The 139,751-nt window shown below is 42.5% G+C and overlaps 4 protein-coding genes across 14 annotated transcripts; 2 read left to right on the forward strand and 2 right to left on the reverse strand.

The window, feature by feature from the left end:
• Positions 1-14,612: 14,612 nt before the first annotated feature.
• On the reverse strand, positions 14,613-94,395 carry LOC124066321 (signal-induced proliferation-associated 1-like protein 2). 4 transcript variants are annotated; one of them, XM_046402592.1, is made up of 21 exons: positions 94,114-94,393; positions 63,793-65,577; positions 58,356-58,489; positions 56,809-56,997; positions 51,582-51,756; positions 51,249-51,352; positions 49,926-50,083; positions 48,739-49,315; positions 43,435-43,709; positions 37,805-38,059; positions 34,604-34,750; positions 33,032-33,135; positions 32,805-32,893; positions 31,247-31,620; positions 28,714-28,971; positions 25,376-25,514; positions 21,148-21,367; positions 19,609-19,740; positions 17,123-17,240; positions 16,130-16,208; positions 14,613-15,702 (listed from the first exon to the last, which is right to left on the reverse strand). In XM_046402592.1, exons 2-21 carry the CDS (start codon positions 65,306-65,308, stop codon positions 15,556-15,558), a joined length of 5,190 nt encoding a protein of 1,729 aa, XP_046258548.1. In that variant the 5' UTR covers positions 65,309-65,577; positions 94,114-94,393; the 3' UTR covers positions 14,613-15,555. The 4 variants fall into 4 exon arrangements, with proteins under 4 accessions (XP_046258548.1, XP_046258549.1, XP_046258551.1 ...); XM_046402593.1 differs by lacking the exon at positions 94,114-94,393 and adding an exon at positions 84,954-88,267; XM_046402595.1 differs by lacking the exon at positions 28,714-28,971 and having other exon boundaries at positions 94,114-94,395.
• A 455-nt stretch (positions 94,396-94,850) lies between these two features.
• Positions 94,851-98,285, forward strand: map10 (microtubule associated protein 10). Its single transcript, XM_046402596.1, has one exon. The coding sequence runs from the start codon at positions 94,994-94,996 to the stop codon at positions 97,514-97,516; it is 2,523 nt and encodes an 840-aa protein (XP_046258552.1). The 5' UTR covers positions 94,851-94,993; the 3' UTR covers positions 97,517-98,285.
• A 136-nt stretch (positions 98,286-98,421) lies between these two features.
• On the forward strand, positions 98,422-101,387 carry ntpcr (nucleoside-triphosphatase, cancer-related). 2 transcript variants are annotated; one of them, XM_046402597.1, is made up of 5 exons: positions 98,422-98,556; positions 98,893-99,055; positions 99,145-99,247; positions 99,840-100,049; positions 100,660-101,387. In XM_046402597.1, the coding sequence occupies exons 1-5, from the start codon at positions 98,523-98,525 to the stop codon at positions 100,735-100,737; spliced, it is 588 nt and encodes a 195-aa protein (XP_046258553.1). In that variant the 5' UTR covers positions 98,422-98,522; the 3' UTR covers positions 100,738-101,387. The 2 variants fall into 2 exon arrangements, with proteins under 2 accessions (XP_046258553.1, XP_046258555.1); XM_046402599.1 differs by lacking the exon at positions 99,840-100,049.
• A 4,924-nt stretch (positions 101,388-106,311) lies between these two features.
• Positions 106,312-134,723, reverse strand: LOC124065941. 7 transcript variants are annotated; one of them, XM_046401876.1, is made up of 34 exons: positions 134,066-134,723; positions 133,405-133,494; positions 131,937-132,065; positions 129,011-129,157; positions 128,267-128,458; positions 127,407-127,490; positions 127,094-127,212; positions 126,874-126,988; positions 126,718-126,795; positions 126,501-126,616; positions 125,244-125,406; positions 121,376-121,521; positions 121,167-121,263; positions 120,570-120,719; positions 120,162-120,311; positions 119,384-119,640; positions 118,196-118,331; positions 117,474-117,668; positions 116,842-116,994; positions 115,738-115,955; positions 115,236-115,419; positions 114,982-115,137; positions 114,152-114,514; positions 113,824-113,943; positions 110,125-112,071; positions 109,251-109,385; positions 109,062-109,136; positions 108,883-108,969; positions 108,686-108,777; positions 108,455-108,540; positions 108,312-108,375; positions 108,009-108,226; positions 107,336-107,485; positions 106,312-107,232 (listed from the first exon to the last, which is right to left on the reverse strand). In XM_046401876.1, the coding sequence occupies exons 1-34, from the start codon at positions 134,564-134,566 to the stop codon at positions 106,967-106,969; spliced, it is 7,179 nt and encodes a 2,392-aa protein (XP_046257832.1). In that variant the 5' UTR covers positions 134,567-134,723; the 3' UTR covers positions 106,312-106,966. The 7 variants fall into 7 exon arrangements, with proteins under 7 accessions (XP_046257832.1, XP_046257834.1, XP_046257833.1 ...); XM_046401878.1 differs by having other exon boundaries at positions 125,244-125,361; positions 127,407-127,493; XM_046401877.1 differs by having other exon boundaries at positions 121,167-121,260; positions 127,407-127,493.
• Between the last annotated feature and the right edge of the window lie 5,028 nt (positions 134,724-139,751).

Here is a 139,751-nt window from a genome sequence, read left to right on the forward strand (position 1 = left end):
CAGCAAAATGTGGGTTAAGAGTACTACAGTGCAAGGGCTTAGCTTTAATAAAACCCCTCGATTAAATATGCAGTCAAGATTCAAACTGAAATGTATAAAAACAAAAAAGAATTTAAAGCAGGTTTGCTGAAATGCAGCATTACATGTTTAATATCAATGACAGATGCGTAGAGGTTTTGCTATTGGCTGATGAGACTACTGTATTGTGTAAGAAGTTACCGAACAAGCGAGTGTGGACATTTGGTAGAAGTGATATTTTCTCTTAGTTAATACCTCAAGCTTTCCTAAGTGCCTGAGAAAAGGTCTTTGAAATGTCACCTCTGTAGCACTACATTTGACTCTAATCATAGCAGTGGGCCAAGTTTAGAGGGTCTTTCTCACTGTCCGAAACACTGTCAACTGCAAATGTTCAAGTATGTCAAGTGATTGATTACACTTTTTATGTGTCCCTTGAGTCATGTTCAGTGGTGTTAGATTTGACATGGTGGATTACAGCTGACCCAACAGGCCACAATCGACAGACTCCCTCCATTTTTCTGAACACAGTTCTGTCTTTCTTTACTCATCCAGTAGGACACATTGCTAAAACACATCAGTCAGGTACAGTGACACACGTGGGTCAGAACTGACAGGTGATCATTGAGAACAAAGGGGCCTTTTTTCACCTTTTCTCAGCCATTGTCGTTCAGGTGAGATCCAACAGTGAGTATTCGTTATTGCTGGAAATATCTGGCTCGTAGGCTGCTCAATACCCCACTATGTTCACTGTGTGCATCTCTAAAAAGCCACTGAACACAACCTGCTCAGCACCAAATGGTACACAGACAACGTTAGCAACTACAGCTGAAGAGATGGATATTTTCTCCAAAAGTTAGTATGGTTCATCAACTTAAAAAAAGTGATGATATGTATACTTTGAACTTGTTTCTGCTGAATCCTATCACTCATTTTAATGGAGCCAGTCCATTGAAGCAGTGCGGTTGCACAATATAGGGGCTTTGGCAAAAATGTGGAACCAGGCACAACATGATGTCAAAGTGCTGTGTTGTCCAATCACATAAATGCAAGCAATCATTCTTGAAGGATTTCTACTGTTGGCCTACCAAAAGGTAAAGTAGCCGCCGCCATAATAACTTTCCAGAGTTGTAAAATACTGTCTGTGATTAGTACAAACTGTTGTGCCATGTAAAGACATGAAACTGGATCTCTGGATTGTATTTAATGTCTCACCAGTACCTTAAACAACAAGCACTCATCAGCACACTTTGAATACCTGCAAAGGGTGGGGAGGTCTGACACATACACAGCAATTAAAGTTTGCCTTTTCATTAACTGTACCCTGATCTTTTTCTAACCTTAACCAAGTTTTTTATTTGCCTTAACTTATCAAGATGCAGAAGATTTGCCATCTACATGACCTTCCTCTAACCTTAACTATACTTTAGTTGTCATGCTGATGTACTGTAAGAAATGAGAACTGTAAAAAATGTTGTCATGTGACAGAGTTGGCTCTATTAGTTTAGGTCCAGTGTGCTTGCTGGACGGCAGGATAATGCAGCACATTTGGGATCCTTGATGAAAAGTGTTTAAAAACCTCTGGTCTAGCAGAAACTGGCTATGTAGAAAACTTTTTTAAAAGTGCACATGAATAAAAAAGTGCCTTAAGCCTTTGTCTCCCTCTCCCTCTCCTTGTCTCCCTCTCCAGTATGAACACATGGTGGTCCCCACAAACACGTGCACGTCCACCCACACCCACTGCTAAATGAACTGAGAGATGTCCATTTGTTCAAGGTTACTGACCTGATGTGCTAATACATTTGAACCTTTCTGACCTAAATGTGATGTGACATAAAGGTGAGTGCATCGTACCTGTGGGCATCCTCTACCATTTTTGTCATCAAACCAAGACACGAGTGACAAAGCGAGACAAAGGTTTACACAACAGAACAACATTTGGGACTTAATCAGTGATAGGATTGCAGCAGAAGATCCTTTTTATCTTTTCCTCATCGTCATCAACTACTGATGGGGACACCTGTATTCTCTGACCTCAACATTCATGAAACACATACTGGGTTGGCAGTTTTTAAATGTATATGGTCCTAAGTGTTTTATTCATCATAGGCCCTTGGGAAAATATCTGCCATCTAGTTATGTCTTTGCTGGTTCAAGAACATCCAAGACCTGGAGTCATGGTGTATGAGCAGACATCAGCTGATTTCTGCTTTGTCTCAGGCAGAATGAGATGCCAGGAGAGAGAAAAACAAACAGACAAGAGAATGGAAGAAATGAATTGGCAGACAGAGCAAAGTCATCCACCTAAAACTGCAAACTGGCTCAAAGTATGAATGCTTCCTTCCATCTAGTGTTCTTGGGTGGATGTCCGCTCCCTCCCTCCTCTGCTCTGCTGTCTCTGTCAGGCTCTTTGTGGTTTTCGGCTGTAAAGGAGAAGTGCCTGTGATGTCTCATCACAACATGACACTGGCGAACATCAACTGCTCTTTCCAACTGTCTTCATGAATTACTCTCTCCCTTCCAGCCTCATTCAGCTGGCTTTGTAGTGCTGTTGTGTCTGCAGACACTACAGTAAATTAAAAATAGCTAGTGAAAGATGGACGCTTTTAGTGGACCCTGTTATTGTATTCCTGCCTGCTATTTCTGTCCTCATTCACTCACATTATTCACAGTATTATGTATGTAACTTGTGTGTTTTCACATACTGAAGAAGAATACCACAAGTATTTCTCAACCAAGTAAAATTACAATGTCATGCAAAGCACTAGCTTTTTTAGGAGAATTACAGATATCTGCTTTCTCACCCTGAGATCAGTACCACTTTTTCACTTTCATGTCTATATAGTTAACTTAGCTTAGTACAAAGACCGGAAAAGGAGGAAAAAGCAAAAAAAAGAAAAAAAGAAAAAAAGAAAGAAACAAAGAAAAAAAGTGTAAAATGACAAACAACATTTCTGGTGGTGTGTAGGTGAAGATGGGGGTCTTGGCCAAGCTTCAGTTCTTGATGAAATGTATCTTTAAGTGCTGGTTGTGGGGGAAGCGCTGCAGCATCTGGCAGCAAGCTGGATGCTAGTCTTTTTGTCTGGGGAGAAGATGATGATATCTTCCAGGTAAATGGCCAGAGCTGGAGCACGGGTGAGACCAAAAGGCATTACAAAGTACTCTTGCATTATTCACAAAAGCTTTCCACCCATTGATGTAATTTGAAATGTGCTGTAGAATCAAAATCAGCGTGTGTGATTACACAAAACAATCAGTTTGAACATTATATATCTTGCGTTTGTACCCTATTCAATTGAATGTAGGTTGAAAAGGATTTGTAAATCATTGCATTCAGGCCACCTGCTGCAGCCAGTTTCCCCTCATTATGCAAAGCTAATCTAGCTGCTTGCTGTAGTCTCATATTAGTAAACTGTAGATATGAAAGTGGTATCGCTGTTCTTATCTAATTCAAGTTCAGTAAAGCAATGACCACGCTGCCCTCAGATTGCTGTGTTTGCCTCAGTTTGAGAGGTCTGAAGGAGAGAGAGAGCTTCTCGTCTGAAATCAGATCAGTTACACAGTAATGCAGGCTAAAGGCTCTTACCTGCACCATACTTAAAATGTAACAAAGCCCCCATGAGAAACCTCTAGCAAATAGATAGCAAGATATAATGATAATCATCCGACCAAAATTAAATCAGGATTATCTGGCAACGCTGTATAGCTTACACATTAATATTTTACTGAAGTATTTGGAAAAATGCCCAAATATGAGCAATTATGTCTACACCCACTGCTCAGAAGTGACGTTAAGCCTGCAGAAGAATTTGCTAATAGGTCTGTGTGGAAGGGCTCAGACTCAGTGAAAAGCAGCTGGCAAAGACCACGAAGTCAAGACAACTCAAGTAACCATGACCACATTTAATCAGCAGCAGGCTCTTACACAAAGACAATAAGCAGTTCATTAGAGTTACTGCTGAGCTGGTGGTTTGAAAAGCAAAACAGTCACACACCCAAGCAACAGAAAGTCAACAAAGGAGACTTCTGTTTGTTGGTACAGTGTCTTGGTTTTAAAGTTGGTTTAATGCCAAAAAGGTTACTCGTGACATTGAATTACACATAGTAATAATAGTTTGGATAGATGGCTAGATCCTAACCACACTGATCACAATTCTTATATAACCCACATGACTATAGAAGCATTATTGTGAGCCAGTAACATAACATAATAATTATAAAAATGATCTAAATCATTGGTATGATAACACTATTTAAATAAAGGGAAATTAGAACAATATGCAGTAATACATCTCTCAGTTGTTTGTATTACTATCAGTAATACAAACAAAATATGTATGTTGGAAATTGTGATATTTAAGCTTGAATTCTGAATGGCTGCGTCAATTTTTGATCTGTGTTGCCGACGACCCTTCACCTTCCCATCACTACTTTGGGAAAATTCAAAATGGCCTGAGGAGCTGTGGAGACTACGCATAACCATGTAGGAATTTTCAGCATGTATGTGTGTGCCAAGCTGTATTGATTTGTATGGTGCTGCTAGCCAGACATGCCTGCCTGCATGGACAGAAGACAAAGAAATGAAACACTGTACAGCCTGGCCACCGGGTACATTTCACGCCTCCGTCGCCGTGGAAACCCAGCATCAGCTGAGCCTGGAGGGCGACAACAAGCCCCATATCGGAGGAGAGAGTTCGTTTGCGCCCTGGCAGCAGGGTAGGTAGACAAAAAGAGACCTTTCCATTCTGTCATGACAAAAAACTCCCACTGCAGTAATTCTGCTGCTGACAGCTCTCTCTCACATGGAAGCAGTGTGAGAGTCCAACTAAAACAAGCATGAACAATCTGGATCAGAAGATTATTTGCCTCTCTGTGTGTTTGCTTTCAATGAGAGATGCCATTCACACCTTTCAATTGCTATTCATTTCTGCTATCGCTCACATCTCCTCTACACAATGTGCTGCCTTTGTGTGCTGAATTAGACCTATTGTATGTGCAAACCTTCAGCCGCCCGTATCATGATCTCTCATCGCTTTGCCTTTATGCACACAGAGAAATTCATTTCAGCTCTTTTATTACAGCACAAGCACGCATTACCATTACCTGCCCTTTTTTTATATAGCCAAATGGAATAAATGAGCATGTAGCAGCACCATAAACATGTTAACACAATGCTGACACATGGACAAATGTGAGCTCTTGATTAAAAACACTCCTCTTTTACAGCTAACAAACAGTGCTGATGTTTTAGCTCCCAGACAAATAACTTGATACTAATTCTTACATCATAACAATATCGAATGTGTCTCTTTCAACCTGTGCCGGGTGCCAACATTCAAAGCCAAAACCACATCTCCATTGTGAGTTTGAAATTCGGTTGTGAAGCCACTTGGGAACTTGTTTCTGTGAGTTGCCCATGCAGGGCAGGCACCCAGGTCTGTTGTAGCGCCAGATGGTGGTTCATTAGATCCCGTGTGTTGTGTGTTTGGTGTGAAGCGTAGGAGGAGCAGGGCGGATGTTTGTTCCCATCAGCAGCCAGACTTTAAGTCTGGCTTCATCCCTTTATAATGCTTCCATGCCTCAGAGTGCCTGGCAAGCGAAGTGATACTAGAGTGAATTGCAATCGGAGAATATGTCGCCTTTTGTTTTGTTCTTCCTTTAATTTGTGCTCTTGCTTACTTAAAGAAATCTAAAATAAACCAACTTATTCGGCACTTCACATGCTTAATTCACTCTATGCCAGTCAAAAACTGAGCCTCAACCTGATCTAAAGCCGTGGACCTGAATAAATAATCTAATATTTCATTGTTGCGTCATCAATCTGTCATGTATAAATCATGTGGTATTTTGGTTTTGTTGATGAACTCATTTGACCTCTGTGAGTTCCTATTTTCCAAAGTGCCTTTCAGCAGCACACTTAGAGGTGGAATGTTTATTCTTTCATCAGCGTATTACTGCACATGTGCAGTTAAAAGAGCAACAACAACAGACAGTGTTATCAGCAGCAGCCATGCAGTAGTTTGGTGGACAGTGCAGAGCAGTTGAGGTATTCAAATAAAGAAACAGTCATGGTTTTGAGTACAAACACACTTTGCACTCTGGTCTGATGAGGTTTGCAGCTGATGTTTTACATTGTTGACATATTCTTCAAGCACATCTTGTAATCAGACCCAGAAATTCAAAGTAATGAACATCACCAACCGCATGACCACAAAGATGAAGAGAAAGAACATGATGCTCTTATTTCAGCTGCAGGACACACTTAACGATGTTTTAATAGAGTTAAGTGTGAAAATAAGCTACATTACTGAATACTTTATTTATTTATTTTATTAAGTTTAGATACTAAACAGTTGTTTTAAATTACATATCCAAGTCTTTTAAAGTTGTTCTGAGGTGACAAAATGTTCCTGGAATCAGAAAACTTTTCTAATTTATTCTCTGGATGGGGCAAGATTACATTAAGGCACATTAAAACCGCCTGTAAGGTGTGTGTCTGGGCTGTTTGCTCATTGTCTGTGTTTGCTGTAGTTGTCTAATACACCAGAGGAGATTGACAAGAAGACGGTTGATGGCAAACAGTATAATGAGTTGTGCACACACACAGCCAGACAGACACTGCTGGCTGACAGCCCAGGTGATTCATCTCAAACATTCAGCAAAACATATCAAACATGCAAACTCAAAAGTAATCTGAAAATTTAGGAAACATATGCAACAATGTAAACTACAGTTTGGTGGAGATTAGGATGAAACCAGAATAGCATCAGTAATATAGTGTGGGCTCGTTGCCCACCTCGCCTGTTGTGTTTCAGCCTTTGGCTCTCCATGAGTCTTAACAACACGCGGCTCTGCATTGTGTGTGGTGTGGGAGAAACCTGACCTCTCTCCTTGTAGATGTTGTGGTTTGAGCTCCTCCAGCTGTTCGCAGACACACCGGCTGCCACAAGGCTTACACTTGCGCTTAATGTCACTCTTTCTCCTCTCCCCAGCCCATCTGCATCGTCACATGGTGTGCAGATAGAGGTTGATGATTAGAGACTGCATGAGAAAGGGCACAATTACAGTAACCACAAGCTGGGGAAAAGCAGGTGCCACTATTTTAAAGGGAAAAAAAAGAGTGGATCACATGGAGCATTTTTTTCTAGCTGAGTGTGTGTCTGTTCTTGGCTGGAGACCACAGAATATCCAGACTAGAAGCCTTTTCACAGAAGAATGTAGTGGAAGGGAGGTAGTTTGGTACCTGGCTTTGTTGATAAGCCTCCAACCTCAGCCCCTTCTCTCCTTGTATCATGTTATCTCAGAGGCTTCCCCTGCTTCAAATCTTCACACAAAAGCTTTGTCATACACAAAAAGTAAAGGATCTGCTTGTGTGATTTTACTTTTTATGTTTAAGTATTAGTTTAAGTAAGTTTATGTACTGTATCTTGTAAAGACAAAAAACAATGCTAACATGCTATGCAGGAATCACTGTATGTTTAGCATGTTCACCATTTTCTTTCTAGCATGTTGCTAATGGTTGCAAATTACCGCAATCATTTCAAAATAATCAAGCCAATAACTGTTGAGATATCACAGTCTGGTCCAAAGTCAGTGTGACATTGATCACAAAAAATAAATTATTGTCAGCCATCAAACTGGCAACCAGAAAAGCTGAGTAACCCAATTTTTATTATTTTTTTTTCTTTTTTCAGTAATGGTACTATCATAATACAGGGAATATTTAGATTTTAGTGAAAAGACATATCAGTTATGTGAGAAACACTATCCAAATGACATTCAGCACTTGACCAGCAGCACTATGAAGCTGGGTGGGGGAGCCGGGGGCCATGCTAAATGGAGGTACAGATGGAAAAACAAGAATCTCTTGTGGGACTGGCAGACTCAGAGCTAACTAGCTCGTCTCTGACATATAGATCACCAAAGCTTTACACCTTTGTTATTACACACATAAATTACACCGGAAGCGTGGTGAGCACTTGTCAAAGTGTTATGTCACACTGGGGAACAAAGACAAACAAGTAAGTAAGTAAATAATGCACAAAAGCTCATTTGAGGATTAGAACAGCGTGAATTTGTTTTCTGAGATTAAAAGTTGTTCATCTTGAGATGGCTGTTTTATGCAAATACATTTAACCTTATTGTGTTGTGCGTTATTGATTGTAGAAACAATCAATACAAAATAATGGCTGGAGTCAGAGTTCAGTCATGACATGTTCAGAGATGAGTGTGTTGAGCTGGAGTATTTTTCAGTCATGTATTTATGTCAATGTGCAGGTTAGTGGCTTTACATTAAACATGTTATCATCCATAATTTATATATGGAAAATCTATTTCAAAAATAAGGTCTTAATCTCAATGAGAGTACATGCTTAAATAAAGATCGTAAAAAATATACATTGCGATATATATTGTGTGCAATGGCACCATGTCTTTATACCTGCTTATGTATTATTGACCACGTGTGATTTTAATGGCAAGTTCAGTTGAGTAATCTAAGCTGATTCTTCAACACAATGGGGTGTAATGGTGGAGAATTGTTCCTACATCACAAACACTAAGCTGTCATTGGAAGAGGAAGAACTGCACATTAATTTGTACTTATTGAAGCGGTTAATGAACTATTCAAGAAAAATACCAATATTCAGTATTTGCTTCATTGCTCCTGGTGAACATAAAGTTCTGCCATCAAGCAGACTAATTAAATTCACAAATCAAATTCTTCTGGTTTTTATGTTTTATTAAGCTTCATAGATTAACATTTATTGCTTTTGTTGACATGCTGAATAAAGACATAAATGTCACCATCTGGCATGTGAAGCAGGAGACACTAATCCCTGATTCACTTCTCTGTGAGAGACTGTGAGAAGAAAGAAATATACAGAAATCCCTCAGGTAGGTGTCACAAGATGAAGTTTGATATAAAAACTAATCCCAGCAAATTTCAGATACTGTAAACAATTCCAGTCCTCTGTAACTTTTAGCAATGCCAGCACTGCAGCTCTGGAGAGGGCAATTTGGTTGGTCAATAAAAATTCTGAACTGCCATGAAACTTTTCACAGAAATTATCAGTCTTTGGAGGATAAAACCTAATTAGTTTGCTTCTCCCCTGACTCTTCCTTTGGTGCCACCAGCATATCAAAGTTTTCCATTAACCAGCGCCTCAGCCTCTACATGAGATTGCAAAAAATTTGACACAGACATTCATGATCCCCTCAGGATGAATTGCAATATCTGTGGTGATGATGGAGCTAAATGAAAGACTCGTTAAATACTTTGGTTTGATCTCCAGCCTATATGATTCAACTCTACTTTAGTGTTAATTAGCAAATATTAAGATGTTAATGGTAATGCTGCTAATGGTGAACATGGTAAACATTACACTCAGTGACCAGCTTTTTAGGTACACCTAACCAAAGCTAACGCAGTCTAATCCAACAGACGTAAAGTTAAATTAACACCTCTCTGTGACAGTCGAACTGAACATGACAGACTTCATCAAGGCAGGATTTTTGCAGCACTGTTGCATTACACCACATTAGTCTTAGCAAGGTGTATTGGCAGCTGGGTGCACCTGCTCATCGTCAGCATCTTCGCACTAACATTGCATTGCTGTGTCTAAACAGCCAGAGCCTCACAGAGCAGCTAGCATGGCTGTAGACTCTTAGTTTTGTTTGGTCATGGATGGAAAAAGAGATTATGGGCTAACTTTAAGGAACTGACCTCCTGATGTGACATTTATTACACTGTCACATCTGTTCCACAGATCAAAATAGAGACATCTGCTGTTTTGGATATAAAGAAACACTCAGAAAAGGATGGAAAAAACAGACTACACACTGAGGTTTGGGACAGCTGGGAAGACTGAATGATGTCAGGCACATTTCGAAAGCTAGCACAGATTTTTCTGCAGAGAAAAATTACTCCAATCGTGAACGGGCCAGGTTGAAGGTAAATGACATCGCTCACTCCTGAGCTCTGGGTGCCAACCAGAGAGGCTCAAACTCGTTTCAGATCTGACCTTCCAGTGTCTCTGTGTCTCCTCTCTCACACAGAGGATCGATTGCTCCTTCAGTTAAGCTTTTATTGCTGATGATGGGTCAGTGGGGGTTGTTTGTTATTCCGTACTATACGCCCCCACTCTCACACATACCATTCACCCTCCAGACATCAATATTCCCATGACCCTCAAAGACAACCCCTCCACTCAGCCACACAGGCCAGGCCAGACTAATGCAACTTTGCATAATCAATATCTTAAATGAAAAAAATGAAGAAAGTCAACATAGAGATCTGGGTCTGGACACCTCCCAAACACCATCCACCCACCTGCCCACCCACCTGCCCCACACCTTGAATGCCTCCTCACAGCCAGAGCTGTTTGCAATGGAAGCAGCCGATTGACAATCGATGGCAGAACTCGCTGTTGCTCCAAGGCTGACAAGGACAACAGACAAGGACATCTCAGCCAGTGAAGATAATTCAGCAGCCCTGTCTTATCTATTTGTTCCTGTCTCTTTATCTAATTTGGCAGTGAAACCAAAGATAGAGAACACAAGACATAAGCCTTTCTTTTATCCCCACAACCACAACAGCAGAGGTTTGCTGAGCTTTTGTCTCAGCTGGAGGTGTGAGATTCCAAGCTTTTCTGCCAGCAATGACCTTTCTTGAAAATGATTTTTTTTTTTTTTTACCCTTTCTGATTTCTATTGAGGCCAGGCAGTCAAGCAAGTGGCTTATAAAATGTCTGCCTCCACTAGGTTCAGCTGAGACGCTGGTCACCTGTGACTTGACTGACAGATAGTGATGGCCCGTGGGGACCTGGGAGGCAGATGGGGGAGAGAAATGGCTGTCTGCTGGCTATTTGCCGCCTCCCTCCCTCTCTCCTTGTCTTTCTTTTGTGTTGCATGTGAAATGCAGCTCCCCAGTGGGTGAGAGGGAATTTCAGAGTGCCTGCTGAGGAGAGATGAGCTGCACATATACGCAGTCCAGGTGAGAAAGCTAATCCTGCCGTTATGCCTCGCAGGCACATAACACAGCTGAGATTTTCTAACTGTCTGAAAAAACCAAAGGCAAGTCTATTGAATTCTTCTTTCCCCCCCCCCCCCCTAACAGTCTCAGTGCTTAATACCTGAGTAGTGGTCAATAATTTATACGTTTAACTTTCTCATAAAGTGGAAAGTGCAAGATATTGAACAAAGGATTACTTCCATCCTGAATAATACATAGAAAGAATGTCAGATATTTATGAATAATTTCACTGCAATCCTAGAATTCATTTTTACGTTAATCCAACAGAAAAACAGAATCTAATCTATGCTTCCAGGGAAGCTGATAGCCGAAGCTGATACTGATATTTGATATTTTACAAGCAGTTAACTACAGACTGACCTACACTTACAGTCGATGGAGCCCCCTCCCTCTGAGCCGTGCCAGCTGTGCTTTGGGCACACTGAACATTATTCTGGGTAACGTGATCCTGACCAGGGTGGCACTCACAGCAGGGGAGCATCTGCTCTGGGACTGTGGAAGCAGGACAACTGTGTCGCAGTCACATGTTATTATATGTGATGAGCACCAGATCTGTGCAGCGGTGGATGACCGTCACTCCTGAGCGGAGGAGAAAAGCTGACGTTTACTCCTTTAACTGCTGACACAGTCGAATATTAGAAATCAATATGGTTTGCGTGAGTGCAAAGTCCTCCATCTGGTTAGAGAAGATTTTCAACCTATTGGATTGAATCTAACTTTTCTGCTTGTCAGCATATTTTGCAAAGCTAATAAAATGCCAACATGTGTTTGTAGTATGAGATCGGGCACATGCATGTTTTTGCTGCAGCTCATATTTTATTTTCACTCTGTGTTGCTGCCCCGGCCTCTGTCCATGAATGCTTCTCCAGGTTTCCCTGATGCCAAAGTCATTTGGCACCTCTTTTTAGTGGTCTAACTCCTGATCTTACCCTCCACAACACACCCTGGAATCTTCCATCTGAAACAGGAAACACTGTCGCCTAGCGTGAGCTCCCATCTGCTGTCCTGGCACCACACACACTCATGTAGATTAACTACCTCATCTCACTGCACGTTGGTCCTGGCCAAACCCAGAGCTTGTCCACACATAACCGCCCAGACATTTTTATAGGTTGCTCTACAGTGGAGTGGCCTGATGAGGAGGTCAGAACAGGCTAATCTAACCTCCAGGTTCATTTGTGAAGAAGTCAGACTTGAATGAAGCTACTTCTTCTAACAGAAACTGCTTGATAACATCGGACACAGGCTTGTCTGACACAGAGGAAGTGCAAAAATAAAAACATTTCAAAGAACTGCAGCTGGTGCCGACTCCCTCAAAGGTGAGTCCAAAAAAGACACTGTCAGGCCAGTTGTACTCACAGCTCAGTGCAGCTGCATACCCGCCAGCCCCTGGAGAACATGATAGATTGGACCACACTCCAGCAGCTGGGCTGGAGGTTTATACAGGAAGTAGCAAACAAATTTAATTGTTTTTCTCTCTGCACCCAAAAAGGCTTATGATTAATTATTCAGCAAGTCCTTTGTCGTCCCCGTGGTGAAAGTAACATCTGTCATTTATTTAAAGCGCACAACTCACAGGGAATCAAGTCACAAACACATTATGGTTTCGTGTTTCCATCTGAAAGTCTTAGTACACCTGCTGTTTACAAAATAAAGGATGAAAAATGGTCATTGAAAAGGTTATCTTCATTTTCACCTGCGGGAGCTTAACAACTGCACCCTCTGAAATGAGCTCTTTGTTTTTGTCTAAGCCTGGAGAATAGGCACTACACTCTGCTCAGTCCATCGTCAGTTCGATGTCATTCCCACCACGACGTGAACAAACTCTCCTCTGAAAGCTTTTTACTAACATTCTTTATCTTATATCTTATCTTTCCTATGTAACTAAAGGGGTGTATTACATTTAACTTTTATTAGAGTCAAAATCTTTTAAAAAAATGTTCTCTTAATATTTCTTTGACTGACAAATCTATCAACATTTTGTTTCTTGTTATTCGGTTCTGCTGTTGGTACACAGTAAGCGAGGTCTCTTGGAAGGCGGACGTAGAAATAAGTTGAATCAACTAAGGACAGATTCATGTATGAAGAATTGTCTTCCAAAATTCAAATCTTTCTAGTGTAAAATTTCCTCTAGGAGGTTCCCTGGACAAAAATAAATAAATGAATAAATAAAAATCCAACCAAAAAGCCTAATTGTTGAGGATATCGACTTAATCTGAAAAATAAAATGATTAATTTTTTTTACAGCACGAGCACTCTGAATCTCTTAAACACATTAAAAAATGTGTTGGCAAAGGATCGATTCATGTCCAGTGAGGAGGGAAGATCAAGTTTGAACTGAAGTGTACATATACTCATGTTATGTATTGTATTAAGTGAATAGTTTGAGAAATGTGCTTATTCACTTTCTTACTGAGTGCTGGATGAGAGGACTGACACCACAGTCATGTCTGCAATAAAAATACAAAGCAAGACACTTTAAGAAAACACTTAGTGTAGCCTGACACTGGAAACAGGGAACTCTTGCTCTGTAAAAGGTATCAAAATACACCTCCCAGCACATTAACCTGTTATATCTTGTTTCTTTAGTTTGTCGAAAGTGTAAAAAGGATAAGTTGTGATTAGTTCTTGGAACAGATCCGAGCTAGCTTCAAATTTATGAGAGCGCCACTGATCTCATTTAACACAATACACAATTCCCAACATGTCGACCTAATTCTTTAAGACAGAAGGGAAAAAAGGGTGACCAGGCAGAGATTATCCTTCAGTAAAATTTAAAATCATTGCTTTTGGTTATGTATCCTGTCACTATTACTGAAAACACAACAATCACGTATTTTTACAACTACATTTATTTTTTAAAAAAACAACAACAATAAAACAAAACAAAAAATAGAACAAAAACAAATAAAGCAACCAGTGTCCCACCGGGGACGAGACAGTTTACGGAGAGAGACATTTTTAAAAGCATACAAATCAGCAAACTGTAATCTAGCAGCATCCAAATGTTGGAATCTCCAAAAATCATCATTTATATATTTAAATATATAGTTGTTGTTTTTTTTTTTGCCCTGGCAAGCTACACACTTTACAACATACACAGAGCTTTACCTCTCCTTAGTGCAGAAAAAACAAAACAGAAAAACAAATACCCTTAATAAAATAAACAACTTTAGGTTAAATAAGCTTAAATAATAGTGTTAAATACAAGACACTTCTGTGGCAAATATGTACAGAAATAAACACATTTGGCATTGTAAGTGTGGTTCACTGGCGCTTGCTCTAATGCTCTAGAAACCACTGCATAAGAACACATTTTGCTGTGATAAACTACACACAATCTCTCTCTCTCTCTCTCTCTCTCTCTCCCACACACAGAGACACACACATACACACAATTTTATATCAGTGAGCCACAGACAAGGCATGTGTTTATAAAAGAGAATTAAAAGCAAAGAGAAACAATCAATTTACAACCAAGAGTTTTAGGCACAGTCTCTTCCTGTTTTATAAATACATGTCAAGTACGACTGCTTCTCGACAGGAACTCTTCACGTTTGTGCTAAGTTTTTTTTTTTTCTTTTTTTTTTTAAACACAGTTTCGTAACTACCACTTTGTTATTGCTAGGACATTGTGACAGTGAATGGAAACTACTGACAAACAAGTGTGTAGGGAAAGCACCTTTAAACATCAAAATTACTGCCATGTGACCCTACGTTACAACACTGAGGAAAAGAAAATGTGGAATTAATTGAAAAAGAAAAATGGCCCAGAACATCAAACCTTAAAACTTTTGTGACTTTGGGAACCAGAAATCCAGAAATAAAAGGGTCTCAGTTGAGCTACATTCATTCCCCCCGACTGTATGTTTCAAGACCACCGCATGTGGATTCCTCTTGGTGCAAGCAGACAGTAAGTACCACTTCATTATGTCCAGTACATTCCTCCCCTCCTCCTCCTCACCCTCTCCTCTCGAGTGTCCATGAAGGCCGGCACAGAAACAGCTGTGTGACAGTGTGCGCAGTATGATACAGTACAGCTGAGTATACAGTACAGTAGGCTGACGGGACGTACGTAGGTAGATTATATGTTGACTACAGTAAATGAGCTTTACATTCCACTACTGTAAGAAGATCCCAGGGACTCACGCGGGGCCCCTGGGGTTCGCCTTTCTCAAATCGTCTCCAGCGCCGGAGATGAGATTTCCCAAGAGTCTCGTTTTGCTAGGATGGAGAAACCGTTAACATCAGAAACGGCCCTGCACTTCAGACAGGGGAGGATCTCGAAACTAAGGTCCACATCAGGGCTTCAAGTCTCTCTATGCAGGGTTGCACTACAGTTACCTAATCAGGGGCTTTTTAAAGAGTCTTGATTACTCTGGGGGCTGGTAATGGTTTGTTTGAAAGTTTCTTTGCTTGTGGATCATCTGGGAGTCTTAAGTAAGAATTGAGTGGGTGCCCAGGAGGAGTGAAGGCCATCTTTCTCTTTCTCTCCGTCTCTCTCTCTCTTAGGGTTTCTTGTCAATGGTGTGAAAGAACCACTCTGTGAACTTCCTGAGCTGAGCCGCGGCAGTCTGGCTCTCCTCCTGCAGTCGCATGTTGTCTTGTCTCAGGTGTTGCACCTCCTCCTGCAACATTGCCTTATCCTCCTTCTCCTGAACACACAAACACGCACACACAAACACAATCAGCGTCAGGACATGAGGCAAAAATAAGTGGATACAAAAGAGGCTGATAAAAGCCTCGCTATTACAAGAACATCCGTCTGTCGTCAGCACTGTGTAAATGGGAGGCATTAAGATGGCAGAGCAGCTTTTTCTCTGTCCTGATAAAAAGTGCATTTCCTCTCCCCATTTTAAGCACATTAGTGGACGTGGGGAAATGTTGGGCTGGGAAACAATAAAGAAAGGAAGCAGGATATTGAATTAAGTGGACGAGTTTGTATTACCCAGACCTCGGGGCACTCACTGTCTGTTCTCCTGAGCTCTGTAACCCAGACATGCACTGTTTGCTGACGTGAAAAAGGAGAGCAAAAAGGTGACAAAAACATAAACAAAAAATGAGACTTATATGTGAACTTACCTTTCTGAGGTCATTCTGCAGCTGCCTGAGGATCAGCTCCAACTGGTTGACTTTGCCAGTTAGTGTAGAGGGGGAACTGCTGTTGGGTGGCACAAAATATGGATGTTGTTAACACTCAAGAGTCATTTATCACAGAAGATGCTGATAATGAACAGTTTGCTAAGTCTGCACTCCTAGTTACTGCTGTGATTCCTGCCAAGCTCTCTGTTCTTGCATGGCAAATATGCAATTTACAGAGATAGCAGTGGCAGATTTAAATTCTTAGGAATTTTTAAAACAATGGGTCCAAACAAACAATGGATTTTATAGGCTAGAAAGACAACTGCTGCTAAATCAGCATTAACAGTTTGTGGAAATCTCAGGTGCCAAATGACTTTAAAGTTTCTAGTTGATTTGCTTCAAAATAACACCCCTGTCAGAGGGTGCTAAATGTGCCCAATGTAACATGCTTGGTAATACACTAGCAGACTGAGGCTAATGTCCAGTTATTGTTTATGTGTTGCAGTGTAAAGCTAGTGAGCCTCAGTCCTACAATATATTTGAACAAGTAAAAAATCAGTAGTACTTTCACTAGAGACAAAGATTTAAGGAAGAGAAAAAACAATGAGTTTGGCAAGTGTAACTTTAACTAACACAATGCTGGGACTGGTGTCTGGAGGGTAAACCTTTTCAAGGCACATAAAACCTCATGTTAGAGCAGATAGCAGGCTATTTAATCCATCACTTATACTTTCGCGCTTCACTTTTGGGTTTTGTAAAGCTTATAAGAAAGACACCATCCTCCATACTCTGAAGTATTGCTCTTATTAGAGCCTCATGTACAGCACTTCATCATGTGCACAAATTAAAAGCTTGACAGGCCTGCTGTGTCTAGTTATGGTTGCTAAGCTATGAATGCACAATTACTGTTCGGGGCTGGGTTTAAGCGAACATTATTCACTTGCTACAGAATCATTAGTGCTCGTGTGTTATTTGTTCGTCGGCAAAGCCTACTCTGCTTCCAGCGCTACTCCCTCCGCCTCCACCACTCGTCTGGTCAGCTCTCTTGAGATCTGCAGAGCCTCTGCCCGCTGCATGTCCGTCATGGTGCAGAAAGACGCCACGCGCTGGTCTGGAGAAGGAACAGGTGACGTAACAGGTCATAATCTGCCCTTAACATCAGGAACAGGAAATGTGTTCAGCAATGCTTTTTATGGTGCCAGCATGCAACTAAAATAGAGCAGAACAACACACTAGCATGCACACATTCCTGACAGGATGGGGCGATTCATTCATGCTTTGTATGAATGAGTGGTTCTGGTTAAAGTGCTGCTACAAAGCCACCACAGGAAGCCCTCCTGTACTGAGAGATCCAGATCCAGACAACAGGGAACAAGGTGGTAAACAGAGCATTTCTAGACTACCACAGATAAAGTCCGTCCCCTGGGTGTTGCCCTCGCCCCTCTGAGCTTCCTCTGACAGCTGTTGGCTCATAATGGGCTGAATCCCAGAGAGCTGTAAGGCACCAGTCATGCTTGTTTTACCATATCAGGCCCTTAAGCCTGCTCAAAGCCCCACGGAAAACCAAAACTTGGCATGTTACTCATGGGGACTGCTCAGTTTTGAGGCGTAATGCTCTTTTTCTTTAGAAACCACTCTCTCTCTCTCAAGCCCTTGGTCTGAGACTAAAGATAGGGGGATCTGCATATTCAGAGAAAAGATTAAGGAAACCCTTCCATTAATTTAGCCCCCAAATGAAAGCTAATCCACTCCAAGACAAAAGCTGATCGAGTCTGGAGTTGGCTGTTCAGACGAGGCAGGAAAAGGAGACCAAGCTTTAATTTACATATGAAAGAGCATTTTCTTCATAGTTGATGGCTGCATCAGTAAGATTAAAGACTTCTAGTAAAGCTGCTTGTCATTTTTGCGTGACCCTGTGTCCAGATTTACTGGACAAACGGCTGAAAATCAAACAAAAACAGCTTACTGTGAAGAGGAAACATGACAATCTATGAATCAACATGCAGTGAAATATTAAAAATATATCCAAGAGTTGACAAAGAGAGCCTTCAGTGATAGCAACGAAATCCTTTTGTTGATGAAATTTATCAAGTCCATTTTTAATTTCATATGCATTTACTTCCAAAAGTCAGGGAGGCCATAAAGTGTTTGTGATTGGTGCAAGTCAACACATACCGTCTTTTTGCATCACAAATACAAGCAGTCTCTCAGGATCAACAAGAACAAAGTTATGAATAGTATAAATATTTTACATCTCGTCAACCTCTTTGTCCCCAGGTTCTAACCAGAGCTGGTAAAACATACATGGCACAATGGCAGCCTGGAGCCACTTTCTGCTTGGCAACAAGGCTCCAGCTTACACAGTGCTTTTCTGGGCCAGCAGGGCTGCCGTGACAACTGCCTTCTTCCTGCCAGTCAGACTCTGCATCATCTCCACTGATTCCACTCTTGTTAAATGATATGCTGCGGGCTATGCAGCAGGAAATGTATCAAAGAAGAATCTCTACAGAGAATTCATTAATTATGACAAATGAATGGTCACATGCTACGTTGCCTGCTCAATGGGCTTGGGGTCAGAGCGAGTTCAAGTGGAAAAAAAAACTCATGGCATGTCACAGCATTTCCGTGATAAACAGGGAGTACACTGGTATGAGAGCGGTCGAATTAAGTACTTAAAACGGGGAAAGAAATGAACATAAGTGATGATGCCGAGCATGAAATGGCTGAGACGTGTAAATGCTAATTAGCCAAAAACTGGATATGTAAAAAGACAGTTTCCTGTTTTGACAGGCACATATCAATCACATTGCCCAGGAGGACAACATACTCTAGAGTCTAAGTCATCATAACTGTACACTAATACTCCATTTCTAAATCATTTGTTCCAGTCAGGTTCCAAAAACCACAAATACTCTGAAGCGACCGTTCAAACAGTTTGTGTGAAACAACAGTTCACCTTAAAAATGATTTCTGTATCTAAGGAGGGAATCTGCCACTTTGGGACAGATGACTGTCATCATTTTACAGCAGAAAAAAAATCCAAATCTTCCAGTGGACTAAATTGAGACATCCCGGACAAAAGGCCAACAGAAGAGCTGAAATATCCCAAAATTATAAACCCAAGAGCTTAAAAGTAAAAGGCTCTGCTATCTTTGCTGTCCCTGAGTGATGACTTGCTGGTTTTGTGTTTTAAAAATTGGCTCCATGTCTGTGCTGAGAAATAATGGCTCATTTTTTCAAGTTTCAAATCTTGATAGAAATCACAATGGGGCTCTGAGAAGAGGTACAAAAAGCAAAAGGATTCCCACAAGTCACCTCCTAAAGCACTTAAAGAGACACTAGAGGAAACACAAACACAAGCGAGCTAGCACTTGCAGATTATGGACACACACACACACACACAAACACACACGCGCTAAGCAGCCAGGAGGAGTGGGGAGGTTACACAAGGTGCCAGCAGCTTCAGCCAGGCTGGTTACCTTCAAAGGCTCGTGCTGCGTCAACCAGGTGAGACCAGTCCAGGCCCGTGGCAGTGTCTGGCAAGGGCATGAGGCCGGGGTCGCTGAACTTGGACCTGTCCGCCAAGGAGCCGTCAGAGAACCAAATCTCATCTGCAGAGACAGGCAGGCACTCTGATCAGTGTCTCAGCCTGGCTTGAGTTTAGGGCTAAACTCTGAGTCGCCCATCAGTTTGCATCAGAGCAGGCAAGAAGGGTTGGGAGAGGAATGGAGGAGCACGGGGGGGGGGGGTTATTTGAACTAGGCATTGCTGACTAAAAGGGATGATTTAACTCCTGCGCTGCACATGAAAACACCCAGCTTAAGTCTATGGTAGATGAAGTGGCTCCTATCCAATCATACCTTCATCTAAGGCCAGTTCTAATCTGGATGCACTGAAGTGACAAACGCAATGATTTCACTTCAAATAAAAGTTTTGAATATATGTGATAGCAAACCACCGTCTCTGCATAGCGCTCACAAGGCGCTGTCTGAGTGGCGATAAATGACTTGTCTCAGTGAATGTCTTCATGTTTCAATCAATATCTCTTTTCCCTCCCTTCTGTCGCTCCCGCCCTCCCTCCCTGTCAGCCCTGAAAGACTGGGAATGCAATAAAGTTCCCATTCTGCAGAGAGGCATTCAGAAAAGCATGAGTGGAGAAGTAGAGCTTCAGATGACCCTGACACTCTCCTTTCAATTTACCCAGCATCTTGGAGCTCGAGTGGTTCACTGTTTACCAAATTCGACTGGTTCACTAGGGGAAAGAGAGAGCTCGTGTTCTCAACTATTTTTCAAAACAATCGTGAATCCATCAGGTTGACAGCCAGAAGAGGCTACAGAGAGAAACATCTTTCCAAAAGCCATTTTCTATCTAGCAGTGGCAGGCGGAGACGGATGAGGAACAGTATGGAAATGAGACAGGAGGAACTGAGGGGGAAGGCAAGCAGGGACTTATGAGTGAATGAAACATAATGCTTGACAGACACTGTGACACTCCTGATGGGAAAATAGGCATGTTCATGTCACAGATCTTAAAGACCTGTAGCAGCGTAGGCAGGACACATCACTAATACATATTCAGTGGATGCTGGACAAACGGTAGAGAGGGGAACACTAGCCAGAAGTGACAGGTGTCTGCTTAATGCAGATGGAGCGGAGGGCCCCTTGCAAGTTGCACACCCAGTCCCAATTAGTTGGCTATATTGAGGAGTGTTACTGGAGTGTGTACCAGTTGTGCTCATATCGGCGGGACACAAGTGGCTCTTCAAACAAGTATCTATATCCTGGCTCTTGTACGGTGCCAGAGAAGATGAATGATAATCCAAGACCAACATGCAGAGAAAGTCTGCATTAGCCTTCTTGTCTATGAGAGGTATTTTAATGACACAAGGCACGGTTTTGATTGTTTTCTTTAAAGCAGCTTCTCTGCAGCATTCTTGCTGAAATCTTGTACGCATTTCAGTATTTTTTATTCCTGTTGCACCGGCTAGCCTAGTGAGGGTTTCACTGTCTGTACTTACTCCTTAGGTTAGATGCCCCCTGGTTGTGGATCATACGAGGAGGCAGTGTGCTGTGGTAAGGTGGGGTGGTGCTGAATAGGATGTCGTTAGGCATGGCTTGGTCCAACATGGAGCTGTGTGAGCTGGCGTATGATGAACCCTTACGGTTACTACACACACTCTCGTCTGAGAGTGTCCGGTACAGGGAGCGTCTCGGTGACAAACTGCCCACTGCTGACACCTGAGAGAGGGAGAAGGAGAACAATTTGTCAAGAGACAGTCACAGCAATGCCAATGATGGAGCTGAATGACCTCCAAATCCCCAGCAATGACCCCCCCCATGCTTTGCCTTTCCTCTGCACAGCAGGTTTAGACGAGCAGGCAACTGGGTGGGTAAGGAGGGAACAGTGTCAGGAATCAATTACAGTCTTTGCTCTCAGGAAAATGCAAATGGTTTGAGCACAGCTGGAGAGTGTCTGGCAAGTGGGGAAAATGGGGGACAGGGCTTGTTGAAGTGGTGACTGAGGTCACTGCGCTGAGGCAGCCAATAATCACTGAGCTTCAAGTTAGACACTGCAGAAATCAGAGAACTTAGAGTTAGTGTTGATGACCAGAAAAACCCTCACTATACTGAAAAAGTATTGGGGCACCTGACCATTACGCCAACTAGGATTTTAATGACATCGCATTCTAAATACATAGTCAGCTTTGCAGCTCTATCAGCTTCCCATCTTCTGGAAAGACTTTCCACAAGATTTTAGTGTTTCTTTGGGAATTTTTGCCCATTCACGCAATAGAGCACTTGTGAGGTCAGACACTGTGGGAAGAAAAGGCCTAGCTTGAAATTTCCATTCCTTTTCATTCCAAAGGTGTTCAAAGGGGTTGAGATCAGAGCTCAGTGCAGGCCAGTCAAGTTCTTCCTAGGGCACAGTCGTGCTGGAATAGAAAAAGGACCTTCCCCAAACTGTTGCCACAAAGTTGGAAGCACAACACTGTCCAAAATGTCTTGGTATGCTGAAGTATTAAGATTTCCCTTCATTTGAAGTTAGGGGCCCAGCCAAGCCCCTGAAAAGCCCCACAAAGAGGTGTGTCTCAATACTTCTGTCTACATAGTGTACATGAAAAATAAAATGATTTGACATATTTTTGAACCTCACACGCTTCCAATAAATATGGTGACTGTGACTCAAGCAAAAAATGTGTGTTTAGTTAGGCTGTATACTTGTCTCTGAGTCTGACCGAATGAAATAACAGAAAGTAGCACACTGGATTAGCCATTAAAGCTAACCATTGGAAATTATTCATCTACAATGCTAACACAGCTTTTCTCAATGTACAGTGTTTCTGCATCTCTACAACAGAGCTGAAGAGTGCAAAGCTAACACAACCTTCAGATTCACAATGGCTGCCTTTATGGAAAAGTAGTTCAGATTGCAAAGCACCAGATTTTTCCTTTAACTGGACTCCAGCATGGGCTATGATACATGTATTACCAGTACAGATAAATAAAACATGGTGGAGCTTCTGTAAGTCATTTTAATAATGCAGGGCTTGATTAAATACTCATCATATCTAAATTAACTGAGTCCACATTTTCTTTTGTGTGCTTGTTTACAAACCAGACAAAGACCCAGTAAACACAGTTCAGTGAGGCAGTGGCTATAATGTATTTATATAAAGTGTATTTTCTGCTTTGTCTGCAGTCTCTAGAATAGCAGTCATACTTGAAAGACCTAAACAGGCCAATGCAAGGCAATGCAGAGGTCAAAAGTCAAAACACGGTCAGGATGAACCTTCACAAAGGCTGTGAAGGTTTGAAAAGGAGCATCACCCTGAGGGGATGTCCTCCCTGCACAGGAAAGAATTACCACTGCAGGGATACTCGAGTTTCGTGGTCATGGCCAGAATTTTGACAGAGGATCTCCTGTTTAAACACACCAAACCACAAAGGCCAATCCAATCCATCATTGTCCCTTTTAGCTTACATAAATATTGCAGGAGTGACATCAAAAGTAGCCACAAATGATATGCGGGGCAGTTGGCCAGATGGGTAAATGTCTGCCTTTGGCTTCCCAGCTGTAACCAACACTAGACTGATATCCCCACAAGCCAACACCCAACCATCTCCATTTCAAAGATGGATTTCCCACAAATCCCATCGTGAGAATTTAACAAACATCTACTATGTCTTTAAAGGAAATAGGCCTCTATACTGGAATTCAAAGAAGTATGCACACACACTACCACCAAAGAACATCTCAGAGGCTTTAACTTAACAAGGTTGTATCTTAATGCATGTCTCTCCACCCAACTTTACAAGATTAGACCCCATAAGGTTTTCGTTGATCAAAACAACTTCAAATGGGATTTGCTGCTCTCTTGTATAAAGCAAAAATAGCACAGATTTAGAACTCCAATAAACAGAGTCACAGCAAATGAAACCATTTGCAATAGGGCTTAATGTTTTTTCAGAAGCCATCTATTTATGACATCTACGGAATCAAACCAGGCTCTCTGAGCACATCTTGGCGCTGGTTAATTGAGCCTGCTGTGCACATTACGGAGAAAATATTGTATTAATCAAACCTGCAAGATTATAAACTATTTCAGTGTGTGTCTAAATCCACCTCAGCTGGCAACAGTCACCCAGATTTGGGCTGCAATGTGTCTGAATTCTTCCGCACAACATCAGCGTTCTTATCGGTCAAGGCAGCTGATACATCCACCTCGATTTTCCCTGATTTCCCTGACTTTTTTCATTGCTGCCCACACTAAACAAAGACTACAACAAGCACTGGAATCCTTTGACGTGCCACTTGGGAGGATGTGTTGGACAACCACCTATTCAGATGCTTTTTTCTTTCCCACAGGAGCTTCAAAAGAGGAACGTTGTGGGAGAATAAGCGGTGAACGGCCTTTCCTTTACGTCAGCCACACAATGGTCTGCTTGTCTGTAGAAGGGCGTCTCAGCGGACACAGCGGCTGGCAAGGAAAATCTCTCTGCACCTGCTCACCCACACAATGGCACTGGGTGACTACCGGAAGTGACACACGAATTAACCTTTGCCATAGACTCTGTTTAATTACTTTGGAGATTAAACAAGTCATCCTGTATTAAATCAGAAATACATCAATGATGTTTCCAACATTGTCATTACTGTAATTTGATTCCTTTATGTGCCAGCAAATGATTGAAAACATGCAGTCCAAGTGAAGCTGCTCCCAGAAAAGAACAGTATGTGTTCATTGGGATCAGATGTGTACAGTATATGGTTGGATTGTCTGGCTCTGAGCCATCCCTCTTGCACCTCTCTCCCAGATTGCTTTTCCACACACTGTATTATCACACTGAATCAGAGTGGAGAGTGAGACTGCAACAAAGACCATACTTCACTTTGAATCCAGCAAGCAGCATTGTGCACTTTTGTACTGGCTACGGCACTTAACTGCTCTATGGGAAACAAAACAGCATCAAATGAACGGAAAATCAAAGCGCAGACCTGATTCGCCTTCTTTCATTTTAGACGGGCACTGATGCTGCAAGCACCACATTTCATATAGTGCAGGCTCAATATGCAACAGCAAGGCAAGCTCATCACTACACTAAGATGCTTCATGCGAGGGACAAGGCTTGCCTGTGCTAGAGGACATGACTGTTATCTCTAGGGATGAAGTGCATTTCTATTAGAATTGAGCAGCATCCAAAAATAACTGATTTGTATGTCTCCAGGGTCTTTTCCTGGTAGATAATGGATGGGGGATGGGGAGTGGCACAGGGGAAACTGAAGATGCAATTAATAGAGTCTGCAGGACCCAGGAACATCAAACATCGATGCACTCTCTCCAGCTCCCTGGGTTTATCCACGACATCCTGACTGAGCAAACCCAGGCCCCCTGTTATAAATTAAATTAACCATATACTCTATGTCAGTCAATGGGGACTGAAAAGGTCTTCTGTCGGGAAAGACAAGCCCTATCAGCCGTGGTGCTCAGCAGCAGTGCCAGCTGATAGGCAGCAGATGTTTGTCCTGCTTTTACTTGTTTCCTAGCAAGAGCTTATCTGCTCTGATTCTCGCCTTGTATGTACTATGCCTGTTAGTCAGCATGATAAAATTGCCTTTGAGTTTGCAGCAGATCCATTTAAGGTCATGTAATCATCAACATTACTTGACAATTACAACTGTTTAATATGTACCTGTTTATCATGTAATTTAGAGGTTAGTTTGTCAGTCAGCCACAATGACCTTACCTTGCGAGTCCTGTCCTCTCCTGGAGGGCTGTCGGGCAGCATCATTTTAAGGTATTCTTCTTTTGAAAGTCTCTGCAGTGATTTTCCTTCCCGCTCAGCAGCCTGGAGCCGACAGGCAGCCTCCTGCGCATACAGTTGCCTGTAGACAATACAGAGGGCACAGAAAAGCAGAGCTCATCAGAAGGGGCATGAAAGACACAACTTGCAAGGGAGGCTTTGGGCCGTGACAGCTTGGGTCCAGCTGTTTGGAAAATAAGGTCAGTTTCACACAAGGGGTTCAGGTGGATCCTTCTTAGCATGCCAACATCAGGTGCCTCCCTGCTCCATGCTAGTCAGGTGAACACGGGGTAAGAGGTTGGAGAGGGGAGTGAGGGATGGAATTTATTTCCAAGCCACCCTGTCCGATCTCTATCTTAATCCCTGATTGAAAAGACTGTGAAGACAGAAAGGAAGATATAAAGGAAGGAAGGAAGGGGAAAAAAAACCAAGGTTTTGGAAAAAAATTACATCAAGAGACAAGTGCAAACCAGGGACGCTAGGGGAGTGTTCAGACGACAACAGAGGAAGACATGAGAACTTGCAGACAGGGTTTAAGAAGGACCAACAAGAGGTGACATGTTTGGTTTCAGTTGCGGTGGTTGTCAGAGTGTATCTTCATAGAAGGTTTACATGATTTTGAGGGTGCTGAGTGTTCAGAGAGGGGTGTAAAAGAAGGGAGGATGTGACTGACCTGGCTAGTGAAGTTGTGTGGCTGTGAGACCTCTGCTCTAAGTGTGCAGTCTGTGAGCATGGCACACTGAGAGCTGTTGGCAGGGTGTTAGATGGCCGCAGGGGGATACAATAAGCTACAAGACGAGATGTTAGGACAGCCTGGCTGCGACAGTTACCTAGAGACACTAATGCTGAGAATTGCCCTGTTTAAAGTTTTTAGCACCATGACAACCAAGCCCTTAATACATAGATGAGTGTTGGAAAAGTTCATGTCTGATTACCAGATGCATTCTGACTGATGCGTGACAACCTGGTTTCAAAATCATTTGCTCTATTTCTGAGGGCTGCATCCAGAAAAAAGTACAGGATGTAAACGAGTTTTGTATACTGATCCCAAAACTGTATGGACAAACCCCTCATTTTCCACCTGTATCCTGACTTAGCTCTTGTCCACTTTGTTCTTACATGATTGAGCCATGATTACGACAAGACTGGAACAACGCTAAAGCCCTGACATTTGCAATTAAAGGTTATTGTCCAATGTGAGAGCATCTGTTGCCTCTAATGTCTACTATAAATGTAAACGTTTTCTTGCACAGTGGGTGCTGAGTATGGATGTGAAGAAACAAGGTATGTTTTCATCCATCTCTTGTAAAAAATACTATTTAATTTCATAAAATTGACATAAAGACAAAAAGAAATTGATGAAATGTTCTTATGTTTGGCTGAGGTGGACAGTTTGCATACCAAACCTTCTTCTGCGGTAGACAAGGCATGAAGGTCATACTTCCAGTTACTGTTACAAAAAGGCCAAAAACTAAAGAATAAAAAGAGTGAGGGTGTTCAATGTACATAACCATGCCACCACCCTACACCCCCATCACTATAGATTAAAACACCACAGGGTACACATGGTTCAGGGAAGGAATCATTGATCTTAGGTCGAAAGCAGCATGAATTGGTATGATATATCAGAGTTACTTGTGCTCAATTACATAATGTGGTGTTGAATACATGTTCTTCTGTGTAACTAACAAAAACATGGGCTCACATTTTATTTTTAATTACTTTTAAAAACGTAATCCAATTTTTTTTGGAAACTACAGGAATTTGGAGAGTACGTCGGATGGGGCCCTAATAAGAGGCAGTATTGGCGAACAGTACACAGCAACGGGATCCTGTAGGAGATACAGCAGAAATGTCACAGCCACTGACACACAGCTGGTTGCCCTCCACTGACAGCATGTGCCGCATGGCAGGTCTGGCACTTTGAACCTGCTATGAGAGACGAGTGGGGTGGTGGTCTGGGACAAAGGAGTGGGGGACATGTGGGGGAGCAGGATGGGTCAGACTGGGGCCACAGGGTTGACTTTGACTGACTGTATACCTTGAACGGTCAGATAGTATTTTGAGAAGGAAGGCTAACAAGCCCTCAGCCCCTCTGGAACAAGAAGCAGCAACAAGAGAGAAACAGCCCAGGGTTAGGAGCATCATTACACATCCTGCATTACTTACAGTCTTACAGAAAATGAGAAAACTTTTTAGAAAGGAGGAAGAGAAACTTCATTATGTTAGAACAGTTTCTGTGAGTAATATTAGGCCATTCATCACGAGGCACTGTTATGTAAGATGAAATAAAACTGCAGGAATATATAAACAAACAATGGGGAGGGTAACTGAATTACAGAGCTTTTTCATAAGTCGGCAGAAAATGACTTCAGTGCATGCGATCAATCACATAGCCCTTAAGTGGCAAATTTCACAGCCCAAATGGAATTATTCAGGAGCTAGAGCAGGGGGTCTCTTCCAGGGCAGATCTCACATTCTCTCCCCCAAAATACGCCCCCAAGCCTGCAAGCAAACACCTTCAAACAAGCACATGCACGCATATATACACTCACACCCTCAAAGCTGTGTTTCAATTTCACCATCTGTGGCCCTCAGTTCTCTACAGCAAATCATTTAATCATCAGACAGATACAGTCAGTCATCACTGTTCACATAAAGTCGGAAGACATTATCAACCTGGCTGGGCGACTGCATACATTCCTCTTCCTTTGCCATATTTCTAGAGGCCATTCTGCGGCAGGTGTCCTTGGGCTGTATGTGTGACAGCAGCGTGTTGTTCTGCGTGGATCGTTGTTTGGCTCCCAACAGAGATGCTGATCTGGTAGAGGCTCAGCCTGGCAGTCCACGGGGACCCGGCTTCACGGGAGCAATCAATAACTACAAGTGACATGTGCCAAGTGTATTATGTCGGGAGCTTCATTGAGCTTATTTATTTTGTGGCTGTCAGCTTCAATCAGGGCCGGTTTAGGCACACTGGGCAAGCTGATGGGGGGTGGCATTGTATTGGAATGGGTCTGGATCTGGTGCAACAGTAAGTCTAGGGGGAAATAGCTCTACAGTGAGAGAAACAGTGCTGACGAGGTCGGTTAGCGTGATTAAAAAGCGTGTCATCTTGCTTTGCATGATAGCTAACGTTTGACTTACTGTGGACTGGAACCAAACTGTACTACTTGTGATGGTAGAGGAGGTATAGGAGCTAAACATCAGGCGACGTTTAATAACATGCTCTCTCTCTCTCTCACACACACACACACACACACACACACACACACACTCACCCACACTCTGAAATGTTGGGAGGTCCCTCAGTGCTGTGGGCATCATCATCATCATCATCATCATCGGTCGTCTTCATGCTCATTGGAAGTTTGCATCCGGACTGTGGCTGTGTCTGCCCACATGCCTCTGAGCTGGGCCCTGGCCCGGACTCTGGCCCTGAGCTGCTGGTCTGGGGAATGGTGTACACCTTGGAGGAGTCAGCGGATAAACAGCATCTGGCACCACGGGCCAGAGGACTGCCAGAGTGATGTGAGCCACTGACCAAACAGCAAAACAAAATAAAGCATAATATAACTCAAAAGTGACCAAAATGAAGAAATTTGAAAATAGAGAAACAAAAAACAAAACAAAACATGAAAGCATAAACAAACATCAACAATGAAAAAATGAGAATGGTGACTAACAAGATGATTTTTAATCTAAAATGATCACTGAGAGCACGGCTCTGCTGTGGGCTTAGACAGCATGACATCACTTCCTCTGCACAGACTACAGTCGAACGGTTCATCTCTTTCCTAGATTGGAAGTTGACTCACATCCAGTTTTTCATGTGCTCAAGGTGAACTTTGCCCTTTCAATATTTAGTCAAATATCAACTGACAAACCAGATTAAAGGGTCAGTGCACTCAAATCGCAAAGAAGCATATATACCATCTTGCTCCCAGTGGTATCTAGAGAGTTTTATCTGTGGAAGTTTGGAAATTTCCACCGTTGGGACTGCTGCTGATTTTTCGTTCTCAAAGCAAAAAAAAAATACTTTAAAATAACAGCATGGATAGCTATCACTGGGAAAGAGGGAAAATACTTCTTATTTTAGGGTATGGTTGAACCCTTACTTCAAATTATGATCAAATGGCCACACAAATGCTTTATAAAAGCATTTATTTCAGCTTCAGTTTCTAAAAGCTGCAACAACTTTGATTGATTTTATATATATTACAAATGCATTTGATCTAAATGTGATTAGGTGCCATTTCCTTGCTCATGATTAGCATTTCAGCTTTGTGAAAATATTTAGAATGACTCCAAATCCTTACACCACGTACTCATTCAAATAATGAAATGATTTATGCAGGATGAATGTATCACGTTTGACAGCAATGTGAAGATGAGCCGCAGCACTCTGCCTGTCGTTTCTTTTTAACTTCCATTACTTACATTGCATCATTTCACATTTTAAGAAGCCCATCAGAGTAGCACACAAACTGTAGTTTTCCATTCATATCATCACTAACATTGAGGTTGGACAGTTTGTGTTTTGTCTCTCCTGCATGGTTAGGATTCATCTGTTATCTGCTCAGTTGGTCCATAACCCTGTCACATTTTGGTCATAACATCTTGTTGTTTGTTGGAAAACTTTCAGCAAACACAAAACATCCTCCTAAAACGCTGTGAGACATCAGAGTTAGCCTTTGCTGGAGGCACAACATACTCTCTATCCATATTCATGACCATCTGGGCCACACCCTGCAAAATGTGCTCCTGCTGCTTCACTGTTTGCTCAGATGACACTCTGGTGTCAAAGACCATTACATAAAAGGTGGGAAGGATCTGAGTCGTCAAGGTGATGGCATGGGCTCCTTACTCATTTCTGAATGATGTCAAGGAGTGGACAGTTCTGATGGCTCCCAAACAGGCCAATGATCTGAACAGATTGCGGTAACACAATCCTGTACAGCATAAACAAATAGATACCCATTCTATTTCATAGAGACAGACTGTGAGTGGCTGCAGGGCCAACCCTCTGTCACACCTCTCCTCTTTCCCAGATGGGTCCCAGTCTGGTGAGGAGAACTTGGAAAACGGTGTGATGAAACCCTCCCAAGTTGCTCCCGCCAGACAGTGGCCCCACCCACTGACTTCAGCACAGCTGGACGATTCAGGCTGTGGCTCAGGAGTAAGGGAGCAAGGCCGGGTGAAAAGGTCACCTAACAGCTAGCAACCATCATTTTGTGCTTGTGTTGGTCTGTGTGTGTGTGTTTAACAGAATAGATAATGGGCTGACAAGAGTGGCGGCAGTGGTGAAACATGTGTGAACGTACATCCACATGTCTGAACACAGTGGATTGTGCTTCGAGCCATATACCATAAAATGGGTGTGATTTTTTCTGAGCGAGCAAATCAATGAGCCAACGCCAGAATCAGTCCACAACACAGCTGCATAATTGCCTATAGAGAAGAAAGAGCATCAGGGTCACATCCGACAATGGCTGGGGTACACAGATTGGTGACAAATAAAAAGCAGAAACAATAAGTCTCGTAGCAAAGTGTTGAGCCTGCATAGCAGCTTCAGTCCTCCTTGGCATGCATTCAACATGTCTTTGGAACTGTGTGGGCACCTTTATATTCCCACTGATGTTATGATAATGGAGTTTTCCCTTTTGTGTGTCACCCATTTCTGTCTTGACCAGAGGCAGTCTTTGCTATGCTACCCAAAACACACACAACAGCAGATATACATAGCTACACAACCTTTGGGGTGGGGGTGGGGTTGGTGTAAAATAAAACACACATCCTGCCTCTGCATCGTACCTTGAATGGGATGAGATCTCGCTCAAGTCTCCGATGCTTCCTTCTGTCACATGGCCAGACATGACGGCAGAGGCGTAGCCCTGTGGCAGGTACAGTTTCCCATGATCCTCCTCTGATGCTGCGTCTTCATGGTGCTCCGATACCCAAGGGTGTCCCTGCTCTCCCACCCTACCCTGCATTAACACCCGGGCCCCAGGGGCCACGCAGGGATTAGTGTCGATGCCGCTGTCTGTGGACGCCCCTTTGATGTAAGTGAGGCCCAGCATCTCTGGATCCATCAAGTCTCCAGAGCCAAAGTGCTTATCGTCGCTGTTGCTGGAGGCATTGCTTGACAGAGTGTTGCTACTTGAGTGGCTTGAGTTTTTATCGCCCGTCTGGTTGAGACAGACAGCAGGAAGGGTGAAGAAGACAGAAATATATTAAGTCAGACAAGGTCAAACAGTAGGTGCATGTAATTCTTATGGTTGTTTTAACATGTTTGGTGCACTCTGGTCACTCTTTTGCGTGTCCCTGACTGAGGGACCACTTGTTTTATTGAAGCCTATTATGCTCTAAAATTAGCTGACAGAAATAAATATAAACAGCATATGCAGAATATCACATTTTTCATTTTAAATTGTGGTACTTATGTAAGAGATCCATATGATCTGGCCATTACTAGGGGTGTATAACATTTCAGAGTGAAATCGTTCACAATGTGGACACAGTGTATAATGCAGCTGAGCAACCTTACAACTCAATTTACTGATTTAAAAACAGGCCTCCAGTGAATGTTAACAGAAATGCTTAATTTGAGACTGTAATCCAAGACCTCAGGATTATGATCTGTCATGTTTTCTTCATTATGCTATGCTGAACATTGCTAACTCATGGAAGCAACTTAAATTGCATCACATCAAAAACAGCTACTCTGATTTAAAAAAAAACAAAACAAAAAACAAGCACTGTGCATTAGGGAAGAGAATCCCAAGGGAATGGTTTAAAATTTTATCCACTGGCCTGGGTTAATGCAACACTGGCTGAAAGCACTGAAAGATGTTATTAGCTTTGTGTGTGAGCCTCCAGCATCAAAGGAGGAATAAAAGGCAGGCGAGATAGTGTATGGGCCAAAAAAAAAGATATATGAGATGGGAATATAGAGAAAGAGGAAAATGAGAGGCTCAAACACTTAATATATGCAACCTTCTAGGAAAATTTGTCCTAGAAAAGTGTGAGACAACCAGAAAGGGTGATGAGATGAGACGCCTGTTAGCATGCTGATGAAGGGAAAGCGATAAGAGCAAAGAGTGGCTAGGGGACGACATGAATGGCTGAATACACCATTTGAGCTGCTTGTTCCTGCCCATAAACAAGGGCAATTTCACCTCACCCTGATTAAAACACTGACATGGGGTAAACCAGGTCTGACAGCTGGGCATCCACTTCAAACACAACACTCATGGAGGCTACATCAAACTGCATTTAGGAGCCTTCAAAACAGGCTGATAACAAATTTCTATACTCATGTAACTGGGGGCATCTTCTATCAAACTAAATTTAAAGTAGGTCATGCATTTACCCGGGACAGCTTGTTGGGGGAGTCTTTGCCTCCTTCTCTTTGCTTCAGAGGGTTCAGGATCTTGGTGGAGGGGATGTGCCATTTGGCTTCTGTGGACCGAGAAGAAAAAGCTGAGTTATGAACAGACTGATGAAAGCCCTGGGTCACATGGTTTTTAAAATATCACATTTCTAGACGTGATATGCAGCTGAATTATGACTGCGTAGATGACTGAAAATCAGACTCACCTGCAGACCTTGTCCTCTCCAGGGTGGGTTCCCTCTCCCTGTGGATCTCTCCATCTCCCCCCTGTACATCCCCTGCCCGCTCATGGAGTATAGGTGAGGGGCACCTGGTGAAGGACAGAGGAGGAAGATGGGCTGTAAAGTGTTTTCTGCCCATAGAGTTTAAGTTCAATAGATCTACCACAGATGTACAGCAATTAGCTCAAGATCAGTTAAGGTCGAATCACTTGAGCTTATAATAGAATAAAGAAACTGCCAGACAGCACTGACAAGAGGCCTCCTTTCATTCGACTCGACACACCAGGCACTTTCTTCCTCTTGACAAAAGAGATAGAGCAGCAGATTTGTCAATGCAGGTCTTAATTAAACCTTAAAGAGCTAATGAAGGTGGCAGCAGACGAGCAGAGGCCACAGCGTCTCACAATCTTTAGCAAAGACGCTTAACTAGAGATCATTCGGCCAGTCAGCGTGTCAGGCTGTTCTGCATCGTGGCGGCTCTGACAGGGCACAGCGATCCCTGAGAGTTCAGTGCACATTTGAGGCTTCAGACAGGAAAGCAGCAGCACGGGGCTAAGCCTCTTGTCATGGCCTGTAACCGCTTACAGACATCAGTCTCTGATGGATTCTGCTCATGTACAAGACTCAGACTGACAGATGTAATGTCTGTGCCGTCTGCAAACCTTCATATGAGAATACAGATTATTGAAAAGAGGTCTGTATTGATATGCTGTAAAGAGTACAAAATGCACAAACAGAAAATTATGATGATAGAAAGGAACTGAAAGCTATAATCATTGACAGAAGCTACAGGGTCTCTGACGAAGCTTCTTAATCCCACGGTCTTCTTAGTTAGTAGTAATTTTAGTTCTTTTGTATGCACTTTAGTCAGAGAGTTTCTTTTCAAAAGGCATCTCCAAAATTAGTGTTGTTTACTAAAGTGGCACTTTAGTCGCATTAGGACATAGTAAAGGAAAAGAAAGCATTCCTTATAATCACACCCTATTATACGTAAGTGCTCATCCTTTTAAAATATTCTGAACAGGACAAAGATGTGCCCATAGTTACAACAATACAAAATACTGTACTTGGCTCGGATTTTAAATGGCTATAAAACTGAATAGCTTAATTTTCAAAGTGCCCATTTAAGTTTGAGGTAACTTTAATATTCTTCTGAATGAAATCATGAAACCAAGGCTTTGGGATGACTGAATGGAAACTATAATAATAATAATAACAATAATAAATGTTTAAAGTTAAAGAAATCTCATGCATGCAACTAATCATCCTCAACCTATCATCTTTCCTCTTTTCAGCTCCACATGGTATAAGACTATGGCAGGGATAATTCTATTTTTGTGTTAGATCACTTCCTGCAAAAAAAGACGACTGGCCAAAAAGGCATCGATGATTTGGTCATTTCATGTGGAAAAATTGCTGCCATTTTGCAAAATTACTGGTTCTCAGAAATAGTGCTGAGACTGATTGGAGCTGCACTCATTACTGCAAAACTGCATATTTCTGGATGGACTACTTAGAGGCTATTTGAAAAGAAGTAACACTGCTTTAGTCCCATACCCATCATAGCCAGGCTGCTGGGACCAGGTGCCGCTGCCACAGGGTCCTGGATCGCTGGAGGAGGACTGGTTACTCGGGGAGCTGCGATAGTGCTGGTCTCCCTTGTTACATGAGGTGACCTGGGGGTTCTCCATATCCTGCATTGCCCTGCAGAAACAGAGAGGACATACAAGTGTAACTCACACTGCCACAGCTGGTCAAAACTATTCAAAAGGCCCATCAAAATTTCCCAGAGCCCAATGCGACATCTTCAAATGACATGTTTTTTAACCTATAGCCCAAAATTGGTACATAATTAAACTTATTTCAGTCATATAAAAGAAAGAAAAGCAATACATCCTCACTTTGTATGTGATGGAATCAACTGTTTTTTTTTTTTATTAATACAATTTTTAAATTTTCTGTTATTTATTTTTCATCATCAAATAATTATTATAATATACTAACAATCAAAGCACACACCACCTGTACTGATTAATAACCATTTTATATTCAATGCCTAACTCAGATTTTTGACTTCTTTCCCTCACTATTCCCCACATTAATTACTATATTATTATGTGTCATACAAGTAAATAGTCTCTTGCACGTGAGCACCGTGGATAATGTGAGAACTCTCAATAAGGGAGAGGGTGTCTTGTTCTCCAGAGACAAACAGAAACAGAGATTAGTTGTGCAATAAGCCTCCGTGAAGGCCTGTGTGTAAAGACAGAAATAGTGTCTGAGTACAAGAGGCTTGACTTGACTTTGCTCTTGATCGTTTCGCACATGACCTGTTAAAAAAAAAGTTTACTCATTTACAAACTTTGGCTTTGACCATTATCTGAACTTAGCCTATCCAAAGTGTGTGTTACTGTTTAGCAACAAGCCCTGGCCTGACTTCACATCAGACAAGAGATTTCTTTGCTTACTTTCGCCTGGTCAGGAAAAATTTGTGGACTATGGTCTAGAGGGAAAAATAAACACTGGTTTTGAGTTATGTCTGCCTGGAGGCCTTTCTTTTAACCAACACACCAAAGTAGGTTAGATGACCGGACGGAAATAAGACTGCAACAACATAGGCACGATGGCTTTCACATTAAGTCTCTCAGCCCAGATCTAGATTGATATTCTAAACTCTCTGCCTTTTTTCTTACCTCTTTGTTGATATAACGAATTTAGGATTGGATGAAAATTAAGCTCACATCTCCCTACTCACTCTCTAATTTTTAAAATATTCAAATCCACCTAATGCAAGCATGATGGAACATTCACAGAACAGAAACATGCAGGTAGGTTTAATTAAAAAAAAAAAAATCCAGCAGAACCATATAACTCAAAAATCACAATATAAACATCCATGTAGAAGGTGACAAAGTCCTAGCATCAACCCTTTCTGCTTTGCCATCAGGTTTCATTTGTCTGGACCTCCATGGGAAACTCACTAAACTGTCAGTAACTCAGTCACAGCACACATCATCAAAAGCTTTGGCCGGATCGCTACATTTCCTCCCTGGCTGAAGTGTTAGTCTCTTCGGCGGGTGAAACAACAGCAGCTGCTTTTTGTTCTTCTCTTCCTCCCCTGACATAATGTGAAGCTCTGGGAGGGCTATTGAACATAATTTTTCTGTCTACACCGCAATAACTTTCGAAGCTACAGAGATTAGCGGCCGTCTCACTTGGCTACAGAATAGGTGTCATATTTTACGAAGTCTGGATTCAGTGTGGATGGGATGACGCTTTATCTAAGATATCAAGATTCATGTGTCCTATAGACCTTTATTTGTCAGACAACGCCCCACAGCCCTGTCAGATGAACTCAAATCCCCCGTCACTGATGCCACCTGTCATGGTATAAACATGTTGCTTGCTAAATAGTTTTTGTGAACTTTTAATTGCAACATGGCGCTCAAAAATTATGGCTTATGGCTAAAAAAAATTCTATTGTAATTTCTATTTTGACAGAAATAAGATATTTTTGACTATGCACATGATCAGTATCTCTTCAGCATGCGCACTGCTTCTTTCTTCCTTTGTAGAATATCTGACTGTATAATATTACCCTCCTGTCTCTCCCCCTCCCTGTTGCTTCTTCTTCGTTTGCCTCCTCTACTCACACTCCCTCTGGGGTGCTACATATCGTGGTCCGGGGAAGAGCACTCTTTTTGTTTCTGCGGTAATTGGATGAGATGAGCTGAGCTGTGTCAGTGTCCCCATCACCTCCTCCTCAGCAGGGTGCAGGAAGAGGGGGAGAGAGTGGTAGGAGGGATACGGAGAGAGAAAGAAAGAAGCAAGGGAGAATGGAGTGCTCTCACTGCCAGGGTCCCTGATTAGGCCGAGAAAGCAGCCATTATCCCAGTATAGTCAGAACAGGCAACACCAGGGGGGGTTGGTGTGACACACTGGAAAGGTTATCATGACTGTAGGGGTTTCATTAGAATGAACAAATCACTGCTTTACATGGCTCAATGGAGATGTCTAAAAGAGACACAGTCTAGGACAGGAACAAAGTCTGAGTGTGGCCTTGTCATCTAAAGGGAGATGAAAGCAAAGCCGTGAATTCATTGGACTAAAATGCTCCATTTATATGTATGCAAATAACTGAACACAATAACTGGCCCTCAAAGTAAGAAAGGCTGATAGTTCAAAGATTTCACCTCAAAGGACTGGATCGTTTGAGCGTCATGATGTTTGATCCCAAGCTTTGCTCTGCCTAGCTTTCTGAAAAACCCTGAGTGGAGAGTTTGACTTCCAAAAATGCCTTAAAAGCATGATTTTGTTCATTTGTTTAATTTAGTTTTTGCATTTGCTTACTTTTTGCAGCACTGTAATAATGTTGCTGTGACATTTTCTTATGATATTTACTCTTTTCACTCTGACAAAAGACAAAAGTCAAACATTTTTTGTTGTAATGATGGATTTTCGTCTTATTGTACATGTGGTAAGACCTTCCTGCTCTGCTTCAGGAATAAGACATGATGAAAGTTAAGATTATTAGCTAGTGATCATGTACTGATGTGTAAGTGTTTTTATTATCACAGACAGATAATGGAAACCTTATTAGGCTGTGCAGTGTTCCTTTATCTTGTATGGGTCAATATGTGATATGTTATTTTTCAGCAATGTCTTTTTTGTCACAACCTTATTGTCTTTACCAACAAGTCTCGTGATACGTTTTTAACTTGTCTGTGAAGGATTGGAAGTTAGTGATGGTTTGTTTACCTGGACCCATCCGGCAACTTCCTATCAAAGGAAGTGCTTCGTGGGATAGCTGCCTGGTGCTGCTGGAGGATCTGCTGGCACTGGAGGCGGTCAGGGCCCTGTGTCGGTGAGCCTCGGGATAGAGGTGGTCCAGCAGCTGTGGGCACCCGATGCCAGGTGGTGTTTCTCCTGAAGGGTGTCTTGTATTCGCAGGGTGTGCCCTCGCTGTCGACCTTGTATTCCACCATGGGTATGCGGTAAAGCTCGGAGCAGCCCCTGAGAGGGAGGGAGGATGAGGAAGGAAACAGAGAAGGTTAATGAAGAAATTTCTCAGTTTGGGATCAATAAAGAACATCTACCTATTCATCTATTTGCATAAATGTCAGCCGTGAAGCTGGGATGAAAAGGCTACAGAAACATCCAAGTTGCATTGCAATATTTTGCTACTGCATTGCCAGACAAGCACATAGTTTTCAGTTGTTATGGTACATCATACTGTTTAACACTGACCTTGATGTCCTCTGTAAAAACTGGGAGTATGAGAAGCGTTTAGACTGTGTGTCAACAATAAGCACACACACATTTGAATGCACAAAAACAGGGCTCACTGGCACATCAGAGACAGAAAACGGTTGAAAATACTTTGCCCATTTTAATAAAGCCAAAAATCTCAGCTTGCCACTTAATCAGATATGGGTCTCCCCTGAGTAGCTCTACACAGGAGGATTTTCCTCCCTCCACCTCCATCCCATTACTGCAAACAACACTGAGGATCTCTGGGACGGACAAGGACTGTGATGCCATTTCATGCAACATTAATCTCTGGGTCTCGGCAGAGGATTGGTGTGTATGTTTGGAAAGACAGGGGGGTTTATAAGGTGGTGGGTCAGGGTTAAACAGCCTGGGTGCTCTGCTAGCTCTCCAAAAGCATCTCAAGCTGACCCTAATAATTACACTGTCCTCCGTTTTCCAGAATGCAGTAAGGGTAGGCGGTGGAGAGCTGTGTATACTTTGCTGTGGTCCTACATGTACACACAGCGGAGCTTGAGGAGGGACCACTGACTGATTGCAAAGGCTGTGGTGGAGGGGGTGAGTAATCCCTCTCAGAGACCTTTTCATCAAACTGGGCCATGGGTGGCTGGGCTGTTTACAGCTGGTCTCCCAGTGCAGCTGTGGGTGTTATAAGATCTAACCAGAAGATCATCCTTCACTTCCTCCTCCTCCTCCACCACGTCACCTGTCTCTCAGATCTGGTCAATGTCGTCGATAAGCTGGCCTCATTTATGATCAAGGTCTATTAGTGAGTGTGCTCTACATTCTCATCAGTCTACATTATTTATCTACTGTGTATATGAAAAATGCATCTCTGGTTTGATATGGATGGAACAGTGAGAGTAATGACTGGCATTAGAGCACCAACAGATAAGAGATGCTCATAAATAAATAGAAATGTATCTCATTGGGTGAAGCTACTGTATATATATGAGGAGTTTGAGATTGGTGATCCAACAGTTGCAATAATTATCCTGCTTTCTTTTGTTGTGTAACCTGAGATCCTTCATTGTTTTCTCCATGTCAGAAGAAGAGGTTGCTAACAAGATCCTTAAACCCTCCAGACTGCTGGTCAGTTGGTTTATTAACAGAGTTGCTAACTCAATCATTACCTTTATTTACTTTGTAAGTGTGGTCATGCCAGTTGCCACACATCATTACTTGCAGACAAGGCTGAACCTAGCGAACAGCTTGTCAACAGGAAAGGTCTCATTGTCTCTTGCTCTGACTTTCACACCAGAATGACCATGAGCTGACAAGGTAAATTTCTATCTCCTAATATTCTCCCTCGGCTCCCCTACAAGCTTAGCTGGAGCTGGAAATTCCCATCACGTTGGCCTGACGTATGTGGAATGTGCTTCTTGTTTGTAATGTATAGGGGGACTCGGACTCAGTGTGTATAAATCATGGAGAAACAGCAGGAAATGGGTGTTTGGTCCACAGTTAAACCTGAGCTGGAGTCTGGTGGTGGTGGAGAGGCTGCTGGACACGTCCAGTCTGCCACAGGAGAGAAGGAAGCCAGGAACTCAAATAATACTATCTGCTTCCTCTTGAGTCCACCAAGAAATTCTGTTGCACTCTTCCAGTTAAACACAATGTGCTATAAATTATACAACAATGGCCTATATAAGCTTGTAGAGCAGGAGGACATCTACAACTTAAAACCAACATCCAGTCAACAAAAACACAGTTATGTCTGACGTATTGGAGGAAATAATTTGGCAACACAAGTGCCACAGCGTGATTTGACATAACTAAAATGAATCAAATCATTGGACCTCAGAAATAAAAAAGGAAAGAGTTTAGCTCAGTTTGTGGTCACTTGGGGGTGAACAATCAGTTCCTTTAGCAGTTGGCTCTTAACGAATTACAATAGATCAGTGCGACAACAGGACCTTAGACCTCAGTCAGAGAGCTGTCACTCTAATGACACGGCCAGCGACTGAAGGACATGCTAATCCATTCCCACAGTCCCTGTCACAGCAAAAGAGCCACAGAGGCCATGACCTGCACTGGCCTTTTGTGGACCATTGTCAAGAGGTTCATTAAATAAGGTGTGCTGAAAAGTGTATGGGATACCAAAAAAAAAAAGAGAAAAAAACCTTATTTGGAGGTTTCTTTGCAAACTGATCTAAAAGGAGAGCATGGCTCCTGTGAAGAATGTGAGGGGATTGCCGGCATGGATGAGAAAGTAAGAAAGTTAGAAATCCGGCTTAACTTCAGTCCAGATGAAAATCCACGATGACAAGTCTGATGACACTTCAAAAGAAAGGTCACAAGTGGCTATCTGAATGTCATAGGCAATTCTCATTATCAGCAGGGGGCTGGTGCATGTTGAACCCACTTAAAATCAGGTTACCCACCATTTTAAACATAAATCGCAGCGCTTGAAAGCTAAGACGGACACTATATTGTAAAAACATGATGGCTGACACTCTCTGACAATACAGATGTTTTTTCTTTGTTACTATTTGTATGTCTTCTAGCAAACAGCCATTTCAGTCCATACTGTACAGATCCTTTTGTTTACTCTTACATCTCTGATGACCACGTACCAAAACATACAATCACTGCTGTGTTCTGTACATCGCATTCCTGTTTCAAAGAGCTAATCTTTTTCATCTTTTTCTCATTAGTTAGATCCAAGGCTAACATGCTGAACTTGTTTAAAGCTTTTCAGAGTGATGATGGAAAAGCCTCTGGTATTGCACTAGGCTAAAACCACATCCTTCCTCCAGTGTAAATAAATACGGTACGAGGTAAGGCTAATATTAGAGGTATATCTCCATTGGCTTAAGGCTGAGCAGGGTAAAACCGTTTGGGGCATAAACAGCTTTAGGACGTTTAAACAGTGTTACACAGTTGTCAAAATGTTCTTTTTTTTCTTCAAAAAATAATCTTAGCAACAATATGACCCTCTCAATCCTCACTGAAACTGGGGAAATCACAAAATAAAGAAGACCTAACTCTATTTCGATGATTTAAAAACATACAAGAGGAAACAGTCTTCCTCTAGCCCCAACATGCGCTTATGAAAACATTTTTCTATGTCATGGTAGCTGTATGGAGGTACATTGTCTGGAGGTCATGAGACTCTTGTCCATTGTTGTTAGACTACCCCCATCTCCTTGGCCACAGGGGAGTGACTGAGGACTTTGGGCCCCCGCTGAATTCCTTTCGTTTGAGATAATAGAGGAGAAACTGGAGCACTTATTGTCGACTGCAACACTTTGGCAACTCAAAGACGCAGCAGCGAAGAGAGTTGAGGGCCCTCGAGATTCTTCACCCGACCTCTCACCTCTGGATTCGTTGGAAGCCTCGGGAGAACGTTCACAGGACCCGAGACAGAGGCTTTTGGTTCTCATGGGATGATGATGAGCAACTGTGTTTCAGTTAAGGAGGGAAAGTCTCCAGTCGAGCTCAACAGCTCTAACCAGTAAAGTCTACTGCTTTAATACCGTCTAATCTGCCAAATGCATCTGTTAGCAACACCATAAATGGGTCAGTGCATTATGCATCATACCACACATTACAGACACACAACACAATCACGATATGATGCATACTTTTGGACACAGTGTTGTGTAGCTTGTGTATTTTTAAAACCATCTTTTATTGGATGTCTAAAGTAGCATCACAGGCTGTTGGTGGTGCGGGTGAAACCAAACCAGAAGTCTCTCACTGGCACAAATACCGGCTCCTTTACAGAATCTTCCACCCTGTAACCACATCCACAGGGAGCTGGACATGCATACGTCCACACAGAACCAGTTTTGGACGATGTTTGCTTCTGCTTCCCTGAACTGCGATTATGATTGTATCACCATGTATCATCATAGATCGTGGTAAGAGGATTAGACGTTTGTTCTGCCAGAGTGGCTGCTGTGTTGGATTCACACAGACGAGGCACGTTAGTCCACCATCTGGGGGTGCAAATATGTTACTCCTCTGTTGCCAGACCAGAGCATAAAGTTGAAACAACACACATCAACTATGCAGTGTTTTACAGAATGACGTGTTTGAACACACAATTGTTTAAGATCGTATTCATAGAGAACTTTTAGCAAGGTTACCATTAATTTGATATCCCAGATATAGAATGTTTTCAGCAATCGACACCTTAATTTATCTGTAAATGCACAGACATCAACGGGTTTCAAAGGTGATAATTAGCTAGCAAATTTAGGATTACTTGAAACAACACACAATGGGATTAAGCGGATGTACTCTCTCCGCACAGAAAGAGAAAAAAAGCACTCATCCTGCAGTAGTTATCTACAACAAAGTCAGAACAGCATTTGCTGCTACACAAATCTGTCAGCCTGAAGCACAACCAAAACAAAGATGTCGAAAATGTGAGTGTGAAAGAATGATGGGTATGATTTCACTGGACTGTCTGTCTCACACAGACAAAACAAGCAGATGTGCTTTCAGGACAAGTATTTTACACCAACCTTCTTCTCTTCCTGTCACAAAGAATTGTTTGAAATATGCTTCTCTCTTTTTATTATGGGAACGATGGACTCTCCCCATGGGTGTGAGTCCCTAAAAAACCAAACACTCCCATCCTAATTGCTGAATAGAAGACTGGGCGAGGTTAGGAAAAAGCAATCTGCAAATGTGAGCTGTCAGACAAAAGCAGCGAGAGATGAGCCATTAATCAAAACGCTCGTCTCATTATCATTAGTGGGAAACGCTGACTGCCCGTGTCTGCGTGACTCTACAGCCCTGCTAGAGCTTTCTCTTCCAACAAAGCCACATCAATACAAAGAGTCTCCTCTCCAGAGGAATCAGCGGAGAACAACATAAACCCTTGTGCAACAAAAACAGTACGTAAGCATTTCTTTATGCTAATCATCTTCAACATGAGAGCAAATGTCAAGCTAATTTACCCCAGCTGCATGGAAAAATGAGAAGAAACTATTCTTCTACTTCATACATTTCTGGAGGAGCACCTGCTTCTCTTTCCCACTAACCACAGCATGACAGCCAAAATTAAAAGACAACAGAATGTCTGCCCATGCTTTGTAAGAATCGGGAGTGTTGCTTGAAAGTGTTAGTTTACAAGTAAAAAGAAGAAACCAAAGGTGAGGAGTTACCTTCGGGGGGTGCCGTCTTCATGAGGCTGGATTATAACAACTTTGACACTGACGGATGTACGCAGTAGATCAATCATCTGTTCATGGGTGAGAGTAGCGACGGCCACCTTGCAGATCTCCACTAGTCGGCTTCCCTGCCTCAGCCCTGCCTTCCACGCAAAACCAAAGGGCTCCACGTCGGCCACGATGCCCTCAAAGTTGACATGGAAACCAAGCTGGCCGAGGCTGTTCCGACGCAAAGTCATCTCTGACGTCTCACAACCTCTGGTGGTGATCTGGAACAAGAATCAAAGCCAACTTGTCTGTTATTTGCAATAAAAGCACATTGATTTGTCTTGACTGTACTGATCCAGAGACATAAAGGCAGTAAAACTGAAGTGAAAGTCAAACACATGAAACGTGGACTGGACTGTATGCAATCACCATATGGAAACAGAAGACAGGCATGAGGAACTTATTATTGCTTAATGGGAGCTTTTTAAACTAATACACACACACACACACACACACACAAACAGACCCCTGTCTCTGTGGACATTAAGTACAGTAGCTCTGTGGGTGATGAATTAGGATCAAATTCGCCCACGAGACATGGACTTGTTCATAGAAGTAAGTGACTAAGTCTAATCAACAGAATTAACAACATTTACACACCAACACATAATCTGCACTGACTGGCAACTGGTCACACCTTGTTCATATAGTTCACATTTTCCTTACAATTCTGGTGACCGTAGCCAGAGACCCATGAATTCTTGGTGGGCAGTCTTAAACTTGGTTCTTGCCCAATCATGTACTTACATGCAAATTAAGTTGTTCACTTTGCTCAGCGGTGGCCTGGCATAAGCCTCTGCTTTAATGCAACTCAGGTTCAACTGCAGTTCATGCAACCGTCTTGCATCTGCAGCAAGATTTCAGTAAAACACACTGCCACCAGACTGACTACGAACAACTGCAGCTTATCTGAGCTCATGTATAGAGGCTACACGGCAGTGCAAGCACACAGTGACACTGGACAAGTTTTCTTGTGACACCACTGGGGGAAAAAACTCACATTGCATCCAATGAGCTTTAATCACCCATCACATTAGTCTTGGTTCAGTCGTGGGTGACTGCCTCCATTGGCCTCAGAGTGGCAGCTGGCTTCAGGGACACATTAACTCAGACTATGGCCTGTCAACACTCCACCAGATTCTCACACTGGTAGAAATCCTACCCTGCTGTGTGAGAGGGGATCTGAGACAACCAGACAACCAGACAACCAGACCTGGCTTTGGATCTCATAGTGAGAGACAATCCTAAAACTTTATTAACTGAAGACAGGACTCGTCCAGTTGGTGACACTGTTTAAGTCAAAGGCTCAGTTATGCAATAAATCCTGGCTCCAAGTTTCAGTTTTCAAAGATAAAATAAAACCAGAGGAGAACTTTGGTGAGATGACCTACAAACCAAACAGTCACTGTACATAAAATATCAAGGGCAAAGGAAATTGGAAATGTGAAGTCCAAAAGCTCTCAAGGGGCTGGAAGTAAATGGTCTGTGCATGAGGAAGACATTGGCCTGGGACCACGAATCAAACTGCCCTTTGTCAGAAATTCATTAGGCCGAAATAATAGCTTTCTAAATGCCGTCATCAAGACCTTATATTCAGTCCGCGGCATAAATCAGAGATTTCTTCTCTGAATGGCACGAATCTTTAACAGGACACTTACTATCTCATCAGAGGGATTTGTGGTCTGTAAAGTTATTTTGATAAGAATGTGTTTGGTTGTGTGTTGGTTTTGCTGATCAAAGCGTGTCCACGCAGAGCCTAATGACGGGCTCTAATGACTGGTGACACAAAACTACAACACTGCCCTGAGGAAGCAAACAGGATCAGCCTCAAATCTGTTGTCAAGTAGTGTTGCTGGCGTTGATCCTCAGTGAGAGGTCTGACAGTCGGAAGCAGCTTTGACATTGATGACACCGTCAGTAGTAGCACATTTCACGGACACAACAAAACCCTTGTCATCCCACTGAACTTCAAACAACTGAAGCACAAAGTGGATATTCTAGAGTCACTCAATTCCTCTGACGTGTATATTTGTGATTCTCACATTCAGTATCTACTCTGTTAGCAAATTGGATGTTTTTGGATTTTTCTGTTGTGTGGGCAAAATAAGCAAAGTGAAGATGTTACCTTGGGTGTTTTCAACCATATTTGGACAATATATTGAAAAAATAATAGAAGATCAATTTATAAGTATTAACATTTCTTTGCCCCTGGACCTTCACCAAGAGTGAGTTGTAAAGTTGTTGTAAAGTTCGAACTTTACGCAAAGCTGCCTCCTCTATCACTCAAATCTAAGGCAGATATGGTCGATATGGTCATAGCCAAGATGACTCGTCTCATAAAAGCCGAACATGCGGCCACCCAGCTCAGCAACACCCTGGAGAGCAGGATGTTATCACAAAGCTTTTAATTGTGCTCTCACACTGGGCTCCACTGTGCGCTACAGTGGGCAATCTGTTCACTCTGGTTCGCATTACATCACGGGTCCGGCAGCCTGTAAATCCTCCCAATGAAACATGACTCGAGTCAACCTCTGGGACATTACAGACACCTTTGGGACAAAGTATGCATGGTCAGCTCATACTCAAATGTGTCTGCTGCTGCTGCTCCACTGTCCGTGTGAGTAACACAAATAGACACCCACTTATTAATACTTATTCTGAGCTTTTCCCTGTCAAACATCCGTCAAAATTCTCATGGGGGAGTGGACAGTAAATGGAAAGGATATTTGCATAGTGAATAAAGAAGTGATGTCCTTTGGCTAATCACAAATGCTAATATATCCTGCACTGTCCTTTCTTATGAAGAGTAGAAGCTGAATGACATCAAAGTCCTTTTAAAATTAATTATGGTAAAGTCTTCTTCAGGATCTTGTGGTTTTTGAAGGGAGCTGAGATGTGCAAGACCTTGGTGCTCACATTCATATTCATATTCACTTTTACTCATTCTTATTTCTAATAATTCACCGCAAAATATAATGATAATAAGAGAGGTGAAATTATCCCCACCTACTGTAATCCTAAGAAGAATGAGGTTCTTCGTATTTTTAGCATGAATGGATTGTTACTTTCATGTTGTTGAATGAACCAGTAATATATTGGCTAGGGTCTGCTAAAAAACTGTTAATGAGGCTGTGAAAGGGATAAGTGAAGGAGAGTGTGCATGCAGGCAGAAATAAGGTCATGCACAGCTCAGGTTTGGATTTTGGGATTCAACCTCAATGTTATTTGAGGGAAACAAAGCATTGCCTGATTAAAGGCTCAACAAACAAACCATGGAAACTAGAATAGGAAAAGCAAGTCTACGCAGTAACACAAGATGCGGAAACACGGCATCGGATGCCAGATTCCAGGAACCAGGTGTTTTGACCTATTTTGTGTGGACTGAGACCCACCTGACCCCAAAAATCAGACAATGTAACCAGGGCCAGAGTTGTACAGATGGCCAAGGCAGAACTAGAAAATGGGGATGAAAAAACTTGGACTAAATGGGTAGCTCTCCATAGGAGTGAAGTAGTCTGAGGCCAAGTGTCCTCTATTCTTAGTCTGTCAGACCCAAAAAATATGTCTCTGTTTCCTCTCCTCCCCTTCAAAACTGGGTTGGTGTCCTGTTTAAGCTCCCTCCTCCTGTACCTGTACCCAAACAGCCGCAAAATCAAGAATGGGCCGTAATCAAGCCATTGCTAATCTGCCACTCCATTAAATTAACTGACCGACTGCAGAAGGGAGCGTCTCAGGCTTTACTTTTGAATAGTTTATCCTGATTAGGAGCAGGACAACCTCTGTACCAGCACAACGTTTGACTGTACACCTCTGCTGATTCTGCGAGACAAGCCAAAGAAAGCTATCAACAGGAGGTCTGTAATCCTCTGGGGACTCTACTGACTTCGCTTTACAGTCTGACATTCAAGTGACAGTCTCATCTCTGTATGACCCAAACAGGGGCAGAGGACACAGAGGAGGGTAAATTCAGGAAAACAAATGAGTCTGAGGTTAATTCAGTAAGCTACATTCTCACACTGCTGAGGAAAAAGGCTGTGAGAGAAACACAAGGGGAGGATATGAAATACTTGACAGGATAGATATAACTTAAACAAGCAATGGCTCTGCAGACACAATGATGAAAATAAAATAACAAGTTTTGTGGTAAGTAGTAAAACTGCAATGGTAAGAGCAATATTTGCAGAATGCATTGTTTCACCACAGCGAGACCACAACTATCCCAAAGAAAATGCCTCACTGCATCATTTAAAGTAAAGGCAGCCATTTTCCTTCATATGGCACACAGCTTTTGGGTGAAACACAGTCATAACAGATTTATTGTTCAATTATTGGTCAAGTCCGTGGTTTGTAGGTCACCTTTTAGGCAGGATATACTGATGAACTCCTTCTCAAAACATTATGAGGCATTGAAAGTAAACTACTGCAAGGAGGTTTTCATAAGCAAAGAAATGTAATGGGTGGACAACAAAGTGCAATAACAATAGCAAGTATGACAATCATGCTACAGATCTGCAAAATCAAGCAGAGGGCCTAAGATAACATCTCCAACATATAAAAAGAAAGTCACACAAGTATCTGGTAGTGACCGGCAGGGTAAAAGGCCTGAAACGTTATGCTCCACCCAACCAAAATGTTTGACTGCTGGCCATAAAAGAGATCAGACCACCAAGCCAACCACTGTGTCGTACCAACAATGCTGAGCAAATAAGAGACCAAATGTTCTCTTTACAAAAGAGTGACCAAACTGAGCAGCTGAAGAAGATAAACACAGCATGCATACAGAGATACAGGCTAGACTCTTCAACAGGCAAAGGTGTCATCAATATCTGGCTGGCTCTGATGCTGGAGTCAGTCCTGGCTTGTCTATTAGTGCCAACCTGGACTGCACGCTGGCCAATCCATTAAAACTGTTTTTAACACATACCTGGTGTGACTATATAATTGTTTTTGCCATAATATGGTCATTATGTTAAAGATTAACTGGATGACAAACTAGGATGAAACCACTAAATTAGCCACACAGAAATCAAACAGAGAATGAATTACACCCACTGTGGACGCAGTACTTTAAAAACTGATTATGTGTCTTTTGTTCTGTCAGATTTCTTTGTATGTTATGATGTGAGATTGATACTGAAGACATGGGCATGAAGTATGATACAAAGGATCAGCTTGCCCCCTTTAATCTAATCCAGTAGATATTAAGACCTCTAAAATGACAGATTACATCTGAGACTTTAAGGATCTTACCTCTAGTCTTTGCACCATCTCCCTGATGTCTTCTCCACAGTTGTCATGGGCAGACAGCATGATACACTCCCCACGCTCATAGAAGATCTTAATGCTCATAATCCCTGAGGTCCATCCAATAACGTCACGACAAGAGCAGTTGAAGACCACATTTTTGGATTCTTCCTCGATGAGCACAATAAACTCATTGGAAATGCCAAGCAAACAGTCCACGTCTACCGACTGTCCAAAGTCCCGGGCACAGACACTCCAGGTGATGGCTCCCACGCTGAACAAATGTGCATCCTTCCTGGGCTTCACCTTCTCCTTCTTCTTGGCTCCAAGGGTGATGAAGCTGAATTTGACAGCATTGTCAATAGTAGCCGTGCTGACAAAGTTCTCAGCCAGGTCCTTCAGGTATTCCTGCCGCGTACGAGTCGCCATAGCTCGGAACTTCTCTGACTTGTGTGCAGCATTTTCTCCGTTGATGACCTTGGCAAGCAGGAAGTCCCTGAAAACTGCTGACTTTGGGAAAGTTACAGACTTGGGAATAGGGGGGCCAAACGGAGGTACGTCTTTAGATCTGGACACGGCCACGCTGGAAAACAGGATAAAATCAATGAATCAAGTGTAGCGTTGACAGTTAAAAGGAACTAAAAGAAGTGAGAGGATATTGAACTGTACATACAGTATAATGAGCAGCCATTTGAAAGTGTTATGAGTTAGTTATTATAAAGTTATATGGCTTTCAGGGAAATTATTTTTATTTCTGGAAGGAAGATAGAGAGGAGCTCAGACTAATCTTGGTCTGTTCAACAAATGCTATGTTATTAGCAAGAGTCGTTCTGACTTCAGAAACGCTCAAGGAAAGTCGTAAGTCATAATTTTCAAGGTGTCTCTGAAGATAATAACTGTATCATCACTGAACAGATCAAAAGAGCCTTGTGATTCTCATACATTACTATGAAGTCAAGACAGAAACCACAGAAAGCACTCAGCAGGCTATTATTATTATTCTTTCAAATTAAGTGCTCTTAAAAGTTCACGTAGAGTCATTTAGCAAGAAGACATTTATGAAAAGCACATCAAAAGATAAACACACTCTCCTAAATTGTCTTTATGATACTGAATTGCTTCTTATCCTATTGTAAGGAGTGAAATAGCTTTGAGAGAGCCTTGCAGACATGGCACATGCTTGTTCTATTTACCTGTAGCAGACGTTATCAGTGCAGGGGTTGTGGACTTTGACGATGACAAACACATGTTGGAAATGGGACCGGATGTTTTTTGGAGTGAAAGGAAGGGCTCCAGGCTCCTGGAATACTATGGTGACAATATCATTGCCAATGTGCCTCTTCCTTAACAACTATAAAAAGAAAGACAGAAATCGAGTCAAATACAAGGAGAAAAGGCATGACATTAAGGTCAAGTATAGTATCAGAGTTCAAAGAAGACACAGTTTCAGACTCATTTGAAGGTTAATTCTCAGTGGTTTGAAAGCATTTGCATGGACACGTCAAGGAAATCCCCGTAACATGTCAACATCAAGTGAAAAGCACCACAAGCAAAACACCAAACCATTTACAGAGCTTTAAGACGTTTGGAGATTAGATTTTGGAGAGAGCAGGGCTTTTTTCGAAGAGATACATAAATACCACGGACACAATCTAGACTTTTGAAGGAGATATATTCCCGGAAACCCAATTTAGACTGCTTGTATTGTTGGAATGTGTAGATAGTTAAGCTCATTCTCTGGTTGCTATACAGTTGTCGGTGAGGGTCAACATGAGCTCACAACAAGCGGGCTTAGAGGATACAGAGGTGAATTGGAAAGGGATGAGTGGGGCAAGCTTCCCCTGGGCCTGCTGAAAGATTACCACCAGGGATTAATCTGAACTATTCCACTTCATGAAAAACAATTGGAGGAAGAGAAAAGAAAAAAGAAAGAGCCCCTGCCCAAGTCTTGCCAATCAGATGCTTCAAATGCACATGATAAATTAGGTTTCTACAGTGTTTAATTGTAGATCCTGCCCCCGACTCGCTTTACAGCATCCCTCAGTATCTTCACTGTTATTATCTCTGTAGGGCTGTAACCACAGGTTTTATTATAGGCTCAAAAAAGCACTTCCATACAAGGAGTGCAGTGACTGAGATGACTAACTTCTGTAATCGCGGTTTTATCAAGCCGTCGATCGCCAGTCCAGCTCCACATCCACTTAATTCCACTTGTTAGCACAGACAGACACAGGGGCCCATCTAAAACCACGTCAGGCTCTGCCCCTGGGGATGCATTGATTAAAATCCTACTATGGGGTACCGTTACCATGGCAATGCTCATGTTTTCAACTGATAGGTCATTACCATGGCAAAATGAGCCTCTGGGGAAGTTTGAAAGGAGCTGAGATTGAAGATATCCTTAAAGGAAGCTGCTCAGGGACCACCATTACCACCATTAGTCTTGGGCTCTCCACACAGTAAAGCAAATGTGGTCTGCTGTAGGGGTCAGAGTGTGAAGTGTGGCATTTACTAACCTGCTGTCTGTTGTTGGGTGTGTAGGGGAGCATGGTGGACACGTGAAACATCAGCTCATAGTCCTTGTAGGTGGTATAGAGAGAGTGTGTGCCTGTGGAATCAGCTGTAACACAGGACAGGACAGGGTAGTCAAGGTCTCATTACAGAAGGCGATTGTATTAGATAAGCTGATGATGTAATTGGACAGAAATCAAGATTAAAATATTAACAGGCTTAAAAAACACTACAGTCCCCCCAAAAAGCAATATGAAAAATCATCTCCACTTGACAGGATTAGAAGTGTGTGGTCTTGCGCTTTATGAATATGTAGTTCAATGTGTGTATAATCTTACTCTTGTTGTCCAGCTGAGCTCTGTACTTGGTAAAGCCTTTGAGGCGCACCCTCTGGCCAAGCAAATCCAAGAACTCATCCAGTGCCGGTCCAGCGCCCTCATTGTTATACATCTCTTCTTCTGTGCTCTGGCCTGCTTTGCAGTAGAGTACTCCCACCTTGTGCTGAAAGCTTAGCTGGAATAAGGAATATACACAGACACTCAGCAAGTAAGTATCATTCCCTGTCACTGATATGCATCACACACTGCACTAACACATACTGTACATTATGCAGTCAAAGCATGTGAGTGCCCACTTTCCATCATGTCACAGCTAACCCGTCCAGGCGAGAGCTGAAATCCCCTTTTGTGGAGCCAGCCTGTGAACTCTCAGGAGCTCCGAGAAAGGATAAATCAAACCGAGCTAATAGCTGCTACTTAAGAGCAGCTGTGGAGCAACGAGGGAGACATACAGCAGGATAGCTTTGGTTTATGGTAGAAATCTCTATAAGCTGCCAGCAATAGTATTTTAATGCCTTATAAAAACACTTTCTTAAGCAATGCTTTTGTTTCGTAAAGCCCTCAAAGAAGCAGTGAAATACTAGAAACAGGCTTAATTCAGTCACTCTACAACAATGTGGGCCTCAATAAAGGTAAATATCTTATTCACAAAGAGGAGTATTCATATACATGTATAAACACACGCAAGCCAAATCTCCAAGGCTTTAACTGCAAGCATTAATATAATGGAGAAATGACAGGTCTGATATGAACTTGTCTCAGGAAGGGACGGGAAGAAATAAAGCATCCAGAGTGATTCTTCTTGCACGGTGAGAGAGAGAGCCCTCTCCACCAACATTAATCTTTCACGACTCTCTGATGCTGGCCAAGACAGAGAGTCAAAGAGGAAAGAAAAAGATGAAAAAATAGCCTCCTGCCTGTGGCACCTGTTGCCCAATATTCACAGCTGAGGACAGCGTGATCTTGACCCAGGGTAAATCTGTCAATACAGCAAGATGAAAAGGTTTCTTAGAACGTGGAAGCTGACAAACGATTTATACACAGAAACAAATGGGAATTGTCTTTTTCCTCCGTAACAGGTTATCAGTTCCTGCTGTGCTCCTCGCACTGTTGCCATGATGATTCCCTCTATCAAGCAGTCTGTTTTGCACTAAAGCTCCTGCAGTGGCAGAAAGCTATTATACCATCAAGCCCAGCAAAAATGGCATGATGTGCAGTGATGTGGTCTTCTATTTTTTATCCTGCATTATATGGGCTCACTTAACCTCTTACTCCTCTTAACAGGTTTGTGGATGGCAAGGACAATCATGTTGCCCTTTGGTGCAAATTTGGCACTGCCTTAAATGTGCAAACACAGCAGCTACATAACACATATACAGATAAGTAATGATCCTGAAGTGAAACTCATTGTGTCTTATAAAGAAGAGAAAAAAGGCTATCCCATTTAATGGGTCTGTGATTAGCTAACATGCTTACTAAAAGTCTGAGCATAAATTGCTAGAAAGCAATAATTTGATCTCTCTTTAAACCCATACCCTTTATCCCCAATGGTCCCTCTATCCGTCCAGAGCTGGAGGGTGCTGAAAACCGTTCTCTCCTTCTCTTCAACAACAACAAGAAAAAAAACTAAAAAAAATGCACTGATGTAAAGATACTTAATGAGTGGAGAGAAAAATGAGGACAGTGTTCCCCTTGTAGAGCTCTGAGACGCACCTGAGGGATACAGCAGTGTCCTAACACACAACACACACACACACAAAACACTGTGACATCTGTTGGCACTGCTGGGTCCCTATGCAGCAAAAATCTCCAACACGACTGCCAAAGACTGGCTACAGTTATGATGCACCACTACCCAAGCATCCATTGCTATTTTGTGTGCAGGAGAGTTCAAGTTCCACAGCAGCAACATCTAAAAGCGGGATGTGGAATGTAGATGTGGGGGTTAATGAAGGGGAAAAAAAATTCTGGTCACTACATAACGTCACCAAGTTAATCCTCAAGTTTCAAAGTCATGACAGGGGATTGATTTACTTAAGGGAGAGGTGATTTTTTTCTTTTTTTTTGGCACTGCAATAACAGCCTCGGTAGGTGGTAGATTACTCTCTTGAACTTACGGAACAAATCTTACTTAAGCCTGAATTATACTTCAGAGTTGAGCTGTCGCTGTGGGCATCGGGAGTAATTCATGGTCCTGCAAAGGCTTTACCTGTTGACTGCTGAAAGACCACTGCAAAATTTGATGTGTTGTGTTGTGTTACTTTGTTCATACAGAGAACTGCAGCAGAAGGTCATTTATTCAGCATTACGGAGAGGGAAACATTAGTAACCTCTCTCTGGCCTCTTCGATGTTGTCTTTACTATCACCAAACACTATTATGTGTTACAATTTCCATGCAGATCCCTGCAGGCTTCATCTTATCTTCTGCCTTTAACAGATCTCTGCTTTTATTATCCAGAATTATAAATTAAACCCTGAAATTACATATCTAATTCTGAAACCAATTCATTTGATAAACTTTTCTATTAAATGATAATTCTGTCTTTTTTCAGATTTTAGTATTTATATGGCAACAACAGATTACATCAATGGCTTTCTTCAAAAAAAAAAAAAAATATCATTTGTGATTTCTATCATCTGAGATCACATGTCAAAATCTTATTAACTGTCTAATGCTTTTCCCAGTCCATGTGGACACGGTCAGTTCACTGTGATCCACAATGTGATCTAAAATACATTCACATATGCCCTGTTCTCCTCTTACATTCAGGGCCATTAGAGCACAGTCTACAACACTGCTTTCAGAGATATTCTTTCTGCTGAATTAATCGTAACAATATTATGAAGGCTGTCTTGCTGCAGGACACTGTCACTCACTAGACCTACTTTCTGTTCACAGTAAAAAAAAGAAGCCTTTACACACATACACACACTCTCCAATGCAAAAAACATGTCCTCAGCAGTGTGCATACAGAAAAAAAAAATCTCCAAATAAAGCTTTCAACATGCAGTAGAAGAAAATTATGCACTCAGACAAACACAAACAGGCCTGGCAGACCATTCTATTTCTGAGTTACAGTTCGTCCTGTCCAATATTAGATTCCTTGCATAAACACATTAGAGGGCGGTTGAAGTCCAGCTTGGTTAAAGAGAAGATTACGGGGTGCCTGACTATGATACATTTGCACAGCAAGCATAACATTAATGATTAAAGCAGAGTGTACAAAAATACTGATGCCCAAATATAAAAGTCCGGCCTCCACTGGGCGTTTGGTTTGCGCTGTGTGAGTAGGAGTGCCAGTTGGAAGAGCTTTAAGCCCCACTTAGCCTGGGCACTCTTCCTCCTCTGAAAGTAGTTTCTTAGATGACTTTATTGCTTTTTTTTTCTCTGTGTGTCAGTTTCGGTCTTATATCAAAGTCTGTATCTTCAGACAGTGTCTCATACTGAAGGCATGGAGAGTTGTATGGCAGGTGAACCCCCCTACCCCACCCCAGATGAGCTCCTTGAGATCCAGCAGGAACACTTTCCTGGAGAACTTACTTATGAAGTTTGCGATAATTGGATAGACAAAGTGTGTCATCATCTTAAGTGCATTTAACTTGCTTTGAAGAGGACACTACACTGTTCTTGTTTATGTGTGAAACGCAATCTCAATATACATGAGGGACAAAGCTGACACTTTCTATTATAAGAGCCTTTCCCCTGTCAGTCGGAAGGATGGGCTCATGCTAATGAATGTAATTACACTAATAAGCAGCCCTTTCTCTGATAGTAAGATAAGCAATACAGCACTAGCTAATCCCCACATGCTCTTTTCCATCTTGCAGTTTTATTAGATGAGAAAATAAAGGCCTTAAGATCACACAATGAATCCATCTCTGACACCTGTGAATACAGAGAGCCCATATTACTAATAACCATTTTATTCAAACAGAGATAATGCAAGATGACACCCCCTACTATCCAGGCAGAATACCAAATCACCTGCTCTCAGATGAGTAAGTTGTCAAAAGTGAGTTACTTCAGCTCATGTCTGGGAGTGTTATCAGCAGAAAGTGTGTGTCAAAGTAGTCAATGCTGGCTACAGAGACAGTGGGGATTTACATTGATTCCATTTAAGTATGATATTGGCTGTCATATGCCTCCGCCTGGGAGCCTGTGTTCGTCTATATTAAGCAACCCACATATGGGACAAAGGTTCGTGCTATTTGAAGTTAATCTCTCCCGTGTTTCCTTCTATAGCTGATGTAAATGTCAGACACAGAGACAGGGATACCTTAAATAAACGTCATAATATCAGTACATCATTCATAATCCTGATATCTGGCATTGATATACTTGAATTATTTATGATAACCATTACTATTATGTACAGTTTTACCTGTTAAAATGTGGAAAAATATGCTACCTTCTGTGTATGTAGTCAAAATGCTATCATTAACACTCAAATTAGCTGACATCTCCTTCGGTATAACCATCAGTGTCTAGAACTGTGGGGGCTCTCTGGCTCTCAAGGAAGATGTTTCTGGTTTGCAGCTTTCCCAAAAATCAAAACTACTTCACACTCCACACTCAATTCTTTTGGTCTTCAGCAATACACCTGCCAAGTGTGAAGTTGAATGGATGAAAGACTGTTGTGAAAATCGAAGAAAAGACATGGATTGCTTCCATTTTAGTTAAATGCTTATTTTCCATCGGTTTAAGGAGAGGACTGATACCACTCTGACATCTGTCCATTTATTATCAATCAGCCAGCAGCTGGTTAGCTTAGACTGGAAACCACTGGAAACAGTTACAATGCCAAAAGGTAACAAAATCCACCTCGCAGCACCACTACGGTTCTAGCCATTAATAAACAATCTATATCACTGTTTCATCTGTACAAAAACTTAAGTGTATTAATAAACATTTGTGGTTTTACTGGGTTTATGTGATACACTACAGAGACTCTCTGAAGTCTCCACTGCTTTCCTGGCTATCTCGACAAAACTCAGTGTCAGTGAATCTGGACCATTAATGATCCCGCACATAACACTCAAATTACAAATTGTAATTTTTACACAGCTGCTTCTATAAAAAGAGCAAACAGACGTACTTCTGAAATGTTGCACTACTGTTCCGAACTAACAAATGTCCATGCTTACGGGACTCAACCACAGATTGCTCCAGTGCTGATCAAGTCTGTAGTGGCCGTCAAAACGCAGAGGACATCTTGATTCACTCACCCCCTGCTCGTCCAGTTTGAGTAGCTGCTCCGGGACCTTAGGGGTGTTGAGGGCCAGCCTCAGACACTGGATATTAAGCTCAGGGATGACATATTCGAGCACTTCTTTCAGCGGCAGGCCGCGGGCCGTCCCGTGTCTTGCAGTGGATGGAATGGCATCCTCCAAAATGGCTCCACGGAGGGTAGTCAGCTGACAGAAAAGACAGATGGTGAAGTTTCATCCAGTCAACTGTCAGTGTCTTATGAGGTCTTGGGATCCCCATGTACAATGTGTCAAGGTTAGGTCTGTGTGCACACCATTTCAATGTAGGTCAAAATAACTATGAATCCATGATTCTATTCCTTGGATCGCAATGCTCACCCTCATCTTGAGTCATATTTTATATTAAAATGTTGGAAATGAAACCCAGGCTTATAAACTAGCTGCTGTATGAGGTGGATATAATATCCCTTTATGTCATACCACACATACCAGCAGTGGCTCTGTTACAGCCCCACTGAAAGACATTAGGAACTCAAATTCTAAATAATTAACATAGGCTAACTACATGTTAAGTGGTATTTTACTGTTAAGATCATTAATGTGCCGGTAAACGTTAACCCAAACAGCTTCAGAACACCCACTCTGTAACCTTGTGTGCGCTGTTCGGAACATCACAGTCACATTTACGCTCATAAATCCCACTGCCATCTGCAAAACCCGTGAACGTGAATGTCAGCAATCAATGGCTGTTCGACAAAGAGGCTTTCCGAAAAGCAGGTAACTTGATAGACTCAGAGAGGAAGGGAGAGCGAGAGTGGGGCAGGGCAGCAGAGAGTGCTGAGGCTAAATGATAGAAGTACATGCAAATAGACGCTCCAGTGGTTGGGGAGTTAAACATTTTCTGCGTGCTACTTGCAGGACTACCATGACCCAGATACATTGTTTTATCGTGGGAGTGGTGCTTTAAATCAAGAATGGCACTGGATATCAATGACATTTCCCTTCCTGACACATCTGTTGCACCTGAATTATTCAGGGGATGAGACCACCCAGCATCAATCAAGGAGAGGGTTCTGTACCACCAGGGAATGTGAGACCCTGCATCTGAGTTTGTGGATTAATTAGCTTGTGTGTGCATGTGTGTGCATATGTGTGTGTTTGTGTGAGAGTGTAAGCAAGCCAGGGCGATCACACCGACTCTGATAGACTGCATCAGCGTTCGCATGACTGGCCAACTGAGTCACAACTAGCACAGAGTCACTGGACACATTAGGGTGCTAGGAGCAGATTTGGGAACGGAGAGTTGCGAGAAGCCGCCTCTTGTTTTCAGAGGTACTGAAGCATTCCTACACTCTTGTACTGCTTGGATGAGCCCTGAGTTGAGTGACCTAAACATGCCTGAATATATGAGAAATACCCTTTAAAGGCATGTTCTGGCTTATAGTCAGTTCTTTAATGCCGCAATAGAAATCACACAGGTTTCTCCTACCATGCATCCATAACAGTTCACTGATTTGTGACAACAAGCAGAGGGGAAAAAGTACACGTCGGTGCATTATGGTTACCTGACTTGTTCTGAAGGTGACTCTATAGTTGAACTGCATCCCATCTTTCTCCTTCCCATCGTCCAGCCTCTCCCTGCGGATGCTGACTGCCACCGGTCCGAGATTGTCGTCAACCCCAAAATAGTTCTGATGTTCTGGAGTTCATATAAGAAAGATCAGAATTAAACACACATTAGGCATCATTTGAAGTGCTCAGAGTGGCCATCAACTTCACTGAACTTAAAGTTCTATTACTGCACAGAGAAAGACCTTTCAGAATAAGAGTCTACCAGCTTGTTCACATATTTATCAAATCTCTACTTTTGCTTCAACAGAATATCAGTGTATATTGTTGAGTCCATGTATTAATTTATTCGTCTAAATATTCTCTGTGGTTTGGCTATGATCGAGCTGTGACACGGATTACAGAACACAGCAGGAGTCCAGCAGAGATCTGAAACTGATTCATTTTGGATTAGAACCTGGCTGGTAGTGGCATCACTGGGATTTAAAAACTAAATAAATAAATATAAATACAGCCCTGGAAAGTTTGGCCCAGACTGACCCATCACTGACCCAGATACGTCACATGCTTCACATGAAGGAAATACTTGTAGAACAAAGTGTTATTACAGACATAGGCGTGTTTTTGTTCAGCATGGTTCGGTATTAAATGTGGATTTGGGACAGATTATAAAATAACAATCATCTTTTGCATTCTTCATTCTCAATCAGTGAATTTAAGATCCCACCGTACACATACCTTTACAATGCAAGCCCTTTGAACTACGAGAGAATACAGGAAATTTTCTGTAACTATACAGTCTGCCCCGGGGCTTTGAAAACCAAGCTAAATCTAAGGACCACATTACTCAGGCTCATTTCTGCTGATGTTTTCATAGCCCGTACAGGGTGGAAGAATATATGGAATATATGGAGAGACAGACAATGCAAAGTTTCTTGGTTTCATTTAAACCCTTGACAAATGGTTACATGGTATGTGCCTTAAACCACTAGGCCACCAGACTGTCCTCTGTGGACAAACGGAGTATTCATTGTCCTTTAGTGGAACGTAAGCAGAACAGATTGACAAAACAAATTTATGGTTGAAACCAAACAAAGGAGATTTATATCACGGGCCTGTAGATGCTGGTGTTCATTTGGTCAGTACGTCAGTTGAACTACGTTTACAGGACATGCTGTTTCTGCCTGTCAAACACTTTGATCTATGACAGATTATCACTGATGGTCAGATTTTCAGCATTTCACAGTCCAAGTGATGCTTGTAGTGCTCAGACTCCTCGTGGTTTTAGTAACTCAAGGTCACTCCAAAAGTTTCAAACTTTAATGGACAGGACAGAAGTTGCACATTTTAGCCTCATTTCTGGCTTCAAGAAGAGCCTCGGTGCCAGCATGCTCGTTCTTTCCAGCAGTTATGTTTTTTGGGGTATAATGAAAAATTTAATGGACACTAGAGTCACTAGAAGGGCTTTAGACTTTAGCCTTGTTCTTTTTTAAGCATTATAAAAACCATTACTAATTTATGTGTTGATATAAGAAGTATGTCAATTTCAAAGTCAAACATAGCAGCCTAAATAAGACACAAATTATTGTGACGTGATGACAATATCGTAAAGATAATGGTATCAGTGTAAAACATACTATACTGAAGTATGTGGATACATGCATGTGTCTGCACAGGACATTGACCAGCCCATCCTCACTCCCAACACAGAAAAGCAGCATGGACAGTGACCACTAGTTTCTAAATATGATGCTGCAGTTACCCCTTTATCGAAATTTCTGGCACCACTTTGGTATAGAGTGTAAATAGCCAGAAAAGCCAGAGCCAGGAGGTGTTTTGAGTGGCTGGATGGATTATGCAGAGTACACTGAGACCTGTGTGTGACCAAATGTTAAAAATGTTGATGTTTAGCCCAAAAGTCACAATACAGTTTATCACAGTGTGTGAAATGTGTGTCAGTAAGCTTTATTTTGAAAGTCTATCCTAATGTTGCATATTTATAACTGCTAACCATGAATGTATTATTTGAATGAGAATATGATGGCATTACTAAGCCTTCCTTCCAATTTTACCAGGTAGCCCCTCACAGTATTGCAGTGAGCGATTACCCCGCAGCCCAAAAAGCCTTTTATCCATAGAGCACGATTACAAAAGAGACCACAGAGCTTACAAAACTGTTGACAGGACACCTTGAACTACAATTTTGACTCTTCAGAATTTTTGATCTATAGAGGTTTAATATTTGTGAAACTTTCCTCAAGCCAAAAAAAGCGATTTTAAAAATCTCTGATGTCGTCACAGTGTTAAGTCTATGGGCTGAGTGAGAACTTGTGGATGGCCACTGGAAGAAACAACACTGAGCATATTCATTGCATCTGGTATTTAGTTCTATTTATGTCTCAATGTTGCTAACCTAACAGCCCTGCATGTGAAAAACTAATGCTACAGAGTCACAGCTTGAAGCTTACTGCCTCCGAGCAAACTGCTGTATTTGACGAGTTGGGAGTGAAAACACGCTGTGGACCTGGACACAAGCAGAGCTCTGCACACAATAAATGGTACCTTGAGCAAACACGCCATAATCCAGGCTAAAGACGTGGAGAAAGACCAGGATTCAGCAGACAACAAAAGAACAACCCCAGCAGGGGCTCAAAGCACTCATATTCACAAAGAGATTTCTTCAGAAGTTAAGACATTACATCTATGTCATGTAATGCATACCATGTAAATATGCTGATTCTTGTCACTGTGCCTTTAACATTGGGACAAAGCGGGGATCAGCATGAATAAGAGATTAACTGTATGTAGGCACTGCAGGGTTAACTGTCTGAGGAATGCATGACTTGTCAGGGGCAGTGGACTGAGGGGAAACGCTCTGTGAGGCAAAAGGTCAAACAGCGGTATGAGGGCTGCCTTTGCATATGAGGCCACTAGGCATCCAAATACCCATGGCACAGTGAGGGAGACAGTGCTGACGGTAAGAGGAAAGCTTTTCGTCAACACATTTCTACAACATGTCACTGGGACTCATCACTTGGTGTCAATTTGCCAAAGGTTGGAAAATGGATGACTTTGATTGTCATGTTAAATAATGCCTCTTCTCCATCTTCTTGTCAATCCACACTGTAGAAATGCCTTCAGAGTTTATAAAAACATCCTACACTGCATGTCCTTACTTTTTACTTTTGTTCCTCCAAAACTTTATTTCAGGTCACATATCTCCGTAGGGATTTCCATAAGTGATTCTGAATGACAGGGCCGCAAATGTGAGAAGAGCAAATAATCTATACAATCAGGATGGACTGCATGAAACAAAATAAAAGAAACACTCTCCATCTGTCGCTGATATGGATCACTCACGCTGTGACAGACAAATTGTGAATGTACACAAATTTTTCATGGAGTGGTGAGTGTTATTTTACATGACATCTAATAAACCTCAGTTTCACACTCCTCCCCCTCTGCGCTAACCGAATCAGCTTACTTTTGAAGTCGCATGAAATGAAATATTTCTCACTTAACTTACACAATCGTGATGTGGAAACCTGAAGCCTTCAGTGCACATAAACTTAGAGTGAATTTTTCAGTGAAACAGATCGAGATTTTTAAAAGAAACAACAATGGAGAAAACTTACATCTGTCAGAAAATGTTCTAAGCAGATTAATATTTTCTTTGTGTTTAAACTGAAGAGGTTCTTTTAAAGTAGACTCAAACTGGTCTAACCCTCATCCCCATACACCCCACTTGATGCACAAGACCACTCCTTGCTAGCTCGCTGGTAACCACATCCAAAAAGGTTGAGAACCCCTGGTTTACTTCATTCTCTGCTGTACATCTCAGTGTCTACCCACATACAGTATGTAACCATGACCTGTATGTAACAAAGCATGGCTGGTGAGTATGGGTGAAACACTGTGTCCATTAGGGCAGCCTGGGGAAAAGCACTCCTGTTGCTAAGGGAAGGAGCATTTTAGGCAATCAATAGGATCAATGTTCAGCCCAGGTTGATAAAAGCTTGACTTAAAGCGGTGACACGCGGTCAGGTTTGTGTGAGGGTGTGCACAAACGTGTGCCTGCTTTTATGTGTGTGTGTGCCTGTGCGTGCGTGTGTGGTGAAGCAGAGGTGATGACAGGCTTGTCTCTCTGATAAAACACCTCATGAAATGAGGGCAAGGGCCACATCCACATACTGTGAAAGAGACATTTACTGTAAGAGCTATAACATCAAAATGAAACTGACAGCAACACAGGACATTTCAATTATACATTGTCCTGCGTTGCCACAGAAAGAGGGCAAAGAGATAACACAACTATGATGAGTATGTTCAGTATGGACAGGGGCAAGATTTCATAATAAATGATTATCAGAGTAAGCTCAAAGGTACATTCAAACATACCAGTGTCTTTATTACAATTTTATTTTGAAATTATAGGTTTCTTTGTTTGCCTTCTTTTTCTGTTCATCCTCTACTTTTTGCCATCATTAGCTGTGCAGAAGTCTGATGATGTAAACTGTAACAGTACTGCTATGCAACGTAATAACTCAACTCTCTCTTTCTGTATTTCATGATGTCGTCCCTCCCAGCCTGAAACGGATCGTGACCTCTAGTCCCTGAGCTTGATGGGCCTAGCCAAGCTTTCAACTTATGGGAGACACTGAGACTGTCAGTAGAACAAGATCAGTAATAGTCTCATTAACCTTGACTGGAGACATCGATCCTTGATTGAGGAATATTTTAATTCAGAGTATCTTTTTGAAGAGGGTCAGTCATCTCTCAGTGTGAAAGGTGAAGCAGCTGTTTTCTGGGGAGGCTTAAGAATTGGAAATTCAATCTGCTGAGAGCAGCAAACACAGATGCATAGACAGTGGGAAAAACAGATATGTATAATGTGCTGATGGGTAGAGTTCGTCGTGGTATTTCCAGCATCAGTAACATAGGTGTTTTAACGAGGGGACCTGGGACCTTGGCATAGTTTTGCTGACCCTAAAGTTTCATAGGAGGGGTCCTCACACCCCTGTGGCCCTTGTGTGGAACAGCTGCAACACACCCTTTCGCTCACCTCACTCTTCTCACATGACTAATCACAGCTTCTCCACAGGGTTCAGGGCAATATCACAGGGAGGACATGACTGCTCTTCTCCCAAGGAAGTGAAACACACACCCTCGCACCCAACACAAGCCTGCTATTGTTCTGGCCCTCATTTCATCTGGTCCTACAAAAATAACTGGGCCGTCAAGATATTTGAGCCAATGAGTGGAAGCTGTTCCATTTGAGAACTCTCACACGGTATTGAGCTTAGTCTTGTTTCAAGAAAAAGGATTTGGCCTGGAAAGTTTAATAATCCTCGGTATTGAGTCATTTAAATCCTCCTGTATCATCATTGCTCAATCTATCTAAACTCAGAAAACCACACATTCAGCACTCCTTACCTCTTCCATAGAAGTATTTGTGGTAGTAGTATGCTCCAAGGTCAATGTGTTCAATGATGTAGCGTTTGACCTTCTCCCTGTGGATAGGCTGGTTTTCTCGAGGCACCTCCAGTACAGAGACTCCTGCATTGGTGCAGTGGGAACTTAGAGATGATTCAAAAGAACAGCTCTCTGACACACCACTGTAGTTGGCACTGTTGGCTCTGGAGAGGGAGATCCTCCTCTCACCCTCACCACCAATCTCATTGCGAAAATGTGGACAGCTCAGCACTAAGCTATTGCTCTTCCCATCCCCCTCATCGGCATCCAGATTCTCCTTCGGGTTTAAGTCCTCCCTGCTGCCTAGTGGAGACTCAAACAAGGGGGCACTGCCACTGCTACATCCTGCTGCTCCACCATCTGTCCCTGCTCCGGGTCCAGCCCCAGCTCCACCTCCAGACGCTCCACCAGCTCCAGGCCCTACTCCAGCTGAGGCAGCAGAAGCCCCAGTAGTGGTGTTCTTCCTCTGGCTCAGGTTAGCTCTGCTTGCCACCGCCTCACTGATGTTGAAAAGAACACTCTGAACATCATAGTGAGCAAAGCATTTTTGGAAGCTGAGTGGCCGCCGGTCATCCTCTATTGAGAGTCGCAAGGCGTCACTCTCACTCTTTATGGTCCGTAGTTTCCTGAACAGAGACGTTTCAGAAGATTCCGATTTAAGACGCCTCATGAAGGACTTCTCCCGCTCCCGGCTGTAGAGGACAGAGCTGTCTATGTAGTCATAGCCTGGAATGTGGACTATCTCACCCCTGGCAATCTGGGCTGCTGTCTGCAGGCTCGGGGAGAGGGAGGCATCACAGCGCAACAACTCGGGAAAGCCCAGAGGTGGTATGCTACGGTGGTCCAGGGTGTCCACTCGATAGCCCCTAAGCATGGTAAAGAAACCATCTCCACTCAGGCCCTGGCGGTCAATGGAGGATGTGCTGCCGTATTCACGGTGCAGTGAGGCCCCAGTGTTTGGATTGACAGCGTTCTGGTCCATTATGTCCTCAGAGTCAATGTCACTAATGGTGACATCGCTGTTGCTGCGCTGACGGATAGGATGGAGACCCTTCAGCGGGGAGTGGCTGAGGAGGTCACTCAGTGTGTATTTGTCAGAGTAATCTACCTCTAGACAGACTGCTTCGCCTTGCTCCAGTACTTCCACAGTGTGTTCCTGCTGGCCGTTCTGAAATACCGGTATCACACTCTGATAGTTTGGTGAAGGACGCCCATCCCATCCATCTTTCCTTGGTGGCCATTCTGTCACTCTGGCCCTCACACCCATTTTAGGCATCGCTGGAGTGCCATTTGTTTTGCCTGCACCTTCAGGTTTCCCCTGCATGTTGGCGGCTGGTGGTCCCATGCTACCATTCAGGGCTTTGAGTTTTCTGCCAAATAACTCCTCTGACTGCATGGTTATGGAGTATTCTTCTGGGCCTCCCACAATTCCCACAAGGTTTGATTTGTTATCCGTCACAGGGCTCAAAATACTCATATCCTGCTGGCAGACTCCTTGAAGAGCAGACTTTCAGGACTCTTCTTCATTACATCGTGTGATTTGCTCAGTGGTGAGTGGAGGAGGAGCCTCTTTCCTGAGTCAATGAAGCAGCCGTCGTCATAACTCACAGAAGGCGGCTGGCACGACAATCGACACACAGCATTTAGATGTCAAGGACAAGTGTCTGAGGGGCGCTGAGGCACAGCGAACGAAGTCTTTTCTCACAGCGTGCCGTCAATGCAGAACGACAGCTGGAAGGGTTGGATCTGTGGCACAGAAACAAAAACAAAGAGGAAAATGTTAACACAGAGCAATTGGGTTGGCAGACTGTAACTGAGATGTTTTAATATAAAACATAGGAAAAGGCAGTTTGTATTGCTCAGAATGACCCCAAAATACAGCACATTCAGTTCAGCAATAAAAATGCTCTTACAGCTAACCTAAATTGTCCGTACCCTGTTATTGTGTGATAAACTCCCACAAATGACTGTATTAGTTTTGGAACTATATGGAGCATATCACAGAATACAGCTAATTAGTGTATTTGAGGGGAGCTGGTGCCATTATGAGTTTATAACAAGACAGATGCATATCTTTGTTCGTGCTTCCAGCCAACAGATGGTGGTGACGCAAATTACAGCAACAAGAGGCAGATGTTCAGTTAAATGTTCATGTGTACCAATATCTGATCCGACCGCTTGTAGCCTCATCAAGTCCGCAAATTATACAGGAGGGATAGTTTTACATATTCAACCCCAGTGCCACTTCTCCTTTTTATCTGATGTAGTTGCTCAGCAGGAATATGAACAAGAACCCAGTAAGGTACACTGACTATGAAAAATATGAAAACAGAAATATAAAAAAATAGCCAAAAGGTTGCCATTCCACTACCATAACGTCAGAAGACAAAGCTTGCAAGTTTACCATTTCCTCTTATTCAGTTTTGTTCAACTGGAGAAATAGTAAGCAGACAAACAGCTGATATCAGCAGTTTTATTCAATGACCTGAACATCTGAGGACAGAGAAAAGGAGAGAAAACTTTGGTTGGCTTGTCCTTGAAAACCAGGTTTGTTCCCTCTTGGGTATTTCAGATATTACACACACACACACACACACACACACACACACACACACACACACACACACGTGGTTTCCATTTTTATCCATAAGTGATGTCCCTGTACATCAGCCATGTGTGGACTTTTGTTAAAAATGCACCATGTTGGTCATTCTTCCTCTTCATACTTCTTCAACTGCATAAAACGATTTGACACAGACAACGTAACAAGGATGTTAACGAAGACAGAGCCGTATACTGAGGCTAAGCGCAAACCTCCAAAAGGAAGTGAGTGACTCCTGGAAACACAAGCAGTTGCCTCTCTCATCGATCCCTCCCCATGCTATTAGGTGTGCTGTAGGTCCAGTGGGGTTAAGTGGAGGTGTTGCACTGGATTCATCCTCAAACGCTGACTTCTACATGGAAGATCGCACCACACCATGTTGCAGCACAGACTTCCTACACTGACCTAAATGCTTTTTTCTTGTTCTTTGCGGCTGGTGGTGTGCCTCATCTCTTCTAGTACTGCAATCACGTGAAAACCCCATGATTTATCGCATAAACCCAGCACGTCACAGAGAAACAGGGCCCTGTTACTGCTCTTTGTAAGGCTTCACTGTGAACATGATAGATGAAGGTGGGCTCGGCATCCCAAGCTTTGCTTCAGACCTGTCCACTGGCCTTTAATATGATAGTTTCTGTTTCTAGACAACTGTTTAGATTTCTCTGTCATTTACTGTTAAGGAGGAGGAGGACAAACTATTTTGGGATGAAAATGTGGGCCACATCAAGATTAGCTACAGGCCAGACAAGACCAAATACACTGCAGTCGGAAACACTGTAATAATTCAGTGTGCACTTCTGCCTGGGCCAAATACAGGTTAATGTATGCATGACCCAAATATGTAGGAGTAGATTCATGATGACAATCTACAGTTTCCCCTCTCCCATTACGGACTGGTGTGGTTATGAACATGCCTTAATTCTCAAGCAGGAAACTGTAGTGTCAGTGCATTTAACACAAGGCAACAAGATTATTGTGTTGTCATGTGAATACATAATGTAGCAATAAGAACTGCTCTGGGAAGTATGTTCCTTCGTTACGGTCGGCGAATGATGAATTATGGAATAAATGACGAGTTGCAGTGTAGTGAACAATGTCATCACTGCTCATTTTCAAATCAGACAAAGTAGGTGTCTGAAAATGCCAAAGAGCTACATTTAGGTTTAAAGTTGAGTTTGATTTCATAATTTCTCAATAACGCAATGAATTCTTTTGGAATGAATTCAGTGGAATCTCCCATTCAAATTGGTGTATCCATGAAGAACACAGACCAATTTCCCAGATTGGCACCAATGAGATGGGATACACAGGGGCCAATGTAACATTTTCACTGGTGATGGGCAAATATTGTGATGTATTGTCTCAGAAGTATTTGGGAATCATAACTCATGCCTTAACAAAAGAGAGGAAAAGTGACAAACAATCTTGGAAAAATAACTGTATACGACTCTAAAAGTTGCCAGTATCCTCTAATCTTGCTATTGGAAATTTATTTTAGGTTTCTCAGTCAACCAAAATCCTCCTCAGGTCTCTTTCCAGGCATGACATGGAGCAGGGGTGACTATAGCAGTCTGCTGACTGACAAACAAATGTCACACACTGACTTAACAATTAGAACCAGTGACAGCAAAATGCACCACCTGCGCAAACAGTTTTATCAATGGTGACACTCTAACAGAGGCTTTAACGGGTGATTGAGAACAGGAAGAACAAAGAAACTGACATACTGTAATCTCAATGCATGACAACAAACAGCATGAGTGACTTTTCACAGCGGTCTGTGTCAAGCAGCTACAAAAGATAGACGGTATAATGCTGTCAACAGCATTATGTCATCGCTTTAAAAATGAAAAAGTGGACAAACATGAAGAGAAAATAAAAGACAAAATCAGCCGCTTTGTGATGTTAAGGCCTGCTTTCAACTGGGGATAACACGTCTCACTTTGTTACTGTCAAGTTTTATTTTATGCAAAACATGTATATTTTATTACTGTGTGTGTGAAGTGTGTCTGCACAACTTTTTTTTTGCAAATCTCAATCTAAAGATTTTGAAAGGAAAGAGATATTCCCTCCATTACAAGCACATTATTTAAAAGTCCTTTCTTTCCTGGTTGTATTTTATAACATCCTGATTTTGCCCCCCAAAAAACCACTCACACACAATCTGTTTATGTTCATACTGTCCAGCTTCTCCTTGTTTGTGTTGAACACAGGGTCAGGAAAGGGTGAACTAGCCTTTATTTCACACTGAGGACAGGACAGGGTAAACCAGTGGACATGGTGGTCTGCGTTTCCCTTTCCTGCCTTCTATTAGCCACTTTCTCTGTGACAGTGATTAATGAACTCAGTTGTCTCATTCCACATCCATCCTTCTACACCCCCAACCAATAGAGAGTGCCACCGGCTACTTGGTCAGCAGAATCTATCTTCTGTGTGACCTTAAGGAGGCTGTTTTTTGTCCTTTCCTTTGTGGTTGTGTGTTCAAGGGAGGCAGCAGATGGAGGGACGGGCGGTCTGCTTTGCTAACTGCCCTTTATTACTGGAGTAATGCATCGCCATTACGGCTGTTTAAGACACAAGGCCTGGTGAACAGGGGGAAGGGATGCAGGAGAGATGGGAGAGAAAGACAGGCCTAATTACAGTAATGAACTCATTTTCTGCCTCTGATATTGGATAGTCTGTTTTTTCATCTGGGTTCATCTACAGAGGAGCGGCCCAGCAGTTCTCCCAGGTCTTAAAATAATCCTGACACTGTGGCCTGATTAAAGGCCCTGCAGATATTAATACACTGTCAGAAAAGTGGTGACATTCTGTCCACCATCCTGAGATTAATAGATACTATCACTGAGGAACCATTTCACCAGGACAGGACACAAGGAATGATGTCAGCCAACTCTGACAGACTCACTCATTAGTCACTTCTGCAACTCCTACACAACTGTCACTGCAACCACGGAAAAGGAAGTCCCGCCGAACAAAGTCTTTTTGTCTGGGGGTTGGTAGCAGCTCTCTTGCAGTCAAAATGATCCAAATGTAAAGAATCAGACTGATCAAACTATGATGACTAAGTATGAAATACATTTCTTCTCAGCTACTTGAGTAAAGAGTATCAAAAATAAATCTGAAAAAGAGATTTATGGAAATTAAGTCGAAATGGAAGCATGTTCCACAAAACAGCACTGCATATATTAACACAAAGCTCAGTTGCAAACACATTTTGTGCACAATATTAACCAAGATTACTCAACTGAGAGCTGACAGCACTTCAGGGAATTAGGGACATACTGTGTGCTCAAAAAGCGAGGCCATGTCACAAGCCCTTCATAAAATACTCTTTCAGAGGAATGCAAAATCATTTACCCGCCTGGTTTAGACAAAAGATCACCTTTCAAAGTATCCTGTGCAGCGATGGTCTAGTAAATTGTGTGTTAAAATTGCAAAAACTCACCTAGAAGCCACCATTATTGAAGAAAATATGTTTAACCATTGCAAGTATAATTCATCTGTATGTTTCTACAATTCTGCATGAATACAGAATATCATAATAACAGAGCAAATGAAGCAAGGGCATCTTGTAGCTAAAAGAAGGCCTTAACATAATGCAGCTGCAGTCAAGCTATGCCTTTAACCTCTATGAATTTTCACATTCCTCTAAACTGTGGCATCCTCCACATTGTCCAGCCTATGGCACCTCAGGTCAAAGTCAAACGTATTTATTTAGCCCCTAACAAGCTCCAGGGCCTCTCTGAGCCACAGGCAGAACACAGACCCATGATTATGGACAATTATCTTTAATAAACCCTGGTGTAATTGAGCCACATTAATTCTCCTCTGTTCTCAGCAAGCAGGAAGTAGTAGCTGGCCTCGTCCCCAAGATGCCTCAACCTCCAGAGTTGAGGCCAAGCCATGATGCAGTCATCCTCTCCTCCCACAGCCAAATTAGGGTGCAATGTAGGTTAGAGGCCAACATGATTACATCAATTTTCCAGCTCATGGATTTCATCATATAGTGAGTCGGGCAGCAATGCTATGAGGCAAATTTACAAGTTCTCCACCATGCATTCACGACTCCATTTAGTTTAGTTCCTCGTTACCTGCCTTCTACTGTTTTATGCTGACAAGCTGCAGCCAGTCAGACATTTGAATGCGTCACACTGTGTTCATCATTAACACAGAGGAAGGAAGAAATCCGAGCAGAAAGCAAACAAACCTGAAGGCATGTTACTTATGCTTCACTGCCCACCATTTGATTCCTCAATAAACTCACAATAAAAACAATGAATCGCATTCCATGTCACATCACACTCAAATACAATCAAATTTGCACTGCACACTGTGTTAGTGTTTCGGCACTCTGAGGAGTTGATTCAAAACAACGTGGGAGCTCTGTTTTCAGTCCTCTATTGTGAGCAGCTGTTCCAACCTTGTGGTGGGAATGGGAGGGGTGTACACGATGGTTTTGGACAGGAGAGATATTAAATTCATCACACTTGCCGTCAGAGAAGGAGGGGCATGGAAGGGTGTGTGACTGTAACCAGATGCAGGCATCTCCAATCTGATGGAAACTTTTCTGTTTCTGCTTCACTGGAGCGATTCTCTACCTTAACTGGGTTAGAGCAAAGGAGAATGTGAGGTTAAGAAAAGAAGTGAAAGTGGTGGAGCAGGAAGAAGAAAAAGAATGGGAGTTTTGCCAACCCTTGCACAAAGAGATTCACGCAATTAAACCACAGAACCAATTAATTGGGTGATGGTATCCTTGAGAGTTCACTACTGGGGCCTGGGAAAACAGGCATACCATCTTCCCCAAGTGCCTCCATAACCAGAAAGTACACTGTGCACGCGCGCGTGTGTGTGTGTGTGCCTGTCATTGCTCACACCGGCTGAGGCTATGAAAGTACGAACCAAAGAAAACCAAATGCATTCAACTTCTTCCTCTTTCATCTGCTGCTCCCACAATTCAACCTCACAACAGGGTGGAATCTCCCACCAGCTGACACTCAAATTAGCACTGATGCTAAAGCCCTGCTATTAATGGTGAAACCCTCCCCTTCCTGTACACAGTGCTAACTCACTATATCTGAGCCCGTCAGAACCCAATCATCTAACTCCACCCTCTTTCACTGTGGTCAGACCACCAGCCGAACACCCCGATGTGCCAATACTGCCTGCAGGGAGCAATGCTGAGATTTTAATGGCCAGTGTGAATGGAGGGTCACACCCTCAGCAGGAGGTAAGGAAACCAATGAAATGAGTTCCAGCCAGCTGCCTTATCATGCCCGACACATGAAAACTAACAGCAAACCATACCCAGCCTAATTATTCTTTAGAAATATTTGCATGGGTGAGAATTACACAGGCACAGATACTAAGATTTATTACGGTTAAGTGAGGTTGCATAAGTAATAAGCTACAGAATTAAAAATAATACTTCACTAGTGATGGGTGGCAATTTGACAGCATCATCCATTAGAGAGGCTATAGGAACTGTCAGTGCACAAACAGACAGTTAAATCCGTCGACTATCCCCCTTCATCCCACCCTCTCCTTCACGTCACCAAAGGCTGTTGAATACAGCCCTGGGTGTGATTGGAGGTCTGTCCCTCCATGCAAAAGGGTGGAATTTGCAGAGAAGTCAAAGAGACACAGAGCCAGAAAGCTGAAATGAACAGATTCACAAGCTCCATCTGCAGCTTAAAGTTACAGCTCATGTTACAAGAGGGACAAGATGACTGAATACAGTTCTGGTACTGCTTTGCAACAACAAAAAGCAGACAGTATGTTTGTTCCCTCAACCATACAAGGAGAACTGAGAGCTTAGTCTTTTCTAAAGAAGGGTACAACAATCTTAGCAGATCCTTGTGTATTAATGGAACAAAGCTGTCTGTAAATTATTCATGTTGGTGACAAATTCGGTTCATTTACCTAGTTTGGAAACAACATAAACAACTGATCTGCAGAAAACATGCCCCACAAAGCAAACATCTGAAAATGTCAAAATTATCCTGTGACACTATTAACCACTTGGAGGTACTTTAAGGGATCGACATTATGTTCTTCACAGGGCCAATACCAATACTAACCAAGGACCAATATTTGCAACAGATATACATTTGCAGTAACCATAAAAACTGTCAACATTTAGAATAACCAGTGAGAGAATGTAATTAAGTACGTTTACTCTACAAGTACTGTACTTGTACTTGAATATATATATATATATAGAATTCTGAGGTACTTGTACTTTACTTAAGCATTTCTGTTTTCTGTTACTTACACTCATTTTGGAGGCAAATATTGTACATACTTTTTCACCACTAAATCTGATAACTAACTTACTAGTTACTTTGCACATTCAGATTATTTGTACAAAATATACATCTGAACAAAGAATGCTAAACAGCAGTATGGTCCAGTCTGCAAATTCCCTTTTCATTTGTTTCAAACCCTTTTCAAGGCCAGTCAGTCCCTCTATGTTTTACTACTCTTTTGCAATCTCATTTGTCTTTGACAGTCTGTTCCTTCAAGTTAAAATCCGGTGGTGAAAACACTGCTGTGTCATCACCACTGACCATTCTTGCATGATTTACCTGGCAATGCCCACAATCACACAAACACACACGGTGAGCTCATATCAACATGATGAAGGGCATGATAGCAGCAGATGAGACCAAGAGAATACAGAAAGTGCGTGTGCGCCTGGGTAAAGGGAGAGGGGTTGAACAGAGGAAGTTTCTGCAGGAGCGAGAGACGATTAGAGGCTGTTTGTTTACATCTCAAAGCACACAGACCCAAGCTGACCCAGCCGCAGAAGAACAATCAGTAGACGAGATAAAAAAGGAGGTCAGACAGCACAGAGTAAACATATGTATTCCCTTACCGTCTCATCATTACCCCCTGGCACTGGGCCTCACAATGCACAATGCACAGTGGGAAATGCCCACATTCACTAATGCCCAGCCTGTGCCCCAGGTGCAGACTTATGGAGAACACAGCCTTATGAAACAAGCACTGCAGTGTCTCCAGTAGTCTAACCTCTACTCTGAACCTCTGAGCACCACTTCAAAGACTCTTTATACTCTGTCTGCATTTGGATCTATATAAAACTCAAGTAAAAATCCTTTCAGCTGTTTCACTTGTAGACTGAGAGGACTAGACGGGAATCTCTGCAAAAAGGAAGTTGCTTTGTACCAGAAAAAGACTTGAATATTTCAGCTTTCCTCAGATATAAGACAGACAACAGCTGGAATAAAAGAGGCCACGGAGGTATAGCTCTGTGCTGAACTGCACCGTCTGATATCTGCTCTGTGGTTACATGGCTTACCCGAGGTCATTGCCCTGCAACAGTCATCTCGCCACACCTCATCTGTCAACAGTTGTGCTCTCACGTGTAAAATTAAACAAAAGATAGCTGTTTGCTTTGCCGCAGACTTTGTGGTTTGGGCTGTTAGTTATTTCTAGCCGTTGTCTTATCATGGAGCCAGTTTACATGGACCTGAGTCTGTTTTCCTCCGACAGTGCACCCACAGAGTCTGCTCTGCCTCATGCTAGCAGTAGCTCTGTGTGGAATGTCTAAAGCAGAGGGGTCACCCGTGGTCTGACTCCACTTCACTCGGTTCAGGGAACAGTAAGTATTTACGCAACAGAAACAGCAAATGGTAAATTCTTTTCATTTCCCGCACACATTCAAATCTCATAATATCTACCATATGCTGCATTGCAGACAAAGAAAAGTGGACTGCCAGGAGAGTGGTTTAAAACGCCATGATTGTGTATGGAAGCCAGGGAGCTAGAAGAAGGGAGTGTCAAAGTAAATCTTATTATGTGTGTATGTGCGTACATATCTTCAGTATGTGTTTCTTTGAAAACATCAGTAGTCTTTCAAAATAATTGATCGCACTGTGAAGCACCACAGCATGTTCTGAAGCTACGCATGAAAATGTTCAAACGCAACATTTCTGCTTTTCACACAGTAGTGTTTTGACATGCTAAACACATGGTAAATATCCACAACAGATGTTCTTAAAGTGCTTCAAGAGACCTGACTCTTATCAGTTGGTTGCAACTGAGCTCATTCATCAAGTCATTTGTCACAGTATTTCTAATGCCAACATAAAATGCACCTTGTGCTTATGATCTATTGTTTTTAAATTCCAGTGGCACATAATGCATTAAGGTGAGAGCAATCGATAAAACAAAATCACCACTGCAGCTCTGGAATGACAACCTTTCCGTGCCAAGATTAACATAATTACTAACAGCAATCCATCAAGTGGGTTCTTAACCACAGTCACAGCAAGATGTTAGCTTCAAATAATCACATTGACAAGGTGTAGAGCCAAGTTATGCTGCAAGGTTACGTTATCAAAAGAAAAGAGCCCTTGTTCTTGAGTCGGACTGAGCCTCACATAAAACAGTGCTGGCTGTAGGTAGTGCAGGAGAGTAGCAGGCCTCCTCCTGGCTTCTCTGAAAATGGGAGTCTCCTACCCTGATGCCCTGCCAGCTGGCTGTCTGCCCAGCGCATGCCAGGCAGCACACTGCCATTGTCCTTTAGTTGTTTCAGGGTGATCTGCGAATTAAAATAGACAGGACAACAGATTTTCCCTGTTTATACACGCAGAACCAACCACAACCCCTCTGCTAAACAGAGACCCACAATGCACTAAGTTAAAAGACGTAAGTGATGTCGTAAACCTGGATAAGGATAATGTAGAGTCTCTAATCTAATACAAAATTCATGAATACTGACTAGTGGAATACCGTGTAACTAGAAATGTGAATAGTACTGCTATTATGAAGCACTTAAATGTGCGTCAGTTGATATTATGTAACAACCAGCATCAATATCACACCCAAGATACACAAGCATAGTGTTAGATGTCACTCGCAGAGCCCATGGAGGTCTCGCAGACTGAAGCTCCTGTATGTTCCCAACAGAAGGAGACCGTGTTTGTTCTTGGCTACTCCAGTGGAGCCCCACGAACAGAGAGCACTGTGCTATGGCCTCTCTCCAAAAGGGACCATCTGTCCCCCAAACTTGGCCCAGCCAGTAGGGCCTTCGCAGCCACGGTGAGACAGAAAGGGACGAAGCGGGGTTGATATGGCCCAGCAGGCCTCCAGAATAAACCGCCACCTATACTGCCTTGCTACCTCCATACTACTGCCAGCCTGTCAGAAAAGTGCACTCTCTCAGGGAAAGGAGAGGAAGAAAAGAGAGGGTGACGAATGGTGAGAAGAGCCCTCTTATCTTGCAAAAGGGAAGCTGTTAAGAGTTGTGAGGAGTTCGGATCGAAAGCTCCGAGAACATCCGTGCTTCCGCCCCACTGCTGAGGTTAGTCAGAGTCCACATTGTCACATTATCACTGAGGAACAGTGCAGCAGAGGAGGAAAGTAGGTAAGCTGTGTGACACTGTTAAGACTGTCAACCTACACACTGACACACAAACACATTCACATCAGTCAGGGAGCAGCTTTTATGCTGACCGGCAGAACGACCTCAGAGCGTGGCAGCAGGAGGGAGCATCTGTCCCTCCTCTTACTCACTTCAGCCATACTCATATTCTCTATAAAGTTTGTTTTTCACACTTTGCCTAGTGTCACTGACAGAAATCTGGTATAAAGGAGACAATTTGGACTCCGGGGCAGCAGCTGGAATCTCCGCAGCTGACACAGAATAAGGTTTAGTCAACCGGAGGATGTGAGGGGAACATAACTGTAGGGAAGACAGGAGTAGGCACAGATACAAGATGAATCACTCGTTTATTCACCTCCCAAGAACTTTCTGTGCTATCTGCCAGAAATGCACACTCACAAATTTCCTCCTTTGTTACAAGCTACAGGCTAGACCTCTTACACATACCATTTTCATAAAGTAAGACTATCCTCACATCATGCTTATTCTGGATCTAAATGCAAGTAAAACGGAGTCAGTATGCCTTATTTAGACTTTACATTTTTTCCTATGAGGCCATTACTTGACAACGAACATGAGAGATCAGTTGCCATGCTTACCTGATTAAGAAGGTCCTTTTTCATCAGAGCCATAAATCCTAAGAGCACAGGACACAAAGCCCTCTGAGCCACTGTGGTAATGAGCTCACTGTGGAAATGCTATCCAAGTGCATTAACTCCATCAGCCACTTGTTGAGAGAAAGCCGCCACACTTCACAGCAGAAATCCTTTAAAATAAACAACTCTTCCTTCTGCTGTGTTAGCCAATGACTAGTCTGGGAAGGAAATGGAAAAAGGTAGAAGTAAGACAAAGAAAAGGTAAAATAAGTATGAGACGGGCAGCCATTGGAGAGTCAATTTAGGGAAATGCATACAGCTGTCCCTTAATGCACGCGGCCCTCTCCCGCCCCCCGTGACAAAGCCACCAACAGAATGAATGAGACTGCAACATTAGCATATGTAAAGGAAAGTAGGTGGCTATGCTGGGTGGGAGGAGTAAGACTGTTGGGTGTTGGTGGATGGGGGGAGGGGGTGCACCATGACATTCAGAACTTTTCTGTCTGACAGGAAGGACAAGGAAAAAGAGGGGGAAAAAACTATTGTTCCCAAGAAAAGATGCCCAGGTCAAGCCTGTGACCCTTCGAGTTTCTTGCAACGGCTGATATTTGCAGCAGTGGGAGATGGAGGAATCCATTTATTCGTTCCCTTTCCTATGAACTGCAGCCTGATACAAAGGTGTGTCTGACAAACACAGACGACAACTATGACCACCTTAAACTCAGTGAGATAAGGAGAAAGGAGAAAGCCTCAACCAGAGAGGGGATTTGCCCCTCTTTCAAGGCTGATAATCCCTCTAGCCACATGCCATATGCTGAGCGTGCATATTTTTACCTTCAGCAGAGGCCAGAGCAGCGGACAGGAGGGAAGCAGGGAGGAGAGAGGCTGCAATGGTCCAAAGAGCATGGAAGAAATGTTTGAAAAAAGGTTCCCGTCTCTGCAGGGCTCTACTCTCTGGTGCTTCACTGCAAACAGCTGTGGGTTTAAGGGCCTGCACACACCAAGGCCAAGAGCTAGCACCAACAAAGGCTGACTGCAGTGTGTTTAAGTGCAGCTTTTGTCAGAAGATGTGCGGTAAAGCATCAAAGGCTACAGCTGACAGCAAGCTGACCACTAACATGTTGAATAATAAGTGGTTTATTTAAAATTTGTAACGGGCACTGTAAATGTTTGCTTTGCAACATTATAGCGAACAGGGGAACAAGACAACCCATATATAACTAGAGAAAACAACAACTTGCTGGGCTGCACTGTCAGACACTGACTGGACAAACTTTACTGTGCCGGTTTTCAACTTTACTTTCAGCTTTCTTCCAAAGCTGAGTCTGTCTCAACTTTTTAGTGAAGGGCTGCTGCGTTTTTTTTTTTTCCTCCCAGAAACCCCTGCAGCCCACACCACCACAGCCTAATCCCACTACCCACACTGAAAATGAATGGGAAGGACTGGCGTTTTTCCCGTAACGCCTGATTTGGTCTGAATGAGGCTAAGTGCTTGATCAGTTGCTGTTTGTTGATGCTAGTTGTTTGAGGTCAGCTTGGTGTGTCTGGGCCCTAATGTGGAGTTAGTGAAGCAGATGTTCAAATGTAAGGGTTTGTGGCTGAACCAGCAGGTTAGAAGTGGGTATGGAGACATAAAATCCTTCTCCACAAACACTTACACATCCCTCAGGAAGGTACTACAGCCATGCACATTAAAAACAACTGTACTAATTATGTTATGAAGCCAGTTATTTCTGAGGAGGTCGATCTTCCACGGACACATAAAGGCTAAATAAAGACTGTGAGGTAATTGAGTTTTGATGATATATTTCTCCTTCCTTATAGTGCATATAATTGAGTTTCAGGGAGCTTAATTGGAAAAACACAAAATGGTGTCATTCTAACCACTTCCTGATGACTGCTTTGCCTCTGTCTGTTTCTGGTTGGAGGTAGAAGCATGTTAATAGCAGGAAATGACAGACTTTAATCGAGCAGAATGAATGGCAGCAAGTACAGATCTGTGTGCCACAATGTGCTTTGATCTAGCCTCTACAGGCAGGTTCTCAGCTTTGATTTCAGTTGAGGGGGAAGGAAAGAGTTTTATTTGAAGAGTGGGAAGCCCCAGGAGGTAACACTTAGAAGTTCTTGTCACTGCATCCCAGCAAACAGACAAACTATTCACCGACCCACACACACGTGTAGCAGGGCCTGTGGAGAAGCACACAATGCCACAAACGCTGCTCACTTCGCACATGGACGACCGGGTCTGGTGGGTAATTTACATGCCAAGGGTGGTCATTACACAAATGGATACACATGCGGAACAACCTAACTTCACAAACACACACACACACAAAACCTTCACAGCTCATCTTTCAAAAGCTGTGGAGAGCTTGACTTGTTTAGAGAGGTATACTTTGGAGGACTTTATCAATACATACTTTTTCAATACGTTTAGTGGGAGAAGACTGTCTTTCTCTTAAGATGTGTTGTATCCACATGGGTAGATTCAACGTGTCTTCTGATTTACCCACTGTGACAAACTTTTGCTTCTGCTTTGTATTAGAGATAGAAGAAGAATCACTTTACTGGCAGTATATATACTTTCACATACACACACTTAATTTGTCTTCTGCATTTGACCCATCCTTAGTTGAACACACATGCAACACCCGGCAAATTACATGCAGGTTTAGCTTCACACTTCAGCTGGGCAGTGACAATTAGCTGTGTAATTACCATACTGGATGTTTAAAGCAATGTCTGACATTTTGGAAAATACGCTTATTTATTTTCTCGCCGAGAGTTAGATGGGGAGACTGTAGCAGAGTATTTCTAGGCCAAGCTGACCCCAAGAATATATTATGCCTGGCCAAAAAAATAGAGCAGCACAGGAAGCTTTAGAGGTAAGCTAAACATATTGGCATGCACCCCGTCTGATGTGAGTGCACTTGAACGCACACAAATGTACTGCAAGACAAAATCAATTTCTAATGAGTGAATCTTCATTTTTGGGTGAACTGTTCCTCTATATCACACATTTTCATCCCTGCAGTGGAGCCTGTTCTTTCTGACAAACAATCCTGACCCATGTCACAGTCAACCTGAAAAGATGACTAAACCCAGCATGGTAGCGGGGAACCATCAAGGCGTTCTCCATAATTACAGCGCTAAACAAGTAGAAGCAACATAATATGGTAAAGAACAAGAGTTTTTGCCTGATTGCTTCCACCAGGGAACATTTAATAATCCACCAAGAATGAAAGGCACCACCTGTATCCGCTTAGATTGCGCTCTCTATCATGAGGGTGTGACGATAGCCAGGCATGTGATCCACTTGCCGTCCAGTATTTTTAGTCCTGCTGATAACGGCATGCTGTGGTGAGACATGTTTCTCCTTAGTTATGCAGAGTGGGAGAGAAGCTGTGTAGGGAAATGGCCTGTTCCTCCAGCAGAGAGGAAGGGAGGAATAACAGCTGGCAGGCAACAGACACAGCATCTCTGAATGTTACTTCTCTCTCTTCTAGCCGCACCCCTCCTCTTCTCTCTCTCTCTCTGTCTCTCCACCTTCTCTCCTCCTCTCGGTTTGTTCTGTATGTGTTGTCTGGATTCATCAGAGAGCAAGAGTCTGAGCTGCCTCCACTATCCCTCCCATGCCACTCCATCAGGAGGAGAGTGAAAGACAAGGGGGTAGTGGGCACATGAGGTGAGGGGGTGGAGAGTAAACAGTGGCTTCGCATCTCTCTATGTTGTTGCCAGGCAACTTTTTTCTGCATATGACAGCCCTGAGTGACAGCAGACCTCCCTTCAGAACAAAGCGGGAAGGAGGGGAGAGGAGCAGAGAGCAGCACAGAGATGAGCGGTGATCTGTTGAATACAGGGACAGACACAGTGTTGCTGAGTTGGAAGCAACACAAAGCAACATTATGAAAGATTCGGACAAAATCAAGAGTCAAGAAAAGGGGTACAAGATGACGGTCAGGACCCACAGAGGGGTCACAAGATGAGTCTTAGGGGTTAGATAATCAACAGAATAAATAGGCAAAAAGATGTGGAAAACATGTGTGCTTTAATTTATTTATTTTCTTTTAAATCACGTGATAATTTTACTTACTGGGGCTAGGGGTTGGTGATATTAGAACAATCTTGAAGGTGTGCACAGTCTGCTGATGAAAAGTCAGGTTAAGTTTCTTAGACCACAAAATATTTCTGAGGGTCACAGCAGAACAGAGTTGCATTATTCTCCTTAACAACTTGAGCTGTGAACTTGTTTTAGAATGTTAAAATAAAAGCTCCATTTGGCTCATTTGGCGTAATACGAGTCTTTAGAGATCCCGAGATCCCAAACTGATTTGTTTATTTACAACGCATGTCTGCATGTTGGGCTTTCTGTTTAGCAGCTACAGAAAAGATTTTAGTTTAAAATAATTGTAAATAATTAACATTTCAAATCAATTTGGGATCTTGGGGCTTCCAGAGACTTGGACTGTTCCCGGTGAGCTATACAGAGCCGTTTTATTTTTTTTTCGGGTTGTCAGCAAGTCCTCTTCTGCTTCAGTTGTTTTGGAGAATGCTGCAACACAGTTTTTCTGTGAAACTCCACAAAGGTTTTGTGAACTAAGAAACTTAATCTGACTTTCCATCGGGAAAGGGGTGAGAAGATAAATTTTCAGTTCGTGTGAATTGTTCCTTAAATGTTGAAAGTGTAGAAATTCATAGTCTATGTCAAGTCGGGTCACATTCTACAGGTCAGTTCAAAGTTGAGAAAAAAAGATTGTAGCGATTAAATGGACTGTGATATTATTTTTTTTGGCCTGGGCGTCAATCTTTCTTTGGCCCTCTAAAAGTTATCCAAATAAAGGAAGGAAAGAAACTACTCTGGTTACTACCCATCCCCAGGTGCAACTGTGGATATGACATTGTTTGAACAGGTTCAAGCCTAAAAGACTGGGAATCAGATTTTCAAAACATTCTGTCACTGGTGTAACCAACTTAATTTCTGTTCATGCCAGATTAGGTAAACTTCCTGTAATCACACTTCAGAGCAAACCAGTGGATTAATGTTTGAACACTACAACATTGCCACTAGCACATTGAGGATGTCTTCAGTAATTAAGTGCTTACCAAAGCCTTGTTTACATTTTGCAGTTTTGCACATGCTCTTTCATTACCTATGAACATATGATTAGGATCTGTAAGAAACTCCTGGGGCAAAGTACCAGCATTACCACAACCTACAAACTATACTTTGGTAAAAGTTGGCAGACACCAATAGTTCCGGCTCAGCACTTTCTGTGTGCAGCACAGATGACGTGCTTCATCCACAGGGCACATAATAAGGGTTTTTGACGATCGCAGGGGCTAAAATTAGCACGTGAATAATAATCACTGGCCAGAGAGCTGCTTTTCATTGGAAGTTTGGCAGGGAAGAGTGCACTGGAATCCAGATCAGGAGTGCTGCTCAACGAATGTGTGCGGAGGGAGAAGGCAGTCAGGAAGCAAAGGAAAGTTGACACTGGAAACCATATTGTTAATGGCAGTATGGGCAAAGTTGCCAGTGCTTTGGAGGTGACCATGAAAGATGCCAGATGCCTGCACCGTGGCTGGCTAGAGAGGAGGAAAACAAGGCTACAAACAAACACGCAGCATGTAACAATGGTTACATTCATAAATGTTTTAGTCTGTTGACATACTGTAGGTGTGGCTGGTGAGAGTCTGATACACAAGAAAGACAGGAAAAATAAGACTGTATTCAGAACTCAGGATGCTCAGGATCTAGATACGAAAATAACGACAACAATAAGAAGTGAAGTGAAGACCATCTGGTGCATATGTTCCAGTGCAGCTACTTCCTCCTGTAATTAATGAAGTTCTCCAAAGGGAACAGTGAGATTAAGCGAAAACTCTTCTTACCCTCCACAGGCCATGTTTTCAGAGCTCAGAGAAAAATGGCTCTGACAGAATTCCTGAGATCTAGGCAGCCCTGGTTTGTCATGCAGCTGGCATCTCTTTAATGGAGTCACTTTCAAAGCTATTTCCCCTACAAGTGGCATCAAAAACATCTGTTCCCTGGGCAGCCACCCACATGAGAGATCACCCACTCCTGGCAGGATAGCCTGCAGATGTAGGCAACAACCAACATGCAAATCTGCATGTAAATCACCAGACAGCCACATTGTGACAGTTAGGACAACAACATACAAGTCACAAAGGGGAAAGGAGAAGAAAAAAAGAAAAGACAAAGAGTGAAAATACAGGGACTGAGAAATAACCACTACACTGAAAAGTAACACGACTCAAAAGAAGAACGAAGTGAGTGAGTAAACCTGAAGAACAAAAGACAAGTTACAGTGCAGGAAAAGGAGTACAGTAACCAGTAATTCTGACACAAAGTCTCCTGGACATATGGAAGAATGTACAGAGGCAGAAGACCAACTTGACCTTCATCCTGTTCAAAGCGGTCCAGTTAGTAAAGGGACCTGGTGGTGCCTGATGAAGTAGTCACAGCACAGCTATATTAGGGCCGCTGTGTCCAGCGTGTATGAGATGCCTTAAACGTGCACTCTGCTCATGCTCAGAGGAGTGTAAAACACTGTGCATCATTAAGGGAAGTGTACTTAAGTACTGTCCACAGCCCTGTAAAGAGACTGCAAGTGGGGGCAGAGTGGATAGAGGGAGGCAATGGGAAATGGTCCCAGTTATTTCCATTCCCTCAGCCCGTTTATGGAAACATTATGGGAGCAAGGTTCAGTTCTCACGGAGGAGGAAAAGCTTTGGGACGTAAGAGTGAGAGGCAGAAGAAAGTGAAGGGGAGAGTGAAATAGAAGAAGGAGGAGGCACTGCAGAAATGCTGCTTTTAGCTGTTTTCTCTGGAAAAGACCTTGCTCTGTGTGTGTCCTTCATTGTGTGGTTCTCCCTCTGGCAAAGGCCACAAAAGCCTCCATTTATCTATCCTGAGCATCTAGCCTTATTGAGAAAAGACCCTGAAAGGCAGACAGCCATCACATGTGCCAGGGTGACATGGCTTTTCCCTTGTTAACACTTCAGTCTTGCACCCAGAGTGCGCCCAGCACAATCTCCACCAGAGTGAGGGATTACTCCTGCCGACAAACGGGAGGAAAAGAAATAGTACATCTGTTCTATGTATTTGCATTTCTTTGGTTGAATCACAATGCACCACTTGACTCGATGGAAAGCGAACATTCTCAGTCAGGCGTGAGAAAGCCACCCCATCAATGAGGCCTTTTTGCACCCTTTGGTTTCTTTAACCCGGGTAACAGCACATCACAAGGAGTAGCTTGCACAAAACACAATCTGTCAACTTGGAGGCAGACGGGGCCAGTTTATTCATGATTCTCTCTCATCAGATTCTATTTACTCAGTGTTCTTGGGAGTAGAAAGGGGACCAAGTGCAATTTTAGGACATCGCAATGTGCGCTATTCAGCAATCTGCAGCTCTAATTGCAGAGCAAGAGGAATTTTCTACATCTCTAGCATTGAGGCACAACAGCTGCAGCTGGCATGGCATGTGGTGGGTGTGTTTACGGGAGGTGTGGCAGCTAAAAGAGTGTCAACGACTAACCTCCCACTGAGAGCCACCCACACGTGTGCACCTACGCATACACACATACAAATGCACACAATGTTACATGCACTGGCACCCACATGTTCACAATCACATGGTCTGCTTTGTCTCCACGTCAAAGATTAATAATGTTAATGACATACCAAAGCACCAGGGGAAATACTGCGCTCTGAAATTTGCTTCCCTCTCCACTGCCACTCATCAGCACATCCTTGATCTCACTGATTTAGAGAGGAGTCAGCTGTCTTAAAGAAAAAATAAATCTTCCAACACATACAGTACATACGCCCATCCCATTCCTGCTGTCAGCTGGTCATCATCATCTCCTGCTAAATATCTGAGTACACATGCACACAAACCACTAAAAAGAGGAGGAAGGGATACACAAGCTCTCTTTTTACCACCTCTTCCCTCTACTCTTATTCCCACCTCTTTACACCACTATCCTACCATCCCCCTTTTCTGAATGCTAAATGGAGAAAAGTGTCCAGGGAGATGAGTGCGGATGGATTCATTCCTCCCACCAGAAGCCAAGTGCACTGATCCGACCTGGCACGAGGGCCCCTGGTGATCGCGTGACCTTTGACCTTTAGAACTGATCGAGGCCAACGATCTGATGAGGTGCTCTTATGGGGGGAGGTGCACGAAGAGCGAGAGGTGGCTGAACAATGCCCCAACAGTCAAACAGAGTATGGTTATATTTCATACTGCAGAATTACCTCAGGGACCTCACTGGCAAATGCACAGCAAAGTCCACTGGCATTAATATTTATGCAATCCAGCATGACATGAAGAGAGCTGGAGGTAGATCTAAATGTACTTCCACCTCACTCGAGCAGTGATCAGGCACAAGATGAAAAATGTGCACAGGAAGGTGAATATCCTTTATCACAGTACTGGCCAAACTTTACAACAGAATACTAAATAAGCACAGATTTCCTTATTCCTCACTTCCTTATCTCTAAAATGCAGCTGGCTCTGAAGAATGTCACCAAGATGGCAGCATTTAGAGAAAGCATCAGGCACTGGCAGCTGTACAACATGCACTCAGGGTCACCAACCCTGCGGAATCAAGAGAAAAGTCTTGCGTTAATTTCGATTTTTTGCAAACGCAGTCAGTGTTATATTGAGCAGGGCTTGGTAAGGTGGATGACTCCCACAGGCTGTCGCTATAAATAAGATCTTAGTCAACCCGTCTGGTTAATGAAAGAGACAAAGAGCCCTTTAGCAGTTTGTTGGAGTCTGTCAGAAGATGTGTGCATCTGACCTTAAAATTCCACTTTAGAAGGATGAAATATTTGAACCCTCACGTTACCGTCATCCCTGACTAAAACACAGATAGTAATGCTATTCAATACCGAATCAACAACAGCCACATTCTTCCAGTATGGGACTCCCTGGGGTTCCACTATCAGACATAGGCTCAGACCTCAGTGTGTGTCGTTTTCAGCATCTATGATGAGAAAATGTTTGTAAACCCATCATGTACTATACTGTAAACCTAGAAATGGCCGTGTTGTTGTTTCTGCAGTGCTGAAACACTGAGGTGACAAAGCAATGAATGGTGCAGCAACAATCCAAGTCAGCAAACAGAGCAGCCTGGGCGAACGAGGGAACTGGCTCTGCTGGAGCAGAGGGAAATGGAAGAGGTCTCCTTAGAGACTCCAGACTCAGGCTGCCTTTTAGTGATAATGAAACAAAATGACAGGAAACAATTAACCTGTACTGATTTCTCTCTCTGCACCCCCCCATAAAAAGTCAAATGTCACCACCCAAGAGAACAGATCTTCATGTGTGATCTGTTGAGAACTTGTGTGTTTACAGGCACTTAACTAACCTGATTAAGGCTGCTTTAACCCAATTTATTTAGAGTCGTGTAAATAAGAAACAATTTCCTTAATCAGCATAAGAGGTTACTTGGGAAAAGTCTGGTCAGCTCAGCAGGAGAAATGAAAAAGAAAATAACTAACAGTAACTAAAACTAACTAAACATGAATCCATCGACAAGTTGGAAGCCTACTTTGACCTCTGACCGTTGGTGTTTGTGTGCTCCACCTAAACTGATTATCTTGAGATAGATGAGAACAGTGTAATTATACAGCTGCTCCTGCAGTTAGATATACAGCACCTGGCTGTGTATCCAGCAGTTGTGTGTTCATTTTGTTTTGGCTCGAGCCCACACAGCCCAGTGCTGAACTGTATGTGGCCCTACAGTCCTGTTTACATTTCAGAGAGGTTCCATTGGTTTCCAGTAAACAGAGCATGGGGAAGGTAAGCACTGAATGGACACACAGAAAAGCTGTAAAGCATTGTCTGAATTACTTGGGGTCTTAATACAGCATCTGGGACACTATGTAAGGATCCTAACATAGTGTCTGGGACACTGTTATGCAATTTTCTACTTTTAAGGCAGTAAACCCATATAAAGGCTAGCATTCAGTGTCATATGTGCTGCCTGTCTAGCTGTGGAGCCCACAGTGGCCCACCCCCTGTGGCTAACCTCCAAATGTCCACAGAAGCTTTCAATACACTTCAGCAGAGAGGAGGAGGGGAACAGTTGATCTCCTCCACACTGACAGACAGTGCGATTACAGAAGCACGGGAAAAGAAAAAAAAAAATCAGGCCGCTGTCACTCCAGATCATTATCTTCCGTCAACAGCCTTAACAAATGGCATAAAAGGAAGGCTAGACAAAATGATGTTGCAAAGAAGGAGGGACAAAAAAAGGCAAGACAGAATATACTACTCGAGCTTTGAATTAGCTCTGCTTGGCTGGGCTGGTGCTCCTTAAACACATCATCATACTGCTGCTGCTGCTGCAGCCCCAAATACAAGGAAAGGCCACGACTACTGCCAGCCAGTTCAGCTCCTCTCGGCTTTAGCCTTCCACTCCACTTTGTATGAAAGGGTTTCTCACACACACCAGTAACTCCAGTATCTCAGGCTTGTCTAAAATAGTAAAAACCTTGTATGTCTTTTCTAACAACAAGTTACAAGAATAGGCCAAAGGCAACATCATGTACAGGCGTTTTTGTGCTTCAGTAAGTGAATACACAGACTACACAGTAATGTACTGGTTTAATGGCCTGCATAATTCAAAAGTACAATCTGAATTGAACTACAATAGACAAAATATTTATATTTCAAGGGTACTGAAAGGAAGTATAATGTTTATTTTAACCAAATGAAGCTCTAGAAAGTGAAAAAAAGCTTCTTGGAAGAAGAATATCTGTGATTTCTTCCAGCCAACACTTGAAAGATTTTGACAGCTTGTCAGATGAAACTTTAACACAGTCAGATTGATACATTGAATTGCACCACTTTGGAATACACACAATATTTTGTAGTTCTGAGTTTCCCAGTATAAGGCGCATATATTCAGTAAACTAAACCCATTATCATCTGATTAATGGACGAATGGAAACACAAACAAGAATAACATCCTGACGAGACTCGTCTGCACTTTTAAAAACACAGTGACAGACTACAGACCATGACTAGACTTTCTAATTTGTCTGGTGTCAGAGGACTGACATGAAAGGAGCTAACAGAAAACAGACACTTTCACACAATTGATAAAAGGCTGTTCAGGAAAGTTACTTTCTGTAAAAAGGCGGACACCCAGCGAACTTGTACATTCCCGTCAGTACTGTACACAAAGCAGAACAGACAATCTCACAGCAACACAAAGTGGCCTCTGCCAAACAACAATGCTGCAATTTAATTCTTTCATTCATGTCTTAAGGAAGTGCTGCTTAAGGAAACTGCCTCAGAGTGTATAGTGTGATATCTGCTGAAGCAATCCTGCTGCTCATTTAGGTTCTATTGAATTTCAATATAACCTCATGCTCAACAACAGTGTTGAAGCCCTGCAGTGCACCGGCGAGGTTAAGTGAAGGATACCGGCTCCAGCAGCAATGCCCTGTTAGCTCCCACGCACACACATGCAAACACACTAAAGCTGAGCACTTTATGGCACATCTGTCACGGCTCTGCTCCATTTGACTTGTTAATTATAATCAACCTCTGTCAGAAACAAGTCAGCGTACTTTTACGCTTCAAAACAACTCATCCGATGGCTATTTGCTCCTTGGCCTGCCCAGGGTCAATTTGACAGTCAAGGGCGCAGATGTTTTCAGTGGGGGTTTCGTGCAGCACTGGCCTACATTTTCTGACTACAGATCTAGTTTACTGTACCATGGAGGACTCTCTATTCCTTATTTTATCTTACTGGTAGGTAACTGGTTGGGAGGGGTCCAATAACTTTGGAATAACAATGGAAATTTATTTTTAATTTACACATTACATCCATCCATCCATCTTCTATACCGCTTATCAATTAGGGTTGCAGGGAACGCTGGAGCCTATCCCAGCTGACTACGGGCGAGTGGCGGGGTACACCCTGGACTGGTCGCCAGTCAATCGCAGGGCCGACACACAAAGACAGACAACCACACACACTCACATCTAGGGGCAATGTAGAGTAGCCAATTAACCTAATGTGCATGTTTTTGGGATTGTGGGAGGAAGGTGGAGAACCCGGAGAAAACCCACACAAAGGCCCAGATGGGGTTTCAGACCTGGAATCCTCTTGCTATGAGGTGACAGTGCTAACCACTGCACCACCGTGCTGCCCTACATATTACATAGTAATAGATTTATTTATATTTAATTTATTGATTTTACATCTCTTTTTAGATAAGACTGGTCATTTTCAAGCTCCACATGAACTCTTTAGCCAGTGTGGCTCACCAATGAACACAGACATACAGAGAGAGAGAGAGAGAACGTGTACAGAGGATGTAAAGGCATGCGGTCTGGACTCTGGCTGGATCACCCACACCCAGTCATGTCTGACTATTCAGACAGGCCCTTTCTGTTTCGCTACAGTAGGAAGGAGGTATGCACACCGGCACTAAACCAAATCTCTTCTTATCTCCCATTGGAGGCTGGCTGCGACCACAGAGGTCAGCTGCCCGATTGTCTGAGGCCGCTGAGGGGAACACAGGCTGAGGTAACCCCAAGGGTCACAACTGGTTCTTGGACTCAGAGGCAATCGGGTTAATGACTGGCCTGCACTCATTCTCTCCATTGTGGTCCGGTGACAGACGTGTAGACAAAACATGCAAGGAGGGTCAGCAACTTTGGGTGGCCTATTCCGCAACATTCCTGATATGGACACTAATGAGTCCCTAAGGGAACAGGAGGTGCAGACATAATTCATCTTGGCAAGACACATTTTCCTATATGCTTGACTATCGCAGATCCATAATGCATGAACATGATGTTTTTCTTTAATGACACTTTTAAATGACTGGCTTGGTGAAACAAAGACTGATACTGTGGTGTTTGTCAAGACAACATAAGAAATGGCTGAATGAAACTACAGTGGGTTCACACCAGGAACAAGACTGATGGAGTGCAATGCCAGAAGTTTGTGTTTTGCTTCTTAATGATCCAGCCGCAAATGCACCCCGTATTGATAACCAGTGGGGCAAAGCGAATAAACAGGAACGATCTTCATTTCTAAAATATTCGGTAATTATTACAATGATGATCCCCCACCATGAACTGAGATGACCCACATTTCATCATTGTGTCTGAAGATCAAAGAGATTATGTGGAGGATTAATGATGGTCTCTCAGATAGAAAAACATCTTACAGTTACATCTGTAAGCTACTGCCATACAGTTAAGATCATATGTAGCTCCGTCTGTCCACTCTATACATACGATGGAGCTTAGTGCAGAAAAACCATGTGGGGTTTCAAAAGGTCATCGTTAAAAAGGTCCGAGTTGATCAAAGCTGGTCATATTTTGTTGTCATAACCGGTGAGACAGTAGTAATATCTAAAGCGTGGATGTAATGCAATAAAACCTTGTACATTTACCGTCTGTGTTGCAACAAAAGGGCTTTAAAACAGATATAATAAGGATATAGGGAAGCATACTGTATATCCATGGCTCCAGCTGACGTTGTCAGACACCTAATCTTTTCCATAATCGGTCTAGCCTCATATGAGCCAGCAGTGATGGCAGGATTGGTCACTGCATGGCTCAAACCGCTCCGACCTTTATTCCTCCCTCTGCCCCCACATCCTTCCTTCAGCAGCTCGACTGTGTGTCACCAGAGGTTGACGGGGTCCTCGCCAGCAACGGCGCGATCAGCATTTGACTCCTGTCACTATACCATCTGCTCCATCCAGCAGCTTCCCCTCCAGCCATGACACTGCTTTTTCACTCACATGTGTCTGGCACAGCAACAAGCCACTGAATGAGCAGCGAGAGTGTGGGAAATTAAAGAGCAGAACGAATACAACATGTCCAAGACACAAGGGAAGGGCTGGTGATGGGGCAGTTAGTTTAGCCTGTGACATTACCATTAGTTTCTACTTTTGAACAAGATAACCATGAAAATGTTCAACAGAGCTATTTCTCTCTTTAAAGCACGCAAGGTATAATGCAGAAATCCCTGATTAAAATGCCTTTAAATGGCGAGCATTACAGTACATCTGACCAACACAGCATTCAACAGCTTCTAATCTACTGTATCTACTATGAGGCTTAACTACATCTGTACGGTCAGATTAACATACATCCCTGAGACACATAATAAATAAACAAGCAAAGCCACACATTAGACACCAATCCACATATGTCCTCAAGAAACACGCCACTGGCCATAACATCTCATTTGTGCAGATCATGTAAAGAGTGGAAATATTGTTCTGTGAGGGGCTGCTAGTATCTTCCTCCTGACATACGCCAGCGCCTCGGCAAGCTGTTAAACATGCCGTCTTAATGCCATTACACTCATTACACATGAGAAGTTGTATAATGTGCAGTGCAGACAAAACTGACACAACCAGAACCTGATGCGCTGACCTTGGAGCACTTAAAGTCACAAGATCCTTTGGTTGCCATGTTTCAACCTTCTTCAGAGAATCGTATGGAAGGATTATTTTTACAGGGTTTTTTTTTGTTTTTTTTAATCCCAAACTAACAAGAAGTATTACTGGCACTGATGAGCTCTGATTGAGATCATCAGTGTTAAAAATCTTACTGCTATCTGAAATTAAAAGAACAACATCTTTCCTGTCTTTGTACTGTGCACATAATGAACACTGCTCAGTAAACCACCCACATCCATCCCAAACAGACCCCTAGTGGAACATGGGATCAATTCATAAAAAAACATCAACGCAGTGACGGCATCTGTGCTTTCCCTGATGGTGGTGAGTGGGCTTAAGTCCTTCCATAAATCCAGACTGCTATCAAAACAAAGGCTGTCAAAAAGACGGAGAGAAAATCTGGCTTTCACAACAGGAGCAGGCAGCATGTGATTCCCCTGTCTGCTGGGTGGTTGGTTTTGAAGCAACAGGATTTGGTTTGGAGGCCTACTGTGACTCCTGGCTGGCCAACCAGCCGGTCAGCCGGCGCAGACCAGAACAGGTTTCCTGATCCTGATCACATGCATGGGGTGTGGGATCTGCTGGAAAGAGGGGCACCACATGGTTTGGCATGCTTTAGTGGTACAGTAAGGAGAAATGCATCACCCCTAACAAATGTGGTCTCAACTTGAGCCCTTTGGTCGTTTTTTTTTTCCTTCCACTCTTCTCCAAATCATGACTAGTCAGCACACCGGTAGCAAAGCACCGTGGGAACAGAGGCAAACAAGGAGAAAGAACAGGAGACAGTGTCAGGCGCGCTGGGGGAGTTGTGTAACAAAAAGACAAAGCATCCACTGCTGTTGAGTAATTTCCCAAACCTCAAGAAAGCCATTTAACAGCGTGTGTTACGGTGTGTTCCATGTTATTGTAATATCTTTATCTTTCATAAACGCAACATAACAGCTGTAACTCTAGTGGGGCGTCTCCAGGCCCAGTAGGCCAGACATCCTAACCAACTCTGCACTGATAACGCCTGTATATGGCCTGTGGGCATGTCACAGGAAGCCATTCCTCCGTCGGTCCTGACAGGTGCCTTATTGTTCATCTGAGCGCACATTGTGCACATAACTTTATTTTGAAAGACATATCTATCCAGCTCAATTACCCATTGTCTGGTTAGCCATGCAGAAAGCCTTGTTAGAAATAGATGAGAACATATTTCTTCTTCAGGGTCCTCTCTGTGGCCCATTGATGGCAGAAAGCAACAGATCTCTATTCAAACTAAGATTGAAAGACTTTCCCTGGCACTGTAATTATCATGGCTGCTGAATAGGTCTCCGTCAAGAGAGTGCTGCTGGCAGTGGGTGAGATGGAGTACCTGGGCAGCCTCATTTCCATCATTAGGGAAGATCTTGTCTTTAATCTGCCTTTCATCTAACGGGGAAAAACCCTGCCTTTCCTCATGTAATGCACCCAAAACAAAGAATTTCCAACACAAAACTCAACCACGTAGCAATCAAATGAAAATGCTAAATTAAACATAATATAAATTAGGTATTGAGGCAACTGCATAATGAGAAAAGACATGAATCCAAACTTAACTGCATGATGGCAGAGAGAATGAGCAGATTAATGGGGTTGTTTTTCCGCTTTTGTGCTCAATAGTAGCAAATTATTCACACATCACTACAGATGTCTTTATGCCCATTCAGGAGAGTGGTCAGTTGTAAAATTGCCTCCCTGATGAGCAGAGCTACGACAGCTGGAGTTAAGCCAAACCTTTCTGGTATGAAAAGAAAATATGTTAAATGTTACAGAAGGCAATCAACATACTGGAAGCATCTTAAAACACTCGTATGCTTACTTAGTTCAGCACAGCCTCAAGGAAAACTAATGTTGCCCAGACATAAAACCCTGTGAAAAATAAAGGTGTCTTATTGATTTCAGCGCTCCAAGAGCAGAGGAGTCTGTATGCTTGAACTGTTCAAATGGGAGCTGTGAAGCCAGGAGGACATAAATCCAGAGCGGTGAAAATTAAACAATGGAAAATTACATTTACACTCGTGAGCACTTAGTTGTTGTGTCTGCAGCTAGCCACCAGCAGAGAAACGGGCCTATTTGTTTCCCTTTATTGGGAAGCTAGTTATTGTGGAGGTTAAACTTCCTGCAGGAAAACAGCAAAGGATATGATGCTGGAAGACAAACAGCATTTCACTTGTTTACTCTCCTGGTGAGGTGTACAGTACACTGTATGTTGAACAGGCCACTGCAGCAGCCAGTAATAAAGCAAGATTGTACATGATGTATACAAGCAGAATGCCAGATATTATTTCTGGAGAATCCAAACAAATCTCATGTAATGGGAAACAGTTTTTTGTGTGGACATGCTGACAAGCTCCTAGTGCTGCACAAACTAAAGATAAGCACATAATACAACAACAAAGCATGCAAAGGGGGTGTGATTGTATTTGACCATTACTTACCAACCTAACCATCCACTCTGGATTCCCTGAACAATTAAATATGGCCTGTAAGACTATAGCTGCTGGCTTCATCTACAGTAGGCAATGAGAACGCTTTATTACCCATGACCAGTTGGACAGTGATGCCTTTATCGCCCCCCACCGTTTTCATGGAAGCACTCCACTGAACGCATTCATTCAAAAATATTTCTGGAAATCCAGTCCAATAACCCCCATCCGGCACGCACACGCACACACACACACGCAAAGCACCTCCATCACCAAAAATATGACGTCAACGTGTAATATCAGTGACAGTGAAAATTATTTTCAAAACTGGAGTGTCACAATGTAGCCTTCCCTCAGGAAAATATATGCAAAAATTGAATGTATTTTGCATTTAATAAGGTCTATGTATGAGTCTGACGCGCTCCTTAATACATAAACAAACATGCGTTAATAACAGCACTGTAGCTCATACCATACTCAGTATGAAGAGGCACAAGTATGGGCTATAGATAGGCTACTGTTGAAACATAATATGCTCCAGTTCTTTTATATTTCCCTCTCAAATTACAGCTGCTTCGGTGCCTGAAAGTAACTTTATCCTTTGTGTTCACTATCACGATCGATACGCCAGTGAGTTTCCACGCCTTTCGCTTACTCTCACTCTGTGTAGCGCTCCACACTTTGAGCTACAGCCCTACTTTTTACTTTGTTTGCTCGGCTCGCAAGCAGAAAAACACATTTGGGTCTTACCTTTAAATGAGAGCGGTGTCCCGTCCAGGTTACGAGATTGTTAACGTTATCAGTTATCCTTACGGGGTAAAATCAATTGAAGCTGTGGTAGTCGGTCTCACATCTCTCTCTGTCAGTCTCAACCTCCAGACTGAAGTAGCACAGACCATAGCGATATCCATCCAGCACCTATCTCAGTGATGACAACACGCAGGGGAAAATAGACTCCGCCCACCCGACGCTTGTAGGAACTCTCTGCTGTTCACTACGGTCCTCTCTGACAAGTTATTATCTCATAAATTTAGGCTGTTATGGCGGGGAGACTAACAGACGAATGCCCACTACAGAATAACGATGTAAAACGAGCCTGCAATGAAAACTTAGTCGGGTGGCCTCGCTGTCATACACCACAAGACTATTTTAGTTCCTAAGCCTAAGCTCTACAGTGGCACCATCTGGTGAACTGCAGGAAAGTTGTTCTCTCAAACTATACCTGAATGAATTATCAGCTTCATATTCCTTTACCTGTGCTTGTGATGTGTTTTCTTGTAGTATGAATTCTCCAGGAATTAATTTTTATTTTCTATTTTAATTAGTTTAAAATTGGAAACAAACTTCCGCAATGACCTGTCTTTACAAATCCTAATAATACCCTATTTGTCAAAAAAACAAAAAGTAAGCAATGTTGCTGACATCTGATTCATTTTTTTTTTCAGTGCAGGTATAGCACCCGTGAAACTACATATCCCTGATATCCCGGGATGACGGGCATGACGCAAAATCCCCGCGACAGCTGGTTGTTTCCATGGAGCCATTAGAAGCTAAAAGCTCGAGTTTGCGGATTAGCTAACAGCTTTTTAGTTAGCTGGTCGTTGTTTTTCGTGATGTCATAGCTTTCAAGATGTCAGAACAACAAAATATCGATAATGTCGAGACTCTGTTTTCATTTGAGTTTTTGGTCGAATGTGTCCGAATCGAGAAAGAAAGCAAAGTTTCCGACGAGCTGGCTCTTGGAGTGCGGCTGCTGGATTTTCCAACGCTGCTCATTTATCAGCCTCAACAGAGCAGTGGCGGCATTAACCAACAAGAACATCATGGAAAGTATCAGCAGGGAGAATACGCCTTTAACAGGGGCAAGTCTTGTTTCTTCAAAATGAACCTGAACTCACTGCATGCCCAGCTGTTTAATAGCCCTCTATATGCTATGGTGTTGGATGTGAAAGAGGAGATCCCCAGATTAGTTGGGACTTCGCTCATCTCACTGGCTAAAGTGATGGACAGGATCAGGCAGGATGTGACTGAACATGGTGCTTCGACTCCCTCGTCTCATGGTGAAAGAGGGCTTGTTGGTATATGCAACCTCATGGGGGATAAAGTTGGATCAATGTCCCTGAGTTATAAACTGCTAAGTCTGGGAGCTAGTTTACTGCCACATATTGCAGACAGCAAGTGTGTTAAAAGTGTCGGTGTACACAGAGAAGAAAATACACCAGAAAGCATCATATCAACAGAATTATTGCCTTTTGAATGTGGGAATGACTGCTCACCTGCACTGGACAAGTCTGATGTCATCCCAAACAAGAAACCATCAAATGAGACTAACTTGCTCAATGAGGACAAACAGGACAGTATACAGACTGAACATGAGACAAGAAACCAGATACACCAGACAGTCAAAGAAACTGAAAACAGTTCTGAAGACGATTTAACTGTTTTTTGTCCACCATATCTTTTCTACAGTAATTCTGCAGAAGAAAAAAGGAAGAGTGAAGGAGGCGGTTGTAATTTATTGAATCTAGACTCAGATGCTACTGCATTTGAAGACACATTCTCAGAAGAAGAGGCGACTGAAGATAAAATTGAAGTTACAAGTTCACCAATAATGAACCAGAGAGTACAGCATGATGCACGAGTTTCAAGAAACCAACAAACAAGAGGAGCAACTCCAAATGTCTTGAGGGAAGCTTTACAGCAGTTGCCTCTGCTGAATGCTCTTCTTGTTGAGCTATCACAGTTGAATGACCAGAGTCCACAACAGCAGCCGTCTATTCATCCCAGTCTAGCTTGGATTTACAGACCTGCTTCCACGGAGCCTTCAGCTGGGCATGAAAACACCACTCCAAAGGCACAAACCAAATCATTGCAGAAAATCAGACAGGGACCTAGTCCCCATTTAAACCATTTACATTCCCCGAGAAACTGTTCTACACCAGTGTGTGGGCCTGCATCTATAAAAGTGAAAGACAAACTGGAAGAGGCTTTGGTTGAGAGTAAAAGCTCCTGTACCTCTCCTAGGAAGAAGCTTGTATATGGCACAACTAAAACGTTTAATCTGAGGCTTAAGCAAATTTCTTCTCCTAGAGTAAAACGCCATGAATGCATGGAATTGATACAGAATAAAACACAGTCAAGTATTGCCAAAGGAAAGACAAAGTCAAGTAATAAGATCATGAAGTCCAGCAAAAGAAAATCTGCATTAAATCAGAGTTCCAGTCTAAATGAAAATGTTGAGACAATGGTACAAAACATCACAGTGAAGTCTGCACCACATGAAACAGTCACAGTAAAACAGGACAACCTGCATGGGAAGGTTCATGCTGAACAAAGCAGATACCCCACGAGAATTTCAGAAAAACCTTCCCATTCTGAAAGAGGGTTGAGAGTTATTCACATCCCCAGTGTGGACGGTGACAAAGTTGCCCAAAACAAAGACAAGAACGGGCATCACAGTGAATCAGATCAATCACAGTCGGAATCTGACAGACACAGAGACAAAATTGAATCTTCAGGAAGCAGCAGACACAGCAGCCCAAAATCCTCCTTCTCAGACTCCAGTGGGGATAGAAACAAGGAGGTGGACTACGCTGATGACTTTAACAGCCTTGAGCCCAGTGATGCCTACTCTCCTGACCTCGGGAGTAGCCCTGAGCCCTCCAGAGCCAAGACTCCCTGGTCTTCTCTGCACTCTGACTTGTGCAACACTGACTCTGGCTCTGAGGGTTTCCAGAGTAGAGCAATCCTGCCTGTGCCCATCAAAGCCCAGAGCTCTCCGCAACGTACTCTGAGGGCTACACACATAATTCGACCTCGAACCCACGGCTCAGCCCTGAGCTTTTCCTCCAATGATGGTGACAAAGACAGATCAGTTTCCTTACAAACCATATGCTCCACAAAACAGAAGTCAGAGAGTGGTAGAGTGGAACGGAGCTCTGGTGCTGACAGTTTTATATCATCAAGAGGTCAAAGTAGCAAGTCGACCAAGAACAGCGACCCAGTTCAAGGATTTTCTGCAGAATCCATATCCTCCTTTGAACCACAGGAGGCAGAAGAGCTGGAGGATGAGCTTGGATCTCTGGATTTCAGAAAGGAGTATCAGCATATCTCTAAGCTAGTGACCAGCAAACTTCCTGGTTACACTATGTAAAAAATAATATATAGCAGGTAACACAAGTGCTGCGTTATTTCACTTAACCAAGTGAAACAGATGAATAGTAGTGTTGTACTGTACACATCTAGCATATGCTTTTATTTTTAAAAGCAATTGTGTGATGACGATGTTGGTCTTACTTTTTAAATAAATACAAGCTTTCTGTGCAAATTATGTGATCATTTTATATCTTAATCACTGGGTTAATACGAGGATACTGGACATTTGCATAAAGTGTTGGACCATGAGTTTTAGTGACATATAAGAGGATGGAAAATATCCCTATGCACGCCATTTATGCAAATCATTTAGCTTATACGCTCTCATTTCCAGTAGAGTTGTCACAAGTTGAAAATCTGCCTGAGTTCACAGGGCAGCTTGCGATTTCAGAGGGTTTGTTTTGTTTTTTTACACCATCTGCTACTTTGCATTTGCTCCTTGGTATTTAATAAGAAAAACAAACTGCTATTTTATGAATTTTAAAACCTGTGTGGTGTGTTTTGTGTGACAGGGTTAAGAATTTATTTGCCACATTTTGAGTTTCAGAGGGACAACTGTACTACTAATTTGCAGTGCTGGAAGTTTATTAACATTATCAAGTATATTTTCTAAGTACAGTAATTAAGTAGTATTCTAATGTACTTTTATTTTGAGTTTTTCCAATTTTATCCTATTATATAATCATACTGCGCTAAATTTTCAGAGAGAATTACTGTATTTTTAATGACTGCATTTATTTGACAGTTGCCACTTAAGAAATTAATTAAATATTATAAAATTATAAATTACACCTTGTTTAGCTAGTGTTGTACATATAATTATGTTGAATTTGCTCGTTGGATAAGACGAATTTTCGAAAAAATCACAAAAAATTTATTTATTTATAAATTTTAAATTAAAAGGTTTTACAAAATAAGGTTCCGAAGGTCAGTCCTTACCGCGCATGCGCCAACTTGATATGTACGGAAGAGGCGCAGCAGCGTGTTGAGTGGTATAATCTGAAATGTTCAAACACGTTTTTCTGACAGGACCTCCAGGTAACATTTAACACCCAGCGTTTTGGTTGAGGCTGAAGTTAGACTTGCTTTAAATCCAGACCAGTCTGTCAGTCGTCTGTCCCAGACATTAAAACACAGCGTCGGTTCTCGTATAAGTTAGCATGTTTTAGCTGTTTTTGTCCGGATAAGCCTGATTTATACCGGCAACGTTTTATGGAAAATTTAAAAGGCTTTGACAGCTGTTAAGTTAGTAGAATCATTCCTTTTCAAAGATGCTTTGGTTAAACGTTGCATTAAGTATCACATTATTTATGTCCCAACATTTTACAGTAAGGCATTGTAACCTTGTATTAAATAGCGCTGTTTTGTTTACAGGTGTGGGGAAAACCACTCTGGTCCAGAAGGCTTGTGAAGCCTTAGTGTCATCAGGAGTGGGAGTGGAAGGGTTTTACACAGAAGAGGTCAGGGAGGGAGGCCGGAGAGTCGGCTTTGATGTGGTCACAGTGACAGGAGAGAGGGGCCACTTGTCCAGAATCAGGTAGCCTGGTTGCCATCCTATCCAAATCAAACCACCCTCTCCCTTTTATCGTGCTGCTGTAGTAACGTTTCCCTTGTGTTAACTTGCAGAGATGGCCCCGGTTCATCTCATGGCAGACGGGAATACACAGTTGGGCAGTATGTGGTTGACTTGCCTTCATTTGAAAACCTGGCTCTTCCCCTCTTCAGAAATGTAAGACAGTAACACATGTTTTTTAAAACTCATCGATAGATCACAGTCAGCAAAAGACTCCCAGTCCTCCCCACTTAACAAATCATCAAACCTTTGATTTACTCAGAATTGATGGAATAATTGGAAGCTTGCAAACACATAAATTCCAGAGTGACATTTTTAGTGTTGGTGGTGCCGTCTGGCTGTCACTGACCGTGATTAATCCTGCATGTAAAGTGAGCCTGGAGTGACGCCTACACATGCGCTGTAAAGGAAGGTGTGTGTGCCTCACCGACACATATTCCACTTTCATCTTGCTTAAAGCATCCCTGTAATCACTGCAGATCACTCATTGCGTGTGTCATGCAAACTCTGTCACATGTGGTGTAAACACCAGTCAGTGAGATTCACATACACGAGAAATTAACATGATGAGCTTTTCCCACATGTTAGATTAGCCACATGCCCACTGATGAAACCTATTTTGTTTTCTCCTCAGTAAATCCATATTGAACTGGTTACCTTCTGTTTTTAAATGTTTATGAACATCAAGCTTAGACTTGTGCATGCATTGATAGAGCTCTTGCTTAGTGCTAATATCCATCTTCTCCAGATAGGGTCAGTGAATGGGGGCAGCAGGAAGGTGTTTGTCATTGATGAGATTGGCAAAATGGAGCTCTTCAGCCAGTCGTTCATCAGGTCAGTGAGACAGACTTTAGATAGCTCTTCCTGCACCATCCTGGGCACCATCCCCATCCCCAAGGGTAAACCGCTGGGTCTCGTGGAAGAGGTGCGGAGCAGAAGAGATGTCAAGGTCTTCACTGTGAGTAGAAATACTAGCACAGTCTGGTGGAAAAAAGAGAGATATTTAGGTCAGTTTACAAGCATTTAAGTCCCACAATAGCAATAGGACACTGGTTACACTGTATCCACTTGGTCTTAAGAGGCCAGTCAGTCTGCTCACTAAGGCAGAAGTGGCATGCCCTGCATTATCCCTCTCCTATAGCAGGATTAACTCTAAATCATGCGTGACTGATTCAACAACAAAGGGTGGTTTCAAATGTCAAAATGATTTATCACGGAAGACTCTGTTATGGATATTGTCATGCAAAATACTTGCTATGCCGGGGTCGTTATTACATCAAGCAAGGTTATGAGGCATCATAAACGTGTTTGGCAAACGTATGATTTGTGATTTTGCTTATGAGTCAGTAGGTCAGAGATTAGGTGTTTCCAACATGTGGTTTGATAATCTCAGAGTGGACACTGTGTTCTCTGAAGCTTAGCTCTTTGATCCCGACCCACAGGGCAAGACATTTGTCAGAGATATTTTGTTATTTATCGCTTGCAGCACAGCTTGTATAGTTTTACCTTATCTGCAGACAACCTACTTAGCATCGTGGATGATTTCTGCTTCTTTCTTCCCCATTTAGGTGTCAAAGGAAAACAGAAATGCTATTCTACAAGACATTTTAGCAGCACTACAAAACTGCCTCAAACAAACAACCTAATGTGGAGATCCAGAGCCTTTAAGAGGGGGAAAACCCTGCAGTTCATGAGTATTTTTGTGCTGACAGCTAGGTTTTATTTGTGTCAGTACATACAGCACACACAGCCAGACTGCTGAGTGGATGCACACACGCTTCATCACAGGGTTGTGGCCTAACCTGAAGGGCATACCAAGCTGCTGGAAGAGTTAGTGTGTCACATGCATGTATTTATGTACGCTATTCATTTTTTTCCCCTCATACGGCTTTAAAATGGATTGCATGCTGAATAATAGATTGTGAGATGGAACACAGCAGGGGAATTATTCAGTTAGCGTCTAAATGCTGTGTGCTTTCAGAGTCAACGACTGTTACTCCTCAGAACCAGTCTGTTTTATTTTTATTATGGCTGTTGGTCTTAAGCATTCATTTGTTCATGAAGACTAGTGGTGTTAGTTTTTAATAAATGGGCAAACAGCAGTGTTCCTCTTTGCTCATTTAGTTCTTTGCTGTGTAAGCCTCCATTGTGTTTGTCTTGTCAACCTGAGGATGTGCTCATTGAAAACCAATCAATATTTAACGGTGCAGCTACGACCAATCCTTTCATGGTTTATTCATCCACCTGAATGAACGGAAAAATTGAAAAATAAACTGTTTTTGTTTCTCGACAACAAGATTGTTTTTCTCTGGTATTCATTTCTTACATGTAAAGATGGAGATTGTTCATTTGTTCAGCTTTTCGAAATGTTTTCAGACTGATTGATGAGGTTCAATCTTTTCACATTCAGCAGCACAAATAAATATGCTTCACTTCAGTTTCAGGGATTTCATGCTCCACTCTGGGAGATAATGGAATTTCTATCTGTGTGCAGCCAGATTATATTTCAGGATAAATAGTGTGATATAGAGTTTTTGAGATATCAGAGTGGATTTATGATAGATTTATTCCAATGATGCAGCTCTCAAGGGGTTTACAGCCATAGAATGAAATATGTTGTCAAGCATTAAAAGTTAAAGCTTTTCGTAATTGCCAACAAACATCTGTGAATTAAACCTGCCACTCAAATACCTTAAAACTGTTACACAAATTGGCTTTATTTTTCATAAATGTAAGTTTACCAGAAATGGGTGAAGTAGGTTTGTAGAGCATAAAGTAGCTCAAGAACACTCAAGGTTCATGAGTTTGTTTGATGGTTGAGATCAGACATGGACTTGCTGCAAGTGGAATTTCACTGACTCTGCGTGAGAGTCCAGAGTCTGGCACTTTTTACCAAGGTTTTTAATAGAAACTCTCTGGCAAAGACATTTGTTTCAACACCAGATGATCTTCAGGTCATTTCAAAGTGAACATACGTGGAAGGTTTTTTTGGCTTGTTTTTTTTTTTTTTTTTTAAATACTGCTTGTATAACTGATGTAACCTGTCAGGTTGGCTGCAGAGAGAGCTGCCAGCTGTGATCTGCGTCAGACATGCTGCTGTGCCAGCATCTGTTCTGTGGCTACCGCTGACGCACCTCTGGATCAACTGGCACTGACAGTCGCAGAATTGGCTTCAAAGTCAACATGGCCATGGTCGTATTTCTGAGCTAAAATGGAAATATGACATAGAATTGTTATTGTGGGCACAGACTGAACAAGCAGTTAGAGTTGATGGCATGCGTCATGGTGGGGCAAGCCGAGCAGTTCTACTGAAGCTGAGCAGTTCTACTGAAGGTGCTGACCCTCCTGAATGGAAGGTGATCCTCAACACCCTGCAGAGGGGCAGCAGATGGGTTATGTAACAGTGACAAAGACCTTGCCAGTTTTTTTCAAATAAAGGGAGTGTGTGTTTATGTGATGTAATTAGCAACCATGTTGTTCATATTGTGGTATCCTGGTCATGTTATTTCCAGCAGTTCTTCCCGGTCAGGGCTACTTGTGCAGTTATGGACCAGCTTAACAAGTTAGAATGAAGTAGAAGCCAAACACTTGATTTCTTTTACTTGGCTGAATATTCCCTTGTTGGGGATATTTGTTCAGCGCCTCCATATTCAACACCTGAACACCACACGTTGAGATTGTGTGAAAGCATGAAAGTTGTATCAGCTGAAAGTAGTCAGTCAACATTTGAAATGCCGTAAAGTGGTGGTTAAACATACGGCTTGTGAAATAGTTAAAAATGATGAGTAAACAGTCGAATGAATAAAGAGTAGCTAAATGCTTGAATAATTATTTAAAAACAATGGATCAATATATTGTTGATAATGATATTGGCTGTGTAGGAGTCTGCCAACACAAGGTGTGTAACCCGCGAATGACAGTATCATGATGTGTATGAAATGTTCCTTATCACCATCACTTGATACAGTACTATAGAATGTGGAGCCATAAAAGAGGATTTCTTATTTGTGCTCCAAACAAGACATGTAGGCATCATGCTCGCTGTAAATTGTAAACAGCCGGTGTTCGCTCATACATAACCATTGTGAAACTGTAACAATTGGACACACTGTCAGGGGGATTGAATGTATTGATGTGTCCTGAAGGGTGAGGGGCATTGCATGAAAAAAAATGTATAGAGTAGCTTGAATGAATATGAAGTGCATTAATATCCATATCACCAAGCTGCATTCTCACCATATCTGTGGGACAGATGTCTATGTGGCACCCTATACCCTTTATCCCTCCACACACAGAGGACACAGAAATGCAAGGAGCTTACCAACAATCCAGGACAAAAGAGAGAGGGGGGTGGGGGGAGTCCTGGGGTGGATGTGGGGCGCTGAAGCTTAGATGAGGAAATTTCTCTCCAGTTATTACACTTTGTGGCAGCAGCCCAGGAGGCAAAATGACAGTTGCAGAGGGTAGACATATTATGATATATTGTCCGAGAAGCCCTTGGCCAAAATGCCAAACACAGTTGATGAAAATCTAACATATTGTTCAAAGTCCATAAGGGAGATACACAAAAGCCTGTGCCAGCTTTCCCAAAGCCAGGCTTCAAATTCACTGTTTATTTCCCATGATGATGGCATGATTTATTGAAAGATGTCGAGCTAAAGCTTCTTAGCATCTGCAATGTCAGATTTCTCAGTACGAAAGCCCGTTCATGGCAAGTACTTTGTAATACCCCCTTAAATCGAGGTAGTTTCTCAGCATGTACCTGCTATGTGGGCTCTCACAGTTTCTGCCACAATAGTTTGCATGGCCCACAGGCATTGTGATTTCTGATCTGTTCCCAGGAAGCTATAATTTAGCTTGAATTCTCCTCAATGTGCTTATGGACATAACTAAGGTCTGATGGTCTTGACAGGTGGGCAGTTAATGTCAAATGACTATGGACATTAAGCCATTTGATATGGGTTCCTAACCACTGTTCCATACTGCTGCCCACCGTCAGTGATTCTTAAACCACTCTCCCCATTACATCACTTTCACAGGCTCCCTGGGGCTGCAGGAGGCAGACAGTGTTGGGTTTCAAAGCTTGTGTCCGGGCCACTAACACACCTCTCCACAAGCCCACCATTTGAGCCGGAGATCAAAGCTCAAAGAAGCACGAGAACAAAAAAGGAAAACTCTTTCGGTCTCAACAATTTTTTTTTTTTTGAATTCATGAAATTACTAGCATTTATTATGTTACTGCAATACACACATAAATTTGTACTTATTTTCAGCTAATGTCTCTCCAAGTCATGCATCTTTCCAGGGGAACAATGAGTATTTCCCATCAACAGCAAGGGAGGGGTTGATGCCTGAGGACACCCCTCTCCTGTTACGCTATATCTCGATGGTTCCTTGTGATCTCTCCGGTCATCTCTTTGAATGACTGTGGTAACCCCTGTGAGTCACTCCTGCATTACAAATCCTGGACCTTACCCCACCTTTGGGAGGATATGTCATTTTGGATGTTATTGTGGTTATACAGGGGAAATGCAACAACCACTGTGTGTGTGGGTGCTGTGTTTTGTGGTGCACATATCCATTGCCTGACATATAATCCCACACTTGGAGAGGAAGCCTCCAGATTGTGGTGACACTCAAGCAGAGTGAGTGTATCACTGTCTCTGCATGAGAAGGGTCAAAACCCCCAGAGCTGTGAAGGAAGCAGTGGGAGCTGTCAGCGGCTGATATGGAGGTCAGAGGGCACGGAGAGGACACATAGACTGAGACCGTGGCAATCAATCGATTGGCTGTTGCTGCGTCCCTCTGGGCTGCAAAGGATGTGGCTGTCATTCCAAACTTGACAGAGAGGAAAAACACACAAAAACTGCCTTTGTTGTGGACGGGAAAACCCCAATGTTTGTACTCCATGCATATCAAGAAAATAGGTGCCATATGTGCATACAGCAACTAAGTGAATTTTCCAATCATATTCTGGATGTCGTTGTGCCTTATTAACTTGTCTTGCACAGAGTAAGCTAATAACATAGATTACTGCAGTGGCGTATGGACATGACTTGTATGAGGATTTTGTATGTACACTGAACAAATGTGGGGTATATTTTACACCACTGCAAGATGCTGAGTCATACAGCATTCAACTCCATAGAGTCCCAATAATGGTTCACAGATTGCTGACCTGCCATGATTAATACCTCTGCTGGATGCTTTTGACAAATTTTCACCACAAACACGAAGCCTTGTGAACTTTTTCCATTCCATACACTCCTGTAGCTGTTGTGTGCATGTGTGTATGCGTATATACATGCCAAGACCACACTGTGACTTTTGGCAGTGCTGTATGAGCTGAGGGGCTGTGCCAGAATGCAGTGTACATTTGTAATTTGTAATCAGTAATAGCACTAGTCTATACAAGTGTGTTTATCATGTGTATATTGCACTGACATTCGTGTGTGTGTGAACTAAAGGTGTGTTGCATTGTGCATGTTATTATTCCATCCACTGTTCTGACATTTGAACTGCTACCACTGCTAACATAGGCCTACCAACTTCACATGGTGTCAGCCCATTACGGTCACTTTGTCGTGCTTTAGATTTTAAATAACTGGATGAACCAAAAATATTTTTCAGCTAAACAAGGACACAACAGAGATTGTTGCATTGGGTAAAAAAGAGAATTAGTATTAGTATCTTACTTTCACTGGCCCTATCAAAAATCACTAAGTCAGTGTTTGAGGAGTAATGACCCCGACCCCTGAGGTGCGTATTGTCACAGAAATAAAATAGTCTGCTGTCACCAATATTGACCTTCACTCCCAACTAAATTGAAAAATTGGCATCCCTGTAACTAATCTGTCTGTGTGAGATGTTGTAGGGAATCACTGAATATTTGCAATGCTAAACAGCAGCATTTTGCAAACTCTTTATGCATACAACTCATTTGCAGCCATAATGTCCGCAGAGAATGCTTGGTTCCTCAAAAACAATGTGGATTATGGATTTGTTTGAATTATGCCTCTGAATGGTGGCAGGTTTTTAATATGCAAAAACATTTGACTAATGATGTTAAGATGTTCCCAGCCTGGCCTGGCCTTTAATCTCGCTCTATTCACCTAATCCCTTTTACCTTCAAAGCCTCCACAGATGACAACAAATCTTGCATAACAGACATTTTAAACACAACTGGATTAAATATAAATATCTATAACCATTAATCCAAAGAAAATCAGTGGGTTTTAATGTTTTATTATGAATAGTCTTCGCTACAATTAGTATTCAAGATATAATACCAGACGAGTTCGAGCAGTATCAAACTGCTAATTCGAGTACAAGAGCGAAAATGTTTTGCGGCACCACACACTGTACATGTGAAGGAAGGGAGCTATAATGATCCAGCACAGTAAATGTCATGAGTTCAGGATATTTATACTCGGTCATAGCCAAGACATCACGAGAATTATACCTTAAATTTGGTTTCTAAACTGATTTTCTGTTGAGCAGGTAGATTTATTTTATGCAGAGGCTGTTACCCCAATTACACAACAAAGAAAAAAAGAAACACTAAAGAAAATAACACATAAGACTGGTGGAAAAAAAAATCAAATCTACGACTACACAGTGCACACTCACACAGAATTGTTCCTCTCATTTGACAAGAAAAAAAGTGAACAATATAAACACTCATAAAAAGGACTTATAAGAACTTTTAAGCCTATGAAGTGATTTATATAAGACACATCAAAAATAAAACCGCGGTAGCTCTTAAATATAGTCAGTAGTAAATTTTTTTTTTTTTTTGCTTTTCAACTTTTCAATTCGTGCACTGCACATTGGGAACTATTTGTGAAACCCTTTATTGATCATTGTTGAAAAAACTCAAAGGTCCCTTTTTCCGAAGAACTTTTTGAAGACGGACTTGTTGCGTGGCCGTGGCAGGCTGGCGTAGCTCCTCAGAGCAGAGTCCTGATAGGAGTCCTGCTGCCATCCAGCTAAGGCCAGCAGCGGGGGATCACAGCTTCTGCTTACAGACGCACTGTCTGACGATTTGTCTCCAACTACAAGAGTCACACAGTAGTTGGAGCCTCTTTCCGGGCCTCTGCCTCCAGGGATGTGTGACACAGGTTTGATCTTCTGAAACGTTGCTGTGGGAAAACAGTAAGGACAACATTAGGACACAAATAAGAGCTGTTTATGAGTCACCCCGGTCACATTATACTTGACTGATGTTAATAACCGCAAAGTAACCTGATGTGAAGGAGTGGGAGCGGCGCTTGTTGCTGAGCCAGTCGTGACCGCTGGATCCAAGAGAGTGAGGGGAGGAGGAGGAGGTGTTGTCGCTGGATGCCCCAGATAGTCTGTGAGTCATTGTCTCCTTTAAACTGCCTTCATCATCATCTGGACAAAAAATATTAAAAGCAGTAATGAAAACCAGAAGAACTGAGCAACAAACAGTGAAACATTAACTGCAGGCAACGCAGTCCTGTGACACTCAATGTCACTAGTTGTTTAATATGTAATAAGACAATGACTTAGCGCCCCCTAGTGGTAGACACCTCACCTACATCAGCCATTCACTATTTTCCTCAGTGGTTAGAGGACTTAAAGCAATCTGACAAACTAGAAACCTAAATGGACCCCTGAATTCCTTTTTTAACAACAGTAGCCTCAAGGGTGAATAAGCGAGTAAATCCTGTGTGACTGATAAAATCATTGCTGGAAAAACAAAGAAAAATCCCATTCAACTACCACAGAGGAGTGCATCCACTAACCACCAGTGGCTCAGTGGGTGTATTGAGGAGCCAACAATGGAGGGTGGAGCCTGTATTGCTTCCATTAAGTGTGAATGCGGAGCAGAACCACATCCAGTTAGCACTCCCCAGGTAGGTATAGCTTTTGTCTACACAGCAGAAGGCCTTACCACAACAGCCTCCAACTGAGGACGAAATAGTTGAGTGCTCATCTGCACTCCTTAAATGACTCTGTGGCATGTGAGTGAGCTCTCTGGTGAGGACAACAATCTCTTTGTTTTGGGCGGCACCCGGTGGTTTGTGCCGGAGAAACGTGGAGGTGACATCATGTCGGGAGGCACACTGGCATTTGGCAAGATGACGACAACTGGAGCAGAGAGAGGGCTTTCTGGAAAGTGGGAGGGGACACATTATTGACTGAAGCATTTAGACTTTGGCTATTGAGAGTTGGTCAGCGAGTTGTCATGTCTTACAAAGAAATGGGGAAGTCGCAATCAACGGGGACACTTGGTAATGAAGACACAGACTCACTCTGGCCTTTAAAGAAGAAGGAAAAACATGTAAATGAATTTCACATCAGTTAAGAAATAGAAGACTTTATGAATAAAATTACTACCTGTGTTTGCTTGTATTTTCATCATCCATTTCTTCATCATAAAGCGTGAGGAGGCACTGAGCAAATATTCAGATCCATCACGGAGCCTGAAGGTGAAAAAGACGACTATTACAACCTCCACGTGCCAGAGTGGTCAAAGACATACACCTGTTTATATATCCATCGTCACTTTTGAATGTCTATCATCTACAACACATCATCATTGTAATTTAGTGGTTATTAAAGCCTTACTGTAGTCGAAAGCAGTTTGGTTTTTTGGTGTACTCTGGTGCAGGTGAACACTCAGCTCCTGTGAGGTTCAGCGGCATTCCACATGCAGAACTCTGCAGCACACCACAGCACAGATTGATCATCAATGACTTCATACTGACCAATTATTTATCTGTTCTGCTCTCCTGGACTCTTTTTGCTGTAATTTTGTTGCTTACCCTCAGCGTGTCCTTTCTATCCTGGTAAAAGCACAAGGTGTGTCTGTATAGGATGGCATGGTAGGAGCTCCAGCCTCTGGAGGCTGCCTGTGAAAATAAGATAAGAGCATGTGCTGCTGACTGTGGGCTTTGCATTTGCTGACTGTGCTAGCTTAAACGTTGAATGGAGCCTTTCTTACTTTCTTTCCTCCCAGCTGCAGTTTGTGCTTCCTCTCAAGTGTTCCCTCCATAGACTGCAGTTCAGGCTTTCCGCTCTAAGAGGGATTCAATTAACACCAACATTTAGACAAAAAGATAACCTCCCCTGTGTGGTTATTTGTAACAGCCATGTTTCCAATGGGCAAAAAGCAGATTTCAGTCACTCTTACCAGGGTAATACAGCGTCCTCCTGTGGCCACTGAGCCCTCTTGCTTCTCCATGTTGTCCAGGCTTTGCGATGCTTTTCTTTGCTGACAGATGCCATCCAAACCCATGTGTACTGACAGCAGACTCATTGACTGGTCCTGTTCACAAAGACAAGATTACACAGTCATCACTGATCACAAAACATTAGCTGCTCATACAGTTGTGTTGTATTTAATATTGATGTCACACTGAAAAACAGCTACTGTACCCCAACATTAGGCACAGGGCAAAATTATATTACAGTGGTTTGGATTCACTTTAAATACAGCATAATTAAAATATTTATTGATATTATATCTACATTTAAGTTAAACATGTAATTGGCTACTACATTGTATTACTCAGGATTCTAATAAATGAGGCAGTTTCAGTTTCACCCAAATTACATTACATAGTCACACAGTGTTCTCTAGCACTCCTCTGGTGCTGTCTAGACATGTTGATAGTTTTGGCTTTGTTCACTCGGGCTTTAAGTATTTGTTAGGATTTCTGCCCCACCCCACTACAGTAAAAAATAAGAAATACATATAGTAAATAAAGGATACTGGAAGTCTCTGTACTGTCTTTACAGAACTGAAAATTGACATTTTTAACAGTGACTCGGCTACTCTGGATAAGACACATAACACAGCTTCAGCCACTTGAGGAATGGTCAGTTTTCAAGTAAAAAGCTCAGAGATGGATATCTCAGTCCCTGGACAAATGAACCAATACAATCCCCATGCCTGCATACCAGTACGAACAAGTTAGATTATTTTTTTCATTTTCTGTTAATTTGGGTGAACTGATCCCTTCTCATAGATTTCAACATAAAAGCACATTGAACGCTGACCTCACCTTTGAACAACCTGTGTGCTCATCCACCTCCTCCCCCACCTTTGCCTCCTCATCCTCCTCCTCATCCTCTCTGTACTGATAAATATATCTCTGATTGTCCCCTACATCTGGCAGCTGCACTGGATCAGACGCTGTCTCATTCACAGTCACTGAGGTCTTGCTGGCTGATTCCCTGTTAGTGAAGGCTGCCCACGACCTCCTGTCTCCTATGGCCAGTGCAGGGTGGTGATCTTTGGGACTCTGCTCTTTGTCGTAACCCAGCATGCTCTGAATGTAGGGGGGTAGTCTGAACTCGGCCACAAGGAGGTTGGGTGCTGAGGCTGTGGCCAGGTTCCTGTAGAGCACAGCTGGGGTCTTAGGTGAAGGTGAGCGGGAACAGGGCTGTCCGGATTGGTCTGATGGTTCAGACTCTTCCTGGTTGGGCTGGTACATGATGTCTGAGCAGATGCTCTGTCTGTTGTTAGTATTCTGGTTCCAGATGTCCTCCAGTTCTTCTTCTTCCTCCTCAAACTGCTGGTGGTCGAGGTGAACAGGGTCTGTTTCCAGCTCTCCCAGGTCTATTGATGGACCAGATGATGTTACAGTGTTCTCCCTGGTTTTAGTGCAGTCTATACCTCCCACCTCAAAGGACATGAGCTTCCCCACCACTCCCTTGGGTGGTGCATTATCTGGACATGGAACGTCAGTGCAAAGCTTGATACTGCTGGAGGTGGAGATTCCAGAGTCCACTGAGTCCTGACGAACGCTCACACTCACAGTTGACTTCAGATTCACCACCACATGAGAGGCTTGGCTCAGACACTCAAGACTCTCTTCGTGCACACTCTGTGGTCGTGCACATCTATGGTACTGGTGTCCATTTAGGTCTCGAATGAGCGTATGGACACTTGGGCACTTGTGCTTATGCTCAGTTGTACTTTGGGCTTGGTTCACATAAACAGGGAGCTGCAAAGCCTTGCTTGTCCTTTCAGCTGTACTGGTCTGGACCTCTGATGACATTTTGTGCCACTCCTGCTCTGCATCCTCGTGCAAACTGAACTGGGTTTTAGGCAGGTCATTACATGGTACGGTCTGATCCTCATCCTCTTCCAGGGACAGAGGGTGTGGTGGATGGAAGCTTGTGTTCACATCAGGCAGGTCTTTCACTACAACTGTCGAAGTCTGCGTTTCAGAAAAGCCGATATCTGCTGAAATGTGTGTGATGGCCGGAGTGGGACGAGTCTGTTTGAAAGAGCTCAGGGCTGTGTGTCTCTGGGAGAGGGGGTCCGCATCAGTCCCTGTTCCTGTTTTGGACTCTGGAGGGGCAATTGTAATGATGTCCTGAATGCTGGGGATGAGGGTCATGTCCTTCGGAAGGTCGAAGCTCAATACAGAGCCCAAAGAGAGGAATCTGCAGTGGCTTCTCACGTGATTTGTGGGGGGCAAAGTGGTTGGGCCCTCTGATACAGCATATGGAGTAATGCTGTACTCTCCTGAACATTCTGTATCAATGTCCTTCAGCAGGGGATTCTTCATATAGGCCATCGCCTCTACTCCATCTCCACTTTTTGGTGTACTCTTCTTCCTCCTACCCTCCTTCAGTGGCCATGTATGTGTGTCATACATCATTGTCTCGTAGGTGTAGCGTGGCATCTCTCCTGTCTGCTCTTCCACTCCCATGATTTTCTGGATAGTGTGTCTTCGAGCATCTCTTTTCCTCTTTCTCTTCTTGCCCATTCTCTTAAGGCTGCTGAAGATGGAGCTGCTGCTGCTGCCCATCAAAGGGTGGAAGGTTACATTAGCCATCTGAGGCGCAGGCACCGAGGAAGATGGCGAGGTGGAGGAAGATGGCAAGATAGTAGGGGAAGCAGAGGCTGCAGAGCGGATCTTTTGGCGGGGCAGGGTGATACTCTCATACACAGGAGCCACAGCCAAGTTGTTATCCTTGACATGCAAGTAGGTACTTACCTATAAAAAGACAAGGACATTAGGCATGTGTGAACTCTTCTATAACTTCTATAACATACAAATGTTTAACCTCAGAAAGACTCATGCGAACTGCAGACTGGAGCCCTGCAGCTTGTGTTCTCTGTGAGAACACAAGCTGTTTTATATGTTGCAATGGATGATGACATGAGAGCAAAACTGACTAATACGATCAGCTACTTTTCAGAGACAAACCTCTATTCCCACACAAAGGGAAAAAAGGATTCAGGAACGGACAAGCCTCACAGCAATGCAAATGTAAAAAAAATAATTAATTAAACAAGAAACCCAAAAGGCAAAAAAATTAGATGAAAGAACAAAACAACACAGACATGATTGCATATGCACACTTGGCAGGACTTAATCAAAATCATGTGTGGCTACACATGCCGTCATATGCAGCTGTAATGGCCTGACCTTTCAACTCTGTGACTAATCTCTTGTTTCTGTGGAAGCCCCCGACTATAAATCATGATGTGGAGTCTGGGGGCCTTTTCTTGAAAGTTCAACACCAGTTCCCTGTGTAATGACTGTGCCTGTACTGGCGTTTGGGACGCACCTCTGCTGGGAGCCATTTTGGAGTACAGGTTTCATAGGAAGTGAGAGTGAGGTCACTAATTTTACACAATTGTACCACAGCCACAGAGAGACAAACAGGACCAGGTTTACGTCAGGCTTGTGGTGGAATGACAGAAGGAGAAGACAGAGCGTCTGTCAACATTAACAGCAGGGAGAAGACTGTGCGCTTTTCTTGCTCGTCACCCTCATTCTGTCTCTGTCGTCAGTGTCTTCCAGCTTTAACTCCTGGCTCATTGAACAAGTTAAGGTCCAAAGAAAAGTTTTAATGTTGGACGAAAGTTGGATTGTAAACATTCTTATTCATTGTCTAATTTTCTGTTGAGAATTTAACCATTTTATGAGTTTATACAAGACAGGCTAAAAGGGCAAAAAGACTACTGACAGATAATTACAAAGATGAATTCACATTCACTCTAGCAAATCCAAAATATACACATTTTCGGTGCCTTGAGCTTACTTTCTAAGGCTGGAATTTACAATGGATTACATGACTCCTTTAAATAAAAATACTGCCAAGATAATTCACAGATTATTTTTTAAATAAATCCACTTTGTAATTTGCAAAAAATGATCTAATTCAAAAACATTTTACAGAGTTTTTGGGCTGGCATAATACTACACATATGGCATTAATTCATTGTATCCTTTATAATAACTTGTTCCAAACTAATAACAGACCATATATAGAAGAACAAACTTGTGTTCACTAATGGGAGTTCAGAAGTATCACTGCACTTCATGCATTATGTAACAAACGGATAGTAAAAGTAGCAACTCTCTTTCCCTATGTAATTAAATATCAAGACAGAATGTACTTCACTAAGAACAGAATTTATTTGGTTTTGAATTTTGGCTTTTGATTTGGTTTGATTTTTAACAGAAAGTAGTTTATCGTCTTTTCTCACTTTTCTCACATTCACTGTAAAAAAATAAAAGTCACAGAGATGGTGTGAGCGCAAATATGACAGCACTTTGGCATAACATGTTTCCTTTCACTCAGACATGGCAACAATGTGTGGAAGCTGCAGACCAGCTGTACCTTGTGACAAGGGTTAGTAGAACACGCTGCCCCCAAAAAACAACTGCACACAGCATGCAGCCCCCGTACACTTTCGAGACTCAGCATGCAATGCCAATTCACACCGCGCAATTTACCTCGTTTGCACTCTGCCGATAAATCTTTCTCTTTCGCTTTAAACTACCCAAAGTATTTTCCAAAAGCCCCTGGCAGCGCCTCCAAAAGTTTTTACAGGCAGAAGATTGAGGCATAGTGGGCTGAGGGAGAAAATGGGAACAAGGAAGATATGAAGGCTAAAGGAGAGGGAGGAATGAACAGCAGCAGACAGTCAAGAAGGGAGATCCCATGCAGTGTCATTACAGAGTGAATGTTCACTGGCTTGGAGGAACAGAAACGAATATCATTCAACAGTGACATCCTACAGTGGTGTGACTTTTAGTTTGAGGTGATAAGTGTGTTTCTCACCCTGTGGACAGGCTCAGAGGTCTCGTCCACTGTCTCATCTGTCCTAGCAGGTGGGTCAAGTACCTGAACTTGGCTGTCCCCTGTGTTACCAAAGCTAAGGATCAGGTTTACTGTGCCCCCTAAAGCAGGACTGCTGTGCTCTCTGAGGACCACTATAGAGGGTTTGGGAGACTCTGAAGAGGTGACCTCGCCGCCCAGTGGTCCAATGCTGTTCATGACCTCATACCCGTCCTCTAACGGCTTCTCCTCCTGCTGCTCAGCTTGTCTGGGGGGGAGGGAGGAGGGTTGGATGTCTCGTGTTTCATCCAAGGTTATGACTGGCGACTGATTGGAATGGTGGGCCTCTGGCTCAGGAGCTGAACTCTATGCATGAAGCCATAGAAAGAAAAATTAACAAATATTCACTAATGTAAATGAGTATTCAATCTGTGCCACCAATGTTTGCTGTAAACTTATTTCCAATAGCAGAAAACATATGCTAGACATGGGATTGTCATTGTTTTCCTCAACCTTTCAATCACATCCAGTCAATCTTTCTGTCCTAGGTTGTTAAGGTTTTGTGATTCATTGGTGTGTGGTTGTTTTAATTTTTTGGAGGATGTCCTGATGTGTGTGGTATTCTTCACTGCCACTTGCTCCAGAGTGTCAAAATCAGTTCTACATCAGGTTATATTGTTGTTTTGAATTTTTTTTAAATAATCAAATAAGTATTATATCTACGTCATATATGACATTGTATGAAAAGGTATATTCTATGATTTTCAAGGGAATTATTTTTCAACCAGTGATTCAAGTTGGTGCCTACAATAGATGCCTCTCTGCTGATTTACCTCTGTTAACGGAGAGCACATTGTAGCCTCAGAGTAAATGTTATCCTGTGAAGGCTCCTGTGTGCTCTTCTTATGAAGCCACTGCTGTTTCTGAGCCCTCCAGTGCACCAAGATCCATCCAAGCATACTCCTTAGCTCCTCCATGCGCTCTCTTACCTGCAAGACATTACTCAGGGTTTGTAAAAGTGAAAAAAAATAAAACCAACAATATATTCAAGTATAGCTGTGAGCCATAAGTGTGAAACCCTGCTTACCATCTGTGTGAGATGGTGTTCTTTGTCCAAAAGGCTCCTCCCCGTAGTCAGAAGTTCATCAAACTCCTCAAACTTTTGCTCAATCTGCATGTCTAGCTCTGCAGCAAGTGGCCTCTGGCCGTCTTTCCCAAGATGCAAAGCAGTATCTGAGAAAATGCATGACCTGGTGTCTTCTGTCCATGAGCTATGAGCCATGAGCAGGGGTGGGGCAAGAGGTGGCAGAAGAGACAAGAAACAGGGCTATGAGAAAAGCCATACATTCGGAAAACATGAGAATGACCAGACTCCCCTTGATAGGACAGACTTTCATTGCTTTGTCACACTGCGCTCACCTCCTCAACACATCTTAAATTATACATTTCACCAGGGAACTGTGCTTGACAATGAGAACATCCCGTTCTTTCCTTGAAAAGATATTGTAATAGGCAGATGTTCTCACACAGAGGATTACGAAAGAATGTCTGGGCCAGAAGGGGTCACCACATCCCCACACCCCGCTTACATCATTGCGAGGTAGCTCCTGAAGAAGTCCCGGAGCTGCGCAAACTCTCGCAGACGTGACTTGTTCTCCATGACACTCTTCCCCAGCTCTGTCCAGCCCTCCAGCATGGTCTGGATCTTTCCCCTGAGTATGTGCAATCTCTCTGGGCACAGCTCCTCCAACTGAGAAGCCTGGCTTTCCATCTCCTTTACCTCCTCCCTGATGACTTCATAGTCAATCTGTGGAGAATCATAATAAAAATCTATCATCTCCCATCATCACTCAGACAGCCTGTACCAATTGTATCTCCGTATGACTATGACCTCACCCCCAAAGCTTTATTCATATTATTCAGCGAGAGACCCATATGGTCTACATATGGGCTACCACGCTATAGCAAGCTAGCAATCTAGACCACTTTTTTTCTTTTTTTAAAACTTTTGACAAGTCACTAATTGACAGAGTTGAGGAGTTCTCTGGGAGTAATACTTAATAACGTTTCTCAGCTATACAGCAAGCCTCAAGAACACTGAGTTGTGGATGCCTGTCTGCTGACGGCACAGTTATTTCAGTTTGGGAGATTAGGTCATTTCTGCTCTTCAACGGTATCAAGTCCAGACAGCTGTGTGTGCGTGTGATAAACATAACACGGCACAAAAGTGACTCACATAGAACTTTACCATCCCCTGCCTCACATCTCCAATCCGGCAATGCCAGGGCACATGTACATGCCACACCAGATTTACTCACAAACACACACACACTTTGAGAATCAACAGAAGAATGACTCACACGAGCATAAACAAATATCCTGTGTGAATAATAAACTGTTGCACGCTCTTTGTGTGTATGTGTGTGATTGCACGGTGCAGTTTGTATAATAAATCAAACACCGCACAAAGCCAAGGGGTGGGCTTGCCAACACAACAGGAAACAGACTGTGGAACAATGTGTTGGAGGAGAGTGCAGGAAAGAGATGGGGGGGGGCTTCCCTTTTTTCATTACACCAAGCAAAGGTCCATAGGCCAAAGTCAGTGGGACAAAATACTGGATCATATTGGTATCTGTGAATCATTTTAAAGGTTTACACCAGAATCACAACATGTCCTGGGATCTCTCTATCACCTCCAGGTGGTCCTGCTTCTCCTGCAGAGCCTCTAAGCCACAGCGGTCTGGCTCACACTGGACGGCCATGTCTGTCTCCTTCTCCAGGACATCCAGGCACAGCTCCTTGCTGTGGCACAAGCACTGCTCCACGCGCACCGCCAGGCTAGCATGCTGGTGAGACACAGGGTCATCATGAGCACTCGTAGGATATCATTAAGTCATTATACTTCACAGTGTATTATTTGTTTTCCAGTGAGAGCCACATTGCAAATTAGTGCTTAAAAATAGTGTCATGTAGTCCCCTTGGGGTGTGTGTGTATGTGCTATTTTGACAAGTGGTGTTTTTTGTTTTTTTAAAAAAAGAAAGAAGAAGACGACGAAATCAAATTAACACAAAAACACTCGTGCGAGGAGAAGTGGTGGCTCATTTGGGCCCTATTAAAGTACACAGCCACAGACAAATGGAAACCAGATGTGGCTGTATTGGTTTGTGCAGCTGTTTGCGAAAAGTGCAGGGACTTGAAAACCATTCAGCATCATCGAAGATCATTATAAGTTGACAAACATTGAGGAAAGCATCTAAAAGAACTAGAACTCGAGCTCTCATGTACATTGACAGAGTTTAGTATTCACTGAGTCCTTCTCCCTACCTTGCTCAGCAGGTCCTGGATGGCCTGGTCGTGGCCCTGCGATCGGCCTCTTTCCCGAGCAGTGTCATTCAGCATCTCAACAGCCTCTCGCAGTTCCTCCACAGGGTCACCCATGCTTTCTATCAGGGGCTCACCGCCATCACTGTTTTGGAGTCCCAGCAACGCAGGAGCTGAGGAAATCTCTCTGTGAAGAGGCTGTTAGTGACAGAGAGTGTTGTTGTCAGACAGGTCCAACATCACTGACTTTTCACATTTTATCACTTCCCTCTGTTAACATTAAGTTACACTGAGAGTGTATGCTTTTGTGTTGATTACATTTGAAATATTCATGGCTGAGATTTCTGAGATTATTGGTTGATTTAGTCTGGCAAAATTTGCTTATGCAAAGACATGATGTTTTATATAAGTGCAATTTTTTTTTAAAGGTAAAACATACCTTTATGAATGACAAGCTATGGTCCTACACAAATGACCCAGTCTAAAAGTCATATTCTGCATCACGAGGGAACATGCTTCTTTCGTTTTTATAGTTTTTGAAGTGGTTTATATTTTTACAATGTTATTCAGTTAAAATGCAGAAATTATCAGTCACATTGTGACTCATATCGGAATATCTGTCACAATGATTGCAATATGATTTTTTTGCTAATTCTGAGCATGACATCACATTGTATACTATAAATATAGATATATATATAGACTTATATATTTATACACTTCACCTGGCCCAGATTGTACTGACTGACGCTGAGCTCCTGGCTCTCCTCCAGCTCCACGCGCTCTAGGAACTCAGTCAGCATTCGCGTGTCCTGCAACTCTGAGTTCTGCTGGGTCAGGGCACTTTGGACACAATGGTACCTGAGAAACATACACACACACCAGCAGCAATGTTTTTAATGACCAGCTACACCTTAACTGTAATCCACATCCTCTCCACATGCCTGCATCCTTCAGCAGAACCACATTACAGAGACCACAAGCAGCATAATGACTGCATGTCACCATGCTGTTTATGTAATCATATATCATGTGTCAAATAAACATATCCTGTGCTTCAGGGCATAAAGGTACCCTGTCTGTGCAGAGTTTATATTTGAGATGGTAAAGGGAGCAATTTCAAAGAGTATTTTTCCCAGAATAAATGAGCCTTAAGTTGCTTGTACGTGGTGTTAAATAGTGACATCATCCCAACTGTCTTACAGCTGCTTAGTGAGAGCCTCTACCTGCATCAATGGTTCCTCAGACTGCACAAGTGTCCATCTAACACCTCCACCCTGGAAACACTCAACCCGAATCCTTTCCGTTTCTTTATTTTCTTTGGTTAACTCAGTGTCCTTTACAGAGTCTGAACTTATGTTTATGGTCTTAGGTACGTTCATTGAGCCAGCCAACACTATAAGGTTTTACTGACAGTCAGTGGCAACAAGTTGTTTTTTGAAGCCAACCAACGAGAGAGGCGTCATCTTGCAAACACAAAATAGGTGACTCTGACACCATCTGACAAGCTGTGGGTGAAGTGCATGTCAGGACTGTGGGGTAGACCTCACTAAGTGCTGCATGAATCACAAATGAATAAACTAAACAGCCATGTAGTGAATGAGCGCATAGAGAGTATAGAGAGTAGAGCAACTTATCTAATAACTCTTTTTTCTGTCTATTTCTGTGGTTTATAGGATGAAATTGTTTGTCTTAAATAAGAACTGGAGATTTTATGAATAAACTCTGCAGACATGGGAAGTCCAAACCCAAACCTGTGACCTTGGAAACCAAAATTACTTTGTTTCCTAACCACAGTGACAAGTGAAACCACCAGAATCTGATAGTTGAGGTCCATAATACAAAGTTATCCATGGTCATAGATATCAGAGAGATAAACCAGACCACTCCCGCTCCTCCTCTGAAAAACTCACTTTCTTTCCACTGCTTCCATGCGCACCAGCAGGCCTTGTATGTGAGGATGACTGTGGCCATGGAGGCGGTCCACCTCCTGCCTCAGAGCTCTGAGCTCCATCCTACGTGCTGTCACCTCTTTCTCCAGCAGACAGCTCTCCCTCTCAGCCATGCTCATTGTCTCAGGGTCACCAGAAAGAGTAGATTCCTTCATGGAAAGCTCCACAGACTCCAGCCAGGCCTCCAGGCCGCCCAGGGCCTGGAGCACTTTTACAACCTGTACAGTTAAGAAGCAGAGGGCTAATGATGTAGAGGTTTTGCTGCTATAATTTTCAAGTGATTTAGTGTGCTGCAAAAACAACCAGGGGCGATGTACAGCACAAAGAAGACAATAATAGTTTTACCTAATGGAAGCAGACCATGCTCTGACCCACATCTTTTGTAATAAAAAACTCACGCTTTCCAAATAAGTCATCAATCTGGGTGGATTTGCAGCCTGTTTCCATCCCATGATCAAATTATATGGCAACGGAATTTATATCTCTTGGATTAGCCTTCATAAATTTTGGGGGTTATACCTTGCAAACTCTGCCAATTAAGGTGGTAAAGATGAAAGTAAATGAGCTTCTAACCACGGGTGTACATGAGCTCTTGGCCAGAGTTGGGCTTCTCACAATGGGAGAACTGATCCAGAATCATCCGTCATAACCATAAATTTCCAATCTAACTTCAGAGGTAAGTATTGCCTCTGTATGACTCAAGAGGAGTGCCTGCTGTGAGACATTTTATGAATCTCACCCTAAAACCCAGCTCCTCTGAAGCCTGGAGAAACACAGCGTTCCTCTGGTGCCTCCTCCGCAGCTCTTCCCACAGGACCTCCAGCTGGCTGAGGAACTCCTCGATCTTGGCGCTGCCTGGGTGCCGTGCACGGACCAGTCCACGGCCCTCCTGAGGAAGCAGTATTAAACTGATGAGAGTATGTGATGACTGTGAACTATTTATGCTGTGAAATATAGACCTAATCTGAAGCTTTGGATAACTAAGGCTGTCTCAGATGAACTAGCAGCTCGTTATTTAATTAATACACAATCCAGGCCTGTCACAGTGTCGAGTTTGCAAAATGTCAAGGATATTTTCCCTGAAGGCATTCATCCAGTTCATGTGTTTAAAGAGAAACTGTGAATATGACAGTGTGTCTTGGCTTACTCTTTTGACCACCTCTATCCTGGCCCTGTTGTTGAGGATTTCATCTTCCAGAGCGTGTTGACACCTCCTGGCTGCCTCCAGCCCCTCGAAGCTGGCTATTGAACACACCTGTGTGGCCATGGACACATTGTCCTTCAGCCAGGACAAAGTCTGATATGGAGAGAAGATCAAAAAGGGGACGGGTTACAGAAATGTTAAAAGAGAAATATCTGAATGCAGAACAAGAGAGGTGGCATTTAGCTGCGAAGACCCACAGGAAACACAGTGATCACATTATGTTTCTCATCCTGACCTTTAAACCCACCCAACATTTTTTGAAAAAAAATGAAGACAATTACTTAATCTGAGAAAACAGCAGCCCAACAGCCACACTTCAACATACGAAAACTTGATCTCATTTAAAAATATGACATAATGTCTGTGGCCGGATACAAGAAAAGGGTGTAATAGAGCAAAAACTGCACTGCTGACTTGACAGTTCACAGCAATGGATACTGAGGTTGAGGTCACACAATTTTATTTAAGATTAACTATTTTTTGCTGATATTCTGTAGAACGTGGGATATTTGTGAAAAGCCCGGCAGGGGGTCATGCCACCTTGTCAGCAGACACAGTGAACTTTTGAAGCTGTACGTGAAGCTGTGGGTGGCCTTGTGGGGCGGTGGCCATCTTGGGCTCTGCTCTGGGCTTCCTGCTGCAAAGAAAATACAGACATGTGACTCCAATTATGACTTACATAAAGACCTCTCATTATGTAAGTCTAAAAGAGAGAGGGAGGGAAAAGCCAGGCAGAAATGAAATGTCACCTTTCTCCTCTCAATTGATGTCTGACGATGACATCATTTGCACAGGCAGGGCTGTCAGCCAGGGGTGAAGAGGTGTGGTTCACTGACTGCTGCTCCTGGCTTTGGTTGCCTGGTGATCTCCTACCAATCCCACATTCAACAGTACTCTGTGAACAAAAGAATATAAATGTCTGTAGGAAAATCCAGAAGATCAGTAACATGACTTGTGAGTAATGTTTTGCTTTTTCTGTCAGCCATCCACCGAATGAATGTTGACTGAAGGCATAAACATATCAAATGGAGGATTTTATGTACTGAGCAGTCACTAGACAATGAGGCGTTGCTGTTCACTGCTAATGTGAATGTTACAATGTGGCTGGACAACATGGATGGCTGCCCACAGTAAAGTCTCTCCCGTAAATGACACAAAGCATACTTTCTTACAAAGGTTAGTTATTCTCAGTGAAATAACCCAGAGCAGGCTAAAGATGCAAGCTATTTCTGCTTGACAGCATCAAAGTTTGTAATAAAAATATTAAAGACGGCAGCAAACTTTAAATACATTATAATTACTTAGTGAACGGACAGTCTAACAAGGTTGCCAACATGTGCTATACCACTCTGATGACTAAAAGGAACCATTGCAGTTGGTAATATGACCCTTTTTTTTAAACCCCCACTAAATAGGAGCAGTGTTTTCTCAGCCTTAATTACTGATTTCTATGGCCGTCCATTCCAACTCTGTTTAGAACCATGTATGAGTTTTAAGCGAGGTCAACGCCAGTGTTATAGACCCTGTCTATGTGCAGAAACATATTAAAGACATCAACAGCCACTAAGCCTCTTTTACAACCATCTGAGTATTTTAAAGGTTGGCCAAAGGACTCTGCAGAGGGTTTCCAAAGAGAGCTACGTGTTTCTGACTACTTCTGACTACTACAGAGAACACAGTAGGAAATCCTGATAGGTCTTTTTTTTTGTCCACTGCAGAAGGATCCAATAGGCAAGACTTACTACTTATTCAAATATTGCTTTTCAAGTTTATTTTCCTTTGGTTGTTTTCAGTGCTTTTTTTATATCTACTAATATTGCTCCTAACTGTATCATGTAAAACTGTCAGGAACTGATTAAAAAGTTCTGTATTATAAAGTTTTACTTACTTTGGTTGCTAAAATTGTTTGACATAAATATCAAACAATTAAATTTCCGTAGCTGTGAATTTCATAAAACGTTCCTCTAGTTCACATTTCTTTGTCTAACTGTATGAATAATGCAGACCACATTGTGTTAATTGTTCTCTATCACATAATGCCTTTTACATATGCCAGTAAAAACAGTGCTGAGACAAGTGAGATCTCAGCAGTCAGCAAGGCAAATATATATCAGTCAATGCTTTCATGTTAAAAAATCAGAAATACTGAATTTACAGGATGGCTGAGAAGCACAGAACAGCCATTAAAAATAGTCTTTTATGGAGTAGCTTTGATTTAACCATGCTATTTTCTGACTGGGCTTAGAGAAGAAGTGAGCCAGAGAGGTGGAGAAAAGTGTTGCCTCCAAAATTATGCAAGAGATGCAGTAACTGAAATGTTCTAACATCATTTCCGTAGTCAGTCATTTTATTTCATTTTATAGACCAGTTTGAGTTAGAGGCACACTATCAGTCAATTTATGTGCTAAAGCTGCAGAACTATCAAACTACTGTGATTCATTTGACATTGTTGATAGCCATCACTGACGTCACCTCCTAAGATATTTGCTTCTGTCCAGAATCGTTCACAGTGGCCTCCACTGTAAACAGTTCCTATGGTGCACTCAACATCTCACTCTGCCATATGAAAAAAAATAAATCAACCAAAGCATCAACGGTATTTTGCATTTTTAGGACTCTTCCAGCCATCTCTTATTTCAGCATACTTCTCCTAACCTGGCTACTCTTGTTTCTTATCTTTTTCTTTTTTTTGCTGATCTCTTCCTACCCTGTATGTCTTTCTGCAATGTGCTATGAAGTGATGTCAGCCAAAAACTATCACTTAGTACTAAACCCATCTGGTCCGCAGCCCCAACATCTGGCTACAATTAGCCAGAGAAGCAGACGATAGCCATGTTAACCTCCAGCAACAAGAGGCACATACATGGTTATATAGATTATAATACAGTACCCATACACATACAGACACTAAACCTTTACAGTTACCTTTAATCAAGTGAGTCAAATTACAGGAGAGAGGGAGAGACTACAAGAGAGAAAGTGTTAGCATGCACATGTCTGCAGATATTCTGAAAGTGGTGACTACCAGCAGCACATATCAGTGTCATTATCAGCCAGCAGATCAGTACAGCTGCATGCTGTACTCTTACAAATACCATAATCAATTCAGCACACCCAAGTGCTCGACTTAAAGCAAAAGATATGTGACAAGTTACTTTTCCTGTTCAGCTGGTGGTTGAGCTCAGCAGTGAGTTTGACCTTTGGACTCCAGGGTTTTGTTTGGAGTGTGTATTAATCCTTCATTAAAGAGTAACACGTGGGGCTGACACAGGTGGTGCACCCAGGTAAGTCTCAGCACCCAGGAAACAAACTGCAGTGAAAGGGCTCAAAACAGCTGTGTGAACGAGCTTAGTACCTGTTGAGAGAGACAACTGAAACTGACTTGCTGGCCTGACAGGCTCCTGTCACAGGTGGTGGGGCCACAGAGCCAGTAAGAGCCTAAAAACATGAGCTGGCAAATAAACGAAACCAGAATGGAAAGAGTGAAGTTTTCTCTCCTTTAGCATCTGGCCACTTTGGGCAAAAAGAGGCCAGGGGGACTTCACAAGAACTCAGGGTCAACAAGAGCAGGGGAGCATTGCATTGTGGGATATCTCTGGGTTGAACACAAATAGCTACTGTGTATTCACTGACGGATTCTAAAGAGGTTTAATGTGCTAACTTAAAAGACTAAATATACACATAATTGCTGGTTTTAACGTACTTTAACATACCACATACTTTAGTTCCTGAATACCTCCTCGTCCAAAACAATATTTCCTTGTAGGTTTATATGCAGTGGGGTTACTATAGGAGCACCCACGTGTTCAATAAAGTGCTGGTAGGCCCCTGAAAACGAATGCCATATCTGAAGAAACCATGTGCTCCACAGTTTATCCACTCACCCTGGACTGACCCATAGACCATCTAGTAGTATGGTACTAATCCAGTGACTGTGTACTGTTGTTAGAGCAGTCAAGAGCCAAGATATTCTGCCATAAAGTGAAATTTTGGTTCAAAATGAAAGGCTTATTTGCTCTGGCCCACCGTTCAACCATGTTGTACGGTTAGGGTTTGACACCTTTCATGGAAACTTATGGAAGTCTTGTGCCAGTGTAAATAACACCTCTAAAAGCTCTTCCTGTGACTCCTACAGGGCAATATTCATAACATTTTCAGAAGAAGGTTCTTGTCAGGAAATATAGATGAGTGTCAGGAAAAAAGTTACATATTGCCCATTTCACTGGTATACTGGTTGTGTTTTAGAGCCGAGCTGGCTTTCATCCTGGCTCTTATCAAGGGCTTCCTCACAACTGGGACATCAGATGATGTTATTAAGTGTAACTAATTTGCTGGTAGGATGGAAAACCGGCAGTGTGCTGGGTGCCAAGACTGGAAGCCACCGCTCTATAGCACCAGCTCCAAAATACTGTTATTTAGAAAAAAACCTGCTTAAATTGTAAATCAGGCATTTTCCAAACCAAAGGACAAAGTGCGTCACATTGTGTAGCCGCAGAAGTTGTAGCACTGGAAGAGGCTGATCTCATCTCTCGCCAGCACTGATGGCACTGTTCTCTCCCAGCCGAGAGCCACAGTGTGGTTTCTCCAGTAATAGAACAAAATACTGAAGCTACTTACCACGCAGCCTTTCAGACGATTCTGCTCCTCCTTCACCTCCTTTCCCATGATCCTTTGTGTCTCTGTTCCCACGTTGCACTGGGGTTCTCGGGCTGGTGTCAGAGGGTCAGCATCTTCCCTGGTGAAAGTGGAGCCAGTGAGAGAGAGTGTGGTCCTGTCACTCCTGCAAGGCGAGCAGAGTAGGAGGTTACTGTGGTGCTGACAGCAGAGCTTTAGGACTCCAATTATGGCTCTGACGTTCTCTGCCTGTGTTTGTGTTATTTGTTTTAAATAGCTATGAAATGCAACTGATAAGACAGACCAGATGATGTAATATTTGGATCTAAAGATAGCCTGTCCACATGAGATGTCCTGAGCCTGAGAAATATTTGGAAAGCAGGAGATGTTGGAGATTGGTCACAACTGTGGACTTGAGTTATTTCTGACTGCATTGATTATTATAAAAAGGGATAATGTTCAACTTTTTCACTATACACACTGTAGTACTATAACCAATGTCAGTAATTCAGTATGGGCGACAATGCAGTTTGGTTTCCATTTTGTCACAGCACTGAAATTTAGCTGTACTCATTAAGTAGATATTGTTTCAGATTGTCTAAAAACTCTAATGATGTAAAAGTCTGGGTTCTTACTGTTGGCTATTAAAGTAACAATAAATTTGTTTTACATAAGCCATAAAAATAAGAAAATATTCTTGTAAACATTTTTTTTATCTTAGATTCAGCAGACTATTCGGGGTGACGGCAGGATTTTAATAGCAAGAAAAGAACTAAACTCAGTAACTGACTCAGTAAGCCAAGACATTATTCACCTAGTACAATAATCAAATGGATGGTCCAATTCCAAAGCAGTACATAAAGTAATATATATTATAAACCAAAAAGTGAGTGATGAGAGATGCTTTGTGGGGTAGTTGGTTTCCAAACATCCAGACAGACCAGGCCTTCACTCTGCTTATAATTTTTCACTGATTCAAACCCAAATTAAACAAGGCTAATCAAGAGGGGGAGAGAAAGAGAGAGAGAGAGAGAGAGAGAGAGGGAGAGAGAAAGCTTTACACAAAGCTCATTTTCGTTTGGAAAGCGTCCTCTAGGTTTTGCCAGTGCTGACTTTTTTAATGTAGAGTACCAGAAGAGTAATAACAGAAAATACAGTTCCAGCTCAGTGAAAATCTGCAGAGGACCAATTACTGGGTGAAACGGCGCATGTATTCACAGGGCCACCAAAGTCCGTGCTATCTTTGGCTTCATGTCATACCTGAAAACTTTCTGAAGAAGCGCCCAGCAGTCTTTCACCTCGCTCTGCTTCTGTGTGACACCGGCAGCCAGGGCAGGATGGAGATTAGACAGCTGGGACACACTCACATCTAGCATCTACCACACACAGGCCTGTAGGTTAGGTAGAGAAGGCTTCTGCAACACACTTTCAGGATCTGATCGAGCAGTACTGCTTTAAGCAAAAAGACATTTCCTACCATGATTTGGCTGGCGATGTCACGTATTTCTCTATCTCCAAAGCTGTCCAGTTCTTTGGACACACATATGTTCTTCCTCTGAAAGATAAGACAGGTATCAGTAAACTTGAGCAAAATGTGAATCTAGAAGAAAAGAAACAATTAAGGGAATTGTACCATGTTATTAATAGCAAACAACGTATTATCCGCATGTTGGTAGAATGAGGACACCTCCAGTGCAAGCTGAAGATTTTCATAGTAGTTCTTCAGATGAGACTGGACCCTCAGCCACCTGCACACAGTGGATGACAGTGGAAATAAGTTCAATATTCAATTTATCTTGAGACTGAGGAGATTTCATGTAGCACACCAGTTCAACCTAAGGGACAAAGTGTACATTTTATTGATGTGTTTCCTTCTGCTGGAGATGCTTTTGCCATCTGTCTTCCCTTGTTTCTCTAGTTTCAGGGCCAAGTGATTGATGTCCTCATGGAGGTTTCTGTAGAGTTGCTCATCCTGCAATGAAAAAGGGAAACAAAATCCAAGAATGACCTCAGCTGTCTTTACCATACACTCTGTGATACAAATTACAGTCAGCCATAGATAAATGACTGTGAAACCTCTTACAAAATTGTAATATAAACCATTAACATGTGGGAATGTGTATAAATTTACCTCATGTTTAGCATTAAGAATGCGTCTAATCTTACCTGTTTCAGATCTAAAATTCTCCTGGTCAGCTGCATTTTGTCAACATTTTCTTCCAGGACATTCACCAGAGACTGCTCCTCTTCCTGCTGGCACACATATAAGTTGGTGTTTATGGCGCCCATTTGTTAAAAACCCAACCAGGATTAAACCGCATTAGCCCTGCTACCAAGGAAGATGCTAAACAGAAGTAGCCTCCGGCATTAGCAGAGGAACTTTGAACTTGATACTAATGCACAGAGGAAAGGGTAAGTGGAAGTAAATGCAGAATACTGTCTCCTCTGGGGATGGAAGTTTTATAGACTTCATAAGCAACATCCTCCGTTACATTCCCACATGTCCATTATCAATCACCAGTTCCCTTGTGCCAGACATGGACATGAACAAAGAGATAAACACAGGCCTGAAATGCTTTTTGATAATGACAGGCAGATGTTTTACACCGGTGAATATACACAAACAAGAGATGTCTTCGGGATGCTGAGCTAATTTCCTGTATTAGCAAGAGCTGGTTTTTGTGCCAACTCTTGACATCTGTTGATTAGAGCTGTCTGTCCACTCATTTTTGCCTCTGGGCTGACTGTTTTTGGTGTTAATGGTAATAATCAGAGCTTTATGTTTAGATAAATGGGTAAAAGAGGGAAACACATTTGGAGAGAAGAAACCTGTTAAAATTATATTATCCATACTCCGAATTGATGCACTCATTTTGCATTCACATTAGTGTCAGTGGAAAGTTCTAACATCAAGCAGTCAGCAATAAAATAAAATCCTAAACTGCACACATTTCTGAAACAAGAAATATATTCTATATATATATTATATATCATTCAAACAGGAATCGAGAGGCACACTCTGTTACCTTCTCCTTAATCCATGCCTCCAACTTGTCCACCTTCTTGTTGAACTCCTGCAGGTTCTTGACTCCGCCCAGGGCTCTCATCTGATTTGCAGCTGTCTGTTTCAGGGTGTGCCATTGGTCCCTGAGCTGGCTGAGCTGCTTCTTCACGAGATCAGAGGTGGGGTTCAGCTTGCAGATCAACTGCTCACCCATCTTTTGAAAGAAAAAGAAACATAAAGCCATTGTTCATTTTCAGTGTAGCACAGATGATGTGGCCCGACTAACACAGAACAGTGTCTGTGTACATTTGACACCTGAGGTTTGTCAGAGTCATTGCTCGTGTGCCAGCCGACTTCACAAATTTTGGAAAACCGCCATTAATTTCTTGGATATAGCCTTGAAAAATCTTCTGGTTCTGCTTCTGCCCTTCCTGAGCTGTCTGAGTGTCAGGGAAGGTTAATTATCAGCAATGTACCATTTCCAAACATTTTCTCCAGAGGGAGAAAGTATAAACTGACTTGACAGAGCCGTCTGGAGCACTGAGGGTCTGCTTTTCTCTTTGGTCAACTGGAAATGCCTACAAGACGGTTATGGTATGTGTTATGTGATCTGACAGACTCTTTTAGCACCAAAGACAGTGATAAATGGTTACATTCAGATCTCCATTACCTGTTAAAAAGTTCAAGTAAACATTTCATTTTGAATGTGGGTTGCTCTGGCCATATTTCAGTTGGGGTTCAGCCTCGTGTTGAATCATTTCATTACCTGGTTGAGTTGAATCAGGGTGTTCTCAAAGTCTTTGAGGTCCCTCTGAAGTGTCTGCGAGGCTTCCTCCCAATCCTGCAGGGGGCAGCGCTGAATATTACATCCATCCTTCAAGTCCTGTAGCTTGCCTTTGATCCATGCTTCTGCCTACATCACCAACAGTCACACAAACAAAACTATTAAAGATATGTTTCATACTCTGCACATTATGTGGACCCTTTTTGTGTCTGTTTATAGACCTAATTCAGCTGTTCAATGGCATTTTAAAGTGAGAATGTATCAGCTTTAGGAAACATTAATTCTTAACACATAAATGCAAAATACAGTCACAAAGAATGCATGACCTCCTAGAAACAATCTATGACAAAAGCTGATTTGTTCCCAGTTTCATTTCTTTTGTTTTTGTCTGCACTGAAAAGTCAAATGATGCGATACGTGATTTCAAAAATGCGGTGAACAGGTAAGATATATTTGTATGGATCAATATTACACAAGGAAACATGACAAAAACATATTTCCTTAGTAGTGTTTTCAATTAAATTTCTATCTAGAGCTTTCACACCCAAAGCTCATACCCTCATGGTTGTGCCATAATCTGTCAGTAAACTCAACAAAGTTTTAGTCACAGTGGTGTGTCATTTCTGTTGATCAGGATGGCAAACAGGCCACACTTTCTTACTGACTTAGAGCTACACCTTAGACACATCAAGAACAGCCCTTTGTTCTCCAGTGTCATGTTATGCAAAGCAGAAGTTTCTCTTGGCAAGTGCCTGGACTCCAAAGTCTGCATAAGGCTTTGTCTTGCGGAGCTGCCTGTTCTGGCAACATCTGTATAGGGAACTGAGAACTGCAAACCAGGTGGTCATACTCAGAAAGTGTTGGAAAGTACATGTTTGTTGTGGAAGTGTGGAAGTCAGCGACCCACTCAAGTCGCAATAATCGAATGGACTAATTAATCATCTCGGGTTCTTCCACTTCTCAGACTGATTCGAAATGAGTCACGTAATTGATAAATAGCAGAACTTTATTTTTCACTGTGTTTCTTTTGTAGATGTCAAATAACAGTTAATCACACAAATAAGTCATTAAAGCATTGCATCAAAGCATTATTTCCCAAGGAATTTAGCGTAACTGACAATGAATAACTGCCTCTGGAGTAACCGCTCTTTTGAATCAGTAAAAACATCAAGACCGCACATGACATGGCCTCTAAACAACTCTTCGCTTGAGATTAAAATATGATGTCACTTCTCCTCAGAGAGGCAGGTCATTAACTTTACAAGCCCCCTGGTGCAGTGGAGGTATTTCTGGTTGAACAGGAGGAAAAGAGCTTGACAAAACAGGCCTGGCCCTATCTCCTCACACTGGCTCCCATGGCATTATAATGACCTCATACAGGAAGTCTGTGATTCCCTTGTTTCTTCCTGTCTGCTCTCCACAACAATTATCTGTTTATCGAAATGTACAGTGAGGCCTTGTATAGCTGCAAAGAAAGGACTGCTGATGAATGCAGCGCAGACTGTAACACTGTGTTTGATTTTTTGCAAAAAAACGTGTGTCCACACAGGAACACAGCCCTGCATTCAAAACACACATTTTTAAATAAACTCCGTAAGCAGAAACCACTCTTTTCCAGTCTGCTGTTCTTTTTCTACGAGCTTCCAAGGAACACATTTTTTGCATTTCTCTTGGAAAAAGTGGCATAAAGTGTGCACCTATTTGCAGTTTTTAGATGTTTATCAAAAAGCCAAATTAATAGCCTCTAAAGCCTGAAAAGACTGCGGGAGTTTCTCTATCATGGAAATGAGAGGGTAAAAGGTGAGATGTTTCACAGAGTGGCCTGGGAGACAGATGACTCTCATCGAAGCCATGCTTCTCCATGTGGTGACCTGCTTTTTTCTCATGGCTTGAAACATTGGGGGCCTTTAAAAGTCTTTCCCTGGAAAGCTCACTTCCACTTTCACAGCAATGTAATACTCCAATAACACATTTTCATCAGCGATTGCAGTCAACCAAATCCCTTTAAAACAAGAAGGTCCCCAGGCACCAAAACCTCTGGTTGTTTAAAGTACATGCTCAAATAAAGTTAAAATACAAAAGGCTGCTTCCTCCAAAATCAACAGATACGCAAGCTCTGCTTAAGAGAAAACGGGCTGCTAAGCTTGTTAACATTAACAATGTGCTACGGAGCTGTTTTCAACACATACGTACATCATTTGTTTCCCAGCGTTGACACATCCAAAATGAATTTTTTATTGCTGGAATAAGTAGGTTATCAGTTGTATGATTTCTCAACAAACGGTGTGATGACAAAGCCAACTGCTGGACAAAATGTCCCTCAGCCGAACTTGCTGAAAAATGTCCTTGTACGATGGGGCGGACACAGCGATGAGATAACACAACCAGTTGTGCTGCTTGGCTGAGCCTCTCTGGGCCATAGGCGTGAAGAGATGGAGCCAAACAATGATCTCATCCTTAAATAATTGCTTCACTTGTGGCAGTTTCCCCTCCCTCTCTGAGCAGAACACAGCTCATACAGTTCTCGGGACAAAATAAAAACCAGTACGTATTTTGTCCTTCCTCAGAGGGTCAGGCGACAGACAGCTTCCAGTCTGACTTCATCACAAGAGCGTAACTAGCTTTTGAGATAAACGTCACATTCTTACATAAGAGGAGATGAGAGATTCTAATAAGTTACTGACTGTGATTTCATTTTAAAATGATTTAAAACGTCTCCATCTGCATGTTCTTGAAAGATGGAGTGGAAAAGGCTCAGCCACATTTTATTAGTTTCTAAACATATTAGCGGGAACACAGAAAAGTAAGAGGAATGTGTAGCTCTTCACGAGCCGGAGTTCAGACCGACTGACCATGACAACATCTTCATGTCGATATTGTTGATTTGTGAATGCATGTTACATTTTACCTGCAGGACTTCCCTGTTGAAAAGCGAGTTGCGCTGAGTGAAGCAGTCGCTCTGGGACATAACAGCTGCAGACACTTCCTTCTGTGTGTGTAGAAGACTTTCATTCTTCTGCGATTCAGGCATTAAAATCTGTGTGAACACACAAGACAACAACAAAGAAGTGCTGAAAACATTATGCCAATTAGATAACATTAGGCTTCTAAATTAGGTAAAATGTGAACACTAGATTATGCTTGCCTCTGATAAAACCTCTAAGAAGCACATATGGCTCTCCAGCTATAATCACCTCACAAATGAGGGGATGTTTAAGTGTCCATTCATGTTAATAAGACCTTTGCTTTTACCATGAAGAGACATAACAAACTGGTGTCAGACTGGCCTCAAGGTCCCTCCTAACAAAAACTATCAGCACTACAAGAGTTGAAATTAACATGACTGGCGCAACTTCACTAATGGACGAGCGTTCCTGCTGCTCTCCAGTCAGGAAACATCTGGGCACATGAAGGAAGCAGGAATGGACAGATCCTTGAATGTCTGATGTTTTTTTTTTACTGTCAACCTCACACGTAAACATATCACCTTAAAAGAACTTTGGTAGATTGCATTCACTCTCTCTCATACCTGAACATTTAAAACACCACCACCTTTACACTTCTCATTTTCGACCATTTAGATGAAAGCATATATGAGAGGAGGAAAAGTACTGCTGTGGTTACAGAATAAGAGGTGATGTACTGTAGGTTTTTTTTTTGTCCTGAAAGGGGAAATGAGGCCATTGCTGTGTCAATGTGTTATTATAACCATCCTCCATGAAGACTTCAGCAAGTCTTTTCTTTTGTTAACATCTTCCCTGACCTCATGTTTTCCAGTCAGTCCTGCCTCAGCATAGTCTACTGTAACAGAGCACTTCATCCACAACACACACTGATGACTTCAACAAGAAACAGGCCAAATCCAACAGCCCATTGACTTTAAACAATATCCTACAACATGCTTATAGCGTTTTTCCTCTGTTGATTGTTTCTCGAAAAATGTACAGAGACAAACAAGAGGAAACAACGAGCTGTTTGTATGGGGTTCAAAGACAGGCTGCTCCCTTAACTCACTTTCCACCTCTGAGTAACTTTGCTCCAAATGTATAATATAATAAACTGTTTAATTTTGGCGAACGCAGTACATGACTTCACTTCCTAAACTCCCAGAGATTCATCAGCTCCACAGCTGCCTGTAAAGACCCCACTGCGTCACAACAAAATCACCGTTTTCCTACCGTCAGAAGAAAGATAGGAAAAATAGCATCACTGTCAACAACACTCCTAATATCAAAAAACCATTTGGGCTGACGTAGACTTTGAAAATTAAACTTCCATTTACTGAAGTAAAAACAGACGTTTTTTAGACCCTCTTTTTTTTTCTTCTAAAGCTAGCTCCTGTTGTTTTTAACCGAGCTGTTAAGCTAACGTCTCACCTGTTGGACGGATCTGTCTCCGTTCAGTTTCGCACTGGTTTGTCGCTGCGTGGGCTGAAACTCATCACTGCTGTCTTTTCTGAGTAAAACCTAAAACATTCAGTGAAAATAAACCGCTTGTAGTGGTTAAATTAAACCGACGACGAAGACTGTTGTATGTAAAAATAAATACATAAATAAATCGCTAGAAATCTTCGACAATGTTGTAAGATTCAACATCCTGTTGACACAAATTTATCAAACAACAGGTCATAAATGTGTTGTTTTATTATCTCAAAGATCTCAAATAATTCAATAAGTATGTAAAGAAGGATAACAATGGGATTATCAGCCGTGTAGCCTGTACCAGCGCACTGTATGCTGAAAGATAGTTTGAGGTTAATTTCTTTTCTTCTAGATACTTCACCAACATTTTTGTTACATCAGTTAAAAGTAAAGATTTGTTGTAAACAGTATGTTGGCCTAACTGAAATCACACTTTACACCCATCTATGAAAATATGAATAATTATATTAAGTGACATTTTTATTTTTAGTCAAAAAAGTGCCCTTTAATCATAGGCTACTGGAATATTAAAATAAACAGTATCACTGTGTGTGATGCTTATTATTTCCCTGCTTATTAGATGGGAATATCTGCATTAGTAAAATGTGTCCTGTACCTTGAAGTGAGAGCTGGGTTTATTCTCACAGCTCACACCTACAATCCTGGGCAGATGTGAATCTGATGTGCCGGTGACATTGTTGTTGTTATTGTTGTTTTCAGATTTGGACCCTGTGACTAGAAGCTGTGCTGGTCCCCCTGACACCTTGGTCTCTGATCTGTCTTTACTCCCAGAGATTGTGATCTTCTTGATGGATCTGGACACAGCAGAAGGAGATGCATTGTTCTGGTTCAGGTGGTCTTCGGCTGACATGTCCTCCTGCTTGTGTTTCACCAGAGCTACCTGCTTGACGATGGGTGAGACGAGACAAGGGCCATGTGCACAGACCTGGGACCGACTGAGGTAGAGTGAGTTCAGGTTGCGCTGTAGAGTGCAGTTATCCAGACTCTGGCTCTGCAGATAAGTCTGTGTGAACTCCTGGCATTTTGGCACAGCCGGGACTGACAGCTTCGTCCCAATGGTGAAGGGCTGGACCTTCCTCACGATGCTTTCAGACATTGCTGGTGTCCAGTCAGAAAAACAAAATATGCTGAAGTCCAAATGGGCACTTTAAAAAGTCTGTCACATTCCTTTGTACACTCTCCTCACTCACCAGTTTTGTTTGTCCAGTCTCTGTTCAGCGCTCAAGTAGAGGGTTGAACAGAAAGTGGGGAGAGAGCTCAGTTCTCCACCTTCTTGTGCATGTTGAGAATGCACAGCACACAGCCCAGGATGGCTTCCTTGGACTCCTGGGATCGAACACGGTCCCAGACGTGGCGCAGTGCTGTGCCAAGGTGGGCAGCGCCTGTAGAGAGGCTTCTCCTGAGGAACTGTGCCACTGAGCCTGCCAGTCTGCTACTGAGGAGCCTGATAACCAGGGACCGCAGCAAGATGAAAACTGCTGGCATGCTGCCTGACTGTGCAGCTCAAAAAAAAAAAAAAAAAAAAGCTCAAAAAAGGAGGAGGAAAGGGGAGGGTTGGTTAAGAGAGGAGATGAAGTCACCACCTCTCCTCTCTCTCTCTCTCTCTCTCTCTCTCTCTCTCTGTCAGGAGCGACAGAGTGGAGAGAAGGCTGTAAAGCCTGGCTGTCAAAACTTCCTCTCTGAACTCGAACACAGAAAATCTGCTCAGATAAGAACCTACGAGTAATGGAGTCAGAGGGAGAGACTTCTGTCAGATCTCTTCAATCACAGCTTATCCCCTATGAGGTAATATCCTCAACTCACACACCCACACTGCCTCTACCTTACCTCCACCTTGAAGTGCAGAAGAACAGATTCAACCCTGAGGTGTTCTGCTCTGTTCCAGTGCAGAACTTCCAAAACCAAAAGAAAAGTCTTTCAAAAGCAGCAAGTTTGTAAAAGAAAAAATCCAGGGTAAACTCTATGGAGAGAGCACAAGCCTCAGAGGCTCATGTGAGCACTGTCTGTCCAGGAGTGAGAGTGCTTTCTGCTGCCCCAAGCCTTCTCTTTCCTCGTCAGCGAGGAGCAGTTGTCACACAGGTTTCAGCTGAATGGAACAGAGCAGCCCTGTCGCTGTGCTCCTTAAACCTCAGAACTGCTGGCCTGACAAGTGTTTGTGGGAGGGGGGGCTAATAACAATCAAGCAGATGATGACCCCTACCACTCCTTGATGGTGGCAAGGGTTCAACAGAGCACATGTTGGGCTGACTGATTGGAATGGCAGGGATGGCGTGCGTATGTCAGGGGAGCAGGGATTACTGAGGCCAGCAGACAGCAGAGAAAATATTTTGCAGGGTGCAGAGGGAAGAATCTGCTTCCACTGGCGAAAGCTTTCCCAAAAAAGGAACTCTCACTCTTCACTCTGCCGCCCTCTGACTTGACCCCAGCACCTGGTCTAATGGCTCTCAGAGGCTGTTTAGCCACTTACAACAAAGTCCAGTGAGTACGATCAAACTCAAGTGACTGCTTCCTTCATTTTACAACACAGCACTTTTGGAATTTGTGTTCACAAAATGTCACCCCACACAGTAAAATTACATAACATTTAGACATTCATGTGTGAAATCTATTCATTCAAGTGCTCTAATGTTTCCAGTGTTACTGAAGAGAGAGCCAACAGTGGCACAGCAGTCACTCAGCCAGGCTCCAGATGACAGAGGTAGCCCCGGAGACGACATGGTTAATGATCCTTTTAAAAGAGCTCTGGTTTCATGATGAAGTCATCCGAGGAAGAGATTTAATGTGTTGCAGCTTTAAATCAGAGATAAATTCTGCACAGGCTGGGTGGTGTTCACAGAAGGCTGGATGGGTGGAGTTCAAGGGGTTTGGCTGACTTTAAAACGCCATTTCCTCATATTGCTGGGTGAGTGGCTCTAAAAGTGTGCCATTTATGGAGCAGTGGGTACACTATGTGACTATGACACCACCGTATGCCATAATGTTGGTTGTGTTCAATTTGGACATTTGGAAATGTGAGTTATTTTTGGTTTGGGATCATTATTTGTCAGAAGACAAATCTTTTTGCAAGTCATGTTGCACTGACAGCCGATACTGAGAATGTGCAGTCCTGTAGTTTAACTTAGAATATGACCTGAAACAAGTTTTAAAAAAATCCACATCAGATTTAACCCATTAAATTACCAACTTAGTTCTAGCTCTGACTGTACAACATTCATATCAAAACAAGTACTTGAATAAACATTGAACGGATTAGGTTTTAGGTCTGCATTGTTTGCAGCCATGCCTAATAGACAGCAATGTTTGTTCTACCCTAAAATAAATTACGCAATCAAGGGAAAATATTATCAGAGTACTTTGAAGTGTGACACAATTGCAAGGCTCACATTTTAAGTTCTTATAATCTGCGAAACTTTCAGATGCAGTATGTTAGGGGAATGCTATCATCTGTTTTATACGCAAAACTCGAAATTCAGCAGAAGACACAATGTAGCAAGTAAACATGACACAACACGCCTCAAAGAATTTCTTCAAGCTACTAAGCAGTCAGATGTAAACCAGTATTGTTGAAGGTGTACTATGACATTTTGAGAAATACATTTATTGGAGAAATTAGCTCCCGTGCTGAGAGTTAGATAAGAGAAATGATCATTTTGGTGATAATGATTTTCTCATCTAACTCTCTGCAACAAAGCTAATGAAAAATTTTCTATGATGCCAAACTGTTTCTACCATCTATGCCTTTAAAAAAAATTAAGTAAGAGGTTTGGCCGATTCATGGAGAGGTTTAGCCCAAAAATCATATCCATAAAATCCTTCTCAGTAACTTAGTGCACTTTTAGCATCCTCACTCAAGTTTCTACAAACACTGTGAACAACACACATTGCAAAGCATCATGTAATATTTTCAAATACTGGAATAATATCTTAATCCCATAAGTGAAAGTCTAAGTGCAAGAATTTCACAAAACACCATGAGAACTGCTTCTTTAGCCTTTGAACTGAAAGCTTTGTGCGCATAGCCCCTGTTTTCCACTTAGCCTGTAAACATTTATAAAGGATGGAAAGTTGTTTTCTTACTGAGTCACTGTCAGATTAGATTTGAACCAGGTGTCCCACCTCTGCCAACCAAGTCCGATTAGGCTACTGTAACACCTTCCTTATGTTGTTTATCCTGGAAGTCCTCTCTCCTCACAGCTCTTATTCACATCTTATATGTACATTTAACTGTGTTGCCCACACCCATTACAAATAATTTAAACCTCAGCCTTGATCTGAAAGCTCTTTATTCATGCCATCTTCCTTTAAGTGCATCTTTGATGATGGCTGTTAAAGACAAGCTGGTACTGGTCTGATGGGTAATATCATTGCCTCACAAGATGATAATAAAGTCCTGATGCTTTCTCACCACAGGCCCTGGTTGGTGATCACCCTTGTTAGATATCTTCCATTTTATTAGAGTCAGTAAATACAACTTGGAAGACTTGTCCAAAGGGTGATGTCACCGAGGCTGCCCGCATGAAAGGAGGGTGATAGCTGCGGCTGACGAGAGAATATGCATGGGAGCTAGTGGGGGTCTGTACTTTTCCACTTGGTGTATGTCATCTCAAAGGCATGATCGGCCTGCTGGTCAAGTTTCAGTACAGATAAGATTGAGTTTTTGCTCTGGATCATGATCAGAAAAGCAAAAATGGTTGATATGAAAGGAATAGAAAAATGAAAAATACTTACTTGACACGTGGCATGCTTGGCCTGAGCTTTTTGGTGATGGCACCCAAATGGATCAAACCCTAACAATTCTCCAGCTTAACAACACACACTCTCTCTCTCTGTCTCTCTCTCATGCACACAAACACAAACACACACTAAAGCCATCAAATGAACATTTACATCTTGAGTCATTAGAGTCAAGTCTAGTCTTTGTTTATGAACTATATTTTTATGTCTAAAACTGTGTTGTGTATTGTTGGATGCCAGGCCTGAATCAAAACCAAAATGTAATGTTCTTTCTATTACCCAAATACTTATTTTCTGTTTATTTATGAGCAGGCCTGACAGAGCATAAATGCACTATCTCTTAATAAAAGTCTTTAACAAAGTTCAAGTTAAAGCAACATGAAGAATATGTATACCAGTTTAGCTACTTTTTTTGTAACTTTGTGTAAATGGAAACAAACACATTGACAGAAGAGCAAAGTAAAATTAAGAGTGACAATGAAACACAAACTGCAAGGCATTGGGAGCATAGTGCCAATGAAATTGTGAAGTCATATATTTGTATTAAAGCTTATCTGTTGATCTAAACAGCTTTAAATTCCTTTGTTCTTAGCTCACAAGTCTGAACCCACATCTTGACAATGACCTAACCTCATTCAGGCTGCTCGCCTGTGGGCTTTTGTACTTCAGCCACTGAGGCTAATAGACAGCATTAACAATGAAATGATTTGTGCTTGAACAGAACAACATCGACAGCTGCATTTTATGGACAACGGGAAATATAAACACATTATGAAAGCCACATTTTCAGCATTTACTACTTAATGTGCACATGGATTTTTGAAGTTTCACCGACACCAAATCTATTCAGATGGATTATTGAATGGTTTGCAACATAGTTTATGACATAACTTCAGTCACATCTTCTTAAAAACATAGAAGCTGCAGCCTTGAAACTTGTCAGCTAAACGGCAAACCATTTAATTACTGATTTAATGCAGAGATGCTTGTGACGCCTATTTTTGCCCCTCACCTGAGGCTATATTTGACCTAATGAGGCTGCATGCTTATCAGCTGACATTCACACACTCACACACACCTGTGGTCCGGTTTCACGTTTCCTCAGAACGTGTCCACTCTTATCACAGCCATAAAGAGCCCAAGCAAGCTTGAGTGCTGGATGACATCATGTGCAGTAAAATGTCATCTTAGTCACTCAGTGCTCATTGTTTATACAGACACAGTGCCAAGTTTGTCAGGGAAGAAAGAGACAGGCAGGGGCAATGAATCTCAACCGGCTGCCATGACACGTAGTTTTAATATATTTGACTGTAGCAGCATTGTTCCCCCCATAGAAAATATGTTTCCGCTTACTAACCATCTTGAAGTATTATACATAGTTATACTGCATTACAGGTCACAGTGGTTGTCAGGTTGAGCAGCTTATTGAAACTACTGCATTGAGATTAATAATGTAATGATTTCCGACCTCCTTATGCAGCATTCCTTCATGCAACCTGTGAACTTTGTTCTATTCAGCTTATTACTGCGTAAGCACAGTGGTACCA

The sequence above is a fragment of the Scatophagus argus genome, chromosome 10 (assembly GCF_020382885.2).
Source record: "Scatophagus argus isolate fScaArg1 chromosome 10, fScaArg1.pri, whole genome shotgun sequence".
NCBI lineage: Eukaryota > Metazoa > Chordata > Actinopteri > Scatophagidae > Scatophagus > Scatophagus argus.

What these genes read in the sequence shown, in the direction of transcription:
- map10 (XM_046402596.1), top strand. Translation starts at nt 94,994, where the DNA reads ATGTCAGAACAACAAAATATCGATAATGTCGAGACTCTGTTTTCATTT.
- LOC124065941 (XM_046401875.1), bottom strand. Translation starts at nt 134,566, where the DNA reads ATGTCTGAAAGCATCGTGAGGAAGGTCCAGCCCTTCACCATTGGGACG. An exon ending in AGGAAACACATCAATAAAAT is followed by an intron (nt 126,989 to 127,093) that starts GTACACTTTGTC and finishes CACTGTGTGCAG; the next exon opens with GTGGCTGAGGGTCCAGTCTC. An exon ending in TGCAGCTGGGAGGAAAGAAA is followed by an intron (nt 108,970 to 109,061) that starts GTAAGAAAGGCT and finishes TTATTTTCACAG; the next exon opens with GCAGCCTCCAGAGGCTGGAG.
- LOC124066321 (XM_046402592.1), bottom strand. Translation starts at nt 65,308, where the DNA reads ATGAGTATTTTGAGCCCTGTGACGGATAACAAATCAAACCTTGTGGGA. An exon ending in GGAGAGGACAAGGTCTGCAG is followed by an intron (nt 32,894 to 33,031) that starts GTGAGTCTGATT and finishes CTCGGTCCACAG; the next exon opens with AAGCCAAATGGCACATCCCC. An exon ending in TGCAGAATGACCTCAGAAAG is followed by an intron (nt 15,703 to 16,129) that starts GTAAGTTCACAT and finishes TTGTGTGTTCAG; the next exon opens with GAGAAGGAGGATAAGGCAAT.
- ntpcr (XM_046402597.1), top strand. Translation starts at nt 98,523, where the DNA reads ATGTTCAAACACGTTTTTCTGACAGGACCTCCAG. An exon ending in GGCCACTTGTCCAGAATCAG is followed by an intron (nt 99,056 to 99,144) that starts GTAGCCTGGTTG and finishes GTTAACTTGCAG; the next exon opens with AGATGGCCCCGGTTCATCTC. An exon ending in GAGATGTCAAGGTCTTCACT is followed by an intron (nt 100,050 to 100,659) that starts GTGAGTAGAAAT and finishes TTCCCCATTTAG; the next exon opens with GTGTCAAAGGAAAACAGAAA.